This window comes from Choloepus didactylus, chromosome 12, assembly GCF_015220235.1.
Source record: "Choloepus didactylus isolate mChoDid1 chromosome 12, mChoDid1.pri, whole genome shotgun sequence".
In the NCBI taxonomy this organism is placed as follows: domain Eukaryota; kingdom Metazoa; phylum Chordata; class Mammalia; order Pilosa; family Megalonychidae; genus Choloepus; species Choloepus didactylus.
Genome location: NC_051318.1, coordinates 99366554 through 99510732, shown reverse-complemented (window position 1 = coordinate 99510732; position 144179 = coordinate 99366554). Strand labels below are relative to the sequence as shown.

General features: G+C 39.4%; 1 protein-coding gene and 2 pseudogenes across 1 annotated transcript; 2 read left to right on the top strand and 1 right to left on the bottom strand.

Moving 5' to 3' along the window:
* Positions 1-24198: 24198 nt before the first annotated feature.
* On the top strand, positions 24199-129318 carry KPNA3 (karyopherin subunit alpha 3). The gene is made up of 17 exons (XM_037800106.1): positions 24199-24335; positions 71884-71928; positions 89172-89261; positions 89426-89455; positions 89544-89596; positions 89733-89828; positions 92862-92947; positions 96115-96201; positions 96567-96736; positions 97960-98004; positions 118171-118302; positions 120440-120568; positions 123720-123824; positions 123919-123990; positions 124146-124308; positions 126204-126298; positions 126856-129318. The coding sequence occupies exons 1-17, from the start codon at positions 24267-24269 to the stop codon at positions 126952-126954; spliced, it is 1566 nt and encodes a 521-aa protein (XP_037656034.1). The 5' UTR covers positions 24199-24266; the 3' UTR covers positions 126955-129318.
* Positions 53495-54817, bottom strand: LOC119507046 (annotated as a pseudogene).
* A 5380-nt stretch (positions 129319-134698) lies between the features above and the next one.
* LOC119506929 lies at positions 134699-134967 on the top strand (annotated as a pseudogene).
* The last annotated feature ends 9212 nt before the right edge of the window (positions 134968-144179 follow it).

Genomic DNA, 144179 nt, shown 5'->3' with positions numbered 1-144179 from the left:
CTCTTACTTATTGAAAATTCCCTACATAGGAAGTGCATGCAAGCTTGGTTTTGATACGCTTAAAGCAAGTAACTAAGGAGTTTCCAGAAGACTGAATGACCAAAGGTTTAAAAATGAGACGGAGGTGCTTTCCAGAGTAGGGTCCTATTAGAACTAAATCCCAAACTCAACCTTTCTTGGGTGGGTCCCAGGACATTTTCCCTGCCCAAAGCAAACAAGTTCCTTTTTGTTCCCCACCCCCACCACAATGGCAAACACCAGAGGTGCGTAGGATACCAGGAGACCCAAAAGCCTCCCATCTACTCTCCCCCTTTGCCTGGCATTGAACCCTTCTCCCCTTCTCCCCACCCCGGACCAGTAAAGGACAAACAATCCTTGTTGAGGGCATGCAGGGATTTGGCACAACTCTTCAGGACCGGAGAGGAGACCTCCTGGAAGTCTCTGGAAGCTGGCTTTCTAAAGCAAGGGCATTCTCACATCTTATAGTGGTATCACAGCTAGGGTGTACTTTTCTAGGTTTCAGAGAACTTAAATACTTTGCAAGTTCTTTAAAGTGCAATTGTCTTTGGGTAGCTGTTGACACCTTTCTACTCTCCTTAACCCCAACCTCTTCAGTTTTAAAGCCTTCCCGAGGAGATAATCCCCATCAAAAGATACCCTTCTTTAATTTCGATCTATGATTTGTCCTTGGAAAGCCACATCAATCAATCAGCCAGATAGTATTGATTTCCTCTTAAGTGCTTTCTTTAGCTTTTTAAAAATTAATTTTTGAATGGATGATCTTTGTATGTTATAAAAATGGCAAAACAACAAAGGAATATAATGAAACGTGGCTCCCTTCTATCTCTGTATCTGTCTGTTAACAGATTCAGAAATATTCTGTGCATATTTAGGCTCTCTCTCTCTCTCTCTCTCTCTCTCTCTTTACACAGATGGTGGCATAATAAATACTCTTCTCTTCACCTTATGTGTTCAGGAGTTGGGTCCACTTCAAGGTTTTTGGTGCTGCAAGGCATTGGATTTGACGGTTATACCAGTTTGGGTTGAGGTCAGGGACTTTTTTGTTTTGTTTTGTTTTGTTTTTACGTGAAATTCACATAATATAAAATTAACCCTTGTAAAGTGTACCGTTCAGTGGCATTGATTTCATAATGTTGCAACCACCATCTCTAGTTCCAAAACACTGTCACCCCAAAGTCACTCCCTCTGCCCCCTCCCTCTGGTCTCTGGCAACCACCAATTGGCTCTGACTGTAGCTTCTTAACTCCTCACACACCAACACTTAAGATAATATATCCTGCTGTCCTTTGTACTAGATTTATGGGTAAAACCTGAAGGACAAGAATGCTTGATTAGAAACCACATAGCTGGACAATTGTTTGAATACAAGAGGCTCATAGAGACATCTCTGGTGAGAGAATACGCTCTCCTTGCATTTTAGGCTAAGGGTCAGTACCCATCCCCACCCCACCTTGGTTTAGTACCTGTTCCAGGACTGACTTTTACCTTGGCTTCTGTTTCTGTTTGCTAAAGCTGCCGAATGCAATATACCAGAAATGGACTGGCTTTTAAAATGGGAATGTATTTGCTTACAAATTTACAGTTCTAAGGCCACGAAAATGTCCAAATTAAGGCATCAACAGGATGATACCTTCTCTGAAGAAAGGCCAATGGCATCCGGGGTTCCTCTGGGAAGGCACATGGTTGGCATCTGCTTTCTGGATGTTTCTCTCTAAATCCACCCCCCCTTTCTCTGTGTGTGTGTGTGTGTGTGTGTGTGTGTGTGTGTGTGTGTTTCTGCCTTTTATCTTCTCCGAATCCAGTAAAGGATTAAGACCACCTTGAATGGGGTGGGTCACATCTCAATTAAAACAACATAATCAAAAGTTCCCACCCACAATAAGTCTGCACCCACAAGAAAGCATTAAAAGAACATGGCCTTTTCTGGGGTGCATAACAGCTCCAATCTACCACAATAGCCCATTGGCCTTTGTGGCAAAAGAAAAGGGGGGCATGTCATCCAAGTGGGGAATCAGATGTGCTCCACTACAGGAGAGATTTCTCTCATTCTTCACCTGTATCAAGGTGATACCTGTTTTCATTCGCCGTGAGTGTAAGCCATTAATGCATTTAAGCCTTTTACTCCCTGGTGGAGAGGCTGAGGCAGTCAAGGGTTGGGAAAAGCACACTGGACGGAAGACGGGAGGGGAGGGGCAACCCTGCTGGAAGGCTGCCAGCTCTGAAACGAAAGGGGTGGGGAGTGGGAGGAGCTAATATTAAGGGAAGGCAGATTCCAACTAGGCAGCCAGGGCCCCACGGGTCCTGTGTCTCCCCCCACTCTAAGGAGGCCCATTCTATGTCACCTGTCAGCTTTGGAGCCTCCCCATCTCCCCTGAGCTCCAGGTGAGATGACTTGGGAGTGGCAGTTCCCAGGAATAGAAGGCATTTCTCTAACTTCTAAGTATAATCTTGGGTTTTCTAATGCCTGTGGCAGCCTCAATGTTACCCTGCAGAATGGAGAGACCAGGCCCCACCTGTGGCCATGGTGTTACCCCCTTAATCCAGTAAAACACCCCCCAGCAAAACCTTGCCTTAGGTCTTTGAAATATCATCTGTGGTTTGCTTTAAAATAAATCAGCATGGATAGTGATGTATGCATATGTGTCTGGTTTTGACCCACACATTAAGGGCAGTTAATTAATATCTTTAATCTGATGGTCATCTTACTTGGCCTATCAGCAGGATTTAATGCAATTGCTCCCTCTCTCCTCCTTGGCACAGTTTCTCCTCTTGGCTTCCAGGACAACAGCTCTCTGGGGTTTCCTGCTATCTTCCAGGGCAGCCCCATTCAGCCTTCTCTGCTGGTTTCTCCCTGTTCCAGTTTGCTGAAGCTGCCAGAAGGCCATATACCAAAAATGGACTGGCTTTTCCAATGGGGATTTATTAGATTGCAAATTTGCAATTCTAAGGCCATGAAAATGTCCAAATTAAGGCATCAAGAGGTAGATACCTTCTCTGAAGAAAGACCAATGGCATTTGGGGTTCCTGTGTCACATGGGAGGGCACATGGTGATGTCTGCTTGCCCTTCTTCTTCTGGGTTCTGGTTTCAAAATGGCTTTCTCCAAAATGTCTCTGGGTATCTATCTCTCTTAGCTTCTCTAAGCTCTCTTCAAAATGTCTCTGCCTTTTATCCTCTCATAGAGTAAGGCTATTAAGACCCACCTTGAATGGGTGGGGTCACATCTCCAAGGAAACAACCTAATAAAAAGGCCCCACCCACAATAGGTCTGCATCCACAAGAGTGGATTAAAAGAACATAGCCTTTTATAGGGGACATAACAGATTCAAATCAGTATACTCCCCCAGGTTCAGTCCTTGCACATCATTTCTTCTCTATCAACTTTCATTTGAGCTCAGCTTTAAACATCATCACTGTACTGGTGACCCCCAAATTTACATATCCAGGCTGACCTGTCCTTGGAACTTGAACTTTTCTATCTAACTGCCTTCTTGACCTTTCCAATATCTCAATGGCCTCTCAAAGCCACATGCCCTAAACTAAAACCCTGATTTTTCTCTCAAAACCCACTTCTTTCATTTTCTTCCCCATTTGAGTAAAGGGCAACTCCACTCTAAAAGTTCTGGTGTTGAGAACAAACAAAACAAAACAAAACAAAACAAAAAAACCCCACAAGTACAACCCTGGAGTAATATTTGTCTCTTGTCTCTCTCTCTTCCCATCTGTTCCAGTTTGCTAAAGCTACCAAAATGCAATACACCAGAAATGGATTGGCTTTTACAATAGGGGGTTATTAGTTCACTAATGTACAGTTCTAGGGCATGAAAATGTCCCAATTAAGGCATCAACAGGATGATAACGTATTTGAAGAAAGACTAATGGCATCTGGGTTTCCTCTGTCACATGGGAAAGCACGTGGCTGGAATCTGCTGCTCCTCTCCTGGGTTTAGCTTCTGGTTTCCTTGGCTTTCTCCAAAAAGTCTCTGGGCTTCTGTCTTAGTTTCTCTCTCTTAGCTTCCCTCTAGCTTCTCCCAGGGGCAAACTCTGGATTATATATCTTAGCTTCTCTCAGCTCTCTCTCTCCGTGAGCTCTCTTAAAGGACTCCAGTAAAGGATTAAGACCCACCTTGAATGGGCTGGGTCACATCTCCATGGAAACAATCTACTCAAAAGGTCCCACCCACATTAGGTCTGCTCCTATTAATTGGATTAAGAGAACAATGGCCTTTTATAGGGTACATAACAGATTCCAACCTGCACACCAGCTCACTCAGCATAAAGACCAGAGTCCTTCCAATGACATCTGAAGCTAACAAATGTGTGTGTGACTAAATTGAGTCTGAACTTGTTTTCAGAGTTGGAAGTGAAGTCATAGGGGAGGAAGCTCATACCCACCACCAGCTTCTAATGTTTGGAGGATATGAGTGTTTGCCAAAAAATCCAATAATTTCAAGGCCAGATTGGCTTAGATTAATTCACAAATGGCCTTGTTCCCTTTCACCTCTCAGTTCATTCCTTCAACAAATATTTACTGAGCAACTGTTTTGTGCTAGACTCTGTTCTAGGTGCCAGGGATTCAGCTCTGGACAAAACAGACAATAAAAACCTCTGCCCTCTTGGAACTCGCATTCTAGTGTGGTAAACAGATGACAAACCACGTATGAACAAGTGAATTCTGTAGTGTTAGAGGATAGGTGCTAGGGAGATAACTAAAGCAGAGAAGGAGGATAGAGAAGATTGGGAGAGGGGATTTGATTTTCAGTTTGGGATAGGGTGTCCAGGGAAGATCTCACTGAGAAAGTGACATTTGATTAGAGACCTAAGGGACATGAGGAAGTGAGCCAGTGAAGTTTGAGAACACAAGAGCAGGGAAATGGCCACCGGGCAGGAGACACCTGCTCTGTTCCCTTCAGAGGCACGGTGAGAATGGAGGACAAGACGGCGGAGTGGAGTGAGTGAGGGACACTGGGAGAAGATGAGATCAGAACAACAGCGGGTCTAACTCTGTCCCCTGAAAAGGCCTGGAAACAATGGCCATCCCAGTAGCAATTAATACACCTAGCACCCAGCTTGGGGTCTCTAAATAAAATTTGCCACTGAAGGGAATCAGGGCTCCCTCGGATTCTCATTGAATCCAGATCTGGGGCAAGAATTGGACACCTTAGTCATAAGACGAAGCAAGGAAGCTTTCCAAGATGATGGGGTTGTATCAAAAAGACTTAGGTTAGGAGCCAGTAAAGAGACTCATGCTCTTTAAAGATGGAATAATTTGAGCATCTGCAATGGATTGAAATACATCAAATATGTTAAATCCATGAGTTTATAATTACACTGGGAAAAAAAAACCCTCATAGGTCACCTTTACAGGTTGCTAGGAAACCAACTCATTACTCTGAAAACTGGTTTAAAAAGGGAAAGAATCAAACATTTGTCTTGCATCTTTTTATGTGAGCTGTATCTCAGTATAGCTAAATGGTTGAGGGAAAGTTCTTTTAGAAGCATTCCAGCTAATAAATGGAGAAGGAATGATAGAATTCAAATGCCATAATTTTGCAATCCCTAATGAGATGCTAGATCTAGACAATGATTGTCAACTATCAGGGGAAAGGCTGACGGGGAACTTTATAATGGAAGGATCAAGCTGGCAATGCCTGAACCCACTAATCAATTTTAGCATTGCACAAAGGTAGACAACCAGATGTCATGTGCCCCTCACGAGATACAAGAGGAAGTTCACAGCAATACCTATGAAATATTCTTGTCCAAAAATCAAACCCAAATTGATCAAGCTTCTACATCTAACCAATGGTTTTTGGGAAATATAGGACTTAGAGAAACATGTTGAATGACACCACGGTGATTCAGTCAGCAAAATTCAGAATGTGGGAAACTCTATAGGACACATGAACCAGTTTCTTCAAAAAATTAATTACAAGGAAAGAAGAGGGCAAGGGAGCCTATAAATTAAAGGAGACATATTAACCAATTGCAATGTGTGGACTGTGTTTGGATACCAATTTAAATGAACTGTAAAAAAAGAAATGAGAAAATTGGGGCAATATGATCATGGAATGAATATTTGATAATACTAAGGAATTTTTTAAAATAAAAGAGTTCTTAATTTTTAGAGATACATAATAAAATATGTTTGAATGAAATGACATGAAGTCTGTGATTTTATCTCAAAATAGTTCAGTGAGGTGGTGGGAAATGGGTGGAGAGGGGACAGTGATATATTGCGGGGGAAACAGATGAAATGAGATTGCCATGCACTGATCGTTATTGAAGCTTGGTGTAGTCCACTACACTACTCTATGTTTTGTATATGTTTGAAAATTTTTTAATTTATAGTTAAAAAACAAAAGTGGGGGAGCTAATCACATACATAGGAGTCATAAAGAAAAGTGGTGGTGTTTTTCTTTTAATGACAGCTGGGAATAATAATCCCAAATGGGATTTCTATAACACATGGGGATAATAATTCCTATTTTCTAAGTACAGGGCTGATAGATAGGTCACCCTAATCAAAATTTCTCCATTAGTAACCGTTGGGGATTGAATCGTGTCTCATACAAATGGCATGTTCAGGTCCCAACCTCTGGTCCTGTGGTGTGAGCTCATTTGCAAATAGGGCCTTTGAAGATGTTATTGGTTACTGTGTGTCCAAACTGAATGATGGTGGGCCTTAATATGATAGGGCCAAAGACATTACAAACAAGGAAATTGGACATGGAACGGAAGCCACGGGCAGATCAGGAAACCGGAAGTTAACTGAACCCAGAGGAGAAGGAGAAAACATCACCATGTGACAGCAAAGCCAAGTGTTATGTTTTTTGACTGGGAAGAGGAGAGACTAAAACTTAATTGGAGAAAGTCTTATTTATGTGCAATGAAGCCAAGAAATGGTGACAACCCCGAACAAAGGGGGAGTACAATTTATAGCTTATGTGAGGGGGGGTTGGGGGAATAATTATTGGCGGAATAATTGTTGGTGGGTAAGATAGATAAGTGAGGAGTTGATGTTAGGGGATTGGTTTGCTAAGAGTCTGGAGTTTAAGCAGGGAGGTTGTTATGTTATGGGAAATTTTTGTTCTTGCTCAAACTGTCATGTCAGCTAAGGGTGGGCTCCATGAAATCACATTCGTTGTGGGTGCGGGGAGCTTCTTGGAATATTTGCTAGAGTGGGTTGTGTGTGTGTCAGGTCTGGGGAGTTCTGCCTATCATCAAGGACCAAGGATTGCCAGCAACCAGCCCCAGAACATCACTGTTCTGGTTTGCTAATGCTGCCATTTTGCAAAACACCAGAAATGGATTGGGTTTTATAAAAGGGGTTTATTTGGTTACAAAGTTACAGTCTTCAGGCCATAAAGTGTCCAAGGTAAGGCATCGACAGTAGGGTACCATCACCGAATGATGGTTGATGGCGTCGGAAAAGCTCTGTTAGCTGGGAAGGCACGTGGCTGGCATCTGCTTGCTGCCAGGTTGCATTCCAAAATGGCATTCTCCAAAATGTCAGTGTCAGCTTTCAATGGCCGTCTTTAAAATATGTAGCTCCTCTTCAAAATGTTACTCTTAGTTGCTCTTAGGGCATTTTGTCCTCTCTTACCTGCAGCTACCAGTGAGCTCCTTCTGTCTGAGCTTTTATAGGGCCCCAGTGAACTAATCAAGGCCCATGCAGAATGGGCAAGTCGCACCCCCATGGAAATTATCTAATCAGAGTTATCACCTACAGTTGGGTGGGTCACATCTCCATGGAAACAACCTAAAAAGGCTCCAACTTAATCACCACTAACACATCTGCCCCCACAAGATTGAATGAAAGAGCCTTGTGTTTTCTGGGGGACATAATATATCCAAACTGGCACAGTCACAGTCTTCTGGGAGAAAGCAACTCCTTGCTGATAACAAGATTTTGGACTTCTCCTACCGTTAAAACCATGAGCCAATAAACTCCTGCAGTTTTAGACAACCCATCATATGGTATTTCTTTTTAGCAGCTAAGAAACCAAAACAGTAACCAATAATTTAAGGCAGACCACTATAAGAACTATTTCAGGGAAGTTGTGCTTCTCTTTATGGACAATAGGGATGAAAAGTCAGGGTTTGTTGAGGTGTGTCTAGTTCTCAGGTACCTCAGCAATGACCAGACCAGAGGATGAAGCCATGAGTGCTTCTGTGCCACCTTCTCTCTCTCTCATTTTTCCTTCCTCTGCCCTACTGCTTTGCCACTCCCAGGAGCTGTGCTACTCTGTGTGGCTGGGCAGATTCTGTGCTGAATAAATGCAGGGCACTATGGTGCCCCCTGGAGTTGTGCAGCATCGCAGTCTGGCAGGACCGTGGTCCCCTCCTGCCCGCTCTGAATTTGGACTCCTGAGCTCTAACTAGGATCCTGCCTCCAGTCTCTGCTAAGTGCAGTGGGTAATAAGGTTTTTTTTGGTGTTTCTACTAATATCTTTCTCTTAATGATAAAATTCTCCAATGGATTAGTCAAGATAGGCTGACAAACAACTCTCACATCTCAGTAGTTGAACAAAATAACGTTTTATTTCTTGCTCTCACCTCTGTCCAATATGGGGGTGGGGGCAGGGGTCTGGTTCCCTAGCCCTACAGGCTCATTGCCTCCGATGAGTTCTTTCCTGGATCTTCCTCCATGAAGGAAGAAAGAGCATGAAAAGGCTGTGCCAGTTTGTATATATTATGTCCCCCAGAAAAAGCCATATTCCTTAATGCAATCTTACGAGGATAAACATTAATCTTTTGATTGAGTGTTTCCATGGAGATGTGACAGAAGCACCTGTGAGTGAGAACTTTGATTAAACTATCTCCATGGAGATAAGGATCCCGCCCATTCAGGTGGGTCTTGATTAAATCAATGGGGTCCTATAAGAAAGAGACATTTTGGAGAAGGCCTTTGAAAGCTGATGCTTGGAGATGCGGCAGAAAGATGTTTGGAGAAGCTAAGTTAAGAGATGAAACCCAGAGTTTGCTCCAGAGAAACTAAGAAGACCCCAGATGGTTAGAAGCATAGGAGCTGAAGGTAATAAGAGAGAAGCCCAGAGACATTTTAGAGAATGCAATTTTGAAACACAACCTGGGAACAACAAACACCAGCCACGTCTTCCCAGCTGACGGAGGTGTTCCGGACGCCATTGGCCATTCTTCAGTGAAGGTATATTCTTGTTGAGGCCTTAATTTGGACACTTTTATGGCCTTAGGACTAAATTTGTAACCAAATAAACCCCCTTTATAAAAGCCAATCCATTTCTGGTATTTTGCACGAGGGCAGCATTAGCAAACTGGAACAGAGGCTCTCCCATCTGAACGGCAGCTGATGGGCAATGACACATCACCTTTGCCACACTCCCTTGGTGAGAACAAGGAGATAGCAGGTGCCAAGTTATATATCAATAACCAGATAACAATGCCTTATCTCTGTTAAATTAACAAGCTTCCACTTCAGAGCCCTGACACTAATGCACTAACGATAGAAATTCCTGGCACCAGGTGTTCAGCGCTTTTGGGACAGGGGTATTTGGAGGTTATAGCTCCTTTACGAGCTGCAGGCCCGGGGGTTTTAAATTTCATGTGAGGGAATCTACAGATGTGCTTCATGGGTTCTGTGATTTCCAGGAAACCATACATAAAATGTTGTGTTTGTGTGCATTTTCATGGCTGGGCACAAACAAAGCATTCAATAAATATTCCTTCTGTAAACTCACAAAGGGGTCCTTGACCCAAATGAAGGTTAGAGGTTAGGAGTTATGCTCTGAGCAGTGTCCCGTCCTTCTCTCTAGTTGGGCAGCACGGCCCACCCCCTGCCCAGTGCCTCGCCTAGATCAGCTTGCTATTCTGGTGGCCTGTGGAAAAGCTGCCTTCCAACAAACCCCTTCCAGCAACTTCCACGTATTGCACAACTGAAAGAATTGGGCCAGGAATTTCCAAGTCAGCTTTAGTAAGTGTTAAATAATGTTAAAGAAAGCATTACTCTTCTCCTGGAAATTAAAAACATAATATTTTTTGACAGAAATCTCCAGAAATGTTACTTAATTAAAACATTTTAACTTTCCTTCCACATTGATATATATCAGTGATACTATACTTGGCTAAGGAATATATTTTAATGTTTATAGCTCACGTCCTTGGTTCTAGTTACTTGTCTTGTACAAATCCCCCAGCAAAGTGAAGTTCCTTGAGATCACAGATTGTACCCTCTTCCTCTGCAGTTCTCTCCAGGGTTGAAAATGCTACTGGCATGAGCACTGATTAACGAGCGGTGTTGTCACATTCTGTTTTATTTGACTCCACTAATATTAAACTGCCAGTTAGCCATGGTATTAAAAATAGCCCAGATTTATCTTTCAGGATTGTCACCTAACTGAAATCTCTAACCTGCTTTCACAGAAAGAGCTATACAGGAGTAAGAGAGAGGCAGGGTTAGGGCAAGAATCTTCTTACTTTGTGGCTATTTCTTTGCAGAGGGAAAGTCCAGTAATTTAAGAGAGATCCTCTGCCATCTTCCTTTAACCCTAACTTGATTTTCACCTGAAAAGTTCCAATGAGTTTGGGAGTAAAGGGCTCTTTTTGCCTGTCATGCTGCAATGACCCCACTTAGGATGTAATGCTGTACAGCTAAGACTTCTCTTCCTTGCCTTGGGGAAGAAAGGATTTTCTGTTTTGTAAAGCAAAGAGGGGCCCGGATGGGTCAATGCTGCTCTATTAATATAGAATGAGATTATTCACCAGCTGTTGTTTCATTGCTTTCAACAGAACCATTGAAACATTTGCAAAATAGCCAAGGGTTCCACATGGGAGGGGCCATTGTTCAAAATCCAGACCACCCAGGGGGCACATCAGGTCATGGGTTTCGCACCTGACCCCTGGAGAAATTCAATAACACATCAAGGGTTTCGCATGATTGGTCTGTGCCGTGGGGGAAACACAGCACCCCCTTCCTCCCTGCTGGCTCCTTATTCCCCATTATTTCCCTTCTCCTCTTGCAAGACCAGAGATCTCCCTAGAAATCTATTCAAAAGGAGTTATTAGGTTAAGTTACCATAAAAACAATTCCAGTTAAAAAGAGAGCAAAGTGAGGGGGGCAGTTAATTTGGGGATCCTGAACTTTCTGTGTGATTTTTCTGTAAACCTACAAATGAGGGAGAGGGATAGAAGGAAGGAAGGAAGGGAAAGAGAAAGAGAGAGAAGGAGGGAAGGAGGAAGGAAGAAAGGGAAGTAGGAATAGCAAATATTATTTTGCAATGGAATTTGTCTGCTTACGTGATTGATCTTCACAGATTCATAGAACCCCATAGAACATTATTCCAGACTGGAGGAGCGACACATGGAAAAGGTGTCTAGATCAGCACTACTAAAACTTAACATGCCTACAAATCACCTGGGGATCCTGTTCAGATGCAGATTCTGATTCAGCAGTAGGGAGGGGCCCGAGAATCTGCATTCCTTACAAGTAACTGAGGAATGGACAACTCTAAGTGGCCACGGTCCAGACTCTGTTGTTCACATGTTTCCATTTTGCAGCTCATCTGTACATTTGCCCAAATGATAAAAAAAAAAAAAAAGTCCAAACAGAGGATCAGGGTGGCAAACTGTTCTCCTTAAAACAGATTTCCTTAAATAAATACTTTGTTACAGAAATATATGTGAGGCTAGAACAGTGAACAATTTCCATTTAAAACGAAAAAGAGGGTCTCCTTTTTTTTCATGGATGGATTGTTCAAAAAGTGGTTACCACTCTGTATCTGGATGTAGTCTGTTAACCTATGCTAACTGCCTCTTTCAGGACATACTGTGTTTCACGATGGGAGAGAATTTCCCACAAGGCACCTTGGTGTGGTGATGGGGTAGGTCTGAATCCAGGTCTGTCATTCAGGAAATAAGAGACCCTGGATAAGTCTGTTACCTTCTCTGGGCTGGTTTGAATCTATTCTGTACCCCAGAAAATGCCACGTTCTTTTAATCCAATCTTGTGGGGGCAGACCTACTGTGGTGGGACCTTTTGATTAGATTGTTTCCATGGAGACCCAGTCCATTCAAGGTTGGTATTAATTAGTTTACTGGCCTCCTCTATAAGACATTTTGAAGAGCTCTGAGAGACACTTGAGAAAATGCCCAGAGACATTTTGGAGATAGCTGTTGAAACCAGAACCAGGAGATGCTAAGCTAAGTGACGAAACCCAGAGTTTGCCCTGGAGAAGCTAAGTGAGAACCCACAGACTCTTAAGGAGAAAGCCACTGGAATCAGAAGCTGAAAGCAAAGCAACCCAGGAGCAAAGGACCACCAAACTCCAGCCACGTGCCTTCCCAGCCAGCAGAGGTGTTCCAGATGCCATCGGCTTTTCTTCAGTGAAGGTATCCTTGTTAATGCCTTAGTTTGGACACTTTCATGGCCTTAGAACTGTAAATTTGTAACTTAATAAATTCCCATTGTAAAAGCCAATCCATTTCTGGTCTATTGCATTTCCAGAAGCTTTAGCAAACCAGACACTCTGATCTACTTCTGCACCTCAGAAAGCAGGAAAGCAGGAATCTCTCTCTCACAGGCCTATTGTGCACTTCAAATGAGAGCAGGTATGAACTAACTTACCACATTCCATAAAGTAATACGCAAAAAGCCATGCGAAGGGCTCCAGGAACCAAGCTTACAGACAAACACACAAACAAAACCTGATATTTACATTTAGAATGTCTCAAATGCTTTCCATAAACCATTTTGGAAGGGAATCTTTCCCAAACCTTACCCCATCCCCTGCCTTATTTAATGGTGAGTACTGGATTCAGTTTAGCTCTTTCTGCATGACTCAGGGTCCTCGTTTTGAACATCAGTGACTGCACTGGCCTGGACCACACCGATGACATCAGTCAGGGGTGATGATAATCTTGGGTTTTTCTAATGTCCACACCCCACCCCCACCCCACCCCCTCCACCACCCCCTGCCCTCCAAATGGCCTGGCCTGCTGCACTCCCACAGCCCTCCTCTGGTCATACCTCCGTAATAGCACTTAGCACACCAAGGCAAAAATATCTGTTTACCCAGCTTCTTGGCCAGGAGACTCTCCTTTCTGGGGGCAGGCGTCAGGCCCTCAGTAAATGTTTGTTATTGAATGAAGATATCCCCAGGCCCCATTTAAAAGAGTTAGGTGTCAGGAACTCAGAAGCCTGGCTTGCCTTTATTCATTGACACTTGAAAATGCCTCCCTGTCCTCAGCCAAGGGCTAAAAGCACTGCTTTATTTTATCTTTTAAAGATAGCCCAGGACAGAAATTTTATTATTCCTTAGAACCCTCTAATGGATTTTAATGACTACCGGGCCAAGAAGTTATTTATTTTAAGACCCTTCTGTCTTCTTCGGGTCTTTGTTTTGGTTTTGCTCTGCTCTCACTGAGAGCAAGGACATTGGAGCCAGACAGCCTGGGTTCAGATACTGATCTAACGTTTAGTGGTTGTGTGACTCTGGATAAATCACTTAAATTCTCTGCTGGTAAGTTTCCTCCTCTGCAAAATGGGGTAATAAGAGCCTGAAGAATTGCTGGGTTTATGCAGATGGCAATCAACGTATTTCTAGAACTCCTGTTAGGGAAATATCTACTTTGATTGTCCCATTAGAATTGGAGGCAGGTAGTAGACTCTGAAAGGTCCTCTTGATGGTTGTGAACCAGACTTCCAAAGAGCATGGCCTACCAACAGCCAGGCATTTTAATCTGCAGAGCACAGAAGAGTAAGATTAACAAGCTGTTCTGCGTGGCTGACACTGGTGGTTCCCTTCCCAACAGCCATTCTCTCCTCACCCTTCGATCTCTGCAAGAACCCACTTTCAACTCTAGATGCTAAAAATGCCAATACTAGCTTTTATTACTTAGGGAATGGGAATATAACCCAATCCTGGCTAGTAGGTCTAAAGGTAAACTTTCTGAGATGTTTTTGGGAAAGTTTTCCTCTCTGACTTAGGAGGTGAAAAGTGAGGCAAAATGTTCCTTGTGATGGTTGGGTTTATGTGTCAACCTGGCCAGGTGATGGTGCCCAGGTGTTTGGTCAAGCCAACACTGGCCTAACTGTTACTGTAAGGACAGTTCATGGCTGGTTAATAAACCAGAAGGCTGGTTTATTAAATCATCAGTCAGTCGATTGCATCTGTGTCTGATCACATCAATGATCAACTAAGGGACTGTCTTCTGCAATGAGAGAATCCAATCAGTTGGATTTAATCCAGTCAGTTGAACTTTCATTTCTTCTTCAGCCAGCCAGCCTCTCCTGGGCAGTTTATCAACTACTTTCACTGGAGTTGCCAGCTCACAGCCTGCCTTATGGAATTTGGACTCTTGCATCCCCATAGTTGCGTGAGACACTTTTATAAAATCTCATATTTACAGATATCTCTTGTTGGTTCTGTTTCCCTAGAGAACCCTGACTAATACATTCCTCTTCCCACATGTTCCAGTTTGCTAGAGCTGTCATTATACAAAATACCAGAAATGGACTGGCTTTTATAAAGGGGATTTATTAGGTTACAAATAACCTAAGTTCTAAGACCATAAAAGAGTCCAAACTAAGGTGTTAACAAGAGGATACCTTCACTAAAGAAAGGCTGATGGCATCCGGAACATGTCTGTCAGCTGGGAAGGCACATGGCTGGCATCTGCAGGTCCTTTGCTCTCAGGTTGGGTTTCAAAACAGCTTTCTCCAAAATGTCTCTGGGCTTCTGTCTTAGCTTCTCTCAGCTCTGTGCTTGGTTCTCCTGGGGTGTTTCTCTCTAAGTATCTGGAAGTCCTCCCTGAGCTTCTCTGGGGCAAACTCTGGGCTTCATCTCTTAGCTTAGCATCTCCAGACATCCTTCTGTCTGCATCTTCCAGCATCTCCAAGCATCTGGGTCTGTGTCAGCTCTTAGTTACTGTCAAAATCCAGTGTGGTAGATGATTGGCAAAGACAGCTACATGAATTCCTCCCATCCCACATGCCACTGTCCAATGTAACTTTGCCCATCAAGAGGTGGAATCTCTTTTTCTTCCTCTTGAGGCTGGACTGGCCTTGTGACTTGCTTTGATTAGCAGAATGTGGAAGAAGTCTGTGACTTCCAAGGCCATACAAGGTCTCACAGCTTCTATTTTTCAGCCACTTAGCACCCCGAGGTCACCAGACTGTGAAGAAGCTCTCTTTAGCCTACCATGGGTGAGAGGTCTTATAGAGGAGACTGAGGCCCCCCAGCCAACAGCCAGCATGCATTGCAGAACATGGGGGTGAGGCCATCTGGGAGCCTCCAGCCCCACTTGAGCTGCTGGATGGCTGCAGCCTCATGAGTGATCCCAGAATGACTAGTAGAAGAACTGTCCTGGAGCCTAACCTACAAAACAATGGGAAATAATAAATCTTTGTTGTTTTAAGCCACTACATTTTAGGGCCTTTGTAAGGCAGAGATAGATAACTGGAGCATCCTGTCAGGAAGGGATGTCAGCTTGAACCAAGGCATGGTGGCAAGAGAGAAGGGAAATGAAGTTGAGAATTACTGAAGAGGGTCTATTAGAATTGTTTTTATCACTAACGATGCAACTCACACAAAAAGTGGAATTTATTGACTTAAGACACTGAAAGCCCAGGAACAGAATTGGGTTTAGGACTCGAACGATGTCACCAGGGTTTGGTTTCTCTCCATCTTTGGCTGCTCCTTGGTTGGCTCTGTGTAGGGGATCCCAGCAGCCATAGGCTTGGGTGGAACATCTGCAGATTCACATCCTCACAGGTTCAAGACCATTGGAAAGATCTATATTACCTCTTCTGGAAATTCCTACAAAAGCCCTGAATTCACTCCAAATAGATCAGCTGAGGGCCTGGGCCCACCCCTGAGACAATCCTTGTGGCTGGGATGCAGATGAGAGTGGCTGGAGAAGAAAGTGTACCCCTTAGGAGTCTTTCCATTGACTCTCAAACAGATTATTGCAAAGGGGAACTTATTCACTCTCATAACCAGAAACAAAGGGAGGGACAAATTCTTGGATCTTTTCCACTTCAGGTGTGGTTTGATTTAGCGCTAAAAGAATTTCACCAGGATTCAAGAGGTGAGATACTCTTCTGACTGGGAGTTTTGAAAATCAAGGAGAAGTGGGTGTGATGGCAATAAAAATAATAAAAGCATTCCTTGCAAGCTACAAGATGTTCGCCTTGGTGTATGGTTGTAAAGAATGTGCATAATCTGGATTCGGGCTTCGTGTAAGTGTGTCACCGTTCCAAAGCAAGAATATAAAGTGGAGCCACACTGCTTGAGTTTAGACTCTGGTTCTGATACTTATTAGCTGTATGACCTTGGGCAAGTTATTGAACCTTCCTGGTGCCTCAGTTTACTCATCTGTAAAATGGGTATTAACATTACCTGTCTGTGGCTACCCGTGAATCACTCAGAACAGTGCCTAGAATACATGAAGTAAGTGCACAATTATTGTTAACTATTACTAATCTCATTTTGACAGTAAACAAATGATTACTAATTAAGGCATTTTGTCAGAATTGTGACCATTTTAGATGGCAGGGCTTGGCTCAGTTCATATTTCTCACTTGGCAGCGAGGGAGTGACTGGAATAGTATCTGTTCATATTGTGGGTCAGAAAACATTCTCACATCATTCTACAATGGATTTTTACCTGCCCCACCCATGTTCCCATTAGTTGCTGGGCTCCAGTTTTCCAGGAGAGATGACTTTCTTGATTTGTATTTCTATGGAATGAAAGAAAACCTAAGTAAAGCTTAACTAAAGGTCTAGGGAGAGGACGAGCTCAAAGGTTTCTAAAGTTTTCTTTAGTTACTCTATTTTGTAATCCCACATTGGGTAGAAAGGAAGGTGTATTGTTCATTGTTTTCTATTTTTTTTCTCATCTCATTGCATTATCCTATTATCCTGCTTCTTTTTTTTTTCTTTTTTTTTGAGAGGCTTGGAAAATCTAGAAAGCCTGAGAAAGTGTGATGTCAGCAATTATTTGAACTTTATGTTCTGATGAGCTGGAGGTTACTCATGGCTCCGCCTGGTTACTTTTGTTTGGGTTGTTTTGTGTCGCTGTGGTGGATAAAACAATTGTTTGATGAGTCTGGATTTCTGGATTTATCTGTGCTCTGGCTGCTCGCGTTCCTAACTGTGACATGGCCTTCTATGAGAGTGAATGGATTAGGCCCTGTGGACACATCATCCACAGCTCTCTCTCAGCTATGGATGCTATTATCCGAGGCTCCATATTGATCTGAATTGGGGGAGAGCGGGAGGGGCTGGAGAAAGCTGCTAATGTAAACTGGCACACTTTCTGCAGGGTTGTGTGTATAACTGGCATGGGTTTTATCTCCAAGGTAAACACATGGGGACTGAATTCTGCCTCATTACTCTGTAAGTCAAGTGTAGCTAGCTGACAGACTTCTTGCACAGATAATTATTTCTTATCTGAGTTGCGTCACTGTGAGAGAGTGAAAACTTTGGTTTGGGGGGTGATTTGGTGGCCTGATGAGTCTAAGAGAGGGGGGCTGAGCACAGTGGGAGCCTCTGGAAAAATCTGAAGGCCCAGGGAAGTCTGGATACCAGTGGAAATGATGTCGATTATCATTATTTACCATCTTTATATTTCTCAAGGGATGAAATGGAGGAGAAGAAAGAAAAGGGCACTGCTGGACAGATGGCTGATCTCACTGATTCATAGAATTATATCTGTGGAAGGAGCCTTAGAGATTATCCAGTCCAATCTGCTTATTTTATAAGTGTCAGAGAGGCAAAATAACATGTTCAAGGACATACAGCTTGTTATTTAAAGAACCAGCTAAGTCACTGAACTTCCAAGCCAGTGCTTATCTCCATGGGACCATTTGGTTCCAGAATATTGCAAAATTATACTTAAGGTCCAGAATCATGATCTTTTGAGACATAGCAAGGTATTTAAGTATATTATGAATTATTGAATTATGCTTTTTTATTATAAAAGTATGCTCATGACAGTTTTAACATTATTTTGTTATGGTCTAATTATTTGAAAACTATGTTGTAGGCGTCATGCACCTGTCCCAGGCCCATTGGCCTTTCCTACTAAATGAGATCACCTTATTTGTACTGTTGACATTATTATGGATGGGTCTGCACCAGGCCACTGGCCAGCCACTAGCCCCCTTCTTGGTGTCCCCAGCTATTTCAGAGTGTTTCTTGGGTTCTCCCTGACTTCTCACCTCACTGTCACGGTGCTCGGACTGCTGCTACTGACAGCCATGTGTTTGTTCTGCTGGGCACAGCTGTTTCCATGGCTGACACTCCTTGGGTAGAGGACACCCATTGGGGAGGGACAGCCCCGGAGAGGAGACACCCCTTAGAGAGGGACATGACTTGGAGAAAGGACACCTTCTTGGGGAGGAGATATCCCTTGGAGAGGAGACACCCTATGGGGATGGGACACTCCCTGTGGAGAGAACACCCTTTGGGGAGGGACACCCCATGGGGAAGGGATACTCCTTGGGGAGGAGACACCCCTTGGGGAGGGGACACCCCTTGGAGAGGTGACACCCCTGGAGAGGTGACACCCTTGGAGAGAGGATACCCCATATGGAGAGGACACCACTTGTGAAGGGACACCCCTTGGAGAAAGGACACCACTTGGGTAGGACACATCCCTTGGGCAGGGGACACCCCTTGTGGAGGGGACACCCTTGGAGAACGTACACCCCTTAGGAAGGGGACCTTGCTTTCCTAGAGCTCAAGGATGGTATTTGTTATTTGGGGAAGCTGGAGGTCTTCGTAACCAGTGTCCCAGAACACGGCCATACCAGCCACCTCCCTCTCGTGCTCTTGTTGCTTCCACTGCTCCTGCCGCCATCACAGAGCCTCGGATCACAGCCCTACTCTCCTCCTGCCCCAGAGAGAGATGGAGAGGATCATTCCAACCACGCAGGGTTCTCAGGTATGTAGATGCCTAGCACTAACAGGTATTCAGTGAATGAAAACTCTTATTACTGGTTTGGACTCTGGTACCACCTAGAAAGCTGTGCTGATGAATTTTATTATCATTTCCTTCACTTTTCTGTAATTGATTTAGCTTCAGGGACTCATAGGGAGAGCGAAATAGAAAAGGTGATCACGAGGGAAGGAATTCATTCATTCACTCATTATTCCATTTATTCATTCAGCAAACGTGCACTGAGATCTAATTATTCTAGGCTGGGGAATGCAAGTCTGTACAAGCCATTTGAAGCATTTACAGGTGAGCAGAAGAGATTAAATTCTACAGAGCAGTAGAAAATACCAGGTAAAGTTCTTCCAAGGTTCAGAGAAAAAACTATCCCTTCCAGTTGGAAAGATAGTAACAATTAATCTTACAATAACAATTTCACATACATTTCAGAATTTGATTCTCATACACACACCAAAAACACAGTGATTCAGAATCCTTATCTATAAGAATCCCTTAACTAGAAGGTTCAGGGAAGATAAGTGTTGTCTAGGCTTGCCCTGGCAGGAAGTCAGCCCTAGTACCTGAGTTTTCAGATTCTGAAATTCCCTCCACTATGCCAAGCTGGAAAAGCTTCATGGAGGAGGTGTGCACTTGGGATGGGTATTTAAAGAAGGGTCAATTTTAACAGGCAGAGATAGGGGAAGGGCCTTCTAAGCAAATTGAACATCAAAGATGGGACGGTCAAAAGGCAAAGACATATTTGGGAAAAGGTGAGTCAAACCTGGTAGCTGAAGCATAAACTCTGTGTAAAAGAGACAGAAATAAGAAAAGTGTTCTGTGCTGGGGCCACAGCATCTATGATCTTAACCATCAGACTGAAGAGTTTAGAAAAGATTTGACAGATGGTGGTGGACGGAGAAGGGTGTATGGATTGGATCCTGGGGAAAAGTCAGAAAAATCTGGAGAAGGGATTTGGGTTGTTGTGGAGAGGATGGATGGTTTAGTTTCTTTGGCTGCTCAGGCAAACACCATGCAATGGGTTAGCGTAAACCATGGGAATTTACCGGCTCACAGTTTTGTGGCTAGGAGAAGTCCAAATCAAGGTGTCATCAAGGCGATACTTTCTTCCGGGAGACTGGCATTCTGGGACTGGCTGCTGGTGATCCTTGGTCCTGGGCTCCTCTGTCACATGGCAACGCACACGGCGGCCTCTCCTGGCCACTCCCTTCTCTTCCAGGTTCCATTGAATTTCAGCTTCTTGCTTCCCTTGGCTTTCTCTCTATCTGTCTGAATTTCATTTCACTTTTAAAGAATTCCAGTAGTAAGATTAAGACACATCGTGATTGAGGTGGACCACACATTAGCCAAAGTAACCTCGTCAAAAGCTTCTACTTACAATGAGTTCAAACCCACAGGAATAAAGTTAAAGAACATGTTTTATAGGGGTATGAACAGCTCCAAACCATCACAATGGAGGAGGCAGGGGACCCGTTGGGAGGCATAATGGCAGTCCTGGGGTGGCATGGGAAGGATTCAGGAAACATTGAAGGGTGAATTAACATGGTAGCAGGGTGAGAGAGTCGAGAGGACAGGCAGGAAGCAAAGATGGCTCCTGGCTTTGAGTGGAGGCCTTGTGGGAATAGTTATGCCATCAGTAGATTCAGGGAATTTGCAGAGAGGAGCTGAATTAGTAGGAATATGAGGAGCTCTTTTTGGATCTGTTGGGTTTGCATTGCCTGCCGTGTGTTGCTACCTGGCAAGATTCCCAATGCCTTGGGAAGGTAGATGGTGAACCAGAAGATGAAGAAGGGTTTGACCGAGCCCCACGGCCCTTCCTTTCTGCCTCTGTTCTGGACCCCATTCCAGTCCTCTCTCCTCTGATAGAGACAATCGTTGGTGGATGGCGGACATTCAAAATATGTTTGGAAAATAAGTCCGTGTAAAAGAAGAGTTGCCAGGAGAAGTTTCAGGGCAACGGCAAAGACTGGGTGAGGCCAAAGAGGAGCAGATGGTTGCTAGCCATGAGAAGCACCAAATTCGTGTCACTGAGGTTGTCATTCCCTAAGAGATTAAGAACTCCAAGGTCTGGTGGGTTGTAAGTGGTAGAAACCCAGCGGAGTTAAGATCTGGAGAGAATCTGGGGTTGGAGTTCCAGACTGGTGGATGTTGAGTCACCAGGGGATAATGGCAAGAAGTAAAAGTGACCAAGTCAGACCTGGGCAAGAGGGTCCCAGCTCTGGACCCTACCCTTGAGAGAACCTCACTCTCACTCTGTTCTGGTACACCCCTCCCCATGACAAAAGGGATCCATGGGACCAAAGGGTCTTGTTCACTAGAACCTGTACCTCCAGACCAATTTCTGGGTACCAGTGCCCTGGGGGTCCCTGCCCAAATCACTCCAAGCCTGCTCCGAGGGTCCTCCCAGATCTTTTCTCTGGGTCCATTTTTCCATGGGCACATCATGTCACTTCTCTCACACACCTTGGCCTAGGCAATGGTCAAGGGCACTTCTAGAGGCAGGCAGGAGGATGCAGATAGAGCTCTGGGGGTGAGTGGACAGGACTTGAGCATTATGGTTCATTGCATGCGGGATGGAGTCAGGGCAGGGAAGAGAAGGGGGTCAAACAGCAAGATGTGGGTGGGGTCTAGTTTTACTTGTGTCGCCACCTTCTAAAGCAGAAGTCTGAGAAGTCAAGATATTTAAATTCGAACCCACACTTCTAAGGTTGTCGAGGAGGTGCATTTATTAACACAGGAGGTTAGAATATGTTCTATTTAAGTTTTTCAGTTTGATGTATAACTTTAAAATATTTAGACCCATGAGTTGTAGACCTCCATTTAAGTTCCTCAAACGTCAGGAGTTGGCAGGTTATAAAGGCCTCCCTGCTAGGGGCTTTGAGCTTCCTTCCCCTTTCTTAACTCCCACCACATTTTCTGAGTGGTTGCTTTTTCTGTTGTTTATCTTCCCTGATAGACACAAAGCTGTGTGGCGGCTGGAACCAGGCTGTCCTGTTTACAGGGGAATCCTAGTGCTAGAACCAAGACTGACACACACACCAAGCACTTACCAAACACGTCTAAAACTTCAAAACAGGTGATGAAAGATTTGTGCATTTGAAGACAGCAGGTAGGATGAAGGGAGGTGATAGAACGGGATAAGGTGACCTGAAAAGAGAATACCTTGCTTAATTATAACAGAGAATGAGCAATCTTCATGAAGTTTCTCTCTCTCCCTTCCCAGGGAATCAGGGAGAATCACAAACACACCATCTCTATCTCCTTAAGAACCAGAGTCAAAGCAATCGGTTCATTCTAAGTGCTAGTTTTTTGTTGGTGGGGTTTTATTTTTCTTTCAACTGGGTTAGGGACTGGGATTAGGTGTGGTAGACTGGAGGTCTGGAGTTCTTAAGTGGCGGGATACTGAAGTAGATAAAAAAAAAAAGAGTCTTCATATTATGCAAGAATAAAGGGAATGATCACTGAGAAGCAGCTGGGTATTTGTAAGAGAAAAATATTTTATGGGGTATTTATAATATTTATCAAAACCACCATGCACTGTATCAGTTTAATTTAAATGATTTGATCATTCTTGTGGTATGAAGATTCATACGAAAAAATTCTATAAAAATCTTATAGATCAACATTTGCTAAAGCACAACTTTACCAGTATTAAAATGTATTCTACCTTGCACCTTGTACTAATTTTAATGACAGATTTTCTATTGTACCCATTCGAGGACTCTGTAAATGCTATGGCTTCATTAAACTATTGCTTATGATTTGCTTCCAGTGGCTATTTTGAGACTGAGAGATAACCAGAGAAAATAAACCAAGATACACCTAGTTATGTTTTGAAATAAAGATTAATAAAAACAAACAAACAAAAATGAGTCATTTAAAATTAAAGGAAAAAAATCCAGCTTTTTGGATTATCTTGAAAAATTAGACCCTCTGGCAACACTGGGCCACAAGGGTCTGGAGCCTTTAAACGGGCCTGTGTGTACTAACCGGCCACCTGCCACTCAGAAAACAAATGCCCCTGGGTTTCCTGCCTGGCCACTGAATGCCTCTGAGTTCGTGACCCCGGGACCTCTGGCTCTTTAAGGTCCCTTAAAAGACCCTTCTTCGACTAATTTCATCATGGTTATATTTCTACCAACCTTTGAATGACCTCGGTTCATTTAAACTATATGTACTATAACACTGCATGCCTGCGTACACCCGCCATAGATTCTGAAACTGAATTATTTCACAAATAAGCAAAGCAAATGAAGTCCACCTGCCCCGGAAAGCAGCTCTCGCTGAGTGTTTTGAAGCCCGTTTCCCTGGATTCGTCCTTCGATGACGCTAAGAGGAGATGCTCGACTGCAGAGTCCGCGAACCGGGGTTTCTGAGATTGAGACTGTGTGTGTGAGCGGTGGTGGCGGACCAGGTGTCAGGGGCACACAAGCAGAGGGACTGCCACAGTGGGGATGGAGGTGGCTGAAGAAGCCGGGCGGCGCGAAAGAGCCATCGTTTGTCCCGAAAGCATTTGAGCGGCTACGAAATGCCAATCAAAGTGCCTCCAGCTTAATTCCGATGCGGGAAGTCGGGTAACACAGACCTAAACACACGTATCTCGTGCATACCCACGCACATGTCAGGTGGAAATAAATGCTCTTTACCAACCCAAAGCAGCGACTGAAGGTGGCTGCTCTCGGAGCAGGAGCCGGGAGGAACCAGGGAGAAGCCCTCGTGGGGATTCTTCCTCATTTCCCCAGGAAGCCCCGCCCCCTCTCCCTCCCAGGAGGGCGCAAGGTGCCGCTCCTGGAAGCCCCGCCCCTCCCCCGCCCACAGGCGGCCTCGGGGCGGGGCCTTGCGCCCAGGCGCGCGCAGGGCTCCCGGCATTCCCCTCGTCCTTCCAAGGGCGCGGGGAATCCTCCCCACCCCGGCCGGAGCTTGGCATGCCGGGAACTGTAGTCTCCGCCCCGTGCTCGCGCCTGCGGGAGGGTAAAGGCCGCCAAGCCAGGCTCCATTTCTGCCGCATGACTTGCAGCCCCGAGGGGTGCCGGGGACGCCTTGCTAGGGGGCGAAGGTCACCCCCAGAACCAGGCCGGGCGCCGCCCCCGGTCACGTGCCCCTCCCTTCCCCTCCCCCGGCGCGCCGCCCCCCTCCCACGCCCCGCCTGGCCGCCGGCCCGCTTCCCCGGCGCTGCTGCCACCTCGCGCCCGGCGGCGTCGCGGAACGCGCGTCCCCGCCCCCTCTGCGCGGCCGCCCCCCCACCCCCTTCCGCGCTGAGACTCGCCGCCGCCGCCGCCGCAGGAGGAGCCGCTGCCGGAGCTGCGCGCAGCCATGGCCGAGAACCCCGGCTTGGAGAACCACCGCATCAAGAGCTTCAAGAACAAGGGCCGCGATGTGGAGGTGAGCGCGCTTGGGCGGCCGGGCGGGGCAGGCGGCGGGGAGGCCCGGGCTGCAGCCGCCCTCCGGAGCCGCCGGCGTGGTGGGCCCCGTCACGCGGGCGCGGCCTGGTGTCGGTGAGGGAGGGCCGCGGGCCCAGGCCGGCCGCGCGGGCTGGACTGCCGCCGCCCGTACAGTGCAGCCTCCAGCCGGCGGCAAGGGGGGCGTCGGCGCGGCCGATCTCCGCGCCTCTCCGGGGCGAGCCGGGCCCAAGGCGGGCGGCGGCGGCGGCCCGCAGAGGGGGTTGGGGACCAGCCGGGGAACTGACGGGTTTGAGGATGGTGGGGAGGGGGGGAGGGTAGGATGCGCCAGGACCATTTTCTTGTATTCCGGGGCTGTCCTTTGGGTCAGGCGTGCTGAGCTCTTCCAGCTCCCGTTCTTGGTTCTGCTGGCATTTGGAGCGAGCTGACGATGGACAATAGTTTTCCATCTATTGTGTGGAGGCTTTGGAGAAGAGGTTCTTCCGACCTCCGCTTATAGGACCCGTTTCCTTATTAGCCTTTCTTGGAGTGGGGTGTGCAAAGGTGGATGCTTTCTTCCAAGGGTTTTACTGAAGTAAAATTGGATGCACAGGTTCGTTCGGCCTTGTGTATCTCATGCTCCAAGCAGGTAGGATTTCCAAGTGGTTGCAAAACTGTAAACATTCGTCGTGGTCACTCAGTTCGTTGCTACTCAGCATGTTACCATTGTCTCATTAAGGTGACATTAGCAGGTACTGTTTGCAAACTCGGCTTCTCAAGGCAGCGCTAGAGGTCTCTCTGCAGTTACCCAAAGCAATGAAGTATATATAATACACAAACTTCACTGGGACTCTGACATCTGGATTGGTGAGAGGGGAAATGGTTTTAAGGCCATAGCCTCCTTTTCTAAGACTAAGTGACATGATACCCAAGTTTGTAATTCTTGCCCAGAGGCCAGTGGGATTAAGAAGGGTGCATTTTATCCTGTTTTAAAGAGGGAAAGTGGAGAAATTAACCTTCTGTACATTCTGTTTTGTAGAGAGAAACAGACAAAACTCAGGCCATTTTTCAGAGCTGCGAAATTAAATGCTAATTGGAAAAAAACCTAGAGAAATATCTGTGGAATTTCCATTTGAATGAGAGGTAAAGGTCATCTGTCTCCATCCTGGTCACGATTAAGTTTCCTTTGTGAGAAATGCATCTAATTAGAAGTGAAATTTGGAAATAGCAACAAAAAATTGCTTCCTCCTGTTGGTTCACTTGATGACGGAAGTTAATTCTGAACTTTTTCTATCAGTGATTTTTTTCTTGGTGCCTACCCCTATTGTAAAGCAAAACTCAGGTAGTTTGAAAAATACCCATATTGTTTGTACAGAAGAACTAAAAATATTCTTTCTTGCTTCTCTTGATTATTGGTACAGGTTTTACCTTATTATTTGCTGCTTTTATTAGGGTCAGTGATACCTAGCAAGGGCTCCTGCCCATAATAGGTCCACAACAAATATTTGCTGATGATCAGGAGGTAGCCAGTGACTGGTAGATCTATGATTGCCGAGCCTTTCAGCCTGAAAATCCTGGTGACAGCTACATGATATTTCTCAGGATACATTAGGGTAACTAAGGCAAGAAAAGGTAGACATTCAAATGTGGTGGTTCTGTGTGGCAGACACTATACCAAGAGCTTCATGATGCCTCATTTAATCCTGTGACAACTTTAAAAGCCAGGTATGACATTGGCCCCACTTTTACACGAGGAAAGTACTGTGGATGAGCAAATGCGAGGTGCTCTTGGAGTCTGCCCAAGGTGATGGGTCTCAGCTATCAGGCAGTGATTATCTATTGAGAGTCAAATTGTATGTCCAGCCAACACAGTGCCAGGTCCTTGGGAGACAAAAGGGGAGGAAATTTGTACTTTACCTTCTAGGAGTTTACAGCCCAGTGGGGCTGATAGTAAAGTAAAGATAGTGATTGTAATGCAGTGTATCAATAAATGTGTTGATAAGGGTACAATGAGATTGCATGAGAGGGCCCTAACTTGGAGCTTAGGGGTCAGAGGAGCAGTTCCGGTTGATTCCCAATGCATGAATAGGAGTGAGCCAATAATGAAAGATGAAAGAGAGTTGGCCAGGCTGAGGGTGGGAAGAGGGGAAGGGGAAAGAAAGGGCATTCCACACTTAGGGAACAGTAACTGAGGAGTCCTGAGAGAATGTATTCAGGCTGCTGAGGCTTGGGGTGAGAAGGGAGTGCTAGAGATGTGGCTATAGGGTAAACTGGGGTCAACTCGGACCAAGTGGCTTATCGTGGACTTAGGCATAACTAGGACTAGACACCATTTCTAATTTAGTCATATCCATTAGAAACTGTATTACATTAGAAATTTATCCCACCACTTAGCTCTGTGACTAACTTGTTGTGATTATCAGGTAGTTCCAAAACAGTGAGATGCATTTTGATGTGATATCATTCCTCTCTTTTCACATACAGGATGAACAGAAGATCCGACATGTTATAACCAGCTGTTACACAAATAAGATGTTAGATGCAAGAATTAAATTAATATTTTCTAAAGAAAACGGAAGTGAAGAATTGTGCCAGGGGGTTGTGAGTGGGGAAAGAGTGGAGAAGGAAAATCATTTCATAGTCAAGAATGACTTCATAGAAGAGAGATTTTAAGAGGTCCTTGGAGAATCAAGTTGTCAAATCCTCTAGAAAGTAGGTACCGAACTTGAAAGGGTCTCATGAGAAGTTAGTTAATAAAGATCCAAGTGTAAAAGAAGAGAGATTAAAATAGGTAGTGAAGAGTTAAGAGACTTGCAGATGGTCTGCGGTGGGCTCAGAATATGCCTTCTGCAAAAGAGTTACTTGGAAGCTTTTTCTTGATAGGGAGATCTGAAGGAATTTAATCCAGAGCAGAGTTAGAAGGTGTAATGTGATTAGAGCCATGGAAAAGGATGTCTGGCAGTAACATCTAGAATTAGGTCTGGAGGACTAGTGTTGTTATCTGGTCTGAAAGGAAGAATTTTCCAAAAATTCGAGACTGGAGATGGCTATGACCTGGAATGAGTATTTGAATTTTCTCTTCCTCTTCCTCCTCTTCCTCCCCCATCCTCTTTCTCCTGTTCATCTTCCTTCATCTTTTTTTTTTTTTACAAATGTGTGTGTGTTAAAGTGTAAAGCTCACAGAGGAGAAAGGGATACAGGTTTTCTTGAAGTTTCTAGATGCAGTAATATCACCACCAACAATTAGGAGCTTGGGCAGGGGCATGGATTTTGTAGCTAAAACAAGGAAATACATAGTGAAAAGGAGACTTATTTGGGCTGTAATGTGTGTTTCAATACCATGAAAGGCATTGATTCTGGACCTTTTTCCTTTTTAAAAAAAATTTAAAATTTTCAAATATACTTATAGAAAAGTACACAAAACAGAGCTGTTCTGTTTAATGAATACTTATAAAGCCAGCATGTAGGTCACTGCCACCCAGGTCAGCTTTTCTGGTTTTTGCTCCTGTATATGTCATGGATGTGACAGCATTTTCATCAGTAACGGTAACTAATAATAGTTATTTCTAAAATCTTTACATGTATTGTTTACAATGTAACAGCACTTAAGTACTCTGCGGGGATTACTTATTTAATCTTCATAACAACTATGAAGTAGGTGTATTGTTATCCCCATTCGCTGCTGAGGAAATTTGAGGCCTACAACTCTTAAGTTACTAGTGCTGCCATAGGGGTGGTAAGTAGCAGAACTGGAGTTAAATCGAAGCAGTATGACACTAAAGCCAGAACTCTTGGTCACTGTCTCCACTGAGTGGAGCCTAAGACTTGACTTGTATGAAGCATGTCTGAAAGTTATTTAATGGGGAAAATAGTTAGGAAATCTTGAGTATATCACAGAAATTCCTAACTGAGTACTTTAAAACCCTGCTATTGTAGGGTTACAAAATTTTTTTTGCATACTATTTCTCGTTTCATTTATTTGCCCTTTTATTTTCTTTTTACTTTCGCACAGTTTCTTTCTTACTAGCAGGGAGCCAGTTGGTTGGTTTTGCCGAAAAATGATACACCAAATCCTTGACCGTCCAAGTTTCTAGTACTAGGGATAATATTTCCTCACTTGCAAATTCAACTAGCATTCCCAAACTTGTTTCTCTCCCTCTGAAAGTGCTGTAGGTAAGTGGTACTGCCTGATTGTCCAAGATTGAAACTTTCTCCTTGACTCCCTTCTCTTCCCTCCCTTCATCCCTCTGTACTGGTCAGTCACCTGAAGATTTGTACTTTTGTCACCAGCCTTACACCCACTGACCCTGTTCTTTGCCCTTGTCATTCTCATGTGTTCAACTGTCATAGCAACCTACTTGGTTTTCCTGTCTCCAGTATCTTCCCTCCCCAATATATCTTGTGGATTGATCTTTCTAAAATAGGAATCTTTTCCTGTTACTTTCGTGTTTGATATCCTTTCATGTCTTCCCATTGTCTTCAGGATAAAACTAAAAGTCTTTAGCATGCCACTGTTAATGCCACAGAAGGACCTACCTTTTCTACCTCATCTACCACTTTTCCTTCTGTCTGCTTTGCACTGGCCATGATAAAATGCTTGAGATGGTGGATTGACCAGTCTGGTTTTATCTCCGTGCCTTCATACATGCTATTCTCCTGTATGTCTTCTTTGGCTAGCTGCTGAGTGGGGCTCACTTTGGCAAACTCTCTCCTCCCTCAAACTCCTTCATGTTTCTCTGGAATACCAAGTTTACAAATCTGCTACACCATGGCATTTTGGTTCCAAAAAACCCTTCAGAAGTTCTCCACTATAAGACCTTTCTTGACTAATAACGTGCTTGGTACTCTTAGCCCCTGTTCTTCTCCTCTTCTCTCTCTAATGCTTTCTTAAGTGAATTTCCCATCAGTTGTTTGGAATGGATGACAAATTCTATATGTGTATAGCTGTTATGGTCATTTAGTGATCAGTACATAAAATTCAGTAAGTACTCTTTGAGAAGAGATACTAGATAGTATACCTGAAAATATCACATTTTGGGAATGAAAGATATAATATGATTCTGAGATGTGAATGATTTCCTTGGTGTTGACTCCATGGCATTGAAACTGTTACCTGGCCCTTCTTGACAGACTCTTCAGTGACGTGTATTTCAACTCATACTTGAATGATAAGAAGAGGGATGTCAGTTAATGCAAAACTCATGTTGTTTCTTACTTTGTTTTTACCTGCACATTAATGTTTCCGAGAAACAGCATCTGAACCCAAAGTACGGAAGCACAGCAAGCCCAGGAGTACCCACGCATCACCCATTCACCCCACATTCTGCCTCTTGGCTCGGTTTAGCCATAAGCTCTGTATTTAAAGGTGCTTTTTGCCCCAGCCATCTTGGTGCATTTCCCCCTTTCTCCCTGATTTTGCAGAATGTGAAGTTTTTCAGGGATCTATATGCCATAGACCTGAAACACTGTGATTATCTTTTCTTGAATTCACTAATGGGGCATGTACCCTCTCCTGCTCCTTCTACTTTGGTGATTGCTCTTTCTTAGTCTGCTTTGCCAACTCTTCTTCCTACCCACTGAGTGTAGACATGTCTTGGGGTTCTTTCTGTGATTCTCTCTTCTATAGATTGTTTTTCTTGCTCATTATCAACAGGTCCCTTAGCTTTAACCACCATTTCCACGTGAGGGGCTTAAGTATGTTTTAATCATCTGCTGGAAATTATTCCTGGGCGCATCCCATCAGGTTCCCATGCTCCAAAACCATGTTCTGCCTTTGTTTTTCTTATTTCTGTTTATGGCATCATCACCCTTGCTGTGACCTGAGCTTGAAACTTGAGAGGCCTCTTGGACTCCTTCCTCATCGTCCACTTTCAGTCATATGCCAGTCATGGAGCTTGACTCTGTTGTTTCTGGAAGCTGGTCCTACCTCTCTATTTCACTGCCTCCAGCCTACTTTAGGCCTATTGCCTGTCACCTCACAGTTGAAAAATTGCCTTTAGAATGGTGTTCTTCCTCCAGTTGAGGAGATTTTTCAGTGAGCCTGATGCCTGCTTATTTCTCCAGCTTTTAACCCCCCACCCTTATGCCCCTTTAAGCTCTGGCAGCACTGAACTTCTTACACGCTTGTATGTAATCTGGAGTCCCGTCCTCTCCTCCTTGCCAATGCTGTTTCTATTCTCAGGGCTACCCTGCTTGCTGACCCGAATATCCTTCCCTGCCTCCTGTTGCCTGGCTGATTACTACCCCTTTTAAGTACTCAATTCTGGGTCTAGCTCTTGTGAGAAAGCTTTTTGAGTCCCCCCTTTGTCCTTCCAGATTGAGCCCAGTACCGTGCTTTCTCCCGGAAAAACTCGTAGTGAACCTTTCTCATTTTAGTTATGACAGTGTACTTTAATTATGTTCTGTGTCTCCTACTAGATTGTGAGCTCTTGGAAGGCATGGACTGTCAATCTCCACTGCCTACTGCTCAGTACAGTGGCTGGAACAGAGGAAGCACTGAAATGTTCCTTGACTCACTATGTCCATACCAGGCACCCTGGCACAGTAACTTTCCAAGAGGATATGTTTGAATAGAAGCTTTTAATTTTTCAGAGCTTTTCCCCACTGTTTCCCAGGTCGAGTCCAGATTTTTTATTATGACATGTAAAGTTTTGGAAGATTAAGACATATGCATAGTGAAATACTTTTTAAAATTTTCTAATTTTTATCATGAAACATTTCTATTATTCAGAAAAAAGTAGAGAGAATAGTATAATTAACCCCATATACGTATCAATTAGATTTAGTAATTAGCAATTTGCTGTATTCGTTTCATCTTTTGTTGGTCTCTATATATTAGACATCATGATTTACTCTTAATTACTTCAGGCTACTTCATAAAAAATGGGTGCTTTCTTACATAAATGTTACATCACTCTAACAGTAATTTTCTAATAACATCTAGTACTAATACAACATTAAAATTTCCCCGGTTCCCTAATTTTTTTTTTTTTTAACATTTGGTTTATTAGACCCATAGTTAAATAAGATTCACTGACCACATTTGGTTATATTTCTTAAGTCCCCTTATTCTGGAACAGGCTCCCCCCACCATTTTTTTTTTTTTTTTACCATATTTTATATCTTTGACTTTTTTTTTTTTTTTATTAAATTCAGTTTTATTGAAATACATTCACACACCATACAATCATCCATGGTATACAATCGACTGTCTACAGTATGATAACATAGTTATGCGTTCATCACCACAATCTATCTCTGAACATTTTCCTTACATCAGAAAGAACCAGAACAAGAATAAAAAATAAAAGTGAAAAAAGAACACCCAAATCATCCCCCCATCCCACCCCATTTGTCCTTTAGTTTTTACCCCCATTTTTGTACTCATCCATACACTAGATAAAGGGGGTGTGATCCACAAGGTCTTCACAATCACACTGTCACCCCTTGTAATCTACATTATTATATAATTGTCTTCAGGAGTCCAGACTGCTGGGTTGGAGTTTGGTAGTTTCAGGTATTTACTTCTAGCTATTCCAATACATTAAAACCTAAGAGGTGTTATCTATATAGTGCATAAGAATGTCCACCAGAGTGACCTCTCGACTCCATTTGAAATCTCTCAGCCACTGAAACTATTTCATCTCATTTTGCATCCCCCTTTTGGTCAAGAAGATACTCTCAGTCCCACGATGCCGGATCCACATTCATCCCCAGGAGTCATATTCTGCATTGCCAGGGAGATTTACACCCTTGGGAGTTGGGTCCTACGTAGGGGGGAGGGCAGCGAGTTCACCTGTCGAGATGGCTCAGTTAGAGAGAGAGAGGGCCACATCTGAGCAACAAAGAGGTACTCAGGGGGAGACTCTTAGGCACCATTACATGCAAGTTTAGACTCTCCTTTGTGGTAATGAGCTTCATAAGGGCAAGTCCCATGCTTGAGGGCTCAGCACATGAAACTGCCAGTCCCAGTGTTTGTGACAACATCAACACCAGTCCAGGTGAGGATGTCCAACACATCCGCACCTTCCCCCAGATCCTCTCCCCCCACCATTTTTTAAATGCTTTTAATTTGTTGAAGAAACCAGGTCAGTTTTTGTATGTTAGGATGAGCCGCATGTAATTGCTATTTTTGAGGGTCAAAACAGTCAAGTATCAGCAGGTTTGGGTGGTTCAGTCTAATAGAATGTCATAATCACTGTATACGTCTGATTGTTTCCTTGTGCTTCTTAACTTGTCCCTCCCCTCCCTCTCCTCCCTCCCTTCCCTTCCACCTCTCTGTCCTCCAACCCCATCACCCTCTGGATTTTCTGTAAACTGGAAGTTAGATTGGAAATTCAATCGAAAGATTTGATTAGCTTCAGGTTAAGCATTTTTGATTAAAAATACTTTAATAGGTGATGCTGTGTACTTCAGAAGTTAGTCTCATTTCCAAGTCTCTGTTCCTTTATCTCGGAGATAAAGGAATATTTAAAGTGTAACGAAATTGTGGCTATCCTTTCTTGCAGTTTTACTCTAAAGAAAAATTTTGCCTCAGCCTAGGAACAGGTAAGACATGGCAAAATAAATCATGATCATATTTACTTGGAATTAATCATTCCAAAGGGTTGTATTTTGTAGGTTGTGGAGTTTGTTTACATACCACATTTTCTTTTCTCTTTTTTAAATGCCAGTCTTTCTGAAAATGTTCTATATACTACTCTGCCTTCTTAAAAAGAATATAATTTAGTTTTTTCCTTGAGTTCTTGAAAACCACCATTATGCATATGGATATTGGTTTTTGCTTTTAGACAAGTGATTCCTTCCAATTCTTAGATGTCAGACTTTTGCCCTTCGTTTCCATGCATGTGGACTTGTTGCTCTTCGTAGTTTTTTTGCCTGCCCTTCCCTTGCTCTTAGTCTGTCAGGTCTCTTCAGTTGTTACGTTTACCTGTAGTAGCCCCTCTCTTCCCTTTTGATTTGATGCTTCACTTATACTAGTGACTTGGAAGACAGATTTATTATGTACTTACTTAGCATTTGCAATGTATCAGGCAGGCAGTGGTAGCTAGAAAGGATTATAAATACGACAAAATTATCTCTGCTCTAGAGAAGTCCACATTAGTGAGAGAGACTGACACTGAGGCATATACCCAGTATGTAGCATTATGTGCTCCATGATACAAGGACATACTTTGCAGAGTACTGTGAGAGCGTGGAAAAGGGAGTGACTAACTCTTCCTGGGGACCTAGAGCTAGATCTTGAAGGATGAGTAGGAGTTTGCCAAGGCAGAAGGATAGATCATGTGAATAAGAGTGACTGTGTCATGGAACCTGTTCTGGCAGCAGTTGATATGGTGGCCTTAACGTCCATTCCCCCTTTTGGAAACAGCATTCTGATTTGGCTTTTGGAAGCTAATCTTCTGCCATTGGTGATCTCTTGGTGGGATTTTAAATCTAGGTTCTCTTGCCTCCTTTGGTTAATTAAAGTGCTTCCCCCTTTTCTGGCTAACCAAATTAGACCCATCCAGTGCTTCCTCTGGAATTTAAATCTTCAGTGAGCTGATAACTGGAACCTGATTGAGTCATCTTGGCAGAAGCACTGAGGAAACCATCCATTAATTCCTGCTACCTAGATTTGTGGATTTGCTTTCATCCTATCTTTTTTTGTTTGTTTGTTTTAATGCAATTTTATTGAGATATATTCAAACACAGTATAATTCATCCAAATAATACAATCAGTGGCTCACAGTAACATCATATAATTGGGCATTCATTGCCACAATCAATTTTAGAATATTTTCATTACTCCCAAGAAAAATTATAAAAATAGAAAAGAACACCCAAAACATCCCATACCCCTTATCCCCCCTATTATGTATATATTTTTTTGTCTTTGTTTTGTTACTCTTCTGCCCATACACTGGATAAAGGGAGTGTTAGTCACAAGGTTTTCATAATCAAATGGTCACCCCATAAAAGCTATGTAGTTATACAGTCATCATCAAGAATCAAGGCTACTGGATTACAGTTCAACAGTTTCAGGTATTTCCTTCTATCAATTCGAATACACTTGAAACTAAAATGTAATATTTACGTAATTCATAAGAATAACCTCCAGAATGACCTCTCAACTCTATTCAAAATCTCTTAGCCACTGAAACTTTATTTTGTTCCATTTCTTTTCCCCCTTTTGGTCAAGAAGGCATTGTCAGTCCCACAATGCCAGGGCCAGGTTCATCCCTGGGAGTCATGTTCCACGTTGCCCGGAAGACTTAGCACCCCTGGGAGTTATGTCCCATGTAGGGGGGAGGGTAGTGAGTTAATTTGCAGGGTTGGTTTAGAGAGGGGGGCCACATCTAAGCAACAGAAGAGGTTCTCTGGGGGTGACTCTTAGGCATACTTATAGTAGGCTTAGCTTCTCCTTTGCAGGAATAAGTTTCATAAGGGCAAGCCCCAAGATCGAGGGCTTGGCTTATTAAATTGTCATCTCCATCTTTTTATAGGCCTGATTCTTCAGCTTTTCCTTTGGGTCTGTGATCTGCTCTATAATATTCCAGTAAATCCTTCCCGCCCCTTTTTTTCTTTAATTTATTGATGTCAGTTTCTGTTTGCAGAAACTTAATTCTAAGGTTACCACCTGTTCTGGTTTGCCCAGGGCTGAGGGAGGTCCCAGGATGCAGGACTTTCAGTGTTCAAACCAGGAGAGTACTGGACAGACCTTAACAAGTTGGTCACTCTAATTAAAACAGTTTGGGATTAAAGATAATGAGTGTTGGGAGCCATATGTTGTTCAGATGGAAATATTCAATATGCAGTTGAAAATCATGTGTGCAGAAGTAGCTTGCCTCAGTTACTTCATTCAGCACTTCAAATTTTGGACTAAGGGTGAGGGAAAAAATGATGAAAATAATGAAAGCCAACAGTTGTTGAACCCTTACTGTGTACTGGACACTGTTTATAAAACGTTTCCATCATACAGCTGAAGAAAATTGAGTTAAGTAATGTACTTAAGAACAACTTGGAAGGAGCAGAGCTGACGCTCAGCCCCAGATTTCTGGCTTTAAAACCCATTTCCTTAAAAATGATTCTGCTTGTGCCTCAGGGTCCCTTCTCAAGGAACATGTGGATTAGTATTGAGATGATGTAAAAGCGAATACATAGAACAATGGCAGTGCGCACATAGGGAAAAAATCACCTGATTCAGCCGAGTGAGTCAGGGAAGGCTTTGTGGAGATGATTGTGCTTAAGCCGAAACTAGAAGAATGTGTGCTGTTTCTTTGGTAGTAAATCTTGGGTGGGCGTGGAAGTAAGAGACAGCATGGTATGTTCTGTGAAACTAGGGTAATTCAGTATTTCTTACAGGTGGGATGATAGGAAAGTTGAATAGCAAAGGCAAGGGAATTTTAAATAGGGAAGTGGATTTGTGTATTTAGAACTATTGTTTCCGTTGCACCCTAGGAGATTGATTGGTGTGGGTGAGAAGAGAGTTTGGGGGGAATAGTTAAACTTTCAGTTTCAGTTGGAAAAAAAAAAAACTTCCAGTGATCTCTGAGAGATGGCTGGTCTTACAGCACTGACACTGGGGTTGAAAGACAGGAAAAGTTAGAACTATTTATGGATTTCAGTACATTTTACCTTCTGTAACACAGGTTGACAAACTTTTTCTATAAAGGGCCATAATTTTTTAAAAACTGAAATGTTTTAGACTTTGAGGGCCGTATGATCTGTGTTGCAACTACTCACCTGAGCTGAGTATGAAAATAGCCATAGACTGTTAACTGTAAATTTAGTAATTTACAATTAAATTTGTGAAGTTAATTTACAAAGGCAGGTGGGGGGCTGGATTTGGCTCACAGGCCATAGTGTGCCTACCCCTGTTCTAGGATTATGTAGCTAGTGATGAAGATTTGGAAAATAGTTGGAGCAGTGATTGAAGTGTTTTAGATGATAATATAGCTGAGAGTTTGGAGGGATAAAAGAAGATGGGGGAGGAGAGAACCCTAAGGAAGCACATCGTTTTAGGGGACTAGGTGAAGAGCCAATGAAGAATGATTCTGTAGCAGCAAAGTGATGGGGGGAGAGTTTCCCGATGGAGGGGCAATTGTTGCACAGCAAATGCCCTGCAGAGAGAAGTGTGATGAGGACCTGAAATAAGTCATTCTTTGTATTTGACAATCATGGACCAGTGAGAGTGGAAAATCGGGAAGGTGGTTGAGGCTGGAAGGTAGGTTATGATTGGTTATGGAGTGAGTTGCAATTGAGACAGTAGAATCAGACAGTAGAAACTCAGTTAAAAATTTTGGTAGTTATGGGAGGGAGAGACCACAGGTTAGCTTCAGAAGGAAGGAAGAGTGAAAGAAGACTTTTTGTTTCTGATTTGTTTGGAAGGGTGGGATTGACTACTGCTGGTAGGCTAAATTGAAGAAACCAGAGCAAAAGTGATTTAAGAACCTGGCTAGAAAACAACTAAATGATTAAGCCTAGGATAGGTGGGAAGTTGTTTAGGGAGGTGAAGTAAGAGGCGGAAATTGTAGTCAGATTTTGAAGGGGCCTCTGGTTTAAAGAACCTGTAGAAGTACAGATAGAACTGAGGATGGGCTGCAGTAGGGTGGGGAAATTGGGAAAGAATATGCCTGATGATCTCTCTTTTCTTTGACAAAGAATCTCTAGAGAATGGCTAAGAGTAGTAATGCTTGAAGAAAAGGTATTTGGCGAATGCAAAATAGGGCCTATCCAGGAAAGAGGGCCCAGCTGAGGTAAAATATTCTGTTGATATTTTAGTAGTACTTATGACAAATTTCAATCAGCTGTATCAGATTTAGCTCTAAATGCATTCTGGATTATAGTTAGAATTGTTAGTTAAACTAAATTCAAAGTATAAAAGTCATGTTCAATTGAATCATAAAAAAATTGAACCAGCAGAATCTTAAGAATTCATTAAATCCTACTGCTTTTTTTCACAGATGTAGAAACAGAGGGCACAGGGAAATAATGACATTGTCCAGTCATCTGGCTGGTGACCTGGCTTTTCTGATTCCAGTGCTTGTGTTACTATATTTTAGAAAATGCTTGAACATACACAAAAGTTGAGAGAATAATGTATTGAATTCCTGAGTACCAATCACCCAGCTTAAAACAATTTCAATTTATGGTCAATCTTGTTTCATTTCTATCCCTACTCACCTCTACCCTTACCTGGATTATTTTGAAGCAAATCCCAGACATTCTGTTCAACTGCCAATATTTTAGCATGCATCCCTAAAAGGTAGAGTTTCTCTTTTAAAACTTAACCCACAGTGCCATTACCCCACCAAGACAAGACAAAAAACAGTGATCCTGTCATATCAATTAAATACTCAGCAAAACAACACTTCTGATATGATGCTACACACTTTTAGACCAAAAAGAACTTTGTTAGTTGTTTGGGGTTTGGATGTGACATAGGAAATGAATAAATGATATTTTTAATATTTTTCTTCTTCCAACTAAGAGGAGAAATAGAATCATCTTATTCTCCCTCTCCCCACATAGGTTGATAGCATGCAGTTACTTTTTTTAACTTCCAGAGATGAGTGGAAGACACATTATTTATTGCAAAACGATAAAGCCGCCGCCTTATTTGTGATATTTTGGATGGCAGTTTTTCTCTCAAAATTTTCTTATCAGATGTAGAAGTGTTAGAATGATAGGGGGCCAGAGTGAGGCAGCAGTGAATTCGTGCTCCTGACCCTGCCTATGTTGAAACAGTGAATGTATCTGCTAATTTAGAATCCCCAAGGGGATAGAGGGCCAGCTCTTCTGGATACCTTTGGGATATAGGGTGTTAAGGCAGACACTGTTGCCATTTTTCTTTATTTAATAAAGAGATGAGACTGAAGGATAGGAAACTGAATAGAATATGGAGGAAGGTAGCTGGACAAGCATTGAAATCAGTAGAGGGAGTGGATGGAACGTGCATGTTCCTCTCAAAATGTGAATCTGCAAGAAAAAAGTTCAGTAGCCTGAGAAGGATGATTGTCAGGTAAATGGGCTGTAGACTGAAGAAATGCGTACAGAGGTGGTAGAGGAAAAGTCTAGAAACTAGGTGTGATACAATATTAATCTCAGCTAACAAAGAGCCATGTTAGTAAGTATCTTTTTGTAAATTTGAACTAATTTTGTAAACTTGAAAAAACTATTGGGTTTTTTTTTTTCTTTCTTACTTTTTAGACTTTGTAAATGTAAATTTTTTGTACCTCGAGCACCGGGTGTTTTAAACAAGGGTCAGTAAAACATAGAAAGTATGTAGAAGCATATTTTTTCAAAGACTGTTTTGAGAATGGTGCTTGCATAACTTCAAGTGCTAATTCATATTAATAGTTATTTTATTTACTGTTACTTAAAAGTTAAGTATTTCAGCATTCTGATGTATTCACATGTTTTTAGGATGAAAACTTATAAATTGGTAATTCCCAAATTGGGTGACTGTACTTTTTCACCATAAAATGCAAATATACTCTTGCATACAGAGAATAAGTTCTCAGCTTAAAACCTTTGGTGGAGTCAAACTAATCTAACATGTTCCCCTGCTTTTCTTGGACAGTGAAAAAATGGACAGTGGCTGGTAGCCACAGTGTGGTTTTCAGTTATATGTTGGGTTTTGGGAACACTGTTTTTGCTTAGGATAAGGGAATTGGTACTTGGATGATAAAGTTCTATAATGGCTGGACATTTGCTCGTGTTTTCTAAATTTTGTGGGTGTGGGGCTAATGCAAACAAACATTTTTTGTATATCCCATTAAGCTTTTGAAACTTTGGAAAAGTGGGATATTTGAGAGACTTGGAGCAAAAATTTATTCAATTTTGGAATACAAGTGGATAAAGCACATGAACTATTGACTGAGTTTATGGTATAGTGCAAACAGCATCGTCACTGCTTATGACTCACACCAAGTTCAGATCTAACAAACGCTTGTGCAAACTAGTGTTTTTTTGGATATTGTGAAACAGTGGGAAATAAAAATGAATGAAGTAAGATGCCTGCCTTCAAGAGGCATTTAATCTAGTAGGATAAATAGTACAGCTACTGACAAGAATGCCATAGTTTAGTATAAGTAAAGGTGGCTTGGGAACGTAGAGGAGGGCTAGGTGAATTCTGCCTTTAAAGATTTGGGAAGGCTTCATAGTGGAGATGACATGGACTGGACCTTGAATGCCTCATGGTTTGACCAAGAAGTGTAGGTTAGAATAGCAGAAATAAGTGGGTGTACACACACACACACACACACACACACAGAAGTTAGTCTGTGACAGAATAGGGCCATGTGGATGAGCTTTGCTCTACAGTTTGTCTCCATAACCCAGGGCACTCACTGGCAGGCGTTCGGGAGACCCGTGTTTCCCGTCTGGGGTGCAGTCTGAAAGGGCCCAGCCAGAAGCCTGCGTGGTGGAGCCGGCAGCTTGGCCCTTTATCTTGGTGTGCGCCACGGCGTGACAGACGTCGGGAAGCACCATTTTAGGTTACTTCATACTTCTCTTCTGGTATCGAGTTTTTTAGTACCTTGTTGAGCTTTTGTTGGAAATAGCTAGAATGTTTTCATAATAAGAACACATTGAGACGTAGTTGTACTAATTACCAAGAAAGAATTTTCAAATATATTGGACATTATATCCACATAGCAATTAGGATGCCCAGCAGGTTTTTACCTCTCATTTTCAGTTTGTGAACATGCTGACAATAAGGGAGGATATAATATGTTTGTGGGCATAGCTAGACTTTGAATATAATGTGACCAAAACATCCTTCCACCTGCTTTTCTCTTGGTAAACATGGGAGTCCTGGACCTATTTCTGTGGAAGCTGTTCAGGCCCCTCTGTGTACACTGTTCAGTGTTCACAGAAGGGCACATGCTTGGGAGGAAGGGAGGCTGGGCACATCTGCCCGGGGTGAGGAGCAGGAAAGGGAGAACAAAGCAGAAGAGAAGCTTTGTTGTAAGATGCTGAACCTACAACCCAGAGGAAACTGGGCAGGGGGACACCGGGGCCTTGGTGTTACTGGAGCCCCTTAGTTGTGACTGCAGCCCAGTGTTGAATTCAGGATATAATTGTAGATTTTTGGGGCTGGTGTGCCTTGAAATAAGCACCCCCCCCCCCCGACTGTACTGAAGAGCAGAAATTAGAATTCCACCTGGCTTCTCTCTATATTAGGGACGGGAACTAAGATGACTCTAGGAAGGGGATAATTTTGGAACTGTAGACTTTTGGAATATGGTTACTTTTTTTTCTCTTAACTTCTCAGTGAAGTAGGGGATAGCTGGTACCTAGGAGTTTTTTAGGGATCTTCAGAAGAGATTCAGTGTCTTCCTACTCAGTTCCCCTGCCTAATAGACTTAGTAATGTTAGTTTGGCCTTTTTAACAGTAAGTCACTTTTACATGAACTGCTTACCTTTCCTAATTATCACTGAAACATAAAATGGTCAAATGCAGCATAAAATAAGTGTCATGAAACATTGTGAGTTTTATTTAATTAAACATACTGTTGGAGGTTTGTTAGTTATTGACTGCTTGCAAATTAAAAAAAAAATTGCAGGGAATATTTATAAACTGCCACAGTATTGATAAGCAACACAGATCCATTTGCACAGTAGAGTATTAATAGGAGAAAAAATCTTAGACGGTTATTGGTAATTATATGTTATAAAACAATTGATCTTTGAGGCAAATTAATTTAAGAAGGGTACTTAGTTGAATAAAATTTAACTTTTTTTTTTTAATTATAGAGGTAAGACAAATAATTGGTAGTACAAATTCAAAGGAAAAAGTGAAGCATGTCATCCTCACTTGCCACCTCCCTTCCTAACAAGTACCAACTGCTTTTAATAAACTTTGAGATATAATTTACATGCAATGAAATGCAGCCATTTTAAATGTTCAGTGTGATGAATTTTGACAAATGATTACCTTCTTGTAACCATCACAATCAAGCTGTAGAATATTGCTATCTCTACAAAAAGTTCATGTCCCTTTGTAGTCAATTTTCCCCATTCCCCAAACCCAGGCAAATACTCATCTGTTTTCTCTCATTATAGGTTACCTTTAATTTACCTTTTCTGGAATTTCATATAAATGGAATCTTACAATATGTACTCCTTTGTTTTTGACATTTGTTTTCTTAATATAATGTTCATATTGTTTGTGTTCCCAGAGTTCCTTTTATCAAGCTGTGTTCCATTAAATGAATATACTACAATTTGTGTATCCATTCACCTGTTGTGCATTTAAGTTGATTTCACCTTTTGGCAGTTACAAGTAAAGCTGCTTTGAATATTTGTGTTCAATTCTTTGTGTGTTTTCGTTTTTTTGGATAAATACTTAGGGGCTGTGCGATAAGTATCTATTTATCTTCATAAGAAACTCTGAAGCTCTTTTCCAAAGTGCTTGTCTTATTTTACGTTCCCACCAGCTGTGTGAGTTCTAGTTGGTCCACATCCTCACTAATGCTCTATATTGGCAATCTTTTTTAGTTTTGCCTTTTTAGGGAGAGTTTAGTGATAGCTCATTGTTCTTTTAACTTGCTTTTTTGATGACTAATGATGCCTAGTATGTTTTTATATGCTTATTACAGGCCAGTTATACATCTTCTTTGTTCAGTGTCTTTAAATCTTTTGCCCATTTTAAAAATTGAGTTTTCTTCTAATTATTAAATTGTAAGAGTTTTTAAAATACAATCTAGATACAAGTTCTTTGTTAATACATGTATTGTGAGTACTTTCTCTCAGTTTACTCTTGGCCTTTTCATTTTCATAACAGTGTCCTTTGAAGAGCAAAATTTTAAACTTTTGAAGTCCATTTTATCAACTTTTCTTTTATGATTCATGCTTTTTGTGTTTTATCTAAAAAATATATACCTACCCCAAAGTTTCTCTTATGCAAAGATTTTTCCCCTGTGTTTTCTTCAGGTATTTGTTAGTTTTGTCTTTTACATTTAAGGCTCTGATTCGTTTTGAATTAATATTAGTGTGTACCATAGATAAGAGGTGGCATTCTTCCAGTACCCTTTGTAAGAACTATCCTCCATTGAATTACTTGGACACCTTTCTTGAAAATCAGTTGATCATATGAGTAGGTCTTTTTCTGAACTGTTTTCTGTTCCATTGATCTGTATGTCTATATCCTTATCTCACTGTTTTTACTGCTTTAGTTTTATAGGAAGTTTTGGTATTGGCTTGTGTAAATCCTTAAACTCTCTTCTTCCTTTTCAAGATTGTTTTGGCTATGTAACAGACATCTGTAGAACACCCCATCCAACAGCAGTAGAATACACATTCTTCTCAATTGTACATGAATATTCTACAGACTTGACCATATATTAGACCATAAAAGAAATCTCAGTAAACTTAAAAGCATTAATCTACACAAAGTATACTCTCTGACCACATTGGATTGAAATTAGAGATCAGTAACAGAAAGAAATTGGGAAATTCAAAATAATGGGGAAATTAATCAGCACACTCTAAGTAACCAGTAGATCAAAGAAGTCGCAAGGGAACTTAGAAAATACTTTGAGATTAATGAGAAAACAGAACATTGTAAAACTTACTGGATGCAGCAAAAGCTGTACTCATGGAAGTTTATAGCTGAAAATATCTACATTAAAAAAGAAGAAAAATTTCAAATCAGTAACCTAAGAAACCTGAAGAAACTAGGGGGAAAACACAAACTAAACCTAAAGAAAACACAGGGAAGGGAATAATAAAGATTAGAGAGGAAATAAATGAAATACAGAACAGAAAAACAGAGAAAATCATTGAAATAAAAAATTGCTTCTTTGAAAAGACCAATAAAATTGAGAAACTTTTAGCTAGACTGATGGGAAAAAAAGAGAGAAGGCTCAAATTTCTAATATTAAGAATGAAAGGGGACAGTTATCTGAAGAGGAAATACAAATGGCCAAGAAACACATGAAAAAATGTTCAGCTTCACTAGCTATTAGAGAGATGCAAATTAAGACCACAATGAGATACCATCTAACACCGGTTAGAATGGCTGCCATTAAACAAACAGGAAACTACAAATGCTGGAGGGGATGTGGAGAAATTGGAACTCTTATTCATTGTTGGTGGGACTGTATAATGGTTCAGCCACTCTGGAAGTCAGTCTGGCAGTTTCTTAGAAAACTAGATATAGAGTTACCATTCGATCCAGCAATTGCACTTCTCGGTATATACCCGGAAGATCGGAAAGCAGTGACACGAACAGATATCTGCACGCCAATGTTCATAGCAGCATTATTCGCAATTGCCAAGAGATGGAAACAACCCAAATGTCCTTCAACAGATGAGTGGATAAATAAAATGTGGTATATACACACGATGGAATACTACGCGGCAGTAAGAAGGAACGATCTCGTGAAACATATGACAACATGGATGAACCTTGAAGACATAATGCTGAGCGAAATAAGCCAGGCACAAAAAGAGAAATATTATATGCTACCACTAATGTGAACTTTGAAAAATGTAAAACAAATGGTTTATAATGTAGAATGTAGGGGAACTAGCAATAGAGAGCAATTAAGGAAGGGGGAACAATAATCCAAGAAGAACAGATAAGCTATTTAACATTCTGGGGATGCCCAGGAATGACTATGGTCTGTTAATTTCTGATGGATATAGTAGGAGCAAGTTCACAAAAATGTTGCTATATTAGGTAACTTTCTTGGGGTAAAGTAGGAACATGTTGGAAGTTAAGCAGTTATCTTAGGTTAGTTGTCTTTTTCTTACTCCCTTGTTATGGTCTCTTTGAAATGTTCTTTTATTGTATGTTTGCTTTCTTTTTAACTTTTTTTTCATACAGTTGATTTAAAAAAGAAGGGAAAGTTAAAAAAAAAAAAAAGAAAAACAAGGGGAAAAAAAAAAAAGATGTAGTGCCCCCTTGAGGAGCCTGTGGAGAATGCAGGGGTATTCGCCTACCCCACCTCCATGGTTGCTAACATGACCACAGACATAGAGGACTGGTGGTTTGATGGGCTGAGCCTTCTACCACAGGTTTTACCCTTGGGAAGACGGTTGCTGCAAAGGAGAGGCTCGGCCTCCCTATGGTTGTGCCTAAGAGCCTCCTCCCGAATGCCTCTTTGTTGCTCAGATATGGCCCTGTCTCTCTAGCTAAGCCAACTTGAAAGGTGAAATCACTGCCCTCCCCCCTACGTGGGATCAGACACCAAGGGGAGTGAATCTCCCTGGCAACGTGGAATATGACTCCCGGGGAGGAATGTAGACCTGGCATCGTGGGACGGAGAACATCTTCTTGACCAAAAGGGGGATGTGAAAGGAAATGAAATAAGCTTCAGTGGCAGAGAGATTCCAAAAGGAGCCGAGAGGTCACTCTGGTGGGCACTCTTATGCACACTTTAGACAACCCTTTTTAGGTTCTAAAGAATTGGGGTAGCTGGTGGTGGATACCTGAAACTATCAAACTACAACCCAGAACCCATGAATCTCGAAGACAGTTGTATAAAAATGTAGCTTATGAGGGATGACAATGGGATTGGGAAAGCCATAAGGACCACACTCCACTTTGTCTAGTTTATGGATGGATGAGTAGAAAAATAGGGGAAGGAAACAAACAGACAAAGGTACCCAGTGTTCTTTTTTACTTCAATTGCTCTTTTTCACTCTAATTATTATTCTTGTTATTTTTGTGTGTGTGCTAATGAAGGTGTCAGGGATTGATTTGGGTGATGAATGTACCACTATGTAATGGTACTGTAAACAATCGAAAGTACGATTTGTTTTGTATGACTGCGTGGTATGTGAATATATCTCAATAAAATGAAGATTAAAAAAAAAAAAAAAAAAAGAATGAAAGGGGACATTACTACTGACCGTAGAGAAATAAAGTCCCCTTAATGGATTATATGGGAAAAAATAAAAGGCACCCAAACTGGAAGGGAAAAAGTAAAACTTTCCCTATTTGCAAGTGACATGATCCTGTATATAGGAAAACTTGAAGAATTTACAAGAGAGCTACTGGGGCTAATAATGAATTCAGCAAACTGATCACTGCAAAACAAAACAAAACAAACTAATCACTGCAAAACAAAACAGTGGTGTTTCTATACACTGGCAGTGAACAATCTGAAAAGGAAATCAAGGGTCAAGGAAACAATTCTGTTTACAATAGCAACTAAAAGAATCAAATATCTAGGAATAAATTTTTTTTTTTGAAAGACGCTGATTTATTTATTCATTGGACTTTTTATAGTTTTTGTTGAATGAAATGTTTTGTGCAGTGGTTATTGATTTCATACTTTCATTGTCCGTTCTATTAATCTCTTCAATAGAGTGTAGTTGTTGTAACTGAAAGATTTCTTCCTGGTCAATTCATATAGTGAAATCATACGTCTGTCCCCTTTCACTTACTTTATTTATGATGTCTTCAGGATTCATCCATGTTGCCACACATATCAGAACTTCATTTCCTGTTATGGCTGAATAATATTCCATTTTATGTATCTATCACATTTTGTTTATCCATTCTTCTGTTGATGGACACCTTTAGGTTGCTTCCACCTTTTGGCTATTGTGAATAGCGTGATTTATTTTTAAATAGTTAAACTTTGAGTTTTTGGAATAAACCCAACTTGTTTATGATTTTTCTTATTGTTATTACATTGCTGCATTTAATTTGTTAATTGTTTAGGATTTTTGCATTTATGTTCATGAGTGAGATTGGCTTGTAATTTTTCTTTCTTGAAACGTCATTGTCAGTTTTTGGTAAGTTATGACATCCCCAAAAAACAGATGGGGGAAGGTTTTGTTTTGTTTTTGTTTGTGTTTATCTCTCTGTTTTCTGGAAGAATTGTGTTATTGCATTTGTTATTGCTTCCATAAGTGGTTGATAGAATACACCTTTGAAAGCTTTCTGGTTCTAGAATTTACTTAGGGAAAGGTGTTTTTTTTTTTTTTTTTTCCTAATGTGTTCTGTTTTGTTTTTTTTTTTTAAATTAAATTCAGTTTTATTGAAATGCATTCACACACCATACAATCATCCATGATATACAATCCACTGTCCACAGTATGATAACATAGTTATGCGTTCATCACCACAGTCTATCTCTGAATATTTTCCTTACATCAGAAAGAACCAGAACAACTAGGAATAAATTTAACCAAGGATGTAAAGCAATTGTACATGGAAACTACAAAACATTGCCGAAAGAAATTAAAGAAGACCTAAATAAATGGAAAGACGTTCCATGTTCATGGATTGCAAGACTAATGATTCTTAAGATGCCAGTAGTACCCAGGGTGATCTATAGATTTAATGTAGTCCCAATCAAAATGTCAACGGCTGCGTTCACAGAAATGGAAAAGCCAGTCATCAAATTCACATGGAAGGGAAGGGGCCCCAAATGGGCACAACCAGTCTCAAAAAAAAACTGTTTCTTGAAACGAACAAAGTTGGAGGACTCACACTTCCTGATTTTTAAACTTATTATAAAGGTAAAGCAATCAAAACAGTGTGGGACTGGTACGAGGATAGACAAATAGACCAAGGAAGTAGAATTCAGAGTTCAGAAATAAACACTCACATCTATGGCAAATTTTATTTTTTTTAACAGGGGTGTCAGGTCCACTGTTAGGATATAGTCTTTTAAACACATGGTGCTGGGAAAACTGGATATTCATGTGCCAAAGAATGAAACTGGACCTCTGTCTCACACCGTTCACAAACGTTAACTCCAAATGGACCAGTGACCTAAGTATAAGAACTAAAGCTATAAAACTCCTAGAATAAAACAGAGGGTTTTCAGTACTTTGCATTAAGTAGTGGATTCATGATACCGAAAGTGTGAGCAACAAAAGAAAAAGTAGATAAATTGAACCTCATCAAAATTAAAAGCTTGTGTGTGTCAAGACAATTGTCAAGAAAGTGAAAAGACAGCCTGCAGAATGGGAGAAAATATTTGAAAACCACATATCCTGTAAGGGTTTAATATCCAGAATATATGAAGAACTCCTGCAACTCAACAATAAAAAGACAAATAACTCAACAAATGATCCAAGGGCTTGAATAGACATTGCTCCAAAGGAGATATACAGATGGCCAGTAAGTACTTGAAAATATGCTCGGCATCATTAGCCATTAGGGAAATGCAAATCTAAACCACAGTGATTGTCTGTTGTTCTTAGACTACCAAATCCTTTCTATGACTTACAAGGCTGTTGGGTCTTTAGGCCCCTACCCCCACCCCCACGCATTGGTAATCTTCATAACCACATTATTATCTTTGCTGTAGCTAACTTGCATCTTCACTCCTCCTGGTGCCTTCTCAAGGGTTCTGGCTAAATGTGAAATCTTACGGTGTAGATCCCCAACCCTACCACAGGGCCCAGGATTTAATTTCTGTACCCTGTGTGAATAGGCAGTTACTTCTATACTTTCTTGTTCATTTGTTTAATGAACAACTTTATGACTTCCTCTTTAGGTTTATCCTTACTGGCTCTTCCCATCCCCTTTCAACTTTTATGAGTTGAAAAAGAACTTTTTCTATTATAGCCAGGATCCATTTGTAATAGAACTGATGACCTCAGAATATGATGTCTTCCAGAAGTGGCATATCCTGTTTTTGTTATTAAGTAGATGTGTGTTATTTAAAAGATAAATACAATACCATTATCATACCTCTACCACCAAAAAAACCACCCTAAGAATAATTCCTTTAAAATCACCAAATATCCAACCTGTTCAAATTTCCAGCTGTCTTAAATTTATATTTCTAAACTTTTTTTGGATCATTATCTGTGGTAGCTTGGAGTTATATAACCCAGAAAAGTATATTCTTAATCCATTTCTTTGGGTGTGAACCCATTGTAAATAGGACCTTTTGCTGAGGTGACTTGAGTTAATGTAATTGGCTGAAAAAGACATTTCCTGGGGGAAGCTTCTCTGATCATTTTTGTTAAGCATTTTCTCTATCTTCAAGCTCTTTAAACCCAATCGAGTCCCAAGATCACTCTGAAAATGAAAAGAGTATATCTGATGGCCCTCACAGCAACCTTCATAATTTCAAGGCAGTGTTTTAACTCATCCCTTGTTATTTTATCACATTTCCTACCAGCAGTGTCCCACTTTGAGCACTTGAAGTTCTCAGTAATGTGAACTCTTGCTTTCTTTAGCTTCAGGTATAACTTGTACATCTTTTGAAAAATGAGTTTAGTAAATACCCATCGAGTCCTGCACCTGAATTTCTTGATGGATCATATAAAGCATGGAAACAGGTTGTGTCCCTGGGGACTATCTAAGGCTTAACTTTATACCAACTGTTTAGGTAGGTCCCTTGACTCTAAGTTTGCCTTTGGAGATTAGAATTCAACATAGAAAACAAATTCAGTTTTTCAAACATCTGTTCCTAATGTAGAGCAAGGCTATACTATATAGCAAAACTCCATTAATCAAACTTTATCTTACACAACCTTAAAATTATAAAAAGAAAAAAAAATTCAGGCCCCAATGCAGATCATGAAGCTACTTATACTCAAACATGGTAAAACAAATTAAAAAATTTTTCCAGACTTCCTGTAAGAAGTGGGATGTTTCTGGTTGACAGAGTAATCAACATTATAGATCTAATCTGTCATCATAGAATACAATTTTTGACCTGACAACAAAATCATTTTGGTAATCTGAGAGATAGCCAAGATTCCAAAATATAGCCAAGATATTCTTTTGGATTCTGTCCTTTAATAATTTTCAGAGAAGAAAACCATAAAGAAACTTCCAGCTCAGTAAAGACATTGATCAAAGGTTGGTAGAAATGGGCTGGTTTGCAGACCTTCAGTATTGCTCTTCAGCAGGCCTGGGAGTGCGTTTCTCACTGACGAGGCTCTCATCCAGTCCCTGGTTTTTAGTCTTCCACCCTAGCATCATAGCCTTGCCAATACTCACCTTGTACCTGACCCTCAGCTTGCCCTTGGCCACACTCCCCGTCCTCCTGAAAATCTGCATCCCAGTTTGAATGGTCCATTCATCCAGACGAGTTACATTTATGTACCACATGACATTTCCAACACCTGCTCTTGACTAGTACTCTGCAAAATAGAATCCACGTTTTATCCAGGCCCATAGTGATTTTCCTCATGTCACCGCTTTTGCTGAAGAGTTCATAGATTTGTTCTTCATTTGTGTGAAAGAAAAGATTTTTGACACGCAACGTACAGCTTTTCTTCAGTGATTTTTCTTGTTCTTCATTGTCACTCCAGGAGTGCTGGTCCTGGTACTGGCTCAGCTCCACGCAGGAGTCCCTGCACAGTGCCTTCAGGAGTCTGCTAGTTACAGTGCAAAAAGCTGACGTCTCTTTTTAGTGTTTAATTTTTAAATTTCACTCTCTTTTCTTTCCTTGAAGTTTATTTGTTGAATAAACTGCATGGAGTTTCTCATAGTCTGGATTTTGCCTGTTTTGGTGTCATTTGACATGTTTATCTGTCCTCTGTATTTCCAGTAAATTCTTAGTTAAATCCAGAGGCTTTATCAGATTCAGGTAATTTGTGGGGACAGGGGCCGGGGCTCTAGCAAATGGGATGGCAGTCTCATTCATCAGGTGTCCCATAGTGTGTGGTTGTCTCTTTCTGTAACGTTAATAGCCACTGAGGAACTTTGTCTAACTTTCTTATTCACCAGGAGTTGTAAAACGGTGATATTCTAATTGTGTCATTTCTTCTTTGTTAGTTGGAATACTTTCATAAAGGGGAACTTTCCCTCAGTTACTGATTGATTACTTCTTTTTTTTTTTGACTTGCTTGGGAATTCAAAATTTATTGTGATTTTATGCAATTAGCAGATGAAATGGGTGCTGATTGGTTCCTGCATCCTTATAATACTGGCTCTGAGCTAACTTTATGCCTTCTGGGAACCCCTTTATAGTGGAGTTCTGGAGACCACATCCTATGCTTCTTCTAGTCTCTGGACCACCCATGATGACTGTAAGTTGCTTCTGGTGCACAAGGCTACCTGCTTCTATCCCATATTATGTGCCATTAGAGCAACAAATGTTGGTTGTATACTGGGCCTTCCTGGAAATTGGAGGCTTTTACTGAACCTGCGACACTTTGTACCCAACTGTCCAATATGTCCTTATATTGAACCAAATGTCCACAATAATATCCAAATATATGATTCAAACTGTCAAGGTATTTGAAGCCTTAAATAAGGGACAATGCTCTCTCTTTAGCTAAGCCAACTCGGCAGGTGATCTCACTGCCCTCCACGCCACGCGGGACCGACCCCCAGGGTTGTGAATCTCCCCGGCAATGCAGGACATGACTCCAGGGGATGAACCCGGACCCAACATCGTGGGATTGAGAACATCCCCCCGACCAACAGGGGGATGCAAAATGAAATGAAACAAAGTTTCAGTGGTTCAAGAGGTCACTCTGGTGGACACTCCCACGCACTATATAGACAATCCTTTTAGCTTTCAATGCATTGGAATAGCTAGAAGTAAACACCCGAAACCACCAAACCGCAACCCAGCAGCCCTGACTCCCGAAGACGATCTTATAGCAATGTAGACTACAAGGGGTGACAGTGGGACAGTGAAAACCGTGTGGACCGTACTCCCTTACTCCAGCCCACGGATGGATGAGCAGAAAAACGGGGACAAAAAACAATGAAAAATAGGGTGGGGGGGATGATTTGAGTGTTCTTTTTTACTTGTATTTTTTAATTCTTATTTTCACTTTTTCTGTTACAAGTACTTCCTGATAAAATTTGTTTAGGAAAGGGAAAATGAATGCTTGAGTCTTTTTCTTTCATCAGTTTTCAAAATAATGAGTTGGTTCACTAGTAACCTCCAGTGGTTAGTTTTGTTTTTCATATTCCAAATTCACAGTTTGAAATATATACGTGCCTCAGTTCATTGTAGTTATTAGCCTTATTGATACTCTCATTGTCCCATCTTTGGCCATTTGTTGCGTCCTCAAGTCTTTTTGACAGGACTCTAATATTTTTTGATGTCTTTTATAAGATAGTCCAGGCTTATCTTGTACTTTTTCTGCCCCATATCTGGAATCGGGCAATTCTCCTCTGATTCCTTTTAGTGGTATTTTGAGACCACTCTCTATGCACTGATTTGGTCATTGTTTCTAGGCCTTTTAAGTGGATAAATCTAGGAATTTTTCAAAAAGATATATCATGTATTTATACTAATCTTTCCAATTTAAATTCAGAGGACTACAGAGTTTTTTTATTTTTAATTCAGTTTTATTGAGATATATTCACATACCATACAGTCATCCTTGATGTACAATCACCTGTTCACGGTGCCATCAAATAGTTGTGCATTCATCACCCCAATCTGTTTCTGAGCGTTTCCTTACACCAGAGAGAATAAAAATAAGAATAAAAAATAAAAGTAAAAAAAAAAAACCGAATTATTCCCCCCATCCCAACCTATTTTTCATTTAGTTTTTGTTCCCATTTTTCTGCTCATCCATCCATACACTGGATAAAGGGAGTGTGAGCCACAAGGTTTTCATAATCGCACTGTCACCCTATGTAGGCTACATAGTTACACAAACATCTTCAAGAATCAAGGCTACTGGGTTCCAGTTTGATAGTTTCAGGTATTTCCTTCTAGCTATTCCAATGCATTAAATCCTAAAAAGGCATATTTATATAGTGCGTAAGAGTGCCAACCAGAGTTCTCTCTTTTTTACTTATTGTCTGTCAATTGTCAATTGGTTCCCTACTATATGTGTTATTGAAATTAGTTGTAACCTTTTCTTCTACCTCCCCCAATCATCCATTCTGAAGATTATCTTTTTTTAGTTTTAAAAATTGAACTTAATTTTGAGATAATTATAAATTCACATGCAGTTGTAAATACAATATAGAGAGATCCTTTGTGCCCTTTGCCCAGTTTCCCCCAGTGGTGGTATCTTGCAAAACTCCAGTACACTATTCATATTTATAGTCAAGATACAGAACTTCTGCATTACCACAAGGATCTTTCAGGTGGCCCTTTTGTGGCCACATTCACTTCCCTCCCATCCCCTCCTTTAATCTATAGCAGCCACTGATATGTTCTACATTTCTAAGATTTGATCATTTCAAAATGTTATATAAATGGAATTGTACGTATGGAATCTATTGTGATTAGATTTTTTTGCTCATAATTCTTGGGGATTTATCCAAGTTATTGCTCGTATACATAGTTCATTCCTTTTTATTGCTGACCAGTATTTCATAATACAGATATATGACATTTTGTTTAAGCATTCACCTATTGAAGGGCATCTGGTTTGTTTCCAAATTTGGACTATTATGAATATAGCTGAAATAAATACTTGTGCCCACATTTTGTGTGAACATAAGTTTTCGTTTTGCTCTGGGACATATGCTCAGGAGTGCAATTGCTGGGTCATATGCTAATTGCATGTTTAGCTTTTTAAGAAACTGCCAAACTCTTTTCCTGGTGGCTCTGCCATTTTACATTCTCACCAGCAATGGATGAGTGATCCAGTTTCTCCATATCCTCATCAGCATTTGGTATTGTCACTTCTAAGTTTAGTCATTCTGATAGAGGTGTACTGATATCTCATTGTGGTTTTAATTTGCATTTTTTAATAGCTAATGATGTTGAACATTATTTCATGTGTTTATTTGCTGTCTGTATGTCTTCTTTGGTGAAATGTTTCTTCATATCTTTTGCCCATTTTCTAATTGGACTTTTTTTTTTTTTTAAACTGTTGAGCTTTGAGTTCTTTTTATAGTCTAAATATTAGTCCTTTGTTGGATATATGGTTTCCAAATATTTCCTTCCAGTCTCTAACTTGTCTTTTCATCCTCTTCACATGGGTATTCAGAGCCAAAAATTTTTTTAACTTTGATGAGATCCAAATTTACCAATTTTTCCTTTAAAGGATTGTGTTTTTGGGATCAAGTCTAAGAACTCTTTGCCTAGCCCTGGGTCCTGAAGATCTTCTGTCTTTGAAAAGTCTTACAGCTTTATGTTTTACATATAAGCTGTCTGTCAGTGTTTTTTTTTTTTTCAAATGAAAAAGACAATTTTATTCAAATTCTCCAAAATTTATACCCATGTTAATTGTTTCTAAAATGTATGTCATCCTTTGTATAATGGTTTTATTATTTCATCTTTCTTTTCCAGTTTTTTTCTTCTCTCTCTTTTTTTTTACATTTCTTCAGTAGACGCCAGAGTCCCTAGTTGACCAGTTAGGGGTCTCTGATCTACTCTTCTTCTGATTAAGTTTCTTCTCGGTATTCATGGCCAACATCTGGCTTCTAATGGAAAGGCTTTTGGTCTTTTCAATCCCTTGTTAATAGTGTGAGACTGCATTGTTACCCATAACCACATGACCTAATTTAGAATCAGTTTTGGCATCCAGTCTTACGTTTATAAACATTCACAGTCCACCTTTCTGTGTCTTCTGGAGTCATGTTCAGTTTGTCTGCTAACGTGTTAATGCTGATGTATTTGTGGATGTGTCAAAAAGCCTCAAATATAAAGAGGCGAGCATTTTCAATGAAATCCTCAGGACAAGCCACCAGGAAGAAGTCATTCACAAGAACTGATTCACATTCTCTTAGGTGTTTCTGAGCCCTATCACAGTTAAAGTTAACTGTAAGCATTCAGCAAACTCTGTAACTGCATCTTTATACGTGTAAGATACCTGCTGCATAACTTTGACTGGATTTTTTTAGCACTTGCTGATGTTTTCTAACTTCTTTTGTTATGACAGCTGTAGTCAAATAGCAGAGAATATGAGGACACATTGGACTGTGTTAAGATAATCTGGCTGGTAAAGGAAGAGATCAGTACTATTATTGTGGCCTTTGGGGTGGTGGAAGGAAACAGAGACCAGTGAATGAGCCATGTTCGCTGCTGAAGAGACAGGGGTGGAAAACTCCCAGAGTGATCGTCTTTGGTCTTTTTTAACTAGATAAGGTCTTCCATGGCTGCACCCTAATTCAGCATTGATTTCAGAGGCCAGTTTTTCCCAGAGTGAATTCAAAGCATTTTTATCTGTTGCTGGAACCAACACTCTAAAAAAGGTAAAGATACTCTGCTGTTCCTGAGTAATTCCCACATTCATTTTGGAATTTTGCATACCTGTAGAGTGTGTAAATATTTGTGTCTAAAACCATACTTGTCCGCCAGGTAGTCAAACAACATCCAACCATTCCCGCTTGACTGCATTTGCCTTTTAGTTTCTGGATCTTCAAACATCATCACAATTGGTTCTGTTTCTGCCTAAAGCTCTTTCAGTTGTGCAACAACTGTGGTTCTTTTTCCTCTCAAAACATGACGAATGTCATCAGAATAAAGGATTTTGTATACATCCATAGCAAAGTCTACATATTGGTATAAATAAGAAGATCCAGATTCCCTTGTAGTAATTCTTCATTATGTATCTCCTTTACGGAGAGAAACTTTTAAGCAGTGGAAAGGCAAGATACTGATCCAAAAAGTGCATGATGCGAGTAGTCAAATCATATTCTGCCATCTTGCCAAGGCAAAGGGTATCGGTGTCTGTTTGCTACAGCACTGTTTGTTGATAAATTTATCCTTCACTGAATTGCTTTAGCACCTTTATCAAAAATCAATTGGGCATATTTGTGTGGGGCTATTTTTGGGACCTCTGTTCTATTCCATTGATCTAGTTGAATATCCCTCTACCAATATCACACATTGTTTTATTACTGTAGCTGTGTAATAAATCTTGACATTGAGCAGACCAATTCCTTCCACTGTATTCTTTTCCAGTTTTTCTATAGCTTTCCTAATTCCTTTGCCTTTCCATATAAATTTCGAACTAATCTTTAAAAAAAATTTTTTTTTAATTACAGAAATTGTAGGTTTACAGAGAAATCATGTAAAAAATACAGTGTTCTCATATACACCCCCATTATTAATACTTTGCATTAGGGTGGTACCTTTGTTACAATCTATTAAAGAATATTATAATTGTAGTATTAACTACAATCTATAGTTTACATTAGGGTGTATTTTTTTTCCCGATCTATCACCCTATTATTAACACCTTGCATTAGTGTGGTACATTTGTTAACAGTTCATGAAAGAACATTTTTATACCTGTGCTATTAACTGTAGTCCATCATTTACAAAAGGGTTCACTATGTTGTACAAACTATGTTTTATCTTTTAATATTTATTCCAGTAACATATATATGACCTAAAATTTCTCCTGTTAACTGTATTCACATGTATAATCCGGTGCTGTTAATTACACTCATAACGTTGTGCTACCATTACCACCATCCATTTTCAAAACTTGCCAATCAACCCAAATAGAAATTCTGTACAAATTAAGCATTAACTCCCCATTCCCTACCCCAACCCAGTCTTGGTAACCTGCATTCTAGATTCTAACTCTGTGAATTTGCTTATTCTAATTATTTCACATCAGTGAGATCATACAATATTTGTCCTTTTGTGTCTGGTTTATTTCATTCAACACAATGTCTTCAAGGTTTATCTACATTGTTGCACGAATCAGAACGTCATTCCTTTTAATGCTGAATAATGTTCCATTGTGTGTATATAGCACATTTTGTTTATATCCATTCATTGTTTGATGGACACTTGGATTGCTTTCATCTTTTGGCAGTGTTGATGATGCTGCTCTGAATATTGGTGTGCAAATATCTGCTTTCAGTTCTTTTGGGTAGTTAGAGGAATTGCCGGGTCATATGGTAATTTTATACCTAGCTCTCTGAGGAACTCCCAGACTGATTTCCAAAGCAGCTGTACCGTTTTACATTCCCACCAGCAATGAATGAGTGTTCTTATTTCTCCACATCCTCTCCAACACTTTTAATTTTCTGTTTTTTGTTTTGTTTTGTTTTAATAGTCAGTCTAGGGGGTATGAAATGGTATCTCATTGTGGTTTTTATTTGCATTTCCGTAATAGACTAATGATGTTGAGCATCTTTTTATATGCTTTTTAGCCGTTTGTATATCCTCTTTGGAGAATACCCATTCAAGTCTTTTACCCATTTTAAAATTGGGTTGCTTGTCTTTTTATTGTTGAGTTGTAGGATTTCTGTATATATTCTGGAGATTAAATCCTATCAAATATGTGATTTCTGAATGTTTTCTGCCATTGAGTAGGTTGTCTTTTCACTTTCGTCATAAAATTCTTTGATGCACAAAAGTTTTTAACACTGATGAGGTCTCATTTGTCTATTTTTTTTCTTTTGTATCTTGTACTTTGGTTGGAGAGTCTGAGAAATCATGCCTAACACAAGATCTTGAAGATGCTTCCCTACATTTTCCTCTAGGACCTGGTTCTTAAATTTATAGTCCTGGTTCTTACATTTTTGTCTTTGATCCATTTTGAGTTAATTTTTAAGTGTGAGGATAGGAGTCCTCCTTCATTCTCTTGGATATTGATATCCAGTTCTCCCAGCACCATTTGTTGAAGAGGCTGTCCTTTCCCAATTGAGTGGGCCTGGCAGCCTTCTCAGAAATTAATTGCCCCTCCCCCCAAAAAAATTAATTGGCCATAGATGTGAGAGTCTCAGTTCTATTCCATACATCTATGTTGCTGTCCTTGTGCCAGTACCATGCTGTTTTGATCACTGTAGCTTTGTAATAAGCTTAAAGTCAGGCAGTGTGAGTCCTCCAACTTTTATTCTTTTTCAAAATGTTTTTGGCCTTATGGAGCCCCTTACTTATCCAAATAAATTTGATTTTTGGCTTTTCCATTTCTGCAAAGTATGCTGTTGGAATTTTGATTGTGGTCGTGTTTAATCTATAAATCATTTTGGGTAGAATTGACATCTTAACAATATTTAGTCTTCTAATTCGTGAGTGCAGAATGTCCTTCCATTTATTTAGATCTTCTTTGATTTCTTTTGACAAAGTTTTGTAGTTTTCTGTGTCTTAAGTCCTTTACATCCTTGGTTAATTTTACTCATAGATATCTGATTTTTTTTGTAATGCAGTTTTATTGAGATATATTCATGTACCATACTGTCCATCCAATTTGTGCAATCAGTAGATTTTGGTGTAATCACAGAGTTGTTCATATATCATCATAATCAATTTTAGCACATTTTCTTTACTCCAAAAAGAAAAACCCATACTGCTTAGCAGTCACTCCTTAATCCCTTATGTAATTTCATTCTCAATAAATTCATTTATATTTGCATTTTATATAAGGTAATCATAAATACTTTCTGCCTGGTTTCTTTCACTTAGCGTACTGCTTTTTAAAATTATTATTTTTATTTAATTGTATTTAATTGTTATTTTCTTTATTAGAGAGATTGTAGGTTTACAGAAATATCATGTAAAAAATACAACATTCCCCATATGTCCCCCTATTGTTGACACTTTGCATTAGTGTGGTACCTTTGTTACCATAAGTGCTGAAAGAATATTAAAACATTACTAACTTTAGTCCACAGTTTATATTAGGTGTATTTCTTCTCTTATACCACCTTATTATTAACACTTTGTAATAGTGTCATACATTTGTTATAATTCATGAAAGCACATTCTTATATTTGTGTTATTAACCACAGTCCATTGTACACAACAGGATTCACTGTATTATACAGGCCCATGTTTTATCTTCTAAGTTTCCTTCTAATAACATACATGACCCAAAACTTCCCCCTTTCAGCCACATTCACCAACATAATCCAGTGCTATTAAATACACTCACAATTAGTATCACTAATGTCCATTTCCAAACATTTGCAATCAATCAAAATAGAAATTCTGCACAAATTAAGCATCAGCTCCTCTTTCTCTACCCCCATTGCATTCCCTGATAACCAGAATATCCAGAATATATAAAGAAACTCTGCAGCTCAACAATAATAAGACAAACAACCCAATTAAAAAATGAGCAAAAATCTTGAATAGACAGTTTTCCAAAGTGGAAATACAGATGGCTAAAAAGCACATGAAAAGATGCTCAACTTCACTAGCTATCAGGGAAATGCAAATCAAAACCACAGTGCTATATCATTTCACACCTACTAGAATAGACACTATTAAACAAATTGAAAACTACAAGTATTGGAGAGGATGTGGAGAAATAGGAACAACTTATTCACTGCCTGTGGGAATGTAAAATGGAACAGCTGCTATGGAAGACAGTTTGGCAATTCCTCAGGAAGCTAAATATTGATTTGTCACATGACCGGGCAATCCTGCTGCTCGGATATATCCAGAAGAACTGAAAGCAGAGATGTGAACAGATCTTTGCACACCATTGGTCATAGTGGCGTTATTCAGAGTTGCCAAAAAGTGGAAACAACTTATGTGTCCATCAATTGATGAACAGATAAGCGAAATGTGGTATATACATTTTGAATATATATATATGGAATAATGGAGTGTTATTCAGCAGTAAGAGGATTGAAATCCTGAAGCATGCCACAACATGGGTGAACATTGAGGACATTATGTTGAGTGAAAAATCAGACACAGAATATCCTTTATCTCTTTATGCATATTTTCCTTCATCTACTTGAATTGTTAGGAGATTTGTTTGAACTTCTTTCTTGAGTTGTTCCAACTTCTGAGTCTTCTCTGAAATTTTAATTTGTTCCCTTGACTGAGCCTCATCTTCCTGTTTCTTAGTATGGCTTTTTTTTTTTCCTGATGTCTAGGCGTTTGATTATCTTGATTAACCCGGAAGGTCTGTTTCTCCCCCTTTTCTAGGGTTTTATTGTTGATTGGCTTTGTGTTAAGGCTCTTCTTTGATGCTTGGTCTAACTTATTCTAGACCTTTAGAGTGGTCTGTGTTTCACTGTTCAGGTTTTCTCAGCTCTTCATCTGATTCTTGTCCGAGATATGTGGTGCCGTTTTTAAGACTGCACTTTTTGTTTAATTGTTTCACTGTCAAGAGAAAGCTTCCTTTCCTCTGTTCCTTTTCCAGAAGTCTTGATCAGATCTGTTTGTTTTTTTATAGAATTTTCTCCCTAGCTCCTGTGATTTGTTTAAATTCTTTCCCTCACTCAATGCCCCCTTTTCCTTATACTTTTTAGTTCTGGGTCCCATCCTGTCTTGTAGCAGCTCAGTCCCTAACCACCCCCCCACCCCCTTTTTTTTCTGTGAGGCTTTTCTGTCTCCAATTGCTTACCCATTAGGGTATCTCTTCCTGGGGACCCAGATGGGGTCAATCCGGAAAGGTCCGTTTTGTGTTTAGGTGGTCCAGCAGACAGTGACTGGATTGAGTGAGCACACCTGCTGCCAACAGTTCTGCTGCAGTCTCTCCCTTTTTTCGCCCACCAGGGGTCCTTTTCTGTGTGGCACTCCTCAGCGGCTTGTGCTCTGCCCTGGACCTCTGTGGACTTGGGTCCCTGCGCCTGCATATGCGTGGGGTTCTAACTCGCTGCTGTGTGTGGCTCTGCAGTCTGCAGCCGTGGCAGGAGGGACCCAGATGTGCTGCCCTGTGTGACTCCCAGGCTGGGTGGGACCTGGTAAAGGGAGGGTCCGAACTGACAGCTCCGGGAGGAAAATCTACCTGCACTCTGACTCAGTGTTTGTGGAGTCCTTCTCCAGTGTCTCATCCTCTAAGTTCTGAAGAAGTGGGGTTTGTCCTTTTTCAGTTGATTTTGAGAGAAAACTTTTCCACAGGGTGTCTTATATTGCCATGTTGATGACACCACTCCAGAATAATCTTTTTCATATCTATAAAAAGTATTGCTGGGGTGGAGGCGGGGCAAGATGGCAGACTGGTGAGCTGTAAGTTTTAGTTACTCCTCCAGGAAAGTAGGTAAAAAGCCAGGAACTGCGTGGACTGGACACCACAGAGCAATCTGTCTTTGGGCATACTTCATACAACACTCATGAAAATGTGGAACTGCTGAGATCAGCGAAATCTGTAAGTTTTTGCGGCCAGGGGACCCGCGCCCCTCCCTGCCAGGCTCAGTCCCGTGGGAGGAGGGGCTGTCAGCTCCGGGAAGGAGAAGGGAGAACTGCAGTGGCTGCTCTTATCGGAAACTCATTCTACTGATTCCAACTCCAACCATAGATAGACTGAGACCAGACACCAGAGACTCTGAGAGCAGCCAGCCCAGCAGAGAGGAGACAGGCATAGAAAAAAAACAACACGAAAAACTCCAAAATAAAAGCAGAGGATTTTTGGAGTTCTGGTGAACACAGAAAGGGGAAGGGCGGAGCTCAGGCCTTGAGGCGCATATGCAAATCCCGAAGCAAAGCTGATCTCTCTGCCCTGTGGACCTTTCCTTAATGGCCCTGGTTGCTTTGTCTCTTAGCATTTCAATAACCCATTAGATCTCTGAGGAGGGCCGTTTTTTTTTTTTGTTTGTTTGTTTGTTTTTTAAATCCTTTTTTCTTTTTCTAAAACAATTACTATAAGAAGCCCAATACAGAAAGCTTCAAAGAATTGCAATTTGGGCACGTCAAGTCAAGACCAGAACTAAGAGAGCTCTGAGACAAAAGGCAATAATCCAGTGGCTGAGAAAATTCACTAAACAACACAACTTCCCAAGAAAAGGGGGGTGTCCGCTCACAGCCACCATCCTGGTGGACAGGAAACACTCCTGCCCATCGCCAGCCCCATAGACCAGAGCTGCCCCAGACAACCCAGTGTGATGGAAGTGCTTCAAATAACAGGCACACACCACAAAACTGGGCGTGGACATTAGCCTTCCCTGCAACCTCAGCTGAATGTCCCAGAGCTGGGAAGGTGGAGCAGTGTGAATTAACAAAGCCCCATTCAGCCATCATTTGAGCAGACTGGGAGCCTCCCCACACAGCCCAGCAGCCCAGAACTGCCCTGGGGGGACGGCACTCACCTGTGACATAGCACAGTCATCCCTCAACAGAGGACCCGGGGTGCACAGCCTGGAAGAGGGGCCCACTTGCAAGTCTCAGGAGCCATATGCCAATACCAAAGACTTGTGGGTCAGTGGCAGAGACAAACTGTGGCAGGACTGAACTGAAGGATTAGACTATTGCAGCAGCTTTAAAACTCTAGGATCATCAGGGAGATTTGATTGTTAGGGCCACCCCCCCTCCCCGACTGCCCAGAAACACGCCCCACATACAGGGCAGGCAACACCAACTACACACGCAAGCTTGGTACACCAATTGGGCCCCACAAGACTCACTCCCCCACTCACCAAAAAGGCTAAGCAGGGGAGAACTGGCTTGTGGAGAACAGGTGGCTCGTGGACGCCACCTGCTGGTTAGTTAGAGAAAGTGTACTCCACGAAGCTGTAGATCTGATAAAGTAGAGATAAGGACTTCAATTGGTCTACAAATCCTAAAAGAACCCTATCAAGTTCAGCAAATGCCACGAGGCCAAAAACAACAGAAAATTATAAAGCATATGAAAAAACCAGACGATATGGATAACCCAAGCCCAAGCACCCAAATCAAAAGACCAGAAGAGACACAGCACCTAGAGCAGCTACTCAAAGAACTAAAGATGAACAATGAGACCATAGTACGGGATATGAAGGAAATCAAGAAGACCCTAGAAGAGCATAAAGAAGACATTGCAAGACTAAATAAAAAAATGGATGATCTTATGGAAATTAAAGAAACTGTTGACCAAATTAAAAAGATTCTGGACACTCATAGTACAAGACTAGAGGAAGTTGAACAACGAATCAGTGACCTGGAAGATGACAGAATGGAAAATGAAAGCATAAAAGAAAGAATGGGGAAAAAAATTGAAAAACTCGAAATGGACCTCAGGGATATGATAGATAATATGAAACGTCCGAATATAAGACTCATTGGTGTCCCAGAAGGGGAAGAAAAGGGTAAAGGTCTAGGAAGAGTATTCAAAGAAATTGTTGGGGAAAACTTCCCAAATCTTCTAAACAACATAAATACACAAATCATAAATGCTCAGCGAACTCCAAATAGAATAAATCCAAATAAACCCACTCCAAGACATATACTGATCACACTGTCAAACACAGAAGAGAAGGAGCAAGTTCTGAAAGCAGCAAGAGAAAAGCAATTCACCACATACAAAGGAAACAGCATAAGACTAAGTAGTGACTACTCAGCAGCCACCATGGAGGCAAGAAGGCAGTGGCACGATATATTTAAAATTCTGAGTGAGAGGAATTTCCAGCCAAGAATACTTTATCCAGCAAAGCTCTCCTTCAAATTTGAGGGAGAGCTTAAATTTTTCACAGACAAAGAAATGCTGAGAGAATTTGCTAACAAGAGACCTGTCCTACTGGAGATACTAAAGGGAGCCCTACAGACAGAGAAACAAAGACAGGACAGAGAGACTTGGAGAAAGGTTCAGTACTAAAGAGATTCGGTATGGGTACAATAAAGGATATTAATAGAGAGAGGGAAAAATATGGCAAACATAAACCAAAGGATAAGATGGCCGATGCAAGAAATGCCTTCACGGTTTTAACGTTGAATGTAAATGGATTAAACTCCCCAATTAAAAGATATAGATTCGCAGAATGGATCAAAAAAAATGAACCATCAATATGTTGCATACAAGAGACTCATCTTAGACACAGGGACACAAAGAAACTGAAAGTGAAAGGATGGAAAAAAATATTTCATGCAAGCTACAGCCAAAAGAAAGCAGGTGTAGCAATATTAATCTCAGATAAAATAGACTTCAAATGCAGGGATGTTTTGAGAGACAAAGAAGGCCACTACATACTAATAAAAGGGGCAATTCAGCAAGAAGAAATAACAATCGTAAATGTCTATGCACCCAATCAAGGTGCCACAAAATACATGAGAGAAACACTGGCAAAACTAAAGGAAGCAATTGATGTTTCCACAATAATTGTGGGAGACTTCAACACATCACTCTCTCCTATACATAGATCAACCAGACAGAAGACCAATAAGGAAATTGAAAACCTAAACAATCTGATAAATGAATTAGATTTAACAGACATCTACAGGACATTACATCCCAAATCACCAGGATACACATACTTTTCTAGTGCTCACGGAACTTTCTCCAGAATAGATCATATGCTGGGACATAAAACAAGCCTCAATAAATTTAAAAAGATTGAAATTATTCAAAGCACATTCTCTGACCACAATGGAATACAATTAGAAGTCAATAACCATCAGAGACTTAGAAAATTCACAAATACCTGGAGGTTAAACAACACACTCCTAAACAATCAGTGGATTAAAGAAGAAATAGCAAGAGAAATTGCTAAATATATAGAGACGAATGAAAATGAGAACACAACATACCAAAACCTATGGGACGCAGCAAAAGCAGTGCTAAGGGGGGAATTTATACCACTAAACGCATATATTAAAAAGGAAGAAAGAGCCAAAATCAAAGAACTAATGGATCAACTGAAGAAGCTAGAAAATGAACAGCAAACCAATCCTAATCCAAGTACAAGAAAAGAAATAACAAGGATTAAAGCAGAAATAAATGACATAGAGAACAAAAAAACAATAGAAAGGATAAATATCACCAAAAGTTGGTTCTTTGAGAAGATCAACAAGATTGACAAGCCCCTAGCTAGACTGACAAAATCAAAAAGAGAGAAGACCCATATAAACAAAATAATGAATGAAAAAGGTGACATAACTGCAGATCCTGAAGAAATTAAAAAAATTATAAGAGGATATTATGAACAACTGTATGGCAACAAACTGGGTAATGTAGAAGAAATGGACAATTTCCTGGAAACATATGAACAACCTAGACTGACCAGAGAAGAAATAGAAGACCTCAACCAACCCATCACAAGCAAAGAGATCCAATCAGTCATCAAAAATCTTCCCACAAATAAATGCCCAGGGCCAGATGGCTTCACAGGGGAATTCTACCAAACTTTCCAGAAAGAACTGACACCAATCTTACTCAAACTCTTTCAAAACATTGAAAAAAATGGAACACTACCTAACTCATTTTATGAAGCTAACATCAATCTAATACCAAAACCAGGCAAAGATGCTACAAAAAAGGAAAACTACCGGCCAATCTCCCTAATGAATATAGATGCAAAAATCCTCAACAAAATACTTGCAAATCGAATCCAAAGACACATTAAAAAAATCATACACCATGACCAAGTGGGGTTCATTCCAGGCATGCAAGGATGGTTCAACATAAGAAAAACAATCAATGTATTACAACACATTAACAAGTCAAAAGGGAAAAATCAATTGATCATCTCAATAGATGCTGAAAAAGCATTTGACAAAATCCAACATCCCTTTTTGATAAAAACACTTCAAATGGTAGGAATTGAAGGAAACTTCCTCAACATGATAAAGAGCATATATGAAAAACCCACAGCCAGCATAGTACTCAATGGTGAGAGACTGAAAGCCTTCCCTCTAAGATCAGGAACAAGACAAGGATGCCCGCTGTCACCACTGTTATTCAGCATTGTGCTGGAAGTGCTAGCCAGGGCAATCCGGCAAGACAAAGAAATAAAAGGCATCCAAATTGGAAGAGAAGAAGTAAAACTGTCATTGTTTGCAGATGATATGATCTTATATCTAGAAAACCCTGAGAAATCAACGATACAGCTACTAGAGCTAATAAATTTAGCAAAGTAGCGGGATACAAGATTAATGCACATAAGTCAGTAATGTTTCTATATGCTAGAAATGAACAAACTGAAGAGATACTCAAGAAAAAGATACCATTTTCAATAGCAACTAAAAAAATCAAGTACCTAGGAATAAACTTAACCAAAGATGTAAAAGACCTATACAAAGAAAACTACATAACTCTACTAAAAGAAATAGAAGGGGACCTTAAAAGATGGAAAAATATTCCATGTTCATGGATAGGAAGGCTAAATGTCATTAAGATGTCAATTCTACCCAAACTCATCTACAGATTCAATGCAGTCCCAATCAAAATTCCAACAACCTACTTTGCAGAATTGGAAAAGCTAGTTATCAAATTTATTTGGAAAGGGAAGATGCCTCGAATTGCTAAAGACACTCTAAAAAAGAAAAACGAAGTGGGAGGACTTATACTCCCTGACTTTGAAGCTTATTATAAAGCCACAGTTGCCAAAACAGCATGGTACTGGCACAAAGATAGACATATAGATCAATGGAATCGAATTGAGAATTCAGAGATAGACCCTCAGATCTATGGCCGACTGATCTTTGATAAGGCCCCCAAAGTCACCGAACTGAACCATAATGGTCTTTTCAACAAATGGGGCTGGGAGAGTTGGATATCCATATCCAAAAGAATGAAAGAGGACCCCTACCTCACCCCCTACACAAAAATTAACTCAAAATGGACCAAAGATCTCAATATAAAAGAAAGTACCATAAAACTCCTAGAAGATAATGTAGGAAAACATCTTCAAGACCTTGTATTAGGCGGCCACTTCCTAGACTTTACACCCAAAGCACAAGCAACAAAAGAGAAAATAGATAAATGGGAACTCCTCAAGCTTAGAAGTTTCTGCACCTCAAAGGAATTTCTCAAAAAGGTAAAGAGGCAGCCAACTCAATGGGAAAAAATTTTTGGAAACCATGTATCTGACAAAAGACTGATATCTTGCATATACAAAGAAATCCTACAACTCAATGACAATAGTACAGACAGCCCAATTATAAAATGGGCAAAAGATATGAAAAGACAGTTCTCTGAAGAGCAAATACAAATGGCCAAGAAACACATGAAAAAATGTTCAGCTTCACTAGCTATTAGAGAGATGCAAATTAAGACCACAATGAGATACCATCTAACACCGGTTAGAATGGCTGCCGTTAAACAAACAGGAAACTACAAATGCTGGAGGGGATGTGGAGAAATTGGAACTCTTATTCATTGTTGGTGGGACTGTATAATGGTTCAGCCACTCTGGAAGTCAGTCTGGCAGTTCCTTAGAAAACTAGATATAGAGCTACCATTCGATCCAGCGATTGCACTTCTCGGTATATACCCGGAAGATCGGAAAGCAGTGACACGAACAGATATCTGCACACCAATGTTCATAGCAGCATTATTCACAATTGCCAAGAGATGGAAACAACCCAAATGTCCTTCAACAGATGAGTGGATAAATAAAATGTATATACACACGATGGAATACTACGCGGCAGTAAGAAGGAACGATCTGGTGAAACATATGACAACATGGATGAACCTTGAAGACATAATGCTGAGCGAAATAAGCCAGGCACAAAAAGAGAAATATTATATGCTACCACTAACGTGAACTTTGAAAAATGTAAAACAAATGGTTTATAATGTATAATGTAGGGGAACTAGCAGTAGAGAGCAATTAAGGAAGGGGGAACAATAATCCAAGAAGAACAGATAAGCTATTTAACGTTCTGGGGATGCCCAGAAATGACTATGGTCTGTTAATTTCTGATGGATGTAGTAGGAACAAGTTCACTGAAATGTTGCTATATTATGTAACTTTCTTGGGGTAAAGTAGGAACATGTTGGAAGTTAAGCAGTTATCTTAGGTTAGTTGTCTTTTTCTTACTCCCTTGTTATGGTCTCTTTGAAATGTTCTTTTATTGTATGTTTGTTTTCTTTTTAACTTTTTTTTTCATACAGTTGATTTAAAAAAGAAGGGAAAGTTAAAAAAAAAAAAAGAAAGAAAAAAGACAAACAAGGAAAAAAAAAAAAAAGATGTAGTGCCCCCTTGAGGAGCCTGTGGAGAATGCAGGGGTATTCGCCTACCCCACCTCCATGGTTGCTAACATGACCACAGACATAGGGGACTGGTGGTTTGATGGGTTGAGCCCTCTACCATAAGTTTTACCCTTGGGAAGACGGTTGCTGCAAAGGAGAGGCTAGGCCTCCCTGTATTTGTGCCTAAGAGTCTCCTCCTGAATGCCTCTTTGTTGCTCAGATGTGGCCCTCTCTCTCTGGCTAAGCCAACTTGAAAGGTGAAATCACTGCCCTCCCCCCTACATGGGATCAGACACCCAGGGAAGTGAATCTCCCTGGCAACGTGGAATATGACTCCCGGGGAGGAATGTAGACCCGGCATCGTGGGATGGAGAACATCTTCTTGACCAAAAGGGGGATGTGAAAGGAAATGAAATAAGCTTCAGTGGCAGAGAGATTCCAAAACGAGCCGAGAGATCACTCTGGTGGGCACTCTTACGCACACTTTAGACAACCTTTTTTAGGTTCTAAAGAATTGGGGTAGCTGGTGGTGGATACCTGAAACTATTAAACTACAACCCAGAACCCATGAATCTCGAAGACAGTTGTATAAAAATGTAGCTTATGAGGGGTGACAAGGGGATTGGGAAAGCCATAAGGACCAAACTCCACTTTGTCTAGTTTATGGATGGATGTGTAGAAAAGTAGGGGAAGGAAACAAACAGACAAAGGTACCCAGTGTTCTTTTTTACTTCAATTGCTCTTTTTCACTCTAATTATTATTCTTGTTATTTTTGTGTGTGTGCTAATGAAGGTGTCAGGGATTGATTTAGGTGATGAATGTACAACTATGTAATGGTACTGTAAACAATCGAAAGTACAATTTGTTTTGTATGACTGCGTGGTATGTGAATATATCTCAATAAAATGATGATAAAAAAAAAAAAAAAGTATTGCTGGGATTTTGAGAGGAATTGTGTTAAACCTGTATATCGATTTGGGGAGAATTCACATCCTTGCTGAGTTGAACCTACCAATCCATGAATATAGTGTGTGTCCCCATTTATTTAGATCTTTGATTGTTTCATTAGTATTATGTACTGCTCACTATACAAGTCCTGTACATGTATTGTTAGATTCACACCTAAACATTTAATTTTTTTAATTCATTTTATTGAGGTATATTCACATACCATGCAGTCATACAAAACAAAGTGTACATTTGATTGTTCACAGTACTATTACATAGTTGTGCATTCATCACCAAAATCAATCCCTGACACCTTCATTACCACCCACACAAAAATAACAAGAAAAAAAATTAAAGTGAAAAGGAGCAATTAAAGTAAAAAAGAACACTGGGTGCCTTTGTTTGTTTTCCTTCCCACATTTTTCTACTCATCCATCCGTAAACTAGACAAAGGGCAGTGTGGTCCATATGGCTTTCCTGATCAGATTGTCACCCCTCATAAGCTACATTTTTATACAATTGTCTTCAAGATTCATGGGTTCTGGGTTGTAGTTTGATAGTTTCAGGTATTTACTGCTAGCTATTCCAATTCGTTAGAACCTAAAAAGGGTTATCTATATAGTGCGTAAGAGTGCCCACCAGTGACCTCTTGGCTCCTTTTGGAATCTCTCTGCCACTGAAGCTTATTTCATTTCCTTTCACATCCCCCTTTTGGTCAAGAAGATGTTCCCCATCCCATGATGCAGGGTCTAGATTCCTCCCCAGGAGTCATATTCCACATTGCCAGGGAGATTCACTCCCCTGGGTGTCTGATCCCACGTAGGGGGAGGGCAGTGATTTCACCTTTCAAGTTGGCTTAGCTAGAGAGAGAGGGCCACATCTGAGCAACCGAGAGGCATTCGGGAGGAGGCTCTTAGGCACAATTATGGGCAGGCCTAGCCTCTCCTTTGCAGCAACTGTCTTCCCAAGGGCAAGTCAGCATTTAATTTTTTAAGAGATATAAATGATACTCTATTTTCAATTTGTGTCCATGTATTAAAGGCTAGTATTCTAGTTTGCTAATGCTGCCAGAATGCAAAACACTAGAGATGGATTGGCTTTTATAAAACAGGTTTATTTGGTTACACAGTTACAGTCTTAAGGCCATAAAGTGTCCAAGGTAACACATCAACATTCGGTACCTTCACTGGAGGATGGCCGATGGTGTCCGGAAAACCTCTGTTAGCTGGAAAGGCACATGGCAGGCGTCTGCTCCAAGTTCTGGTTTCAAAATGGCTTTCTACCAGGACATTCCTCTCTAGGCCTCAGCTCCTCTTCAAAATGTCACTTTCAGTTGCTTTTGGGGCATTTGTCATCTCTTAGCTTCTCCAGAGCAAGAGTCTGCTTTCAGCAGCCATTGTCAACTGTCTCTCATCTGCAGCTCCTTCTCAGCTCATGTGCGTTCTTTTTTTTTTTTAATTAAATTCAGTTTTATTGAAATACATTCACACACCATACAATCATCCATGATATACAATCCACTGTCCACAGTATGATAACGTAGTTATGCGTTCATCACCACAATCTATCTCTGAACATTTTCCTTGCATCAGAAAGAACCAGAACAAGAATAAAATATAAAAGTGAAAAAAGAACACCCAAATCATCCCCCCATCCCACCCCATTTGTCCTTTAGTTTTTACCCCCATTTTTGTACTCATCCATACACTAGATAAAGGGGGTGTGATCCACAAGGTCTTCACAATCACACTGTCACCCCTTGTAATCTACATTATTATATAATTGTCTTCAGGAGTCCAGACTGCTGGGTTGGAGTTTGGTAGTTTCAGGTATTTACTTCTAGCTATTCCAATACATTAAAACCTAAGAGGTGTTATCTATATAGTGCATAAGAATGTCCACCAGAGTGACCTCTCGACTCCATTTGAAATCTCTCAGCCACTGAAACTATTTCATCTCATTTTGCATCCCCCTTTTGGTCAAGAAGATACTCTCAGTCCCACGATGCCGGGTCCACATTCATCCCCAGGAGTCATATTCTGCATTGCCAGGGAGTTTTACACCCCTGGGAGTCGGGTCCCACGTAGGGAGGAGGGCAGCGAGTTCACCTGTCGAGATGGCTCAGTTAGAGAGAGAGAGAGGGCCACATCAGAGCAACAAAGAGGTACTCAGGGGGAGACTCTTAGGCACCATTACATGCAAGTTTAGACTCTCCTTTGTGGTAATGAGCTTCATAAGGGCAAGTCCCATGCTCGAGGGCTCAGCGCATCAAACCGCCAGTCCCAATGTTTGTGACAACATCAACACCAGTCCAGGTGAGGATGTCCAACACATCCGCACCTTCCCCCAGATCCTCGGGGCTGGGGAGGGGGAGGCTGTAAATATATTTTTTATTATCTGCCCAAATTACTCTGGGATGTGTCACTATTCCACTCCAACCTATACTAACCTACCATATCTCACTTCCTATTCAAAGTTCCATGCAATTGTGGTGTTTGAACAAATTGACTGTAGAGTTGTACCGTTTAGAAAATTTAGATCCTGTACCAAATATGTATCTATTCCCTTGGTCTCATATGGAAGTTTAAGTTTTAAAACACAATCAGTTTCAACCTTTACCCTTTGGCCTGGCTTGCCCTGGTCTTAACCAGACCTGCTTCATTCATATCACTAATTGAAGTCTGGGCTCTTTTTCAGCTTTTTTTTTTTTTTTTTTGACAGTGGCTGTATGTCATGTGCTTGCTTCAAAGTGTCCCTCTTGGCTGTTGCAAGTTCGCTCCTATCTGAGCTTATATAGTGCACCAGTAAACTAATCAAGGCCCATGCTGAATGGGCGAGGCCACACCTCCATGGAAATTATGTAGTGAAAGATCTTGCCCACAGTTGAGTAATCATATCTCCACGGAAACAGCCAATCAAACGTCTCCAACCCAGTCAACACCAATATGTTTCCTGCCCACACAAGGCTGCATCAAAGATAATGACTTGCTGATACTATGAGAGTTTTGTAGTTGGCAGTTTATCCAGACCTTGCTTGTAGGGATACCTTGTCACCATTCTTGTTGTAGATTTTGTGTGTGGGGTTTGGTTTGGCTATCTGGGTGAGTCTTTCTTTTGTGGGGCAGGAGCTGCAAGAGATTAAAACATTCATTGAGATTTTATTCAAGAGAATGACAACACAGGTTTGCATTTAAAAGAGAATCCTCTGACTGCTATGTGGAAAATTGACTGAGTGGATGTAAGGAGACTGGGAAGGATGCTGTCGTAGTGGTCCAGCTGAGTGATGGTGGCTTGGTCTAGAAGAGTGGCAATAGAATTAGGGGGTTCTGTAGACTTTGGTGACTTGATGGATACTGGAGGGTGAGTGAGTGAGTAGACATGAATGACTTCCAGGATTGGGGCTTTTGCCACATTTGATGGTTGTAGTTTCCCGATATTGGGAATATTTATGGAAGAGTAGCTGTTATTTTTGGAAGAATATGGGGTAGCTAATAGAATGAGTAGGGACACTGGAGAACTGGGATCAGAGCAAGTGTAGGATATAGGCATAATTCACTGTCTTGTCTCCTTTGGAATCTGATGTACTTTTTTCTTTTCTTTCCACCTTGCTCAAGATTCTGAGTTAAGGGGGAGAGAGTTCAGTTTACGTAGTTTGGGTCCCATGTCCTGCTTAGGAGAGAGCAAGACACTTTAATAGGAGGCTCCGTAAATACTGTGCATGATGGGGAAGATAGGATTCCCCAAAGAAACCGGGTGCAGTTAGGAAAGGGGAGTGGAGCCTACGCAGCTAAATGACACCTCTAACGCTCCACAAAATCAAGCAGCATATGTCACTAAAATAGACAGGATTTTGGCTTTTTAACCTCATTTAAAGTCTAAAACTGATCTAAAACTGATCAGTCCTGAGTCATGAAGATTAAATCTACTTCTAAAAATTTTTTAAATCTTAAATGCCTGAGGACTTTATTTATTAGAAATATCAATGTTTAGGTATTTATGTAATACTTATTTTTCTTTCTAGACAATGCGAAGACACAGAAATGAAGTGACAGTTGAACTGCGAAAGGTAAGGGTGATTCACATTTTTTAAAAACATGGTTAGATATTTCTGATGTTAAAATTCTGAAGAATTTGAAAAATAACAATACTATGGCATATTAGTGCTCATCCCTAAACCATATGCATAAAAGTACACGTTTAAACAGTTTATAATGGTATATACTCATAATTATAAAAGCCATCATTTATTGAGGTACTAAGCGCTATGTGGAGTACTTTGTAATCATTGAAACTCCTTTTTTCATAATATCCTCATTCTTTGGGCTGTGTGCTAGCCAGGGTTCTTCCCTTCTCCCCCACGTGAAAGTTATACATGCTTGTTACAGATATTTTAGAAATATAAATAAAAGTAGAAAAACCTTATATCTTACCAGCTGAATGCAACTGCTATTAAAATTTGAAGCAAATGTTTAAATTGACAATCAAGGAGATACACATAAAGAATTCTGTCGCTCTTCGTGTACATTTTAAAAAAAATAGATTTGAAATGTACTCCCAAATCCTGTGTTTGTTGTAGGGGGCTTTCTCCTTTTCCTCATGTAGTTCAATCCAGTCCTATATTAAAATCCATAGAATTTTATGAAGTACCCATATGGTTTGCCAGAGGCTCATTTTAAATCTGTGCACATGACCTTCATGAAAAATTTATTTATTCAACTAAGCATCAATATTTGAGCAACTATCTCAAGGAGTTGGACATTATATAAATAATCACTCAACCAGATATACCTTTACAAATCATGATTAATGCTATTTAGGAAATAGAGAGCTATGAAAGTTAATATAAGGTGAGGTGTGTTTTTAAATTGGGGGTTCAAAGGTGATTTTGTCTGAAGAAATAACATTCAGCTGAAACTTTAAGGGTGAATTGAAATTAGCTTATCTTTTTTAAGTAGGTTTTGAATTTCTGCCTGACATTGATGTCATGCTCACTGTTATAGTATTGTAGGTCCTGGAAGCCATTCTCCTGTACTCCTCCTTCCCAGTTTTTATTAAATTTGAAAAATACTGGCTAATTCCAATGTCTTTCAACTCTTTGACTTCCTTACGGACACTTACAGCTTAACCACAGTGATTCAGGCAATCATATTTACAAGTTTTTTCAGATCTTCCAGTCCTGTGGACCAGAGAAGTGTACTAAGCCTAAACGTAGAAAAGTGAGTAAGGATGCCAATCTTAGCACTTTGGATTTATCTTTGTTTTTTCTTTTTAGCTTTTTGTTGACATATAACATACTTGCAAAAAAAATTCACACATATTAAGTGAACGAATTGATGAGTCTCACAAAGTAAACACATTTGTATAACCAGCTCCTAGATCAAGAAAGGTAACATCACTTGCACTCCAGAACCCACCCCCCTCCATTCAGTTACCGTTATTCTGACTTCTAACATCCTAGATTAGTTCTGACTGTTTTGAACTTTACATAAATAGAATATGGTTTGTATCCTTTTGTGTCTGGCTTATTCTCTTTAATAGAGACAATGAGTAAAATTGGAATTAAGTAATTATTTGTTTACTATCATTATGTTAACATTGCATCATCTATTCTCAGATGTGGGTCTTTGTTTTCCCTTTATAATTGCTAACTTTACCTTTTTTTGGTACTGGTATTATATTCAGAAGCCTCTTCTTGTTTTAAGCTTTTTAACCCTTCTAATATGCTTATAAATCTAAGCTATTCATTTATATTTATCTTTGATATTGTGTTCCTCCTACTATAGTTCATTTATAGAATTAAAAATTCTTGCTTGTCAGAGTACATCTTTTTTAACATTCTCTTTGGTTACCTTTGGAAACATTTTTTCCTTCCCTTCTCTTTCCTTCCCTTCCTTGTTATTTCCAACTTGTAGGATGAAATTCTTGAAAATTCTTATAAGAGGACAGAAAATGAAAATTTAAAATATCTCATGCAATTCCTTATTTCACACCAGAATTCCCTGAGTAAACAGTGTAAGGTGAACTCTGTAACAAAGCCTAAACTTCAGAGAAAACTTAACTGATTTTGATGTGACTAGAAGATTCCTCCACTCTGTGGTCAGAGTGTCTGCTCTGATTCCAGTCTTGCCCTATAGCTCCATTGAGGAGAAAATCCTGGTGTTACTTACTGACATTGAGATTCTTGAAAATACAAGAGAGCTAGCCCCAGAACTTGATAGATGAGCTGTACCCTTTTGAGAAACTGAATTAATGGATGTCTTGCACCAGTTGGGTAACTCACTTCACCCCATGGGAAGTTGCTTTGAGTATTTCATTTTCTATTAGATTGCAAGCTTCTAAGATGAAGGTAATAACCATATTCTCTTCCTACTCCCCTATGCTCCCATGTCTTTCCTGCATCTCATCCCAAAATGCCTATCAAATTCTGGACATGTACTTGGTACTTGTTACATTCTGGTTTTCAAGAATTATATTAAATTATCATTGTGAAGAGTATCTTAAAATTTATACTGATACTTAAATATTTATTGGAGTTTTGAGTAAAAATACTTTACATATATATAGCAGTGCTACTCAAAATTCTTGGTCTGTGAAAAGGTAGGAAGCTTATGCCAAAATGTAAATCAAAGCACTGCTTCCTTTATCAAAAAAGTCTTTCTACCAAAATATTTAAATATGTATATGCACACATACAAATTGAACTAAGCAGTATAGTTAGTTGTTATTCATATGTTCTGTTTCACTGGCCTCTGACTCCTTTTGTTTGCATTCTTCTGCCTGCTTTCACCTCCTTGGTCTCTTAACTTCCCTTTTGAATTAGGCCCTTATGCATCAACGCTTCTGTAGAGCCCTGCACTTTTTGTTTTATATCACATTGTAACTATAGGAATTAAGTAACTTGCCTAAGGTCACACAAAGCTTAGCTCTTAATCATTACACAGTGCTGCCTCTCAGTGTAAATGTTTGTTGAGTAAATAATGTTTCGTGAGTTGAAAATAGTCCAAAACCTTTGTTAACCTTAGTCAGCTTTGGTACATAATATTAACTTGATATTATTTCCTTCTTGATGATTGATCAGAGTCACATGCCAAAGAAAATAAAATACTTTATTATTATTAGACTAGAATTTCTCAAAATTTAATCTGAGTAGCACTAAATCTCTTTGGAAGCCTGTTAAAAATGAGGATGGACCAATTGCATTCCTGTGTTTGAAAAAAAGAATCCAGCATAGCATTACAGCACAGGACCATCCACCTATGACAGATAGCTGCTTTATCAGCATGGTTGTGGGCCAGCTTCGGGGCATTGAAGACCCCACCGTGGGTCTTCCCATTAAAGAACATCAGCGGTGGTTGGGTTTGCACCAAGGACGTGTTCAGGCTTGCCCTGCACAACTTTGGCTGACCACCTCGCAGCCAGGCACCCATGCTGTTTCCTCTTTCCTTCTCTCCCTGATATTATTCATACTCCTCCAGATGCTCCAAATATCATACACAAACAATCAGGGCCATGATGCCACCGAGGTGTCGTACCTGATGGTTGGATGCTAGACTAGTTGCATCTGACAAGAGAAGTTTGTGAAGTACTGGCGCATGCCTTGTAAAGAATTAAGTAATACAAAAGGTTTTGTTTTGTTTTCTTTTGTTTTAATCTACCAACAAGTTGCTGTAGTAACTCAAAGAAGTAAAGGAGAAAGCAGCTCTGTCACTGCCCAGATATTGATTTGTTCAGATGTAAAATAAAGATTGTGATTTTTCAGAAACTTAAACTTGATAAGGATTTAAAATAATTAGGCTATTGCTGGATAAAAACATTTAATTACTTATTACAGGGCAAAATGGGGCTGATAAATGTGAATATTTCATTAAAGTTATAGGAAGTGATTGCTGTCTTGTTCCACAAATGCAGGATGGAAAGAGAAGTTTGAGAATGAAAAAGAAATACCTGAATACTTATAAAATTTGTTAACTCAGGAAATAATAGGTTGAACCATAAGAAATTGCCAGTTAACCATTTCAGACCTACAAATTACCAATACCATATGGATCAACCCAATAGCACAATTTGAAACCAGAAGATCTGTAAAGAATTAGAAAAATACAGACATGAATAATAAATTAAGAATGGATATTTAAAGAACTCAAGAAGTAGATTTAATCAGTTTGATGTTTGGTGATAGGTAGTATTGAAACCAGGCTAGTTTCCATATCCCTTTAGCTCCTTGCCCACTGAGAAAAGCAAAGTACACCCTTTTTGAATGCTGAATTTATTGTAGTAAGTCTCCTGGAGGGTAAAAATCGCTATGGTTTCAAGCAAAGGGACAAGTTAAGTTATTGGTTTTGGTGCAGCCGACTTTAATGATTAATCAAATCACCAGAAATCTGCCCAGGGATTATCTTTCTTTGTCTTGTGCATATTTTTCTTAAAACTAAAGTATTGTTTTCATGCCCTAGGATCTTTTGACCTGTTACAGTGTTTTCAATTCAAAGGTAATATAGCAGAGGTTAATAATCTAACAATAAAAGGAACAATTTGCAAAGAAGACGTAACACTAAACTTTTCTATGCATAATAACCTATGCTCAAAATATATGAAGTAAAAATTGGTAAAATTACAAGGGGAAATTTATGGAAGACAGTCTTCATCTCAGTAATAAATAGATTAAACAGAAATAGGAATTAGGTGTTAGACAATTTAAACAACTTAATTAACTTCTGTCTGATGAAAACATGTAGAACCTCATGCATATTTTTTCATTGTTTTTTGTGATAGTATGAAGATGTAGTTTTCAAACTATCCACTGAGGTGTCACAGCAAACTATCAAAGTTTATTCTAAAAATTTGAGAGAAACACAGTGACGTTTCACATCTTTCATACACCACAAAACTATTAGATCTTGAGGAAGTGCGCAGTTGGAACATTAGATCACACTGCATTTAGTAAATTCTTTCAGTTTATGTGTTTTTTTTTCAAGTGACTATTTTATTAAGTTGTTAATAAAGGAAATTGTTAGGTATCTCCTTTGGCCTATACCATGAACTGGGAAGGTTTGGGAACTTCTGATATAAAGCAAATGTCAACTCAGCACATTTCAGAATGTTGTACAGACCATATTCTCTGACCAGAATGTGATTAAATTAGAAATCAATGAATAAGGCAATCACAAAAATCCAATGGTTCTGGAAAACTTAAGCCACTTCTGAATACCTCAAGTATCAAAAGAAATCCTAATGGAAGGTAGGAATACCTGGAAATATACAATAGGGGAGAACCTGTGGAATGCAGTTGAAATGTACTTCATGAAAGAAATTAATACCATTAAATTCTATATTTAATACTATAAAATATTATAAAAAGCTAACTGTTGAAAATTAATGAACTAAGTATTCAATTCCAGAAGTTACAGAAAAATCTTAAGTGTAAACGGAAAGAGATAGAAATCAAAGATAGAGCAAAGTTATCAACTTTGTTCTTTGAAAAACCCATAGAATAAGCTTCTGGCAAGATTTTATCAAGAAGTAGAGAGAAGGAAGAAATAATCAACAGTAGGAATTATAGAGGACACACTAATTTAATATTGCATAAATTTTTTTCCTTTATTAAGGAAGTTTTGGGTTTACAGAACAATCATGCATAAAATACAGGCTTCTCATATACCACCCCACCACCAACACCTTGCATTGATGTGGAATATTTGTTACCATTGACGGTAGCATATTTTTATAATTGTACTATTAATTAAAGTCTAGGGTTTAACTTAGGGTTCAGTGTGTAGTGTAATTCCATGGATTTTTTAAAAATTATTCTATTACCGTATATACAATCTGATACTTCCCTTTTTAATCATATTCAGTTATATATTTCAGTGCTATTAATTGTGTTCATGATGTTGTACTGCCATCACCACCATCCATTGCCAGAAACATTTCCATCATACCAAATAGAAACCCTGTACATTTTAAGCCTTAACTTCCCATTCCCCATCTTCTCTTCCCTGCCCCCACCCCCTGGTAACCTATATTCTAGATTCTGGACTTTATGAGTTTGCTTATTCTAATTGTTTTAAATCAGTGTGAGATCATACAATATTTGTCCTTTGGTGTCTAGTTTATTTGACCCAACATTATGACTTCAAGGTTCATCCGTGTTTTCCCATATATCAAGACTTCATTCCTTTTTATGACTGAATAATACTCCATTGTATGTATATACCATATTTTATTTATCCATTCATCAGTTGATGGGTTTCTTTCATCTTTTGGGAATTGTGAATAATGCCGTTGTGATTATCGGTTGTGCTGGTTTGAATCTGTTATATCCCCCACAAAAGCCATGTTCTTTATGCATTCTTGTGGGGCAGATGTTTTAGTCTTTTAATTAGGGTGGGACCTTTTGATTAGATTGTTTCTATGGAGGTGTGACTCTACCCATTCAGGGTGGGTCTTGATTAGTTTATTGGAATCCTTTAAGAGAGCCTATGGAGAGAAGGAGCTCAAAGCTGAGACATTTTGGAGAGAAGCTAAGATATGTAACCCAGAGTTTGCCCCCAGGAGAAGCTAAGAGCCGACACAGACCTAGACGCTTGGAGATGTAGACAGAAGGACATTTGGAGATGCTACGCTAAGAGATGAAGCCCAGAGTTTGCCCCGGAGAAGCTAAGAGAGGACTCCTAGACAATTAGAGACACACACCCTGGGAGAACAAGCAAGGATGCACAGGAGCTGAGAGAGAGAAGCTAGGAGAGACAGAAGCCCAGAGACATGTTGGAGAAAGCCATTTTGAAACCAGAACCTGGGAGCAAAGGATCAGCAGACGCCTGCCATGTGCCTTCCCAGCTGACAGAGGTGTTCCGGGTGCCATTGGCCTTTCTTCAGCGAAGGTGTCCTCTTATTGATGCCATAGTTTGGACACTTTTATGGCCTTAGAACTTTAAATTTGTAACCTAATAAATCCCCTTTATAAAAGCCAGTCCCTTTCTGGTATTTTGCATAGTGACAGCTTTAGCAAACTGAAACAGTGTGCCAAGTATCTGTTCAGGTCCCTGCTATTAGTTCTTTGGGGTATATACCTAGTAGTGGGATTGCTGGGTAATTCTATACTTAGCTTCCTGAGGAACTGCCAAACTGTCTTCCCCAGTGGCTGACCATTTTACATTGCCACCAGCAATGAATGAGGGTTCCTATTTCTCTGCACCCCACCCCCCCAACACTGTTATTTTGCATTGTTTAAATAGCTGCCATCCTAATGGTGTGAAATGGTGTCTCATTGTGGTTTTGATTTGTATTTCCCTGCTAGCGAATGATGTTGAACATCTTTTCACGTGCTTTCTGGCCATTTATATATCTTCTTTGGAGAGATGTCTGTTCAAGTCTTTTGCCCATTTTTTTAATTGGGTTGTTGGTCTTTTTGTTGTTAAGTTGAAGGATTTCTTTATATATACGAGATATTAATCCTTTATCAGATATGTGTTTTCCAAATATTTTCTCCCATTGTGTAGGTTTTTTTAATGCAATTTTATTGAGATAAAATCACATAACACACAGTCATTCAAAGTGTCCAGTCTGTTCACAGTATCATCATATAGTTGTGCTTTCATCACTGCAGTCAAACGTTGAGCATTTTCATTACCCCAAAAAATGAAATAAAAATTAAAATAAAAAGAACACCCAAAGCACCCCATTCCCCTCCTCCCCCCATTGTTCATTTACTTTTTTTAATACAGTTTAATTGAGAGAGATTCACACACCCTACAGTCATCCACGGTGTACAGTCATTTATTCACAGCACCATCATACAGTTGTGTGTTCATCACCAGAATCAATTTTTGAACCTTTTGCTTACTCCAAAATAAAAATAAAAGCAAAAATAACACCTAAGTCTTTCCATCCCCTCCATTCCATCCTATTCTTCAATTTTTGTCCCCTTTTTCCATTCATCTGTCCATACCCTGGATAAAGAGGGTGCGAGCCACAAGGTTTTCACAGTCACACAGTCACACTTTGCCATCTACATAGTTATACAATTGTCTTCAAGAATCAGGGTCACTGGGTTGCAGTTTGACAGCTTCAGGTATTTCCCTCTAGCCATTTCAACACACTAAAGACTAAAAGGTGATATCTATATAATGCATAAGAATACCCTCCAGAGTGACCTCTTGACTCCATTTGAAATCTTTCAGCCACTGGAACCTTATTTTGTTTTATTTCTCTTCCCCCTTTCAGTCAAGAAGATCCTCTCAATCCCACAGTGCTGGGTCCAGTCTCATCCCGGGAGTCATTTCCCACACTGTCAGGGAGATTTACACCCTTGGGAGTCACATCTCATATAGAGGGGAGGGCAGTGAGTTCACCTGCTGAGTGGGCTTGGAGGGGGGCACATCTGAGCAACAAGGAGACTCTCTGGGGTTGTCTCTTAGGCACAATTGTAAGTAGGCTTAGGCTCTCCATCACAGCAACTAGCCTCACAGGGGAAGGCCCTCCGATTGAGGGCTCAGCCCACTAAATAGGCAATCCTCAATGTTTGCGGGAAAATTAGCAGTAGCCCAGGTGGGGAAGTCCAACAATTCCACATTTCTCCCGGCTCCTGGGGTGGAGGGGGGCACGAATACACTTATACTCTCTGCCCGTATCACTCTGGGATGTGTCGGGATTTCACCTCACCTGTGCAACTCACCAAATCCCACTTCACACTCACTGCAATCTGTACCTATGGTGTTCAAACAAACTGATCGTACAAGTTAAATAATCTAGTGTGCTGCAGAAAATATAGATCCTGCCCCAGATAAACGTCTCCTCCCTTGTCTCACACATAAGTTGTAGTTTTAAAACCCAGTCACTATCTAAAACCCAGTCACTATCGTCCTTTACTCTTGAGACTGATTTGCCTTAGTCCTAACCAGATCCTCTTCGTTCATGTCTCTAATTAAAGTCTGAATTTTTTTTCAGCTCTTTCAACAGTTGCCTTATGGGGTAATACTGACATTCATAGCTGCCAAGTTCTAGCTTCAAGTCTAATGTGTCACACAGATACCCAAAGTTCCAGAGACCAGCGAGGTTATGCACAAGGAGCTCAGCATCTCAGGATTTAGAGATAACCACTACAACTCAGGAATAGATGTGACTGCTGTAAGAGCGTACAGTCTAGGGACCATTACAGTAAGGATGTTCCTGATAAGCTGTGCGCTAAGATTCAGTTCTCAGGGTTTACACATTATAGTTAGTCCATGTTAGTGGGTGTCCTAGTTTGCTAATGCTGCAGAATGCAAAACACCAGAGATGGGTAGGCTTTTATAAAATGGGGATTTATTTCGCTACACAGTTACAGTCTTAAGGCCACAAAGCATCCAAGGTAACACACCAGCAATCGGGTACCTTCACCGGAGAATGGCCAATGGCGTCCGGAAAACCTCTGCTAGCTAGGAAGGCAGCTGGCGTCTGCTCCAAAGCTCCGGCCTCAAAATGGCTTTCTCCCAGGACATTCCTCTCTAGCAAGCTTGCTCCTCTTCAAAACATTACTCCCAGCTGCACTCCTTTCCCTCTCTCTGAGTCAGCTCATTTATATGGCTCCACTAATCAAGGCCCACCCCAAATGGGCGGGGCCATGCCTCCAGGGGAACATCTCATCAGAATTATCACCCACAGCTGGGTGGGGCACATTCCAAGCAAATCCAACCAGCACCAAGACTTCTGCCCCACACAAGACTACAAAGATAATGGCATTTGGGGGACACAATACACTCAAACCGGCACAGTGGGGCATTATAATGTTTGTCCTCGTTCAGGCATGCTTCATCAAAATGTTTTACTCCAGATCCATTCACCTAGTTGCATGTCTCACAGCTTCATTCCTTCTTGTAGCTGCTCGGTATTCTATTGTATGCATACACTACAGTTCACCATTTTGTTCATCAGTCAGTGTACTCTTAGACAACCTCTGTCCATTACAAGTTGTGAATACTGGCACCATAAACACCAGTGTGCAAATGTCCATTCGTGTCCCTGCTCTCAGCTCTTCCAAGTATATGCCCCGTAGTGGGATTGCAGGACCTTGTGACACCCACATACTTGGCTTCTTATGGAACCACCACACTTTCCTTCAGATAGGCTACACCATTCTGCTTCCCCACCAACAGTGATACAGACATCTCTCTCTCCAAGTTCTCTCCAGCACTTGTGTTCCTCTGTTTATTTTTTTTTCCCTGCAATTTTGTAGGGATGTATTCAAATACCATAGAATCATCCACAGGGTACAAACAATTGTTTACAGTATCATCATATACTTGTGCATTCATCACAGTTAACACCTACATATATTCATTACTCAGAGAAAGAACTGAAACAAAAGAATAATAAAAAGGATAAAAGGAAAAGTAAAAATTAGGTAAAATGCAGCCATAAAGAAAGGAAGAAGCGAAAAAAGTAAAAAGAAAAAAAAAAAAAGAAGAAGAGAAAAAAATGGCAATTAAAAAGCCACAGAAGAAAAGGTAAAAATAAAATACCATTAAAAAAGTCAGAAAACAACACCAATGCCAAGAATGCCATTTCTCCCACCCGCATGTCCCCCTCATGTAGGCATTTAGCTTTGGTGTATTGCCTTTGTTACAATTAAAGAAAGGATATTGCACTGTTACTGTTAACTATAGACTCTAGTTTGCATTGATTGTATTTTATTCCCAATACCTCCCCTTTTATAACACCTTACAAAGTTGACATTCATTTATTCTCCCTCATGCGAAAACATATTTGTACATTTTATCATAATCATTGACTCCTCTAGGTTTCATTAAGCCACACAGTCCCAATCTTTATCTTCTGTCTTTCCTTCTGGTGTCCTACATTCCCCTTTCTCTTTCAGCCATACTCATATTTGTCTTTGTTCAGTGTGCTTATAACTTTGTGCTACCATCTCCTAACATTGTGCTCCAAACCTCTCACTCCTGTCCTTCCTGTCTGTAGTGCTACCTTTAGTATTTCCTGTAGAGCAAGTATCTTGTTCATAAACTCTCAGTGTCTATTTGTCTGAGAATATTTTAAACTCTCCCTCATGTTTAAAGGACAGTTTTGCAGGATATAGAATTCTTGGTTGGAAGTTTTTCTCTTTCAGTATCTTAAATATATCATATCACTGCCTTTTTGCCTCCATGGTTTCTACTGAGAAATCTGCATATAGTCTTACTGATCTTCCCTTGTGTGTGATGGATTACTTTTCTCTTTCTGCTTCCAGTATTCTTTGTCTTTGACATTTGATAATCTGATTATTAAGTGTCTTGGCATAAGCCTATTCAGATCTATTCTGCTTCTTGGCTCTGTAGTTTTATGTTTTTTCATAAGAGATGGGAAATTTTCGGTGACTATTTCCTCCATTATTACCTCTGCCCCTTTTCCCTTCTCTTCCCCTTCTGGAACACCCATTACACGTACATTCATGCACTTCATGTTGTCACTCAGTTCCCTGAGACGTCGCTCATATTTCTTCATTCTTTTCCTCGTCTGTTCTTTTGTGTATAGGTTTTCAGATGTCCTGTTCTCCAGGTCATGAATCTTTTCTTCTACCTCTTCAAATCTGCTGCTGTATGTCACCATTGTTGTCCTCCATCTCATGTTGTGCTTTTTATTCTCATAACTTCTGCCAATTGTTTTTTCAAACTTTTGATTTCTTCCTTGTGTTCACACAGTCTTCTTTATATCCTTTGTCTCTTTTGCCATATCTTTTCTCAACTCATTGAGTTGATTCTTGGATTGATTTTTTTAATTGAGTTAGGCGATTTGTTTGATTAATAATTAGTTGTTTCAATTCCTGTATCTCAGTTGAAGTGTAAGTTTGTTCCTTTGACTGGGCCATATCTTCATTTTCCCAGTGTGATTTTTTTGTCTTAGACATCTGGTTTCCTTGATTGCGCCAGTCAGATTTTCCCAGAGCAGAATGGGCTCAGGTCTCAGAAGGAGGCTGTGTATTCAGTATTAGGTTTCCCTGAGGGTGGGTCCTAGATTGACAGACTTTCCTGTGAGGCCTGTAGACTCTGCTCTTCCTATCCTGTCCAGCAGGTGGCGCTTGTCAGCCTGCAGCTCCGCACTGGTGTAAAGATGTGCAGTCCCTTTAATTCATAGTGGCCCCTGACTTGGTGAGGGGTGGAGGGTGTCAGAAGCCAAGCTTAACTTGTTTCTGGTTTGTTTGTTTTCCCCCAGGTCTGAATTATCTGAGAGAGGGCAGCCACTTGAGCCAGTCCCACCCCCTTTTCTTAATAAAAATAAAACTCCTAAGGAGTTCACTTCTCCACTTGAATTCCTCCTTTGTCTTTCTGGTTCTGTTAACTCCACCCTTGCCTGGGTCAGCATGGAATTGAAAATGCCTGCTGCTGTCTCTAATGGGCTGCTTAGAATGCGAGAGAAAAAAAGGAAAAAGAGCAAAACCCCTTTTCAGAACCAGTCCCCAGCTCCTCAGTTTCGCAGGTCTTGTGCAATTGGTACCCAGTTCTCTGTACCCCTTTTCTTGGGACACAGCCGTCTTCCAGTATTCTGAGCTTAGCTGCCTCCAAAAGTCTCTGTTTTTATTTATTTATGTATTTTTTTCCTGTGAGTCTTGACTCCTCCCTACTGGAAGGAACCTGTTTCCCTTCCTGCACCCTACAATTATCTGTGCTTGTAGCTTGTATTCAGTAGTCCAAATTTGTTAAATAAAATTGCAGTTGGTGCTTGGTTGCGTTACTTTCCCTGTAACCTGTTTCTTTTTATCACATAGCAGTGTTTCAGCTCAGCCTGCCCTGTCCCGAGGGGGGAGGCCTCGCGCTGATTCTGGTTTTGCAGAGCTTTACTTACGATTCTGTGCTACAATCTCTGTGGCTACACCCGTTCCAGGCTGGTGTACAATGTGCGTCCATTCATGGATGTCTCCCAGTAGTTGCTCCAGATTATTTGCTAGTTGTTCTTGGTTATATACTAGTTGCTCTAGAGTCCTAACTGAATTCCACACCTCTCTATGCTGCCATCTTGCTCCGCCCTCCTAGGTTTTCTTTTTACTTTCATGATAAAGTCAGGGTTCCATTTATCTATTTTTTTCTTTTTTAGCTTGTACTTTGGATGTGAAGTCTAGGAAACCATTAGCTAACACATAGTCCTGAAGATACTTCCCTATGTTTTCTTCTAGGAGTTTGATAGTTCTAGGTCTTATATTTAGGTGTTTGATCCATTTTGAGTTGATTTTTGTATATGGTGTGAGGTTGGAGTCCTCATATATTTGCAAATGGACATCCAGTTTTTCCCAGCACCATTTGTTGAAGAGACTGTTGTTTCCCAATTGAGTGGTCTTTGTCACCTTGCCAAAAATCAATTGGCAGTAAACATGAGGGTTGACTTCTGAGCTCTCTATTCTGTTCCATTGGTCTATAAGTCTGTTCTTGTGCCAGTTCCCTGTTGTTTTGATTACTGTGGCTTTGTAATAAGTTTTAAATTTGGGAAGTGTGAGTCCTCCAACTTCTTTAAATATAGCATCAATGTTTAATCATTAGTACCTCAGTTAGTCTTTGCTGCATAGTTTTATTCACCTAACAATTCTGTGGGTTGGCAGAGTGGTTCCTCTGGCCTGGGCCCATTCAGCTGATCTCCTCTGGGCTCCCTCATTCATCTCTGGTTCCTTCGTGGATTGTTTGGTGACAGGATAATCTAGGATGGTCTCATTCAAGTTTATGGTTGCTGGTTGTTAGAACCTTACCTTGGTTGTCTTCCACACAGCCTCTTATCGTCCCACACTCTAGCTCAGTGTTGTTCACCTGGTGGTTTCAGGATTGCAAGGTCAGCAAGAGTGGACATGCCCCAGTGTGTAAGCACATCTCAAGTCTGCTTGCTTAATGTCCCATTGGCAGAGGAAGTCACACAGCCAAGCAGCGGAGGAGGGGACTGCCCAGTAGATATGGAGAGGAGAATTATTGTGATTTTTGCAACTAATTACCACAGTATTAATGTGAACAACTTCATGCCAATAAATTTGAATCTTGAGAGGGAAGTGGACACTTTCCTAGGGAAAAAAATCATTCACCCAGCTGACTCAAGAAGAAGTGAGAAATCTGAGTAGGCCTAAAAACAAGGCAGTCTTATAGGTGAAGTTCCAGCAGATATTTATGTAACAATTTCAGCTTTATTAAATGGTCACAGCGAAGGTAAAGAGAGAACACTTCCCACCTTACTTTATGAGGCTAGTGAAACTGTGACACCAAAAACCATTCAACCATAAAAAGAAATGATACATGAAACAACATGGATGAACCTTGAAGACATCATGTTGAGTGAAATAAGCCAGACACAAAAGGACAAATATTGTATCATCTCACTGATAGGAAATAATGAGAAAAAGCAAATACAGAGTCAGAAACTAGAATACAGGTTACCAGGGGTGGGGGTAGGGAATGGGGAGTTAATACTTAAGTTGTTCAGAGTTGCAGTTCGGGTTGATGGAAAAGTTTTGGTAATGGATGGCGGGGATGGTAGCACAACATTGTGAACAGAACAGCAGTGAATTATGTATTTGAAGGTGGTTAAAGAAATTTTAGGGTGTGTGTGTGTTCGTGTGTGTATATGTATATATAACTAGAATAAAAACTAAACCAACTAACCAATCAACCAAACATAGGATTGTGTAAGGCAGTGAACCCTAGTATAAAGCATGGACTACAGTTAGTAGTACAATTATAATGTTCTTTCCTCAGTTGTGACAAAGGTAGCAGTCTCATGCAAAGTGTTAATGATGGTGGCGGGGAGGAGTGTAATATATAGGAACTATTTTGTGCATGATTTTTCTGTAAACCTACAACTTCTCTGATAATAATAAACCCAACCTAGGCTATATGGGAAAGCAGCTTATAAGCCAGTTTCACATAAGAATATAGGTGAAAAAAAAATCCTAAGTGAAATGTTAGTAATTTGAATCCAGTATTGAATTAAAATTTAAAAAGTCCAAGAGCAGTTTATCCTAGGACTTGCAAAGTTGGTTTAACATTAGAAAATCTGTCTACTAGTTTACCACATTTACAGCTGAAAGGTAAAAATATGTTCATTACTAGATGCAAAAGAAGCACCATTTGATGAAAGTAAGTACCCATTTATGGTTTTAAAAGAATAGAAAAAGCAATCATAGTCAATTTGGGATAGGAATAGAGCTTCCTTACCAGATCAAGTGTATCTTCCAAACAGGAACAGCAAACATCATAGATAATGGTGAAATCCTCTCCTCCCCTGGATTGGGAATGTGTGTATATGAGGCATTAGTTGTATTTATGCTTTGTATTGCTTTTGTGCCTGAAATACTTGGGGGGAAGAGGAATGGAGGGAGTAAGATTCCCTTTGGAAGCTTGACTGTTCAAGTTCTGGGAAAGTTGGGGGGAAACAGAAGGAAAACAAATTGGTATCAGGGTTAGAGTACTTCTTTTTTTGGTATGTCTGTCAATAGATAAGTTTTGTTGAAACTTTTAAAATTCCAAAGGACATTAAAAATTACCATATAATGTAATAGATTTTAAAATTAACTAACACGTAACAAATCACAAAGTGTAATTATGAAGTATTTTAAATTTTGAAATAATCTCAAACTTACAGAGAAGTTGCAAGAACAGTACAAAAATGCTTTCATACCTGTCACGCACCACCTGGCTTCCATAGTTGTTAGCATTTTCCACATTTGTTCTATTCTTTGTAATTTTCATATATATATGTATATTTTTCCCTCAACCAGTTAAGTTGCAGGCATGAGGTCCCATTACACTTAATACCTCAGTTTGTATTTTCTAAAAACAGACACCTTTCCATGTAACCACAGTACAGTTGTTTAGTTTGCATAAATAAAATTCTACCATTGAATCCACAGACCCAACCCACATTTTACCAGTTGTTCACAACATTGCATTTAATTGTCAAGTTTCTCTGGTCTCCTTTAATTTGAAACTGTTCCCCAGTGTTTCTTTATCTTCCATAACAGTTTTTTGTAGAAGGTGGATTTAGGTTTGTTTGATTTTCCTCAAGTTGCATATACATACATTTTTTGTCACGATCACACGGAAGTGATGTTCTCTCGGTGCATCAATCCAAAGACATGCAAAGGCTATTTTGTTCGTTACTGGTGATAATAAAATAACCTTTGTCACTTGGTTAAGATGGTGTCTGCCTAGTTTTCCCACTGTTAATATATATATTGTGTGTGGGGGGCAATTGATACTAAGTAAATATCAGTGTATACATTTTAATATTGTTAGATGTTTTAATTTAAAAATATGTGATTTAGAATTGATCATTGAATAGTTACTAAACAAACAAGTATGCTGTGATGTAAGTGGAAGTTGGTAAACTCATGATTAGCATACATGTAAGTATCAGTTTAAATATGCTTGTGTATACACAACACAAAAATAAATGTCATGCAGATAAGCCAATTAGCGTCAAATATAGATTTATTTCTAGTTTTTATTTTGCACTTGACCTGAATTTTGGCATCATTTTTAATGAATACTAAATAACTTTTTCTGTTAAAATCAAACACTTCTGTAAATATTATATTAAAATCTAGATAGAATACTCCTTGAAATTTCAAATTGAAAAGGATCTTAGAAGTCATTTAGTCAGTTCTTTGATCTAATTTATTATGATTTAAATCCACCTTACTTTATAGATAAGAAAACTAAATGATTTATACAGTTATATATTATGTGAAATGGCACAGGTTACCAGTTGAAATTGCGTAAAATGTAGAAATATATTTGTTAGTAAAGAATTCTTATTTTTAAAAGCCAGACAGCAAGAGTTTAAATCTCACAACCTACACCCCTTAAAAAACCATACAAACCTTAACATTTGAGTATTGACTCCCATTAAGCTGGCTTCTTAATAAATTGCTTGAGGTAACCATTACCAATAAATAGATGAAGGCTGGCATATTAATGACATTTGCTAGACTTTTGTAATAGTTTTGTACCCCAAATTTAAATCTTCACTGAAGAAGGCACAGCATTGGTCAAAACAGTTGGTGCTTAATAAACTGTGTGTCTGTGTGTGTGTGTGTGTGTGTGTGTGTGTGTGTGTTTGAGAGAGAGAGAGAGAGAGGGAGGTAGGGAGAGAGGAGGAAGAGAGAGAGACAGGAGAGATTTTGTTGCCAAAGCCACAATGTGGCTTTATCTTTGGTTTGCAATATGCACAGTTAATTCATGTTATTCTTATGTAGAACTTCAGTGTTTGTTTTACAGTTGTCTAATAAAGCTGAAATAATTTTAATGGCTATTTCATTAACAGATGCCTTAATGACTTCTTAACCATTTATTGGTTGCCTTTCAGAACAAACGAGATGAGCACTTACTGAAAAAGAGAAATGTTCCCCAAGAAGAAAGTTTAGAAGATTCAGATGTTGATGCTGACTTTAAAGCAGTAAGTTCTTTAAAATCATTTTTAATAGTCAGGAGAACTTCATTTTTAATGTAAGACCATTTTTATAATGATAATTAAGGTATGTTGACTAACTTTAGCACACAGACTAATGAATTAAATTTGCAAATAAACTTTTTGCTGAACTGTCTTTTTTTCTTTTTAAGCAAAATGTAACACTAGAAGCTATATTGCAGGTATGTTATTAAATTAATATTCTTATTTTAAAGTGTTTAAAAATTGATTTTTTTTTTTAATTTCTGAAATTTACATTTGGTGTTGCAGAATGCTACAAGCGATAACCCAGTGGTCCAGTTGAGTGCTGTCCAGGCCGCAAGGTAATGCTTATTTGTCCAGAGAGAGAATTATGTCATGTCTAGAGTGTCTTAGCTGATAGTCTAGATCTAGTGTATTGTTATTTCTGTTCACAGTTTGAAAATTATAGCAATTAATTTGTAAAACTTCTTTTTCTAGAAAACTATTATCCAGTGACAGAAACCCACCAATTGATGACCTAATAAAATCTGGGATTTTACCAATTCTAGTCAAATGTCTAGAAAGGGATGATAAGTAAGTATGAATTTGACTCCTTATTCACTTTTTTCCAGTTGACATATAATCTTGAGGATTTTTATGTAACCAATGGGTTCAATTTGTTTTTGCATTCATTGTGTTTTTCAGTTATCATGCATTTTTATGTAATTTTATTATTGTATGGTCATACCCAGCAGATCTGAAATGCTTCCTTTTTTATGAAGTATGTATGTATTTTCTAGGAAAATTTTAGCTCCTGTTTTGTTTATTGCCTATTCTAACTTATCCCAAACATTTATAGTCTTTATTTGTTAGTTGCTTTGATTAGTAATATTTGAAACCCAAATAGTGTTTGAGTCACTCTTTGCTTATGAGTCTATATATAGAGTAACCTCTTGGCTGAGTCACCATGCATGGCGTCCAGAACTGAAGGGCTCTTTCTTACCCTGGGAGTATTTCAGCTGAGCCGTGATTAGTTGTCCAACAGCATGCTTTTTGTTTGTGGTGACTTAGAAATAAGGAGCAGGTTATACTTATCCAGAAGGGAAGGGGATAATACCACTGATACCTTTTGAGGTAAGGGCCCCATTTCCATTTGCATTTAGGGATATGTCAGTGGTGTGTCTGAAACCTCATCAGCTTGAATTAACTGGAGAGCATGTAAGTTTCCAAAATACTTTGAAACAAATGCAGTTTTCTCATTTAAGCACATTTGGACTTACAGACTTTCTGTTAGGGGTCATAAAAAAGCCTCGGCAATGGATAGTGGTGGTGACAGCACAACATTGTGAATGTAATTAATACCACTGAAGTGTACACTTAAAAATGGTTAAAATGGAAAATTATGTCTTAATATATATGTTACCACAATTTAGAAAAAAATAGGAGGATCAAACTGATACTTGGGATGTTTTGCCAAATGCTGTCTAAGGGATTTTCAGTTGACTAGATAAGAATAGTGCAATATAAATATTGCCACTGAAGGGTTTTTTAGTATTTAAAATACTTCCTTCTGTTTTCACTGTGTGCTACCCCCTCCCACAAAAGGCTCTTAACACATTTTTTATACTGTCATGTGTATTTTCTATAGCAAAGTTTATTTAAGTAGTGGTAGGTTTTATTTCAGCCTTTTAAAAAATCAGTTCAGTCCTACCTCTGCCTCTAGGGCCCCTTCTTTGTTCTTGGTCTACCGCTCTTCTTCCTTTTTTTTTCCTTTCCCTTTCAGTCTTTGGCATGGATTCATTTGTGTGGATATGTCTGTGAAACATAATGTATATACAGAAAAGTATGCTAAAATGTAGACAGTTTAATGGATACTTATAAAACACAGACCTATGTAACCATCACTCATGGCAAAAATAGGAAATTATCAGTGGTTTGGATTTGACTTTATGGATTTGTCATTGGAAGTGGTGTTACAGTGTGAAAGACTTTGGAGCCAAGTAGACCCTGGTTTAAATCCAGGATTTGCTGCTGACCAGTATCCACCTGGCTTTGGATGAGTCACTGAGCCTCAGATACTTCATCTATGAAAATTAGGTGGTTGTTAGGAGTGGATATAATATATACAAAACACTTTACACAGTATCAAGTTTATAACATGTGTTCATTTATTGTTTATTTGTTATACTCATTTTTTTCTATGTCCTCTTCTCTTTCTCTTGGTTCACGTGCCATCTTCAAAGACTTGCCCTGGCTTTGTAGTTTTATTTTTCACATTTTTCTCTTTTCTCATTCGAGGCTTCTATTTCTAGTTTTCGGCCAAACCACATAGAACAACGTAACTCTCATTCCAATCTGGGACAATATGGACCATCTGTCATCTTTGCTCTTACTGTCCTTTTACTTCTCCCCTGCCTCTACATTTCTGTTCCCTGCCTTCTGCTGAAATTCATCATGGTGTTCTGATCTGCTACTCCATTTTCTCTTCTCTTCCGTCCTTTCAGTCTGTGTGTGGAGTATATTTTCCTTACTTACTGCTTGCTCTATCTTTCACATTCATTCTCCTTGAAACCTTTTCCTACTTATATCTCTTTAAGCTTTTGATGGCAACATCTTAGTTGTCTGTCTCTAATTTTTGGCTCACTGCTATCCCCTCCTACCTTTGTATTCTCCTTACGGGAATTTATATTCTTTCAGCTGTCTTTCCTACCCTTAATGAAGATAATTTCTGGTTGTCTTTTAACAGGTCTCTCTAATGTTTTATCCCTTTCAGCATACCATTGCTTCCAAGATTTTTTCACTCCCCTTTTCAAAACCTTCGGTCACACCCTATTCTTACTATGTCTGTAGGATAAATTCCAAATTCTAAAACCTGGGATATGAGACACTCTTCCTCCTTCCCCTCCAACACACACATGCCCTTTTAGATGATCTACCCTTCGATTTCATCCCTTATTATATTTTTGCATATTTCCTTGACTTCAGTTCCCTTGATCTGTTTCTCGCCATCCATACACATCATAATCATTCTACCCATGATACTTTTATTTATTTATATTTCCAGCTATTAGTGCCTTCCTTTTTCCATCTGTCTTTCAAAACACTAGTTCAATTTTGACTTTCTTTATGAGGTCTTCCTCAGTATTCCAGATTTTAATGATCTCATCCTTTTAGCGAAATTATGTAGCCTCATATCTCCAGTATGAAAAGCAGATGGTGTGGTGAGTGAGATGGGGACTCTGCTTTAAGGCCAGCCTAGAGACTGTAGCAGTAATTCAAATGAGGTGACGAAGGCCTAAACTAGTGCAATGCTGTTAGAGATGAGGACATAAATGTAAGAAATATTTAGGAGGTAAAATGTCATGACTTACTGATTAGATGTGGTGTCTCTGGAAGAGGAAGGAATCAAGAAAAATAATGTCTGGCTAAATATTGCAGCTACCAGTGGGGATAAAGAAGCAGGTTTAAAGTGACTAATGGCTTTGGGAGCCAATCTCCAGGTAGAGATAATCAACAGGCAATTAGGTACAAGAAGGGGAAATTCAAGGACTAGGTAAGGGACAGCCATATAGATCTGAGGTTCATAAATTTGGTGATGTCTCTGAAAAGATGTTTGTTTTTTTACAGTCCTTCATTACAGTTTGAAGCTGCTTGGGCGCTAACTAATATAGCATCAGGAACTTCTGCACAGACACAAGCTGTTGTACAGTCTAGTAAGTAAATTAACTTCCTTACTCTCTGGATTTATCATCATCATCATCATCATCATCATTATTTAATTAGAGAAGTTGTAGGTTGACAGAAAAGTCATTTAAAAAATATAGCACTCCCATATATTATTCCCCATTGTTGACCATTTCGATTAGTTTGGTACCTTTGTTACAATTGCTGAAAGAATATTAAAATAGTACTATTAACTATAGTCCATAGTTTACATGAGGTGTATTTTTTTCCCATACACCACCCTATTATTAACACCTTGTATCAGTGTTGTACATACATTATCATTCATGAAAGAACATTCTTAAACATGTGCAATTAACCCCAGTCTATAGTCCACAACAGGGTTCACTGTGTTGTACAGTCTCATGTTTTATCCTTTAACTTTCCTTCCAGTTACATACATGACCCAGAACATCCCTCTACAACCACATTCACACACATCGTTTCACTCTGTTAATTACACTCACAGTAATGTGCGACCATTCACCACTATCCATTTCCAAACATTTATAATCAACCTAAATAGAAATTCTGCACAAATTAAGCATTAGCTCCCCATTCTCTACCCCTAATATCCGCTGGTAACCTATATTCTAGATTCTAACTCTACAAGTTTGCTTATTATGATTAGTTCATATCAGTGAAATCATACAGTGTTTGTCTTTTTGTGTCTGGCTTATTTCACTCATCACAGTGTCCTCAAGGTTCAGCCATGTTCTTGCATGTATCAGGACTTCATTCCTTTTTACAGCTGAATAAGATTCCGTTCTAGGTATACATCTCATTTTGTTTATCTTTTCATCAGTAGATGGACACTTGGGTTGCTGCTATCTTTTGTCAATTGTGAATACTGCTGCTATGAATATTGGTGTGCAAATGTTGGTTCAAATCCCTGCTTTCCATTCTTTTGGGTATATACCTATAAGAGGGATTGGCTTCCTGAGGAACCACCAAACTGTCTTCCCCAATGGCTGCACCATTTTACATTCCCACCAGCAATGAAGAGTGTTACTATTTCTCCACATCCTCCCCAACACTTGTAATTTTTTTTTTTTTTTTAATGGCCATTCTAGTTGGTGTGAAATGATATTTCACTGTGGTTTTGGTTTGCATTTCCCTGATGACACTTTAGCCATTTGAATATCCTCTTTGGAAAAGTGTCTATTCAAGTCCTTTTGCCCATATTTTAATTGGTCTGTTTATCTTTTTATTGTTGAATTGTTTGGATTTTTTTTTTAATGATAACAAGGAAATGGAGTTTTGTAGCAAAGACTAAAATTGATCTTGTAAAATTTTTAAACTGGTGCATTTTATAAGTTGCTTTTGACAATATCTTTCACATGGCTATCATTAATCTATCATTAGATAATTTTCACTGTAGTTACTAAAAAGTGAATAAAGTGTTATATTTGGGGTACAGACCATTTCCTAATACAAGGTTTTATATTTCTGTCTCTGATACCACCAAATTATTCAGTGTCTTACACCTTTTAGCTTCTAACTTTTTTTTTTCTTTTGCTTGCCTCAAGACTGGGCAAACTAATATTGTTTTGATCCAAAATGACAAAAGCTCTTTGGAAAGAACTAGATGCCATCAGGTTGTTACTAAGTACACTGTTTCTTCAAGTGCGGGAGACTTACCTGACTTAAGGTGGTACTCACGATGAGTTTAAGTAGTATATAATGTAACAGTAAGTTTTGTTGAATTATGTAGTGAAAATGCTATTCCCCCAGTTTTCTTTCAGGTATTTCAATAACGTCTTCTAGTTAGATGTTAGTTGTAACCAAAATGGAACAGGCCTTAGACTAGCGCTTTCAAATGGTGATTAGTAGATACCATTTAATAATTATCTTTTGTTTTCATTGTGTATATATTTTGTTCATCTTCTGTTTATGGTAAGTAATGCTGGTCATCTTCTTACAAAGTGAGAAATAAAATTAGTTAAGTTACAAATTTGAGTCAGTTGGAACCCTTATACATTGCTGGTGGGAATTGTAAAATGGTACAAACACTTTGGAAGACAGGTTAAACGTGGAGTTACCATATGACCCAGCAATTCCTCTACTAGATATTTACCCAGGAGAAAAGAAAACATATGTCCATACAAGGATTTGTACACAAATGCTCACAGCAGCATTATTAATAATAGACAAATATTGAAAATAACCCAACTGTTCATCACCTGATGAGTCGGTAAATAAAATGTGGTATAGCCATCCAATGAGTACTGATTGAAGTACCGATATATGCCACAACATGGGTGAACCTCAGAAAGAAGCCAGACACAAAAAAGCATATTATATAATTCCTTTTATATGAAATATCCTGCGTAGGCAAATCCTTAAAGACAAAGTAGATTAATGGTTGCCAGGGGCTAGAGGAGGCAGTAGGGAAGGGGATGGGGAATGGGGCTGCCAATGGCTATAGGATTTCTTTTGGGGGTGATGGAGACGGGCTAAAATTAGATTGTAGTGATGGCTGCACAGCTCTGTAAATACTAAAAACCATGCAATTGTATAGTTAATGGGAATTTTGTGCTGTGTAAATTGTATCACAGTAAAACTGTTAAAAATGAGTCAATTTTATTAAAAATATTAAGTGAATAATACATATAGTGCACAGGTACAGCAAAAAAATCTTAGAGGTAGTACGTGATTGCAATTTAAGAAAAAGTGATTTAGCTTCTGTTATGCTTAGTATGGTTAACATGTGACTTATGTAAAGCATAAGGATTATAATGATAAATTTTTAAAAATATAAGGTAGACTTGATATGGGCTTAATCAGTTCTCTTAGTAATCCCATATCAGCAATGGGGATTACATTGACTAAAATATTATATTTTGAGGTTACATGTTTGAGGTAGAGGCTCTTCTTATAGGTAAGACTCCATGCTGCTGTTTTCTTTTAGTTATTGATATTATAGTAACCTTTAGATACCATCAATGTCTGCGTTACTCAAATGTTAGTAAGGGAAAATACTAAAATTGATTATTTTTAGGGTAAATGGTATTTGACACATTTATTCATTACGTGAACTATAATTGGACTATTACAATGTGCCAGGCTTTGTGTATTTTATCAACTTATTTAGTCTCAAATCTATAAACTCTTCAACTTTTTGCCAGTATAAATATTATTTTTTTCTCTATTATAGATGCAGTACCTCTTTTTCTGAGACTTCTCCATTCACCACATCAGAATGTTTGTGAACAAGCAGTATGGGCTTTGGGAAACATCATAGGTGAGTTGCAGTTAGGTTTGAAAAAGACTCCCATAAAGAATCTTAATTAACTTTTTTCCTACATTGGCATAGCCATTACATGCTATGTTTCCTCTAAATTTATGTGCATTGACTATCTTCCTACCTCACAATACTAACTTAAGGTGGTAACTCTTTGATAAGAATGATGCAATTTGCTATCAGGATGAGGAGATTAAATTTTATGTTCTCCAATTCAAAATCTGGAGAAGCAGCAACTCTTGATGCCCTTGACTTATGGTGAGGAAACATAGACCATCAGTGTCCCCACATGAGCCATTGCATACATTTCAGACTTTCTCATCTTGAATGTAATTTTTTTTTAAATACAATTTTCATTTCTGTAGGTGATGGTCCTCAATGTAGAGATTATGTCATATCACTGGGAGTTGTCAAACCTCTTCTGTCCTTCATCAATCCTTCCATTCCCATCACCTTCCTTCGGAACGTCACATGGGTCATTGTCAATCTCTGCAGGAATAAGGACCCCCCACCGCCTATGGAGACAGTTCAGGAGGTAAATGAAGAATTGTAAAGGCCAGATGGTATATTTTCCCTATGTTTATGCTTTAGGTTTTCATGCACAGGGAATGAAATAATGTATAGACTGATTTCATTGCAGGTACAAGATTTTCAAAGTGAAGTGCCATATTTTTACATTTTTTTAGCAACTTGTAGCACCTGAAAGGATGCCAGTCCATTCCCAATTCTTATTTTTAATGACTACTTTTATAAAAAGAAAAATTATTAAAAATTAAAATAAAAACATAAAAAATATTTTTTTAAATCTCAGTTTTATTACTGCATTGCATTGTTAATTTAACACATGATGAAAAAATAAGCGGCTAGTAAAGATGAAACTAGTGTACAAACATGCATATGTTCTTGAGTGAGTTTGCATTAATTCCAATTGAAATTTCCCTTGATGTCTGACAAAATCAGTGGTCTTAAAATTGACATACTTTGTGTGAAATCTCGTAAAGCAAAGTAAAAACTTTTCCATTTACATCTAGTTTATGAATGGACCTGAGTATATTGTTTCTGAAACTCCTATGTAACCTTTATTCATTTAACTATGTAGAGAAATGCTGGGTATATAATTTTATAGTTGATTATCTTTAGCCAGCTTTATGCCACCTTTTGTTGTTATTGAAAGAGTTTTTAGTGTGATTTCTACCCACCCCTGTTTCCCCCATCCAGTTTTTTTTTAAGAGGATCTATAAGGCCTAAATTCAAGAAACACAAAGTCTTATGCAACTAGATGTATTACCTGTCATTTTCTTGACTAAGTTTGAAGTAAAAAAAAACTTTAATTTGAGTCAAGTAACTTATATTAAAAATCTTATTTTTATTTTAAGAAGGTAAGTGAAATGTTGATGGCAGTTTTAAGAGTAGTTTTTCTGAAGTAGCTATGCTGTTAATACTTACATCTCCATTCTTTCCACTTGACATTATCTGTCATAAAGAAGTTTCTTGATAACAAATTTTTTTGGTAAATTAAAAGTTTTTTTAAGGTAAATTAAACTCTGCCAGAATTATTTGGACATTTAAATTTGATATTTGAAATATGCTTCTGGTTTTTCAGAGTGATCATATCAAATTTTCATTTTCCTAATAGAAGAGATTTAAACAAATCTAAATTGTCTCTCTGATCACAAACTGCCTTTTGAGTAGTAGTTTTTTTTTTACAAAATTATAATCATCAACTTGTATTATTTGTCATCTATCTTCTTTCCTCAGATTTTGCCAGCATTATGTGTCCTCATATACCATACAGACATAAATGTAAGTAAAACAGAAACTTAGATTTGAGTTTTGCTCTTGATGGGGACTGGAAGGCATGTTTTACTCTTTAGCCTTTAAGTAAGTGTCAGCATGTATTTTATTAACCTTTCAAGCTCCTGCAGTGTATAAGTCTTTAAAAATAGGATTAAGGTTAGATCATGTTTATGGCTTAAATCATCCAGACAGCAGAAATGCTAACTTCACCTTTGAGTAAGGTATCACACATGTAGTTTATTTATTTATCTGTATCATTAGTAGTATTTTTAAGTGTTAATATTTGTAAGATGGTTAAAATTTTATAAAGCATCATTATTTCGTTTGAGCCTTACAACAGGCAGCCAGGGATTAGTGTCCCCATCTTACAGAATGAGAAGAAACTGAGCCTCTGGGAAAAGTGAAGTGATTTGTCCAATGTGCAGAGCTAGTGAGGGTTGGAGTTGGTAATTCAAACTGAGGTCTCTGATGGACCTTGTGCTCTTTGCATTAAACCACACTGCCTCCCAGGCTGCACCTTTTGAGGTACAGTATTGGGTGCAAAGGCATTTTAGACAATCCTTCAATGGCTGTGTTTTGGCATGATGTTTAATTTGATATTTAGGCAACCTGGAAATTCTCCTGAATGCAGCAAGGCAAAATGTTATTCTCCCATGGAATAAAACATTGGATAAATTTCGTGATATAGCTTCTATTGTTCCAACCCGTTCTCTTTCTGATTTGTTGTATATTTATATTTTGAAAATTGAGTCACATTTTTCTAGTTCATTTTAGGACTTTAAGCTCTTATGATGGAATGTTTTAAAGATAAATAAAGTCACTTTATTTGTAAAATGTCATAAAATTAAGTAAAAGATGTTTATATACTGTGTATTTCAAAATGGTTATAAAATGACTTAACAAAAATCCTAGAAGATAGTAAATATCTTGAAAGGAAGAAGGAAGTAAAATTACACACAAAAAATTTAGTTGTTGCTGTTGAATGCTAAGTTTAGTTCTGAGCTTTCTGACAGCCAAGATTAAAAGGAAAATAAGCAAAATATCTGATATATCATCAGGACCTTATAGAATTATAGGCAAATAAAAGCTTCCACTATCTGTTGGTTGTGTTTATAGGAGAGCAGAGATATTAAAGTGATAAAATAGTGTGGTTATAGGTATATTTGTCAAGTTTAGCAAACAGTCACTGATTGTTCTTCTCAAGTCAGAATTGTGCCATGAGGTGTAGACTCAAAGGTAGAGAAAACAGAGATCCTGTTCTCTAAGACTTTGACATTAAGAACAGGTGATGAAGTTGTGGAATTGTGACCCATGACATTCTTTGAAATTTACTCTCTTAACTACTTTGTTCATTCATTCTTTGAAAGTTATCACTGTTAGGTATATATGCTAAAGTTCACATTTGAAAAATGCATTAAAAAGAAGAACAGGTAAAAAGAGGAATGGGAATGAACATTTCTCAAGAAGTCATTATACTGAATCCCTTTCTGTAGTTTCCTTTTATCTGATAAGCATCCTTATTACCCTGTTTTTCAATTGAAGCTCACTTAGGTTAAATAACTGAGGTCATACAGTGAATAAGAGCCTTACCAGAGAATTGAAGCCAGTTCCAAGGTCTACGCTCTTTCCTATCACATCCCACAAATATATGACAGGTGTAAAAACAAACAAGGAAAAAAAAAAACATACTGGAAGAATGACCAAAGTGCTAGAACATGGGAGCAGAAATAATTCCATCTAGCAAATCAGAAAGCTTCACTGAGGAGGAGGTAGCATTTGAGATGAGCACTGTGAGGAGTGGATGGTGTGGAAGGTAGTGACAGGTGACAGACATGGTCGTGTTAATATCATTTATGGAGAGTTAGAAATGTACCAGGCACTGCATGAAGCCCTTTTCATGTGTTAACTCATGTAATCCTCACAACAGTTCTCTGAGATTGATAGCATCATCTCTGTTTTACAAATGAGGTAAAAGGCTCAGTTTTGAGTAATTTGCCTAAGGTCATAAAACTAGAATGAATAGGATTTTTTCAAGTTGAAAAAGTCATTTCAGGAACATGAGGGCAGGATATTAAAACTCAAGAGAATGTATGGAGGGTTTGAGAATACAGATAGTTAATAACCCCCTACATTTGTGAAGGAGTTAGGTTGTGCAGGGTTTTGAATCCTGCATTAAGGATTTGGGGCTTTTCTTTTAATCAGTGCAGAATCACTGAAGATTTTTAAGCGGAGGATATCTGTTCTGGACAAATAACTTAGGAAAGGTCTGGAGGGTGTGGAGTGGGGAAAGTTTGGATGTAGGTAGACCTATTTTGCTATCATAGTAGATCTAAGGAAGTTGATAAACGTATGATCTAGAAACAGTAATATAGGAATGTTTAGGAGAGGAAGATTTCGGAGTTAGTTGTTGACGTGAGTAGAACTGGGCAGGGAAAGAACTGGAGACAAGTAAAATGTACCATGGTGGGTAATTACACCATGAACCATCAGAAAGGATAAAGCAAAGGAATGAGGCTGGTCGAGAAAGGTGATGGGTTTATTGTGGAACAGACACGTTGAGCCTCATTTACCTGTTGTTACTCCCAGGCATTATTTCCAAGAAGCAATAGACAGTACACATTTGGGATTTATCAGTATAAAGGAATGAGGAAACTATGGGCATTGAATAAGATTGCCTGATGGAGGCTGAATTTCAGAAAGAGGGCTAAGAATGGAATGCTAAAGAATTCCCTGCATTTGAGCAGTGGCAGCAGAGAAAGAAAAACCAGCAAAGGAGTTTTTACAACAGAGAGATGGAAGCTTAAAAAACTATGAAGCAAAAAGTGGCAATAAGGCATAGATTTAGCAGGCTCCAGATCATACAGGTCTTCTGCACTGTGTCAGGAGCCACATTTCCTTTTTATGTACCTGGCAGGGAGCCGAAAAACATTGCTCAGACTGCAAGGAACATTGCTCAGGCTGCAGAACATTGGCAGGGAGCTGAAGAACATAGCTCAGACTGCTACTTGGAATGTAGATTTTAGGGGAGACTGGATTTGGGAAGACAGTTTGGTGATAGTTTGGATGAGAGAAAATTAGGGCCAATACTAGAGTCCAAGGTATTAGGAATAAAATGGCAAAGGGAGACGTTAGAAAAGTTTAGATGGCAAAATTTGCTGGATTTGATATGGGTTGTGAGAGAAGAGAGGAGTCGAGGATAATACCCAGCTTTCTAACTTGAGATTTAGGGTAGGATGCAACAGAAAACAAGAGTAGCTGTAAGAAGAGGTATAAAACAGCAGGAATGACTTAAGTTTTGAAGCCGTGGCAAATAAGAATGCTGGAGAAGAAGCTGGTCCGGAGTTTGGAGATAATAAGGTAGGTTTTGGACTTTAATACGCCTAGGATATATTAGAAGGAAAGCTAAGTATTGATCCTGAGGACTATAGGAGAAATCTAGACTAATTTAGGTCAGTCTGTGTTCATTTGTTTTCTAGTTATTATGCTGCTTACAGTTAATACTATGGGAGTGGTTCTGTAGCATTTAGTTGTCCTTTCTGAGGTTGTTTATCCATGGCTTGACATGCCTAGACAATTTTGGGTGTCACCTAACATTTGATACATATCTAGCTTATTTTACTGCTAGTGCAAATGAAATTAATTAATTGTAGCAGATTGGCAATGTGCTGAGACTTGATTATTGGTGACACTTAGTGATAAGTGTGTCAGGGATCCCCAAGGCTATCCTGAGTTTCAGTGATTCACTAGCAGGACTCATAGAACTCAGAAAGCTACTATACTCAAAGCTACATTTTATTACAGCGAAAGGATACAAATTCAAACAAGCAAAAGCAAAAGGTGCATAAGGCAAAGTCCAGGAGAAACTGGGAATGAGCTTCCACTTTTCCTTTCCCATTGGAGACTTATGAACAGCGCTTAATCTCCCAGCAACCGTGTTTAACAACACATATGAAGCATTGCCAACCAGGGAAGCCCACCTGAGCCTGCGTTTTTATTGGGGGTCAATCATGTAGGCATGGAGTGCCCACATGACTAACCTTAGCTATTCAGTCCCCAGTGTCCCCCACCCCCAGATTTCAAATTGGTACAGCATGGTCCAGGGTCCCAGATAAACAAAAACAGGCTTTCAGCACAAATCATGTTGTTAGCATAAACTGTCTGGCATGTTCCAAGCTCTCATGTATACAAAGACACTCAGACAGGATAATCCAAAGACCCAGAGGTTATCTCCCCGGAGCTGAGCAGTAGCCAGTCCTTTCTTTGGAATATGTAGAATTTGAGCACCCTAAACATGCTGAGTTAACCCTTTGCTACATGTAAGGATGAAATATACATAATTGTGTGTAACTTGGTTCAACTCTAGTTGTCTTGGAAGCCTGTGTGAGGTTAAAATTCCATGGATATCTAGTCTTCTAGGAAATGTTGTACTTGTTAATAGCAGTTTTCAGCAATGGTGCCTAACAGAACATTATTTATTAACAGACTTACTGGAGGTGACAAAAAACAATGAAACTCTTTTAACTGAAAATATCTATGTTGGAAGAATTTTGTTTGTAAAGGTTTTCCCTTGGCTCGTATGATACCAGTTTTTACGAAGATAGTTCAAAATAGAGACCCTATAGAGTTGTCAGTCTGTGTGTGTGTGTGTGTGTCCTCGTCCGTCTCCTACTGTTGTCTAGAGATCAGCTTCCTGGCAGTCTTCAAGCATCTGAAATACTGCTAAGGAAAAAAATTATAAAGCTTTTTAAAAATGAAATTTTCAGTGATGGCCCAGTATATTAAAAAAAAAAAAAAATTAAAGAGGTGAGACTGGAAGAGTCTTTGCAGTTTGGGGGGTGCATAAGACCTCGCCTCTAGCTTACCTTCCCCACCTCCCGAACCAGCCTTTGAGATGTTTCCATGGAGCCCCACTGTAAACCGTTAGCTGATCACAGCTTAGAAACCATAAATATTTCGTTTTTCTAGGCTTCTGTGTATTCGTTAGAAAAAATTGGTTATCTGCTAATAGTAGGGGCTGAGTAATGAAAAAAAGTTTCATCTAAACATTCTAAAACATTACAGGGCAAGGCAACTAATATTGTTCTTTAGAGTATTCTGTTTTATAGATGCAGTTTATTCAATCAATAAGCATTTAGACATTTCCTGAATTTTACAAATACAAATAATGTAGCAATGAATAATCTTGTGCATTGTTTTTGTATTATTAGAGGTATATCTTCAGGGTAAATTTCTTTTTGCTGGGTCAAACAGTGAATACTTCTGTAATTTTGTTACATAATGCCAAATTCTCCACCTTAACTTGCTGGACCATTTTGCATGCCCCGCAACAATGTGCAAAAGTGGTTGTGACTTTGTAGCCTGCCAAAAGTGTGTGTTGTCACATTGAAAGTTTTTGCCAGTCTGATAGGTGAGGAATGGTGTCTTAGTTTCAATTTGTACTGTTTTAATCTGCATTTCACTTGTAAGCAAAGTTGAACGTGATCTATGTGTAAGGGCCGTTTTTATATCTTCTCAAATAGTTTGTCGATATTTATTGCCCATTTTTCTATTGGATTTTTTTTTTCTGTAGTTGTTGAGAGTTCTTTATATACTGAGGATACTAGCCCTTTATTTGTGATATTTGCTTCACATGTTTCCCTGGTTTGTCTTTTGTCTTTGATTGTGATGTTTTTGCCATGCAAACTTTTTTATTTTTATGTGGTCAGTCTTAGCAATTTTTTCTTTGGTTGTGTCTAGATTTTATCTGTTACATGTATTTTATCATGTTAAGAAACTCCATAAATTCCTATTTTCTTGAGGTTTTTATTAGAAATGTGTATTGAATTTTTCGGTGTCTGTGGAGATAATATGATTTTCCCCCTTCTGTTAAGGGATTTATATTATTGGAATTCTTAATACTGAACTGTCCTTGTGTTCCTTGAATAGCCTCAATTCATTATGATACATTATTTTTTTAATGTGGTGTGGATTCCTGCCTACTAATATTTTATTTAGGATTTTTGGATCAGTAGTCAACCAGGTGGTAGTAGCCTACAGTTTTGTGTTTTGTGCTATCTTTATTAAGCTGTAGTTACAAATGTTATGCTTTGCTGCCTTGGTAAAGTTTAGGTAGTAATGTTACGGATCCTTCATTCTCTGTGCTCTGGGCAATTTTTAGCATTGGGGCCATCTGATCTTTGAAGATTTGGTTGAGTAACCCCCATGAAACCTTTTGGGTCTTGGTACTTTTTTGTAGAGTTAGTTCCTTAATAATTTTCTCTATTTTTCCTATGGAAATGGCTTGTTTAAGCTTCCTATCTCTGTTGGAGTCAGTTTTTGTAAATATTTGTCCTAGGATATTATTCATTTCATCTAGGTTTTCAACTGTCTTTGAATATCAAAGTTTGCAGAGTAGTCTCAGTGTGATTTTATTTTTTTAATTTGCTGTTTCAAGGGTTATTTTTGCCACCATTTCTTATTTTACGTATTTGTGTTCCCTCACCCTCTCCTTTTCTGATTAAGTTAACAAAGAGTTTTTCTTTGTAATTTTTTTAAAAGAAACAGAATGTATAATTACAGCTACGAGTTTTCTGTTCGCATTAATTTCTACTTTTGTATTTATCATTTCTTTCCTTTTGCTTTCTTTTAGATTTGCTGTGTTCTTTTTCTAGCCTTTGAATTGTGATATATTTATTTTTATTATTTTAAGTTTATAAGGTAAAATTTTAAGGCTATTAATTCTCCTTTGATAACTGCTTTATATACATATCATAGATTCTGATACGTGATGTTTTCATTAAATTTTTTAGAAATTTTTAATTTTGTTTTACATTTCCTCTTTTCCCCAAGAGTTGTTTAATAAAAGACTTTTAAATTTCCAGGTGGAAAAGCTTTTTTGTTTTTATATTATAAATGTCTAGGGAGTTTTTTGTTTGTTTTTTTTTCCTTCATGCTAGTTTTGTAATGTTTCTCCTTTATGGAATTTACTGATGTTTTCTTTGGACCTAATACATGATTTTTATGTTCTATATGCAAGTTATGTGATCCATTATTGGGGTATAGTTCAGGGTATATTCATAAGATGTATGGCCTGATTTTTTTTATTTGACCTCCTTTGTACTGACAATAGTATATTAAAATCTCCTCTTTTTGGTATGTTTTTTTTTTTTTTTTTTTTTTTAATCATCATTTTATTGAGATATATTCACATACCACGCAGTCATACAAAACAAATTGTACTTTCGATTGTTTACAGTACCATTACATAGTTGTACATTCATCAACTAAATCAATCCCTGACACCTTCATTAGCACACACACAAAAATAACAAGAATAATAATTAGAGTGAAAAAGAGCAATTGAAGTAAAAAAGAACACTAGGTACCTTTGTCTGTTTGTTTGCTTCCCCTACTTTTCTACACATCGATCCATAAACTAGACAAAGTGGAGTTTGGTCCTTATGGCATTCCCAATCCCACTGTCACCCCTCATAAGCTACATTTTTATACAACTGTCTTCGAGATTCATGGGTTCTGGGTTGTAGTTTAATAGTTTCAGGTATCCACCACCAGCTACCCCAATTCTTTAGAACCTAAAAAAGGTTGTCTAAAGTGTGCGTAAGAGTGCCCACCAGAGTGATCTCTCGGCTCGTTTTGGAATCTCTCTGCCACTGAAGCTTATTTCATTTCCTTTCACATCCCCCTTTTGGTCAAGAAGATGTTCTCCATCCCACGATGCCGGGTCTACATTCCTCCCCGGGAGTCATATTCCACGTTGCCAGGGAGATTCACTTCCCTGGGTGTCTGATCCCACGTAGGGGGGAGGGCAGTGATTTCACCTTTCAAGTTGGCTTAGCCAGAGAGAGAGGGCCACATCTGAGCAACAAAGAGGCATTCAGGAGGAGACTCTTAGGCACAAATACAGGGAGGCCTAGCCTCTCCTTTGCAGCAACCGTCTTCCCAAGGGTAAAACTTATGGTAGAGGGCTCAAGCCATCAAACCACCAGTCCCCTATGTCTGTGGTCATGTCAGCAACCATGGAGGTGGGGCAGGCGAACACCCCTGCATTCTCCACAGGCTCCTCAAGGGGGCACCACATCGTTGTTTTTTTTTTTTTTTTTTTTTTTTTTCCTTGTTTGTCTTTTTTCTTTTAACTTTCCCTTCTTTTTTCAAATCAACTGTATGAAAAAAAAAGTTAAAAGGAAAACAAACATACAATAAAAGAACATTTCAAAGAGACCATAGCAAGGGAGTAAGAAAAAGACAACTAACCTAAGATAACTGCTTAACTTCCAACATGTTCCTACTTTACCCCAAGAAAGTTACATACTATAGCAACATTTCAGTGAACTTGTTCCTACTACATCCATCAGAAATTAACAGACCATAGTCATTTCTGGGCATCCCCAGAACGTTAAATAGCTTATCTGTTCTTCTTGGATTATTGTTCCCCCTTCCTTAATTGCTCTCTACTGCTAGTTCCCCTACATTCTACATTATAAACCATTTGTTTTACATTTTTCAAAGTTCACATTAGTGGTAGCATATAATATTTCTCTTTTTGTGCCTGGCTTATTTCGCTCAGCATTATGTCTTCAAGGTTCATCCATGTTGTCATATGTTTCACCAGATCGTTCCTTCTTACTGCCGCGTAGTATTCCATCGTGTGTATATACCACATTTTATTTATCCACTCATCTGTTGAAGGACATTTGGGTTGTTTCCATCTCTTGGCAATTGTGAATAATGCTGCTATGAACATTGGCGTGCAGATATCTGTTCGTGTCACTGCTTTCCGATCTTCCGGGTATATCCCGAGAAGTGCAATCGCTGGATCGAATGGTAGCTCTATCTCTAGTTTTCTAAGGAACTGCCAGACTGACTTCCAGAGTGGCTGAACCATTATACAGTCCCACCAACAATGAATAAGAGTTCCAATTTCTCCACATCCCCTCCAGCATTTGTAGTTTCCTGTTTGTTTAATGGCAGCCATTCTAACCGGTGTTAGATGGTATCTCATTGTGGTCTTAATTTGCATCTCTCTAATAGCTAGTGAAGCTGAACATTTTTTCATGTGTTTCTTGGCCATTTGTATTTCCTCTTCAGAGAACTGTCTTTTCATATCTTTTGCCCATTTTATAATTGGGCTGTCTGTACTATTGTCATTGAGTTGTAGGATTTCTTTGTATATGCAAGATATCAGTCTTTTGTCAGATACATGGTTTCCAAAAATTTTTTCCCATTGAGTTGGCTGCCTCTTTACCTTTTTGAGAAATTCCTTTGAGGTGCAGAAACTTCTAAGCTTGAGGAGTTCCCATTTATCTATTTTCTCTTTTGTTGCTTGTGCTTTGGGTGTAAAGTCTAGGAAGTGGCCTCCTAATACAAGGTCTTGAAGATGTTTTCCTACATTATCTTCTAGGAGTTTAATGGTACTTTCTTTTATATTGAGATCTTTGGTCCATTTTGAGTTAATTTTTGTGTAGGGGGTGAGGTAGGGGTCCTCTTTCATTCTTTTGGATATGGATATCCAACTCTCCCAGCCCCATTTGTTGAAAAGACCATTATGGCTCAGTTCGGTGACTTTGGGGGCCTTATCAAAGATCAGTCGGCCATAGATCTGAGGGTCTATCTCTGAATTCTCAATTCGATTCCATTGATCTATATGTCTATCTTTGTGCCAGTACCATGCTGTTTTGGCAACTGTGGCTTTATAATAAGCTTCAAAGTCAGGGAGTGTAAGTCCTCCCACTTCGTTTTTCTTTTTTAAAGTGTCTTTAGCAATTCGAGGCATCTTCCCTTTCCAAATAAATTTGATAACTAGCTTTTCCAAGTCTGCAAAGTAGGTTGTTGGAATTTTGATTGGGATTGCATTGAATCTGTAGATGAGTTTGGGTAGAATTGACATCTTAATGACATTTAGCCTTCCTATCCATGAACATGGAATATTTTTCCATCTTTTAAGGTCCCCTTCTATTTCTTTTAGTAGAGTTATGTAGTTTTCTTTGTATAGGTCTTTTACATCTTTGGTTAAGTTTATTCCTAGGTACTTGATTTTTTTAGTTGCTATTGAAAATGGTATCTTTTTCTTGAGTGTCTCTTCAGTTTGTTCATTTCTAGCATATAGAAACATTACTGACTTATGTGCATTAATCTTGTATCCCGCTACTTTGCTAAATTTGTTTATTAGCTCTAGTAGGTGTATGGTTGATTTCTCAGGGTTTTCTAGATATAAGATCATATCATCTGCAAACAATGACAGTTTTACTTCTTCTTTTCCAATTTGGATGCCTTTTATTTCTTTGTCTTGCCAGATTGCCCTGGCTAGCACTTCCAGCACAATGTTGAATAACAGTGGTGACAGCGGGCATCCTTGTCTTGTTCCTGATCTTAGAGGGAAGGCTTTCAGTCTCTCACCATTGAGTACTATGCTGGCTGTGGGTTTTTCATATATGCTCTTTATCATGTTGAGGAAGTTTCCTTCAATTCCTACCTTTTGAAGTGTTTTTATCAAAAACGGATGTTGGATTTTGTCAAGTGCTTTTTCAGCATCTATTGAGATGATCAATTGATTTTTCCCTTTCGAGTTTTTAATGTGTTGTAATACATTGATTGTTTTTCTTATGTTGAACCATCCTTGCATGCCTGGAATGAACCCCACTTGGTCATGGTGTATGATTTTTTTAATGTGTCTTTGGATTCGATTTGCAAGTATTTTGTTGAGGATTTTTGCATCTATATTCATTAGGGAGATTGGCCGGTAGTTTTCCTTTTTTGTAGCATCTTTGCCTGGTTTTGGTATTAGATTGATGTTCCAAAAATCCTCTGCTTTTATTTTGGAGTTTTTCGTGTTGTTTTTTTTCTATGCCTGTCTCCTCTCTGCTGGGCTGGCTGCTCTCAGAGTCTCTGGTGTCTGGCCTCAGTCTATCTATGGTTGGAGTTTGAATCAGTAGAATGAGTTTCCGGTAAGAGCAGCCACTGCAATTCTCCCTTCTCCTTCCTGGAGCTGACAGCCCCTCCTCCCCCGGGACTGAGCCTGGCAGGGAGGGGCGCGGGTCCCCTGGCCGCAAAAACTTACAGATTTCGCTGATCTCAGCAGTTCCACGTTTTCATGAGTGTTGTATGAAGTATGCCCAAAGACAGATTGCTCTGTGGTGTCCAGTCCACGCAGTTCCTGGCTTTTTACCTACTTTCCTGGAGGAGTAACTAAAACATACAGCTCACCAGTCTGCCATCTTGCCCCGCCTCTCTCTTGGTATGTTTTTATATATTTTTCTTGTGGCTTTTAGTTTCTGCTTTATAATGGTGATTGGAGTGTTATTTGTGTATAGATGTTATTGCTATTGTATCTTCATTGTAAATTGTGGCTTTTAGCTTTATTAGGAGCCCTTCTTTGTCTTTTAAAATTTTTTTAAATCTAAATTCTACTGATCTCATAATAGGATTGCAACCCCTGCTTTCTTGTTGTTATCACTTACTTGAATTGCCTATGCTCATTCCTTTATTTCTAGCCTTTCTGGATTACTTGCTTTAGGTGCATCTCTTGTATTCAGTGTAGAGGTGACTTGTTTTGGGAGCCAGTTTGAGAATCTTTTCTGGTTATAGGTGAGTTAAGCCCATTCACATATATTAATATGGTTGATATGTTAGTTTCAACTCTGTCATATTATTCTGTTATAATTTCTGTGTTTTATTCTCTCCTTAATGGACCTTCTTTTCTCTTTTTAAAAGTTCTTTTGGTATTTAAGAAGATTTGTATTTTTGATGTAGGAGTTCCTTTATACCCATACTTCTTGTAATGTCCTTCCCTTTTTTACTATCTGGTTTGACAGTCTTAAATGGTATTTTATTTTTTTACTCCCATCAACTACCTGTGCAGCAATCGATGAGTTTATTTTCTCTTTTCTCTCACCCTCCTCTTCCCATATTTGAATCTGTAGGTTTATGTCTTTTGCCAAATTTGGGAACTGTTCCATCATAATTTCTTCAAAAATTTTTTCAGCTCTAGTTCTCCTTCTGGGACTCCTTCTGGGATTGTTTTCTTTTCAATCTTATTTGTCTCCATTGTTGAGCTTGGATGATTCCTACTGATCTAGCTTTGAGTTAACTGATTTTCTTTCCCTCTCTTGTCTTCATTTTGCTAGTGAGTCCTTCCAGTAAATTTTTAAATTCAGTTATTGAATTTTTTCAGTTTTAAAATTTCCTTTTGGTTCTTTTTTGTGTCTTTTATTTCTTTGCAGAGACTTCCTGCTTTTCATTTGTTTTAAGCATGCTCATAATTGCTCTTGAAGCAGTTTTAAAACCTTTCTTATTGTGGTAACATATATAATAAAATTTGCCATTTTAACCATTTTTGAAGTGCACAATTCACTGGGATTAATTACATTTACAATGCTGTGCTAACCATCACCACCATCCGTAGCAAAACCTTTTCATCATTCCAAACAGAAACTGTACCCATTAAGCAGTCACTCCCCATTCCCCATCTCCTCAGCCCCGGTAAGCTTCCATTCTACCTTCTGTCTCTGTGAATTTGCTTTTTCTAGATGTTTTCATGTAAGTAGAATCATACAATATTTGTTCTTTTGTGTCTGCCTTCACTTAGCATAATGTTTGTAAGGCTCATCTGTGTTGTAGGTTTTGGACTTCACTTATTTTTATTTTTATTTTTTGAAATAATTTCAAACATTATAGGACAGTTGCAAATACAATACAAACCCCATACAGAGAATTCCAACACCCTCCACCCCAGATATCCGTATCTACCAATTTTACATTTTACTACCTTTGCAATACCTTTCTTTCTCTTTTCTTTCCTTCCTTCCTCCCTTCCTTCCTCTCTCCCTCCCTCCCCCACCTTTCTTTCAACTGTATCTGTTATCTTTCTATCAATTATCTATCTACCCATTTATCATCTTCTGAACATTTGAGAGCAGGTCATATATCATACTCCTTGAACTCGTAATACTTCCATGTACATTTCCTATGAACAAGGATATTAACTTATGTCATTAACTTAACTGTAGTTAATTCAACAAATTTAATATGGATATAAAGCTTAAATTCTATATTCCAATTTTTCCTTATGCCCCCTTGAGCTTTCCTCCTCCATTCTTAGATCCAGTCCAGTATCGTATATTGCATTGATTGCCATTAACTTTTTTTATCTTCATTTTATTGAGATATATTCACATACCACGCAGTCATACAAAACAAATCGTACATTCGATTGTTCACAGTACCATTACATAGTTGTACATTCATCACCTAATCAATCCCTGACACCTTCACTAGCACACACACAAAAAAAACAACAACAACAACAATCAAAGTGAAAAAGAGCAATCGAAGCAAAAAAGAACACTGGGTACCTTTGTCTGTTTGCCTGTTTGTTTCCTTCCCTTATTTTTCTACTCATCCATCCATAAACTAGACAAAGTGGAGTGTGGTCCTTATGGCTTTCCCAATCCCATTGTCACCCCTCATAAGCTACATTTTTATACAATTGTCTTCGAGATTCATGGGTTCTGGGTTGTAGTTTGATAGTTTCAGGTGTCCACCACCAGCTACCCCAATTCATTAGAACCTAAAAAGGGTTGTCTAAATTGTGCTTAAGAGTGCCCACCAGAGTGACCTCTCGGCTCCTTTTGGAATCTCTCTGCCACTGAAGCTTATTTCATTTCCTTTCACATCCCCCTTTTGGTCAAGAAGATGTTCTCCATCCCATGATGCCCACATTCCTCCCCAGGAGTCATATTCCACATTGCCGGGGAGATTCACAATTGCCATTAACTCTTGATTAACCTTTTTAAAATTAAGTATATAAAAAAAATTTTTTTAAAGATATGCAATAAAAAAACATTTCAAACAAACCATAACAAGGGAGTAAGAAAAAGATACCTAACCTAAAATAACTACTTTACTTCCAACATGTTCCTACTCTACCCCAAGAAAATAACCTAATATAGCAACATTTCTGTGAACTTGTTCCTACCATACCCATCAGAAATTAACAAACCATAGTCATTCCTGGGCATTCCCGGAATGTTAAATTTACCCATGATAGCTTATCTGTTCTTATTGGGTTATTGTTACCTCTTCATTAATTGCTCTGTATTGCTAGTTTCCCTACATTCTGCATTATAAACCATTTATTTTAGGAGTATGTTGTTTAACCTCCAGGTGTTTGTGAACTTTCTAAGTCTCTGATGGTTATTGACTTCTAATTGTATTCCATTGTGGTCAGAGAATGTGCTTTGAATAATTTCAATTTTTTTAAATTTCTTGAGGCTTGTTTTATGTCCCAGCATATGGTCTGTTCTGGAGAATGTTCCGTGATCACTAGAGAAGAATGTGTATCCTGATTATTTGGGATATGATGTTCTATATATCTCTGTTAAGTCAAATTCATTTATCAGATTGTTTAGGTTTTCAGTTTCCTTATTGGTGTTCTGTCTGGTTGATCTATCTATAGAAAAGAGTGATGTATTGAAGTCTCCCACAATACACAGAAATAGATGTGAAAACATCTATTTCTTCCTTCAGTTTTGCCAATGTTTGTCTCATGTATTTTGTGGCACCATGATTGGGTGCATAAACATTTATGATTGTTATTTCTTCTTGTTGAATTGTCCCTTTTATTAGTATGTAGTGGCCTTCTTTGTCTCTCCTAACATCCTTGCATTTAAAGTCTATTTTATCTGAGATTAATATTGCTACTCCTACTTTCTTTTGGCTGTAGCTTGCATGAGATGTTTTTTCCATCCTTTCACTTTCAATTTCTTTGTGTTGTTGTCTAAGATAAGTCTCTTCTGTGCAACATACTGATGGTTCATATTTTTTGATCCATTCTGCCAAACTGTATCTTTTAATTGGGGAGTTTAATCCATTTACATTCAATGTTATTACTGTGAAGGCATTTCTTGAATCAGCCATACTATCCTCTGGTTTATGTTTGTCAGATATATTTTTTCCCTCTCTCTCTTAATGTCCTTTAATGAACCAATATTGAATCTCTTTAGTACTGTACCTTTCTCCATGTCTCTCTCTCCTTTCTTTGTTTCTCTGTTGGTAGGGTTCCCTTTAGTATCTCAAGTAGGGCAGGTCTTTTATTAGCAAATTCTCTCAGCATTTGTTTGTGAAAAATTTAAGCTCTCCCTCAAATTTGAAGGAGAGCTTTGCTGGATAAAGTATTCTTGGTTGGCAATTTTTCTCTCTCAGAATTTTAAATATGTCATGCCACTGCGTTTTCACCTCAGTGGTGGCCGTTGAGTAGTCACTACTTAGTCTTATGTTGTTTCCTTTGTATCTGGTGAATTGCTTTTCTCTTGCTGCTTTCAGAACCTGCTCCTTCTCTTCAGTATTTGACATTCTGATCAGAATATGTCTTGGAGTGGGTTTATTTGGATTTATTCTATTTGGAGTTTGCTGCACATTTACGCTTTGTGTATTTATATTCTGTAGAAGGCTTGGGAAGTTTTCCCCAACAATTCGTTTCAATATACTTTCTAGACCTTTACCCTTCTCTTCGCCTCCTGGGACACCAAATGAGTCTTATATGTGGACGTTTTATTTTATCTATCATATCCCTGAGGTCCATTTCGATTTTTTAAATTTTTTCCCCATTCTTTTCTTCTTTCATTTTCCGTTCTGTAGTCCTCGAGGTCGCTGATTCGTTGTTCAGCTTCCTCTAGTCTTGTATTATGAGTATCCAGAATCTTTTTAATTTGGTCAACAGTTTCTTTTATTTCCATAAGATCATCTGTTTTTTTATTTACTCTTGCAATTTCTTCTTTATGCTTTTCTAGGGTCTTCTTCATGTCCTTTATATCCTGTGCCATGCTCTCGTTGTTTGTCTTTAGTTCTTTGATTAATTACTCCAAGTACTGTCTCTCCTGTGATCTTTTGATTTGGGTGTTTGGGTTTGGGTTATCCACATCATCTGGTTTTATCATAGGCTTTAAAATTTTGTTATTTTTGACCTCTTGGCATTTGCTTTACTTGATAGGGTTCTTTTAGGATCTGTATGATTATTCAAGGATGAATCTCTAATTTGTCAGATCTGCAGCTTGGTGGTGTACTCTTTCTCTAACTAACCAGCAGATGGCATCCGCGAGTCACCTATTCCCCTCAAATCAGTTCTCCCCAACTTTGTCTTTGCGGTGTGTGGGAGTCTGATTCTTGTGGGGTCCAATTGGTGCAACAAGTTTAGGTGTGTTGTTGGTGCTATCAGCCCTGAATGTGGGCTGTGTGTCTGAGCGGTTAGGGAGGGAGGGCAGCTTTCATAATCAAACCTCCCGGGTATTCCTGGAGATTTAAGGCTGTTGCAAGATTCTAAACCTTCATTTCAGTCTCACCACAGATTTTCTCTGCCGCTGACCCACAAGTCTTTGGTATTTGCGTATGGTCCCTGGGATTTCTGAGTGGGTTCCTCTCCCAGGCTGTGCTCTTCTAGGGCCTCTGCTGAGGGAAGGTTGTGCTATGTCACAAGTGTGCGCCGTCCCTCTGGGGAAGTTCTGACCTGCTGGGCTGTGTTGGTGTGTTCCCAGCCTGCTGTAAGGATGGCTGTATGGGGTGTGTTAATTTCCCCCTTTTCTCACAGGTCCACCTTCCCAGCTCCAGGACAATTAGCTGTGGGTGCGCAAAAGGCTATTGTCCACGCCCGACACTGGCATGTGTGTGTACTGCTGGAAACACCCCCCCATCACACTGTGTTTTTTGGCGTGGCTCTGGGCTGTGGGCAGGAGCGTTCCCATGCCGCCGGGAAGATGGCTGCAAAGGGCGTGGTTTTTTCTCCCTTTTGGCTAACCTCTGCCTGCCTCGCTCTGAGACAATTAGCAGTGGGTGCACGAAAGGCTATCTTCCATGCCAGATATTGAGGCATTCACACAGCCCTTTCCTGCCGCACTTCACTGTGCGGTTCTCGCTGCTGTATCTGCAGCCACTTCTGGATTTTTTTAAAAAAGAACTAGTCCGCCTCCAAACGCCAACCCTCGGTTTCCCCACACCACAGCGTGGCTGCCGGATATTCAGCAGCTTACTCACTTGTTTCAGAGCACAGACTCCCGATTTCACCAAGTGCACGGTCCCTGTGGATTTAGCAGACCTTGTCCTGCTGGTGCATTGCTGAAACTGGTATTCTGGGTCACTTTCTGGCTTTTATCTAGTATTTTTCATGGAGGTGTTTTTTTGTCCTGTCTCTCCTAGCCGCCATTTTAGGTTCTCACTTCACTTCTTTTTATGGCTGAATATTTCATTGTGTATACACACCACATTTTGTTTATCATTCATTCTTCTGTTGGTGGACACTTGCATTGTTTCCACCTTTTGTCTCTGTGAGTAATTGTGCTGTAAACATTGGTGTACAATGATCTGAGTCTTTGTTTTCAACTCTTTTCCTTATGTACCTAGGAAAGGAATTTCTGGGTCATATGGTAATTTTAGTTTAACCTCTTGAGGAGACGCCAAACCATTTTCCACAGGGACTCTGCAATTTTACATTTCCACTAGCAATGCATGAGGATTCCAATTTCTACATATCATCACTTGGTATTTTGTTTGTTTTTTGTTTTTGTTTTTGTTTCTTTGGTAATAGCCATCCTAGTGGGTGTGACGTGGTATCTCACCATAGTCTTGATTTGTATTTCTTTAGTGGCCAGTGATGTTGAATACCTTGTCATGTGCTTTTCAGTCATTTATATATTCTCTTTGGAGAAATGTCTGTTCAAGTGCCTCACCCATTTTTTAATCGGGTTGTCTTTTTGTTGTGTTGTAAGTATTCTTTATATATTCTGGATGTTAAACACCTATCAGATATATGATTTGCAAATATTTTCCACCATTCTGTAGATTGTCTTTTCACTTTCTTGATGCACAAAAGTTTTAAATTCTTTTTAAGTCCATTTTATCCATTTTTTCTTTTGTCACTCATGCTTTTAGTATCATAGCGAAGAATCCATTGCCAAATAAAAGGTCATGAAAATTTTCCCCTATGTTTTCTTCTAGGCCTTTTGTGGTTTAGCTTTTATATTTAAGTCATTGATCCATTTTGAATTTATTTTTGTGTATGGTGTGAGGTTGGGGTGTCATTGGAGCATTTTTATGATAATTGCTTTAAACTTCCGGTCAAATCCTTGTCACATAATTCCAGTATCTGAGTTATCTCAGTGTTGGTGTCTGTTGGTTGTCATTTCTCTTTGAGTTGAGATTTTCTTGTCCTTGGTCTAACAAATTATTTTCAGTTGTATCCTATACATTGTGGGTGTTAATGAGACCCTGATTCCTGTTTAAATCTTGTTACTTGCTTCTGCCAGACAGGATAGTGGACAGGCCCTGCTCACGCATCCGGCGTCTGCAGATATCCTCCAGCAGGGAGGCCGGGGTGTGTGGTAGAGGGCTCAGCTCTCCACCACAGCTTCTGCCCCCCTCATTTTTCCAGAACATATAACATTTACAAATTAATCTTCCACTCTTATTTCTATGTTTGTATTAGTCTTTGATCTACAGTAAAATAGACTAAGTGCTTACCATCCCCAGACTTCTCTAGGTTGATTGAAGCTCTTCAGTGCGTAGAGGGGTCGGCAAACGTTTCATGTAAAGGGCCAGATCTTAAACACTCACATGGCCTCTGTCACACTGCTCACCTATGCCTTACGCAGGAAGGAGCCATGGATGACATGTAATGGGTGGGTGTGGCTGTGTAACCATAAAATTTTATTTACAAAAACATGCAGGGCCAAATTTGGCCTGCAGTCTGTAGTTTGCCAGTCCCACTGTAGCAGAATTCTATGCAAAGGCTTATGAATACAGTATTCTCTTCATTCTGGCCTGTATAATTATTTTTCTATAGCCTTGATCCTAGTTCACGCTTTTTCCTCAAGTTTTTTGGAAATGCTCTTCCACTGTATGTTGCTTTTAAAAAGTGATGCCAGCCTGTTCTTTCTGATGTAAGGAAAAGGTTCAGAGATAGATTGTGGTGATGAACGCATAACTATGTTATCATACTGTGGACAGTGGATTGTATACCATGGATGATTGTATGATGTGTGAATGTATTTCAATAAAACTGAATTTAATTAAAAAAAAAAAAAAAAGTGATGCCAGCCTGGCTTTCTTACTGTTACATGATGTAAATTGGTCTTTTTGTCTGGAGTCCTGGAGGACTTTTTCTTTATCTTTACAGGACAGTAGTTTTACTAGGATGTGTCACCTTTAAGCTTTTCACTCCCTTCTCCTCTTTTCCACATGGTCACTTCATAGAGACTCTGAAGTCTCGTGCAGGCTTGGGCTGGGAGGTCCAGATAAAACTGGAATTTAATTTTTTTTCTCTTCTTATGGGTAACTTGAAATTTGCAGTATGCTTTGACTCCTAGTAATGCTGAACATTTGGCTATATGTGTGTGTGTGTTTTGTTTTGTTTTGTTTTTCTGAAGGATATGTGGGGAGATTTGAATTCAGGTGGTAGCTATTCTCTTGGGACAACAAAATGTTTTTAATTTGGATGCCCTACTAGGAAACATCTCTGGATTTCCCATGGATGAGACCAGTGCTTTCCTCTGTGAAGACAAGACACAAAGGAAAGCTACCAAAAACTCTGACCTTGAATGAGTCACCAAACCTCTGAGCCTGTTGTGTTGTTTTTTTTGTTTCATTTTGTTTTGTTTTTAGTCATCTGCAAAATTAGGATGGGCATAGGGCATGGTTTGTGCTCTTCTGTTGGGGATATGTTTATCTGTTTACTTTAGCAGTTGGAAAAATTAATTGTATTGCCAAAGATGTTTGAAATCCTTTGGAGTTAGATATATGATCTTTTTAGTTTATTCTAGACTTGAAGCAGCCTGGGGTATTGGCCTCATTGTGTATATAAAATGTTCAATGTGATTATTGGTACCCAGGGGGCAGGGAAAATTACTCTTCTGCCTGTTTTTAAATTCACCTGTCTGATAACACAAATGCAGAAGTTGGAGTAGAAGTTATCCCAGTCATCTTTGTCGCATTTTTGTGATGAGTGTTCTGGGGCAGGCATCGAGAGAAAGGTGCCTTCCACTTCATAGATTTATTGGGTGAGCAGATATTTTTGCCACCAAGCAAAAACATAAAATTTGGCTACTTTTCCTATCCCTACCTCTGAGGGTGTGTTATATATTTTAAACATTCAAACAAATCTGTGAACTGGTTATTCATTTTTACTTCCCATAGATCCTTGTAGACACTGTTTGGGCTCTGTCGTATCTGACAGATGGAGGTAATGAGCAGATTCAGATGGTGATTGATTCAGGGGTTGTGCCGTTTCTTGTGCCCCTTCTGAGCCACCAGGAAGTGAAAGTTCAAGTAAGTATTTTGTAATTTTTTCTTACTTGTATGGAATTGTGTTTGCAATAACCAGTTAACTTGTATGACCAGGCTTCTGTTCGGCCTCCAAGTGTATAATTCTTCTACTATTCCCCTGAACCCAGTTTTGTTGATTTTCAGATCTTTATCTTATCTAGAATCTTGGCTCTTTCAGACCCATATAGCCAACTGTTTTTAACCTCTTATAACTCCTTCGGGCATTATGCTCTCATTTTAACCAGACAAAAGTGAAACGTTGTCTTCTGCATAAACCCCGCTCCTCTCCCTCTTTCCCTTTACAGTGGACAGCTTGGTCTAAGCTGGAAACCTCAAGCCCCCCTCACCCTTCCTGTCCATTACAAAAAGCTGTCCCTTCTTCGTATGTAGATTTCAAAGCTGTCTTTTTGCTATGTATCTTGAGCCACTTTGCAGAGGGAGATAACCTTTAAGACTCTAGTATATCCTGAGAAACTTTCCCACACCGTCCCCCGGAGAGCCTCAGTGCCGTTTTTTTCTCTGTATTCCACATTTCTATTTTTATAACTTATTCCCTTATTGGAACTGCTGGCTTCTCTGTTACACTCTTGGGTTCAGGGTACCCTGAGGGTCTCGGACCCTTTCACCTCTATCCTCTGTGCATGAATGAGCAGCTGCCATATACTGGGCACTTGGGAGGTAGCGATTATGTTGTGATTCGATATTAGGAGACACAGTAGCTTAGTGTATCTCTGAAATCTCTCACTCTCTCTTTTTAACTTTGTATTATGGGAAACTTTAGACATACATAGATGTAGAAAAAATGAACCTCCGTGTATGCCTCACTCAACTTCAGTTTATCAACATTTGCCATTTTATCATCTGTACCTCTACTCTCATCTAGTTTTTTTTTTTTAATATTTTAAAACAAATCCCAGTCAGATCTCTTTCCTTTTATGCTTCTGATTTTCTATTCTAGCTTTATATTTTACTTTCTAGCTGCTATTGCTGAATTTCAAGACTGCTTTCTGCCCATGATGAAGTTTTCACCAGTCCTCCTTTAAATTGAGAACACGGAGGACAGTGCAGGGCGGGTGTGCACACATATGTCAGTGATCTACGGCCAGCTGTCCTTTTTGCAGTGGAAGGTCTTTTATTTGGACATTGTCTGTAGATTTTTTTTTCAAGTTAGGATGTTATTTTATGGAATAACAAAACATGGTAGATGTTTTAGCTTCCCTTTTAGAAACTAAAAAGCTGCTAACCGTATATGGATTCCCTTTTTCCACCTTTAATAAAGGAAGAACATTATTTATTTTAATAGTCTGAAATCCCAAATTCTATCAGAACATTTGTTAAAATAATAATGCACAAAATGTATGATTCTTTCACTTTACAAAGGGCTTTTACATCTGTTTTATTTAGAAATATTTTCATTGCAAAACAACCATCAAATGCAAATTAAGTGACTTAAAGAGCATATAACTAGAAGGTAACTATGAACCAGGACTCTTTGTCCATTCAGTAAAATTTAATGAGCACCCGCCGTGTGCTGGGCATGGTGCTTTGCGAGAAGGCTGTTCACGCAGATGAGAAGTGGTTTCTGTCCTTGCAGAGCTTCAGACCTGGCTGGGTCGGACACACAGGGAAGCCCGTGTCTGTGGCTCAGGGGCCTGTGATGTTGTGGAGGTCGTGTGCTGAGGAAGCACGGGGTGACTCACAGCATACCCAGACCCGCCTCCCGCGGCTGAGTCTGAATCCCACTGCCCAGAAAAAAGTGTGACCTGAACAGCAGTAAATTCATTTTCAGCCAACATTCCAAAGGCAGAATAAAATGCAGTCACAGACGCTGGTGGATAATAAAACTGGGTTTTGAGGGCATAAAATTTTAGTAATATAGTGATATTTAAAATGGACCTTTAGGGTTTTTTATTTTAATTCCCTTTTTTAATTTTTTTATCTTTTTTACAGCAGTCTTCCACATAATTTTACCATAAAATATTTTTCACAGGTAACTGTAAGTTTAAAATTCAGAATTGTTCCCCGTTCTGCTTAATTTGTGTGTGGATGAAGTGTTACTCATTCCTGCCCTGCCCTTTTTAGAGTCAGCTTCATCATAAACAAATAACTGACCTTAGATAAAACATTCCTTCCTGTGCAGACAGCAGCACTCAGGGCAGTTGGCAACATAGTGACCGGCACGGACGAGCAGACCCAGGCCGTTCTCAACTGCGATGTCCTGTCCCACTTCCCGAATCTCCTGTCACACCCAAAAGAGAAGATAAATAAGGTAAGGCACCTGATGTCCTCATGGCCGAGTTCCTTTCTCCTTGGAAATGTTATTTAGCTGCCCTCTGCTTTCTCTGGTTGCTTGTTTGATTGTGGTTTTCTTCAAAACCAGTGCAATTAAGATGAGAATATCACATCACCTCTTCAATTTTTGTTTCAACTTTTAATTGCTTCTTATAAAAGTGCTGCCCTCATCATCCCAGAATAAAAAAATTTTATATTACCTCTGCTTTTATTTAAGTAGATTGAGCAGTAGCAACAACCAGTAAGTCAGTAGCCACTGGTTCTGTGTACATACAAAATCTGCCACTTACATGGCTGGTTCTTTTATGAACAAATAGAGGGATCACAATTTAATCTCCATACGGAAATTAGTGTGGACATAAAAAGTGCCTAAATGAAAGGATCATAAAAAAATACTTCTTTTTAAGATTTCAGGCTTGAGATACAAAATTATTATCTATTTTATAATGTGTTTATTTTCTGCTAATGCAGGGGAAAAAGCATGTGTATATATACAGAATGATAGACTTTCAGATAGAAGACTCCTGTGAATAAAATATTCTTGTCCTAGAGGAAGAAGGGACAAATGAGATATGCAGTCATAAATCAGAAAAAAATATGCTGCAAATAAAGAGTGGGGACCATTATCTGACTGATCTAGCAGACTTCCCCTAACCAGAGAGCTTTGAGGAAGAGTATAGTCATTTGCTACCCTTTAAAAAACAGGTCACATCATTCTCTCACTTAAAGTTATCCCCATGCTGTTAGGATAAAATACAAATGCCTTTGTGTGAGAAAGGCTCTTCGTTATCTGGTCCCTCCCTTTCCTTTGCAGCCTCAACCTCTTGTCTTCTCTCATACTTACTATTTAAAGTTCTCCAAATGGCCATTTTCATTCACACCTTCATGACAGAGCTCGATAGGAGTTCAGTGTTTTATCACCATCATCTAGCATAATGGTAGTCATAAAAGTGCTGATCAGATACTAGTTGAATGCAGTTTTATCTGCCTGAAATGCCACTGTTCCCAAACCCAGCAGAATCGATCATTTACTCTTCTGTCATAACTATACATTGTTTGACTGAAATGTGACAGTTGGATTCTTACAGAAACATATGTTGTCAAAAATCAGATTTTACTGACGTGTTTGTTCCAATGAAGGGAAAGAAGCTAGAGACTTTCAGAATGTGGGCCAGTTATTTTTTACTTTGCAAATTTCAATAATATAGGTGATTTTTATAGCTAAATTTACTTCATAATTGAAAACTAAAAATATGTAATTATTCATGACAAAAACAAACTACTTCATTTGACGTTTTTTAGCATTTATGTTACTGTTTTACAGTTGTTTGTTTACATGTTGTTCCTATTGTAGTTTAAAGATTCTTAAGGAATTTTGTTCATCTTTATATCCCTTCATGCCTAGTATATTGTAGGTGTTGAATAAATGTTTCCTCTGTGAATTAATTAATGTATGATGATTATTACAGTAACGATTGAGCTTTGAGTGCTTAGGTGCCAGGCATTGAGCTCAACGCACTTGACTTTTTTTACTCAGTCTTTGCAAAAGCCCTTGAGGTGTTTAGTCTTTATTACAGTATTCTGTATTCATACCTCTTGTGTATTAAAATCATCTCACCATCTTAGAGTCTCATTTATAAAAATCCTTTTTTGGTTGTGAATTTGTTTCTATGTACATTTTTAGCAAATTTTAATTTTGAGTCACTTCTCAAAGGTTATTTTAAAATAAGGGAACTAGGAGTTGGGAAGGAAAGGGATATAAGTAGACTGAGTATTGGGAGAAAGAGGGGAGACTTACACATGAGGCAGAGCTGAGTGGGATGGAGAGCAGTTCCCATAAACTCTTAAATGAAGGTTTCCTGGGGGAAAGAGAAAGGGTTCTTAGAGATACCAACTCAGCCTTAGTAAGCAGTTAGTTGCTTTAAAAGACTTCCACCGTGAGCATTTGTGTTATTTGCGTATTTGGAGCCATCATAGGACCCTGGTGGTAGAAATTACCAGCTTTTTTTTTTTCCCGTCAACATTTTAGTTTGGAAGTTTTCAGACCTACAAAAAATTTACGAGAATACAGTGAACATCTATATACTCTAAACACAGATTCACCAGCTGTTAACATTTTACCGCAATTGGATGACAAAATAAATTTACAATGAACTCTTTCAGTTGTGGAGGAGGAAGAAGGTTTGACACTGAAATTATAATAAATCTTAGATTTAATTTTTGTTTACATATATCAGGCTTTTTGCCATTATGATATTGACACAAAATCCACTATAGCTGTAGTACTGTTTGTTAAATCCATGACCTCTGAGAGTTGATCGTAGCAGGTTAGCTGTATGTAATTATACCCTTTTGAAACTTTCATTTGTGGAATACCTGGACATATTTATCTCTTCAGATCTCTGAGTTAATTGAAAGAAAATTTGAGTCTTAGAGAACTTGGTGTTTTCTTCTCCCAGAGAAAGAAGTATCACAATAATTTGTACACCCAGAAAATATATATCATAATCATGTTTCTCTTATGAAATTAAAATATCAGAAATAGTTTACTTAGTCTAAATGGGCTTTACTTGGAAATGTATTTGTGACTTATCAATCCTTTAAGGTTAGAAAAATACTTATGTTAGATCCATCATAGACTAGTTAGATGCTTGATTTCTGTGGAATGATTGACTGTATCTTGTGAGTTTTTTAAATTAAAAAATTCACCTTTATTAGAAATAGTTTTAACAAAGTATTAGGAAAGTCAGTCATATTTATTTCTCTCATCTGTCTTTTATAGGGGCTAATGCACAGAAATGTAAGCCGCACGAACAAAGATTTTTGTCTTTGTTCACTGCTGTGTCACCAAATGCTAGAATGGTGCCTAGCTTATAGTAGACTTATATATTATTGAATGAATAAGTGCCAGGTTAAGGGGGCCCAAATATTATGAATGGAAGTTTCCTTGCTACTTTTTTCTAAATGGGAGATCAGTATAGCCTAATCACTTTTAGATGCAGTCTCTTTAATGGAGCTCAAGTGATTTTGTTATTGCATATATAAAATATATTGAAATAAAACATATAAAGGCATTAAAGATAGAATTTTCCAAATAAAGTACACTGTATTTTTTTTGTCAATTATAGGAAGCAGTCTGGTTCCTTTCTAACATAACAGCAGGCAACCAGCAACAAGTTCAAGCTGTAATTGATGCTGGATTAATCCCTATGATTATTCATCAGCTTGCTAAGGTCAGTCCTATGAGTTCATTGTGTCTTTTAACGTATTGCATTCAAGACTTTTTGGATAAAGAATTCATTTTGTGATTTCTGTTTTAACCTGCAGGGGGACTTTGGAACACAGAAAGAAGCTGCTTGGGCAATTAGCAACTTAACAATAAGTGGCAGAAAAGATCAGGTGAGCTTGAAAAAACATTAGAATTGTTAATACTGGAAAGTATACTGTTCTCCCATGGTTAGGAGTTGCTGATTGTTTCTAAGCACTGTACTCTGTTCTTTTGGGGGAGAAGATAATTATTTAAATAAAAATATTTCTTCTCTTTTGTCATCTAGGTTGAGTACCTTGTACAGCAGAATGTAATACCACCATTCTGTAATTTACTCTCAGTAAAAGATTCTCAAGTTGTTCAGGTGGTTCTGGATGGTCTGAAAAACATTCTGATAATGGCTGGTGATGAAGCAAGCACAATAGCTGAAATAATAGAAGAGTGTGGAGGTAAGAGTGGATTGAAAGAAGGAGAGTAGTTGAGCACTGGAACTCTGAAACATTAAATCTCTTAAAGACAACTTATTAAAAATATGAACGTCAGGATACATTGTTACTAAGTCATCACATTATGCTGCTGTTCTTCTCTATATCAGTATTCCAAGAGTTTTCCAGAAAACATTGCCACTCTGGTTCTGAAGGTTACTCTATAACCTTCCTACGGATTCACCTTGCTCCTTTGGAAACAGTAATACTCTTCTCGAGGTCAGAATGTGTTAGAGCAAATTAAAGCCTCTGAGAACTTAAAAGCTTTGTTTAACCCAGCATCTCAAACTCTTTGACAGTGAAACTTTTTTTTTCAAGTTATACCTATTACCACAAGTTATACCTTGCTTTGGGAAATACTGTTACATGTTATTGGAAAGGGTTAACAATTGCTGAATCTTCTAGATGTTTTGTTTCACCCCTGACTTGTAACGGTTCTTATGATATGCCATGACCACCGTGCTGAAATTATTACTACAGAAGTTACTTTGAAATTTCAATATGAAAAAGAACTGTGATTTGAAATATCATATCATTGTTTCTCTGGTAATGACATATGAAGCATATATTTTAAAGGTACCTGTTCAATATGTACTAAACCATAAATGAACTTAACGTAACGTCACATTTTATGTTTTACATATTATCGACTTACTTAGATGATTATACTACCAGGTTCATTTTTTCAAGAGAAAACAAGTGCAGTAACATAAAATAGTTACAGTGGGAGGATTTTCTTAATGACAAGAAGAAATTATGCCAGAGATGTTAAGGAGTCTTGTTCAAAGCCACTGAAGTAGTTAGTGATAGAAGTGAAACTTAAATCCAGTTCTTTTTACTATTAATCCACTGCTCATTGTGGTGTTAAGATGTTTTGCTTTTTTAAAAGGTAATTTAAAATTAGCATTGGAATCAGGTTCATAATAACTTACCTCAGAAAGTTTGAGTGACCTAACGAATTGTTACTCATCAGCTTTTTTGTCCATGTAGTTGCTGTTGTCTTGGGGAATAATACGTTTATAAGAATACATGTTTACTTAGTATTTTGTAATTTCATAAAGCACTCTACGTTTGTTATCTTTGACACCCATTTTCTGTTTTTCTGGTTTGTATATTTCTATATAAGAAAAAAAATACAACTATTTCAAGATAGCCTAGACAAAAGCACATTTCAAGGAAGCATATTTGTTATTCACAATTTAAATTTACAGACATGCTTCGGATATATTGAAAATATAAATGAAGACATTCTATGATTATAGTTGTGAAAAACTGTTTTACAGGTTTACTGTGGCTGTAGGGTATATTACCCTATTCAGTTTTTAAAAGAAATTTTTTTCAAAATTTAAAGGTTTATCTTCTGTTAATATCAATTAATGTATCAGTCATTAAGCTTCTTAAAGCATATTTTTGTATTTATATAAAAGTAACATTTTGAAAACAGAAAAAATTAAACATTTTAGACAGTAGGGTTTTATTAAAGCATTCTGGGGACATCTTGATTCTGGTCTGTTACTAACTTGCCAGATAACTTGAAGTAAATCCCTTCACTCCTCTGTGCCACCCCTTCCTCCTCGGTCAAATGGGGTGGTTCGGTGTTTTTCAAGTGGCTGCCTTGGGGACCAGGCACCTCAAGGGCCTCTAAGGAGGAAGAAGTTAGGGGAATGCTCTTATTCCCATAAGAGCAGCTCGGATTTTAGCTGATGGTTTGTTTTGTTGTTGTTGTTGTTTTTGACAAACTATGACCTTTCGAGTGGTGAGTGAGGTATTTCCCTGAGTCCCTTAGTATTTGCCATGACTAAAATGAGAACAGGTGAAATTACATCTGCTTAATAATTTTGATTATTTTATTTTTTCAGGTTTGGAAAAAATTGAAGTTTTACAGCAGCATGAAAATGAAGACATATATAAATTAGCATTTGAAATCATAGATCAGTATTTCTCTGGTGATGATGTAAGTATATATTAAAATATGGTGTGACCTGCATGTAATTTAAAACCTATATTCCTAATGCAAGTTTTACTGAGAGTTTTCTTTTTATCATTTGTATGACTAAGTTTACAGTATTTCTATCAGATACTCTAGAGGTGGCATTTTTCCAGTTATTTAAAAATATCTAAATAAAAATTTATAATAATGGCTCTCCTTTATTCAGTTCTCTTGAATAATTTATGTCTGAAACATCATTATAAGGTAAAATTGTGCAAGCAGTTCTTGTCACATTTGTAATCTATCAATTGGGAAGAATAGTAATGATAGAAATGATGTATCTTCAGATAGGTGAAATAAATCTATGGATACAAGATCTTTAAAAAGAGGCAGGTTTTTTTTTGCGTATGTTCAATTTTAAATTGTTAAATTTCTTAATAAAATGATTACTGATTTACTTCGATATTTTTGGGTGATAAAAGCATTCGTGCAGAATCTTATCCTAAGAAGTAAATAAGCAATTCTGCTTGCACCATAATGTAGAGTATCCATAATAAGAAATTTCCCCCTGTTTTGAATAGATCGATGAAGATCCTAGCCTCATTCCTGAAGCAACACAAGGAGGTACTTACAATTTTGACCCAACGGCCAACCTTCAAACAAAGGAATTTAATTTTTAAGTTCATTTGAGTGCAGCGTCTTTCCCACATTCTATATGAAGCACCACCAGATGGCTACCAAATGACAAGAACAACCGCAACAACAAAAGGCTCCAAAACACACATGCCTCTTCGTTTCGATGCTTCTAAAGCAAGCCATGTCTCAGTCACTTTGCAGTTGCCAAAAGTCACTCTCACATGGACTGTAAATGCATCTGCATGATTTCCTAAACTGTTTTAGAATCTCCCTTAACAATCCCAACTACCCCCTCTCTCCCTGTCCCTGGTGCCACGTGCTGACAACTGCAGTCGCCAGCTGAGAGTGTCCACAGCGGTCGCATGTCGTGCCCGCTGACGCTCCTTAGGAAAGCGGTGCACAGTGGATCAGGACACAGTGGTGTGACACATCCACACGTCGGAAGACTTCAGAGAGGTGCGGTCTGGTCTGAGCCTCATCACTGTCCTCCACAAACATATTTTCATACTCTCTATGTGGAAGAATAGGTTTTAAAGTACAAGCCAAATGACTTTCATTGGTGGGACTGACACACAAAAAAGTAACTTAATGAAAAGAAACTCGGTTATTGATTAAACAGATAAGTTTAAAAAAAAAAAAAAAAACTGTCCTTCATCTACCAGTAATTGATGTGGTTATTATCTGCCTCAGAAGCCAGGGTTGGAGGAAGAACTTTAGATACGGATGGTAATGCTTTCGCCATTATACCTAATTTTTGAGAGCAGCAAGCCTTGTTTGACCACTCACTCCAGCCTGTGTGTTCCTGCTGTTGAAGTAATCAAATGCTGTGCATGGTATTTTACCTGAGCTGCAACCTGTTACGGACTTGAACTTCTGTTTAAGTTGAAAGCAAGAGTCCCTGACTCTAAAGGAAAAAAAAACACAATGGTCTAAAATACCCATTGACGATGTGAAAAAAATAATCTTGCTTTCAGCTTTCAGGAGTTAATATTTTTCGTTTTAAATCGATAATTGGATATGGTTGATTTCTATTGGGTTTAAACTGTGGAGCTTTCATGTTTACTGTAATTTAGTCTTAAAATATTTTTTACTTAGTAACCAGTGCTTTTGATAATGTGGTTGGCAACAAACCAGCAACTCTTTAGAAGTGTCATGAAAATTCATTTGAGTATTGGAAAAGTTCATTCAAATCCTACTCTAAAAGCATATTCACGTTTAAAAATATTCCAGCAAGGATCTTTGTAGAGGAATAATCTGCAGTTCTTTAACATAAATCTGATTTGCAGTGATCTTTAAATAATTCTGCAAAATCTGATATTACTATGTAAAGTCATTGCTTTTTGGTAGATTGTCTGACCCAGTTATTAATGAAAGAATATGGATTTGAACATTTTAAAACTGAACAATTTATGCTGTCACAAAAATGGTTTTGTTGCTGTCGTTTGCTGGGTATAATTTCCCAATGCATTGGTGTGAAGAGATAGAAAATCTAAACTAGTTATCAGATGGGGGGTGTATTTCCTGTGATGAAGATGAGACAGATGCCGTCAGAGCTTTGTGAATCAGCTGGGGTTTTTTCACTGATAAACAAAACATAGCAGGTGTGCATTCATTAAAAATATATGTATCTGCCAAGGTGGAGCCACTTTAAAGAGTGAGTTTTGTCTTGTATCTAAAGTAGATACAAGCGTATGTTTAAACTGCAAGATTTTTACTTGCTAGAGAATCTGTTTTAATATAGTGGTTTGGCCTCTGATTATTTATAGGTTTTATAAATTTTGGAATCAATTTCTCTTTAAGGTGGCTCAGATTTTTCAACTCTTGTGCACATAAAATTGAGTTGAAGTTCATTGTGCCTTTTTTCTTTATCCAGATTTTGAGTTAAAGCTTCATATGGTAACTGCATCCTATTCAGACACTATAGTCTAAATTTTTGAAAGTGTGTGGTTTTCACTAAAAGTAGGAATAACGAAGTCAAAACTAATTAAGGTCACAAACTTCGGTGAAACCCTTAAAGTCCAAATCTTCTTGATATTGTGAATTGTACCCCTTCTGGTTTAGTTTCTTCTGGACTCTCCGTGTTTACTGATGGTCACCTTTAAAATTTTGCACACATTGAGATCAAATTGGCCTCCATTGTGACGTTCATCTTTCCTCCTGCGTTCTCAGTGCAAACGGACATTTTTAAGTGAACATCAGCATCAAGTGGGGCAGACCCGTGTGTGCATTTGCTTGATTCGGTTTGTCGTGACCTTATCAGTTTTGAATTGGAATTGCACCATTTCGTAGATAAAAGAAACTGTATTGCTGCACTTTTAAGTTTTCAAAACAGTGTTTAAAAATTGCATTGTTTTTATTTTTTTTTAAACTCAGTTAAAAAAAAAAGACTAAAACGTTCTTTCAAAAGAGGCATCTAAATGTGTTCCTAATTTTGTATATGGGCTTAGGTTTTGTAACCAATAAAAAAAAAGCTGCTATCAAATACGATAAAACATTGAAGAACTTATTTTAAAAAATAGCTTATTTGCTTAGTTTTGTTTTCTGTATGGTTAAATTTAAATTTGGAATTATTTTTCAAGTATCAACCACAGTGGAAACGAATCCTGAATCACCTTTGCATTGTATTTTAATATCTTTTCTCCCACCATAACAAGCCAGGATGGCCAATAGCAGTGCTACATTTAAGAGTATTTCGTGACAAAAATAAGTAGTGTGTAGCCTCACATTTAAATGCTGCACCCTAGAGAAAGGCCATTTATTTGAGAAGAAGATGTGGATATGACTTTCGTCAAACAAACAAAAAATGAAACTGTTCATGTAACGCCTGTCTAATCTTGGAAAACATGTAGCTATGGAAGACAGTAATTGAAAGGTTTAGCCTTAGATAGAGGTTGTGGTTCTAAATAAAATCTTAAATTAATTGAAAGAACAGAGGAGGAGCCAAACTTTTGAGTATACAAATAGTTTTGTATAATGCCACTTCAGATTATTTTTGAAAGAAGTTGGTGTATAAGCAAATAAATGTGATAGTATTCCTACATAATCTTGCCATAATTTCCTTCAGAAGTGTCGTTCCTTTTCAGGGAATTGATTAATTATCACAGAGAATTATTGCAGAGAATTCATGAATATTATTTGTCTTGAGTGATGGTTATGAATTTTTTAACCTTAGTTTAACTGAGGAATTTTCATTAGTTCTGATTGGGGAAACGGAGAATAATTTCTGTACATTATTCTGTGATTATTAAGGCATATAACTCATTAATTCATTTGTCCGAAGCTTGAAAGGAACTCTTTTCTCATATAAATGTACTCGATTAGTTAGCTGAAAAATAGTAATAGAGCATTGTGCCGAAAGTCGTATATATATATCAAGAAAGTGTTTGGGAAAAGGGACATAGGAGTGTAGTCTTTTTCATGACTTTATCCTCCTTTTTCTTGCCCATAAAATCCCTCACCTAACTTTGGTCAAAATCAGGGTTTCTCAGACCCCACTCTGTTGACATTTTATGCAGGATAAATCTTTGTTATGAGAGGTGGTTCTGGGCATTGTAGGATGTTCAGCAACATCCCTGGTCTCTGCCCACAGGGTGCCTTCTCTCCCCAGTTGTGACAACCAAAAATACGTGCAGACATTCCCACCTGTCCTGTGGGGAGCAAAATGGCCCTTTATTGAGAATGACTGGCCAACTTCAATCCCTGTAGAAAACTTCACCCAGATCAAGCAGCCTAAACTATGAGTTTTGTTGTGCAAACAATCCTACACTTTCCTCAGATGTGTGGGATAAAAAGAGAGGTGACAAAAATGTGTCTTCATTCTCAGTTTTAGGAGGAATTGGAGCCAAACCTTACCTCATTCCCAGATCACCCATCTGTGGGATCTCTTGCTAGTACCAAGCCCCATCTACTGGAAATGACTTAAAGAAGAAATGAGAATGTGGAGTAACTATTTACCCTCTTAAATTTATCCTGTGACCTAAAAGTTGTAATCCATTAAGTGCAAATAGAGAGGTGACAACAAAGGTCAAAGAAGGGAAAGTGTCTTATCAAGTGGTTCATGATTGAGGTCTCTTTGGATTAGGCATAGGATGCTAGGTGTTCAGTAAACATTTATTAAAATAGATCAACATCAGGGGAATGATGTCTGAACTATGATAGAAGACGTGCTCCGTGATGGGAAAGCTCTTCTACAACATCCCACTTCCCTAACAAATTGCCATCCACCTTCTCAAATAATTCTGTTTTCTTAAGCTCTGGTACCCTGAAGTGTATGAAGCCACAAGGTAAATCTTCACGGGACCACAGTGTTACTTGATGGTAAGTAAAACCGTTTTATGGTAATATAAGTCTAAGTATTGCAGAGAAAAGTACACATTTTACATAATGTTTTAAAGATAAAATTAGATTTTCAAGGCAGGCCATGTTATGGAACTTTCCTGTAGGAAAGTTTGAGTGATAGAGGCCTTCACTCCTAGTGATTCTGTTCTGTTGCGTAGCTTTAGTTATTACAAGTTCCTTTCTTAATAGTGAACTCATGTCATCTCTTTTAAATAACCATCATTGTAAATTTACTTTTTTGATAAAAAGTAGGCCTTTTAGTGTTTCCAGAGAGCAGAAGAGACTGATCCCTTTTTATCCGTTCCTTTCCTCAACCTGAACAGTCCTTATAAGGTAGTTCCTGGAACTGATTCCTGCCAGTCTGATGCACTCCACAGACCCTGAGAATAAAGTGTGTGGTGTGGCTGGTTTCGGGGTGCAATGGAGTGGCAACATTCCATTAACTATTTTTATGCAGGGGAGACTCTTTCAGTTATCACTTTCATCATATTAGATATGTGATCAAGTAAAAGTCTCAGCTCTCTTTGACCCAGTACTTACACAATTTCACTTTTCAAGCCTAAATATAAGAGTTTATAACTTTCATATTATTGATTTCAACCCAGTTTTCCTCATAATAGAAGCAGATTCTGTTATCTATAGGTATCTTTTCCATGTCTTCAGACTTTTATAAATAAGGACTTGAATTAAGCCTGTAGAAACATTCATTCAAATATTTATGGAGCATCCTATTGCATTCTAGGTACTGTACTAGGGTGCAGGATACTTAAAAAAAATCACAGAAGTAAATGTAAAAGGAAATTTTTAACAACTGTTGGGAAAAAATCTATGCAATGATATAAAATAGAGGGAACTGGCCTTGGTAGGAAGGTGATATGAGAGTGAGCACTTAGGAAGTGGAGCCATGGCCAAGAGCCCCTTCAGTGACAAGGAGAAGGTTCTCTTAAGCAGAGAGAAGTCACAGATTCCCAAAATTACACAGCTTATGGGGATGAAGAAAAGCAGGAGTCAACTAGCTAGACTGACTGGAAAAGCTTTCTGGCAGAGGGAACAATGGTATTCAAAGGCCATGGAGGGGGCACCATAGGGAGTTCAAGGGAGTGAAAGATGGAAGTGTAGCTAGACCAAAGATAATGCAGTAATGAAGAGGATTGTGTGTGTGTGTGTGTGTGTGTGTGTGTGTGTGTGTGTGTGTAGGGGGTTGAGGAGAGCCTAAAGACCCAACACCTTGTAAGTCATGTAGAGGATTTGCTATTCTAAGAGCAGTGGAAAACGATTGTGGTTTGGATTTGTGTTTCCTTAATGACTAATTACGTTGAGCATCTTTTCATGTGCTTACTGGCCATTTGTATATCTTTGGAGAAATATCTATTCAAGCCCTTTGCCCATTTTTTAATTGTGTTGTTTGTCTTTTGTTGTTGAGTTGTAGGAGTTCTTTTTATATTCTGGATATTAAACCCTTCTCAGATAATGATTTCCAAATATTTTCTCCCATTCTGTAGGTTGTCTTCTCACTTTCTTGATAATATCCTTTGATGTACAACTTTTTAATTTTGATGAAGTCCAATTTATCTATTTTTTCCTTTGTTGCTCATGCTTTCAGTGTTGTCATACCGTAGAACCGCTGTCAAATCCAAGGTCCTGAAACTTATCTCCTAAGTTTTCATCTAAGAATTTTATAGTTTTAGCCACTGCATTATTTGTTAATCTTCGTATATGGTGTGAGGTAGGGGTTGGTCTTTGGTGAGGGGGGCAGGGCATGTGGTTACCCAGTTTTCCCAGCACCATTTATTGAAGACACTGTTGTTCACCTTTGAATGGACTGACTTGGCACCCTTGTCAAAAACCAATTGTCTATAGATGTGTCGGTTTATCTCTGGACTCTCAGTTCTATTTCATTGGTCTATATGTCTATCTTTATGCCAGTACCCCCACACCATTTTCATTACTGTAGCATTGTAGTAAGTTTTGAAATCAGAAAGTGTGAGAACTCCAACTTTGTTCTTCTCTTTGCAGATTGTTTTGGCTGTTCTGGGTCTCTTGCAGTTCCATATGAATTTAAGGACTGGCTTTTGCATTTCTGCAAAAAATGTCTGTTTTGATAGGGATTGTGTTGAATCTGAAGATCACTTTGGGCAGCACTGGCATCTTAATGGTAACCCTTCCACTCTTGAACGTAGGCTGTCTTGCCATTTACTTAGGTCTTCTTTCATTTCTTTTAGCAGTGTTTTGTTCTGTTCAGTGTACAAAGTTTGAACTTCTTGGTATAATTTATTCCTAGATATTTTATTCTTTTAGATGTCATTATAAATGGAATTGTTTCCTTAATATCCATTTCCAATCATACATTGCTGGTGTATAAAATGTGCCTTTTATGTGTGTGTGTGTGTGTGTGTGTGTGATTTCACAATCAAAAACAAGTTAAAAGAAATCACCAAGGCAGATGGAATATGTTTCTAGCTCCATTTGCTTCCAAATCCCATTAAATGAATAAAGGAATAAAAATTGAATAAACCAATTCTAAGGACAGATAACGTAGGAGCAGACATAGTAGCAGATGAGTTTCTAATTGGGAGGAAAATGAAAAGCAGAAAAAGAAATGAGCAGAAGTGATAATTCCAAATGTCTGAAATGAGGAAATGAAAAAAAAAAAGGAGGAGGAGGAGGAGCTAGTTCACAGTGCAGAAGTCAGAAACGGGTTGAGGACTCAGAAATACCGGAAACCAGAGGGATGAGGTGTAGGGATGAAAACAGAATTGGCTGTGAGTCCTATCAGCAGGAATCAGCCCTCTCCCCCAAATCCAGTCCCTTGTATCCAGTGACCAACCTTGCCCCATCCAACAGGGGACCAGAGCTCTGTTCTGTGAAGAAGCTGAACCATCAGCACTCAGACCCAGAGACACATCCCAGGGGAGAGGTCTGTGCTGAAAACAGACATTGAGTTAACATCTACATGCTGAGCCGCAGGACAGCCCATCAAGCTCCCACCCGTGCCACTTGGCTCCAAGAATTCTGGCAATAAGGATGTGCTCCTAGGCAGGAGATTGGAGGATTTTTGTTTTCCTAGAGAAGCTGAAATACTTCAGAGAAAATATAATATAGATAACTGACAATTGGGGTGAACCCATCCAAACAGTTTACCATCAGTTATTTAGCACTTCACTCTTAAAATAAAAACAGACAATAAAAGATCACTAGTCATTTAAGGAAAGCCTCCAACATGAAAAACAGATCAAAATCAGCATTTGGACAAAGTGAGCAGTTCAGACACAATGAAGGGATCAGATGAAAAATTAAAAAAAAAAAAAAGTGTACGAATATCCTGAGAGGTAAAGGTAAGATGTTGCATCCACGGAACAAGTATAGAATGCTACAGAAAGGAAAATCAGAAAACAAAGAGTACTTTCTGGAATTAAAAATACATTTTGTGTGGTCTTTGTGACTCCTACCATGGCGTATTGTGGCCAGGGCCAAAAAGAGCAGCCCATCAACCTCAACTTCAGCGATGTGCAAAATAGGCCCTGGATTCGGGTGTGGCTCTCTGGGCAGGTGAATATGCAGGTGGATGGCTGGATCATGAGTTTTGATGAATATATGAACCTCATATTAGATGATGTTGAAGAGATTCATTCTAAAACAAAGCCAAGAAACAAGGGGGTCAGATTGTGCTAAAGGGAGATAATATTACTCTGCTACAAAGTGTTTCCAACCAGAAGTGATCAATGAAGGGAAAGCTGAGAAAGCAATACATTTTTTTTTTTAGGTGTTCTTTGTTTTGAATATAGTTCTAAAACATTTGGTCACATTGTTTTGATTATACTTATGTTATTACCAGATCACCATAAATGCTTTGGGGTTGTTTTCATTTTTAAAAGTGCAGTTTGCAAAATAAAAAGTGCCATAGAAGGAGTGAGTGATAAAGGAGAAGGATCATTTCAGATGACTAACATCTGAATAATGAGTTCTAGAAAGAGACAACAGAGAAAGTAGAGAGAGGGAAGTTAGCGGAAAAGTAATATAAGAAAATTTCCCAGAATTGAAGTACATGTAAAAAGATCTACATGAAGTCACATTGCCAGGAAATATCAGAATATGGGAAATAAAAGAAAAGATCCTAACAACTTTCAGAGGGAGAAAAACCCAGGTCAGATACGAACAACCAAGAATCAGAATGGCATTAGACTGCTCCACTGGGCAATGGTGCAACACCATATATTCTGAGAAAAAGTTATTTCTAACCTAGAACTGTAGCCAAGCTATTAGATCAACTGGTTAGAATGGATAAATCTAGCCAACCAAGGTCTCAAAAATGTTACAGCCAGGCACTGTTGTTCAGAAAGCTGCTGGGATTTATGGCCCACCAAAGTGACGGAGTGAACCAAGGAAAAAGAAGTCCTCTATCCAGGAAATCGGGGATCCAAAAAAGAAAAGAGGCATAAGGAGTTCCCAGGATGACGGCTGTGCAGGAGATCTTCAGAGCCATCAGGCCAGATGGGAACAGAAGAAAGGATGAGGAAGGGCTCCTGAAGAAATGTCTCCAGGGGAGGAAAAATGGAAAGATAGAACATTTGATGGGTTTGAGAGTATGGAAAATGCTGATCTGGGTGTTTTTCAAGTCTGTTAGAAAGCTTGGGAAGATTTAGTGATAGGGCCTAGTCCGTTTCAGTTTGCTAAAGCTGCTGGAATGCAATATACCAGAAATGGGTTCGCTTTTACAATGGGGATTGTAATTTATTTATTACAATTTACAGTTCTTAGGTTGTGAAAATGTACAACTCGAGGCATCAACAGGGTGATACCTGGACTCTTAGGACAGGCTGCTGGCATCCAGGACACCTTTGTCACATGGGAAGGCACATGGTCAGTGTCTGCTGGTTTCGTCGCTTTCAGCTTCTGATTCCAGTGGCTTCCTCTCTGAGCTTCTGTGGGTCCTCTCTGAGCTTCTCCTGGGCTTTTCTCTATGAGCTCCTCTTCATTTCATCTCTTAGCTTCTCTGGGCTTTTTCTGTCTTTTATCCTCTCAAAAAAGACTCCAGTGTGAGGATTAAGACCCACCCTGAGTGAGGTGGATCATATCTCAATTGAAATAATCTAATCAAAAGGTCCCACCTACAATAGGTCAGCAGCCACAGGACTAGATTAAAAGAACATGACATTTTGTGGGGTGCATAACAGCTTCCAAACCACCACAGGAACCTAGAAAATTAAACAAATAAAAATGAGGCAATTATTACCTCCAGTATGAAAAGCTTTGTGAGAAAGGAAATGAAATCCTAGGACATCATTTGGCTTAGCAGCAAATAGTACTTATATAGTTATAATAAAGTAGATGCTGAATTTTGGTTTGACCAAAAATGGTGATTTACCATATTGGGTGGATTGGTTTGAAAGAGGAGCTGAATCTTCACCTTCCATAATACAAAGTTAAGAGCTATGTCTAAAATATATGTGTTCCAGTTTGCTAAACTGCCATTATGCAAAATACCAGAAAAGGATTGGCTTTTATAAAGGGGATTTATTAGGTTACAAATTTACAGTTCTAAGACCATAAAAGTGTCCAAACCAAAGCATCAATGAGAGGATACCTTCACTGAAGAAAGGCCAATGATGTCTGGAACACCTGTGTCAGCAGGGAAGGCATGAGGCTGACATCTCCTGGATCCTTTGCTCCCGGGTTCTGGTTTCAAAACTGCTTTCTCCAAAAGGTCTCTGGGTTTCTGTCTGTCTTAGCTTGTCTCTCTCAGCTCCTAGGCATCCTTGCTTGTTCTCCCAGGGTGTTTCTAAGTATCTGGGGGTCCTTTCTTAGCTTCTCTGGGCATACTCTGGGCTTCATCTCTTAGCTTAGCATCTCCAGATGTCTTTCTACATCTCCAGACATCTTTCTGCATCTACAAGCCTCTGGGTCTGCATGCTTTCTCAGCTCTCTTATGGACTCCAATGATCTAATTAAGACGTACCCTGAGTGGGCGGGGTCACATCTCCATGGAAATAATCTAATCAAAAATCTCACCCACAGTTGGATGGGTGACATCTCCACGGAAATAATCTATAAAAAATCCCCCCTACTGGTGGTTTGATGGGTTGAGCCCTCTACCATAAGTTTTACCCTTGGGAAGACGGTTGCTGCAAAGGAGAGGCTAGGCCTCCCTGTATTTGTGCCTAAGAGTCTCCTCCTGAATGCCTCTTTGTTGCTCAGATGTGGCCCTCTCTCTCTGGCTAAGCCAACTTGAAAGGTGAAATCACTGCCCTCCCCCCTACGTGGGATCAGACACCCAGGGAAGTGAATCTCCCTGGCAACGTGGAATATGACTCCCAGGGAGGAATGTAGACCTGGCACCGTGGGACGGAGAACATCTTCTTGACCAAAAGGGGGATGTGAAAGGAAATGAAATAAGCTTCAGTGGCAGAGAGATTCCAAAAGGAGCCGAGAGGTCACTCTGGTGGGCACTCTTATGCACACTTTAGACAACCCTTTTTAGGTTCTAAAGAATTGGGGTAGCTGGTGGTGGATACCTGAAACTATCAAACTACAACCCAGAACCCATGAATCTCGAAGACAGTTGTATAAAAATGTAGCTTATGAGGGGTGACAATGGGATTGGGAAAGCCATAAGGACCAAACACCACTTTGTCTAGTTTATGGATGGATGTGTAGAAAAGTAGGGGAGGGAAACAGACAGACAAAGGTACCCAGTGTTCTTTTTTACTTCAATTGCTCTTTTTCACTCTAATTATTATTCTTGTTATTTTTGTGTGTGTGCTAATGAAGGTGTCAGGGATTGATTTAGGTGATGAATGTACAACTATGTAATGGTACTGTAAACAATCGAAAGTACAATTTGTTTTGTATGACTGCGTGGTATGTGAATATATCTCAATAAAATGATGATTTAAAAAAAAAAAAAAAAAAAAATCCCCCCTATAGTAAGTCTGCACCCACTAGAGTGGATTAAAAGAACATGGCTTTTGTGGGAGGCATAATAGATTCAAATGAATACAGTATAGCTAAAGAGTGAACAGTATTTTTTTAATTTCATAAATACAGAAGATTTAAGGATTTAAGGAATACAGGTGATATAGCTAAAAAGAATTTGGGAGAGGAGTGGAGCACAGGGAATACTGGTTTTCCTCTAAGACCCATCATATTAACTGACTTTTTAGCTGTGTGACACGAATTACTTTGATTAAAACAAAAGTTTTCAAGCACCTTGATCTGTGATAATAGTATTGTAGTTATGTAGGAGAATCTTCTTATTTTTAGGAGTTGCATGCTAAAGTATTTAGGGATGAAGTAACTTCAAGAACTGCAAAGTCTGAGATCTGAGCCTGCTTACAAGCTGGCTGAAGACACAGGATGCCTGGGTCAGAGACAAAAACAACTTCATTATTCATAGTGAAGGTAGTAACCAGATTGTCAGCGCGATGCTCGGGGCAGTTCCCCATGGCCTCCCGTTCCCACGGGACAATGCATGGGTCCCATCATGGGGGGTATTTGTTTCCTATACCTGCTATAGTAAATTACCACTACCTTAGTGGCTTCAAATAACACAAATTTATCTCACAGTTCTTGAGTTCAGGGTCTGAAATGGGTCTCACTGGGCTAAAATCAAGGTGTTGTCAGGGCTATATTCCTTTCTGGAAGCTCTAGGGGAGCCTTTTTCAGCTTCTAGAGGCTGCCAGGTTTCCTTGGGCCATGCCCTCCTTCCTTCTTCAAAACCAGAGATGGCTGGTCAAGGATTTTTTTTTTTTAATAATAAATATTATTTTGAAATAAGTTCAATCTTACAGGAACAGTTGTAAAAACAGTACAAACCCCATACATAGAACTCCATCGTACCCCGACCCCCCTCCCCCTCCCCCGATCCATCACCTTTGAGATCCTGTCACACCACTGTCTGTTTCTTTCCCTCCCTCTCTCCCTCTCTCCCTAACACTGGTCAAGGATTTTTGAAGCTGCATCACTGACACTGTCCCATCACATTTAAAGGACCCTTGTATTTACACTGGGCCCGCCCAGATCATTCAGGATAATCTCTTTATTTTAAAGCCATCTGATTAGCAACCTTAATCCCCGGCTCCTTCCCTTGCCCCGGAACAAACTATGTTAGTAATGCCAAGTTCTCCGCATGGTGTTGCCACTGTATTTACTTTGTAGCCCTGGGCAAATTACTGGGCCTCAGTGTTCTCATTTATAAAATAAAGGAGCTGTGACAGGCTCTCTTAAGTCTCTCCCCTTCTGGGACCTTTTGTTTAAAATGTAAATTGATGCTTTATCCAATTGAAATAGGGTTGCCAGATTTAGTAAATAAAAATACAGGTTGCCCAGGTAAATCTGAATTTCAGTTCCACAACGAATTATTTTTTAGTGTAAGTACCCTAGTGTTACTTGAGTGTACATATAGACTAAAAAATTACTCGTTGTGGATCTGAAATTTTCAGATTTATCTGGGTGTCCTGTATTCATCTGGCTCCCCTAAATTAAAGAAACTGGCTAGGTCATTAGAGGTCACAATCTGTTAACTGAGACTCGGTCTGCAATGGTTTGTCTCTACATTAGGGGCCTATGTAGGCGAAAGCATCCAGCGCCAAGCAGATGCCGCTTACTACCCTGCTCTCCCATGCTTTGGCTGCTTTTCTGGATTTTTAAGAAATGGAAATAGGGTCAGAGTCAGCAACAAGGGCTTTAAAAAGTCTGTTGGTGGCTGCAAACGACCCTTGCCCGCACCTCTGGCACGGCTTGCAAAGGCCTAACTAGAACCTTGTGTCTCCCAAATTCTCCCCCGCCTACTGGCACAATTTCCAACATGTGTACTGCACTTGGCGGTGGCTTGGGCTTTTGACCCCTGTTAGAAATCAAACCGCATCAAAAGGTGTGAACCTTTGAGCGGTCCTTTGGGCTTGGCCTGGGAACAGGTTTGTCGAGACGGTTAAGAGGAGCTGTGAGCACAATCCAGACGCTTGAAGAACGGCCCTCCGCAGGTTTGGCGAAGCTTGGGGACCAGGCGGGGCGCGGAGGCCGGGGAGGAAGCCCCGCCCCAACGGGAGGCCCCGCCCCGCCCCGCCCCAACGGGAGGCCCCGCCCCGCCCCGAGGAGCCCCGCCCCGTCCGTGCCGGATCCCTCCTGCACCCTCTAGGCCCGCGGCGGACGGCGGCGGGAGGAGGAGCGCGGGCGCGGGCCGGGCGCTGGTGCCGTGCCCCGCGCTGTTGGCGGCGGCCCGCGGGGCGCTCGCGCGGCTCTGCTGCGACACCCTGGTGCATCTGGTGCTGGTGAGTGGGCTCGCTCGGGACCCGTCCGGGACACCCCTGTCCGCCGGGGGACCCCGCGAGGCGCGGGGCTCGTGGCCAGGTGCTGCCTCTCGGAGTTCTGGTGCCCGAGGCTGGGAAAAGCGCAGCTTCGCTAGTGCTTCCAGCTTTTCTACCAAGAAAAGAAGAGAGACTGGAAACTGGTCGAGTCGCGTCAGTGCGGCGCTGTGCTAGCTTGACCAGAAGTTGCTCCAAGGCGAAAATCTTGGCCTTTGCAACCTGCACGTCCGTACTGAACTGCGGACGGTGGAGTGGCGATGGTTTGATCAGCCCAGAGGGGGTCGTCCCGACAGGCAGAGGTGATGGGATGGCCTGCGCAGCGTCCGAGGGCCTGTCCCAAGACTGAAAACGCGGGCTTCTTCGCAGTTACCACCATTTATTGAGTGTCTGCTGTGTGCCCGGCACAGTGCTGTGTGTTTAAAATATCTGAGCTTTGCAGATTCTTACAAGCGAATTTTAACTGTCCCTGTTTTATTGTACAGGTCCTTCAAAGTTTGTCCTCTATACCAACCCAGGCTCTCTTACCTGTTAGGAAACAGATGTGTCCTTAAAAATTCAACCCACTGTATAAATGACCAATAGGGCTGTATCTAAGGGAATACTATTGAGATCCCCCAACACACTTTTTGAAGTTTTTTTTTTTTTTAAGTATGGAAAAATGCCTTTTTCTTGTACATTTGACCTTGTTTAAATCTAGGCACACCCTATGGCTCACATAAAAGTAAAGCCAACAGTATTGGGAAATGAAGAGAAAACAAGATTCTTAATAAGCTAGATTTGCCAATATTTATCAACTGTGGTTGGCTATTTCACCAGACTAGATGTTGCTAGTCTGGTGAAATTCCTTCTTTCCTAACAATATGTGGAGATAAAAGAGGGTGAATGTTTCCCTCAATTCCTTTATTTAGAGAATTGATTTTTTTTTTCTCTTCATTTTATTGAGATATATTCACATACCAAGCAGTCATACTAGGAGCCTGGGGTGGTGAATGGGTTGCTAAACCCACTCAAAGAAAACTTTATTGTAACATATTTTAGACCTTTTTCTGGTTTGCTAATGCAATTGGGGAGAGCCTGGACACCCCACTTACAGTACCAGAATCTGTTCCGGTTTGCTGCTGCTGGAATGCAAAGTACCAGAAATGGATTGGCTTTTATACAGGGTTTATTTGGTTACACAGTTACAGTCTTAAGCCGTCAAGTGTCCAAGGTAAGGCATCAGAAATCGGGTACCTTCACTGGAGGATGGCCAATGGCATCCGGAAAACATCTGTTAGCTGGGAAGACACGTGGCTGGAGTCTGCTCCGGAGTTTTGGTTACAAAAGGGGTTTCTTCCAGGACATTCCTCTAGGCTGCCGCACCAAGTTCCTTCTGTCTGAGCTTCTTATATAGGACTCCAGTGATTTAATTAAGAGCCACCCTGAGTGGGTAGGGTCCATATCTCCATGGAAATTATCCAATCAAACGTTTCACTCACAGTTGATTGAGTCACATCTCCATGGAAATACTCAAAGGATTCCATCCTAATCAACACTAATACATCTGCCCACACAAGACTGCATCAAAGAACATGGTGTTTGGGGAGACATAATGCATCCAAACCGGCACAGGCCTATGCAAAAAAGGTTTGAAAGTAACAAAACTGCCTCGTTGAAGATTAAGTCTCAACAGGTCTGCAGTTTAGTTCACCTCCCTCCTTGTTCTGCAGGAAATATACCACCACCACCACACCCCCCCACACACAGCCCCTTCTTGCACCCTTGACTTGTCCCAGCAGCGAAGTGTCCCACTGTGTGATAACTGAGTTTGCTGCCATCAAATGCAGAGCTTCCCTGTTGGCAGGGTTTCGAGCCAAGCCACCCAGAGGTGGCTTATCTGCTGTGTGTCCCACCAAAATGTGGTCACCTTGGGCTCCAGCTCTTCAGTCCGTCATGGCTGGGGTGGAGGGCAGGATGATTTCCCACCACAGGAACCCTAGCGACAGACATGAAGAAATAAATGGGTTGGCTCACTGTTCCTTAAAGAGCACTCTGGGCATGTCAGGCCCTGGCATTTCCTGGATTCTTAGCAAAAACGTCTGCACCCCAAGTCAGGCGTTTGAGACAACAGGAATAGCGTGGCCACCAGATTGGACCCAGGATGTTTATGCCAATGTTTAGGCAACATCCTGAAGTCTAGGTGGACTTGGAGCACAGGTTTGCATGGGGAAAAATGGAAGAACAGGCTGGAAAGAGAGGTTGAATGATAGGCTAAGAATTTGAATTGAATTCTGCAGTGGGAAACCGCTAAAGATTTTGAGCACAGATACAGCCTGGCCAAAGCACAGCTTTAGAAAGATGATTTGGTGGCAATGTGTTAAGTCAGAAACTGCAAAGGGTCTGAGATTTTTACCTTATCTGCAAGCTAACAACTTATCCTGCCACAATTGCATTTATATGCACCAACAATAAAACACAAGCTCTCTGGGTCAGAGACAAAGAGAGGGTATTGGTTGTGACACAGCAGCAGCCAGAGCAGCCCCTTGTGTTGATCCCCCGAGCCCCATTCTCCTTAGGCCAATATGGTCTAAGGCCAGATGATACCTGAACATGCAGTGGGGTGCATTACAGCAGAGGAGTTCCCAAATTAGGTTCTCGTCTTCTGTGAGATTCCTGGTGATCTGCCTAGTTTTCCCTCTGGAAAGAGACAGACTTTATCTTAATTTAGGAATGTAAGCAAATCTCCGGGAAGGAGAAGGATGGGTGTTTATCTTTACTACCCTGGAACTTCTCCAGGGAGGGAGATGTTGCTAAGCTTTGCCATCCTGGAACAGAACGTCTCCTTCTACAAACATTCTCAGAATGGTTGTAAAATGCTTTTGCTCAGAGCCCCCACAAAGTGCAGGAGTGTGAGCTGTCCATGGAGAAGTGCCTGCCACTGTGGCACAGGTTGTATTGGAAAGATGACAGGGCAAGACGATTGACCGAAAGCAGCTGCAGTGGTGCTGGGGTGAGATGAAAAGAAGAGCTGAGCTAAGGTGATGTTGCAAGTTAAAGTAGGAGGAAAGCTGAGGACGAGAGGCTTTACAGAGAATTTTGTAAGTCGCAGCAACCACTTGTAGATGGGGCTGGAGATGAATCTGGGTAACTTGGAACATGGTTGTTCTGCTAACAGCCAGGGAAGACTGGCTTTAGAAATATGAATTCAGGGGTACTGAGATATAATTAAGGGAAAATGACCAGGAGGGACTTGGAAATGGAGACAAGTTAGGGTGATGGGGGTCAGGGCAAAAGAAAGAGATTTGAGAATTCTCTACTGAGGTGGAGATGACAACTGGAATCCCTAGGAATGGGTGATTTTGCAGAGCAAGAGTAGAAAGGTAGAAGAGCTGAGGTGTGAAGGCAGAATCAGAATCTTCTAAAATGTCTATAAGGAGCCCTCAGAAAGGAGAGAAGGTTTGCTAGATAAAAACCAAGATAGAGCTGGATCTTGGGAAGCACGGGAGGGAATTTCAGGATCATTCTTAAGTGCTACAGCACAATTTAAAAGAGAGAGAGACAAGGGCTCCTGGGTATATTACAAAAGAATTGAAAGCAAGAATTCTTTCTACATCAATGTTCATAGCAGCATTTTTCACAATAGCTAAAAA

Bases quoted from the DNA above. Each gene is read 5' to 3' on its own strand.
- KPNA3 (XM_037800106.1), top strand. From the start codon at position 24,267: ATGGCCGAGAACCCCGGCTTGGAGAACCACCGCATCAAGAGCTTCAAG. The intron at 89,456-89,543 runs GTATGTTATTAA...TTGGTGTTGCAG, and splicing joins CACTAGAAGCTATATTGCAG to AATGCTACAAGCGATAACCC. The intron at 118,303-120,439 runs GTAAGTATTTTG...CTTCCTGTGCAG, and splicing joins ACCAGGAAGTGAAAGTTCAA to ACAGCAGCACTCAGGGCAGT.